We start from the raw sequence: 115526 nt of genomic DNA on the forward strand, positions 1-115526 counted from the left end.
ACTCACAGCAGCACAGCTACAGGGAACATGGTCGGTATTGACGGTGATCTGATTGGAACCTCTCCTTTTCTCCTAAAGCTGACAGCACGACTTCAAGTGTTTATAATTCGACTGTGAGGAAGTTCACTTTGCAGAGAGATGGACACTGACTATAAAAGATGTTTAGGCTGCAGTTTGTATAATTCATTAATAGCTCATCATATCTGTCTCAGTCCTCAGTGATCTTTACTGTACGTTCTGTGCATTTTTAAACATGGCATGGGGATCATTTCTGTCTGATTATTTTTCAGAGACGCTCATTAAACAAGGATGTGCTCCATCTTGAAGTGTAGGCAACTTCTCGAGTATAGCAGACATATCTGTGCTCTGCCAAGGCTTGTACTCTAAACTCTGTCCTCGGATTACCACTGGACACATCTTTTCAGGTACCTTCCCTTTCGTGGGGGCAGTGAATATTTCTTTTGGGGTTGTTTTTTCTGCAAGTTTTTCTTCAGTATCTGCAGCTCCTCCAATTGGTTCTCCAATGTTTCTCTGCTTCCTGGTCTGGTGGATTTCTCCAAATTTGAAAGGCATTGGTCTATGCTTCTTTCAACTTCATCCAAAACCCTTCTGTGGTCTTCTATTCTGGTGCTGGATGTCCCTGGAGAAAACCCGCTTTCAGACACCACATCTGCTTTTGTTATTTCACACAAAGTATAAATGAATGAAAAGAAGCATGCATATGTATAAAGCTGCCTGCTTGTGCACTGTGAATAAAAGTTTAAATGGCTTTGGCCTTCCTTGATTTTAACAGCCCAAAAAAACTTCAAGCCATCGTTTTCCACCCTCAGCAGGAGACTTAATTTCTGTTTTTTACAAACACTTATCATCAAACAGTTACATCTTTATCACAATGATGGCATGTAAAAAAGTACTTTACTTCAGTCTGTACTTTTTCAGGCACTTCCCACAACATACTGTATATCAGCAAATATTATTATTAACTTATTAACTTTCTACTGCATTCCATTTATCAATGCGCTGCTTTTAGATGTTTTTTTATATTTAAACTTAATCAATAACCAGAAGGGAATTCGTCTTAACTGGATTTGGACACCATCAAAACTCATTCAATAAAATGACAATGCAAATGTTTTCAATAGAATCATCTGCAGCATTCTCTATTCATTTGAGACTCTATTAGTTTGTATAAAACTAAATATCCATTAGCAACAGTTAATGATGTACACGACCGTTTCATTAGAGTAAAGGTTACACTTGACAAGTGCTTTAATACTTCAAGTTGCTTTAACAGAAAGTACTTAATTACTGTGTACTCAAGTAGAAAGGTTTATATATGACACTTTTCATTTACATGATTACGTTTTGTCTATTTACTTGAACTTTTACTTGGGTAAAACATTTGAGAACTTCCTCTACTACTGTTTTATGGTTTTCTTTTATTCATTATGTATGTGATTGGTGATCTTTGAATCAATACTTAATAACTGTCATTTGCAAAATGCTTTGCACATGCCTTAGAAATTACCCGTGGGAATATAACTAACTACTACTGCTGTAGAAAAGCAACCAAATCAACTAAAAGATGGAGGAAGTTTCAAACCACAACCTCAGCTGGTACTTTCAGTGGGGGGTTTTTTTTCACTCCTACGTTGCAAGTATGGCGTCTAACTGTGGCCTGACTCAAGTGTCAGATCTGTTGTTACCCCTTAGTAACAACAAAGCATCTCCACTCACTCTAACCATTCATTGTGTATCTGGCGCAGTAATACACAGCAGAGTCCTCTATCTTTAGGTTGGACAGTCTTAGAGGCAGCATGCTGTTGCTGTTGTCTCTGGTTATTCCTCTACGTCCTAGAAGACTGCTAGCGTAATGTTTTTGGCTTGCATCGTAGTAAATAAGCCCCAGCCACTGAATTGCCTTTCCTACAGGTTGTCTGATCCAGTGAATCCATAGCGACTGAACTGAAATCCAGATCCCTTACAGGAAAGACTCAGAACTTCTTGGGGTGCTTTTGCCACTCAAACAGAGGCAGACAGAGCAATGTCAGCAGAACAGACAGTGTGTCCATCTTCTTTAGACTAAAGATGAGAGCACGCAACCCCTGAAAAGTCTGGACTTGCAATCAGGATTTTACAAGGGAGAGACAAACATAATTTTTTGGCTCAAATATAATTCAAATAAAAATATATTACATATGATTCTATACTTTTTCCCACAGCACTGGTTACCCTGACAAAATGGACACATTATCTGCATCACACTTTTGATTTGTTTAAAACAAAGTCCTTAAAATCTTGAAATTGTTGAATTAAGAATTATATCTCTGTTACTTTTCAAAACCTTTGTTAACAACACTTCCTCAAGTTCACCAAGCTCATCGGGCATGTCTGAAAATGAGTTTGCATCAGTTGCAGCTGGTGAACAGAAAGTACAGAAACAGCCAGAATTAGCTCAATAGAGCCAATAACACCACTGTAACCCACTCGGTTACATTTTAATTTAGAATCTTTTGGCCAAAGTTTGTTTGGCTTTTGATCTGCCTGTATGTCAAGTACATATAGAACAGAATAAATTCTATTATGTAAAAAGATATGAAAGTGATTTCATGGAATTATCATGACATCCTGCTCATGCTGATCCTGTTTACATACATCACATACGGCCGCAGCAGAGCCATTACATTTAAAATTAATTTTCACTGGAAATGCTTCTTTTGATCAATGTGCTCATTTATTTCATCCTCTCATGCAATGCAGCCACCAGTTCAAATGCAAATGTCACGCTTGCGTGCACTTCGGAGAATATCGTCTTAGGTTGTACTAAACCTTTAATTTTGCCAAAGCATATATGGTTATGTAATGTCTGATGATGTATATTTTCAGAAAGATATACAGTGAAGAAGCTGCTGCAGCCATTCTTTAATAATCAGGTCAATTTTTTAAATCATTGTAAAACTGCTGTGTGCGTGTGTGTGTTTCATTTTCTCCTTAGCATCATGTAAAAAGATTGATGGAGTCAACACATATTTAGATTTATTCAACGTTCTTTTTCCATATGAATAAAAGTTGAAATCTAAAAATGTGGCGAGACAACTATTTGTATCCTCGGTAAACAGTTTCCGATTACTAAAGTTCTTATTGCTGTGAAATCGTTTATTACATATCAACACATTTGTTGTTTATTTATAAACATGCCTCTCAAAATAACCATAATCTTTGACGTATATGAAATTGTGTATACGTGCAGCATTAAGCCTATCTTTCTGTTTCTAGACCAAAGCTGCAGAGATAATCCATAAGAGTCTCATCCCTCTGGCATCCACAGATCACCACTGATAACAGTTTACACACACACACACACACGCTTGCACCACAAACAGAGACCAAATGATTCAGTAAAATATAGCACAGTGAGTTTAATTTTTTCAAGGAAGGAATTCACAAACACAAGTGGCTCAGGATCTCAACAAAGGCCGTCATCATGAGTGTTAAACAAGCCTGCATCTTTTTCAAAGGAGCAACTAAGAGAGTAAGTCAATGTGCTTTTATTGTTTTACTCTACAGTTTTATTGTTATGGTAGATTTATAATGTTAACGTGTCTTAAGCTTAGGAGATTTCTAAACCTAAAATGAATTCTCAGCAGACATTCTTATTCTTATATTTGTTTCTCTTATTCTCAACCAGGAATATAAATATTACTTTTGTTTGTTATGTTTGTATTTTGCATGTTCATACTCTTACAGTGTTATTTTAATGGACTAACAAAAGAAGCTTAAAAGACTAGTGTCATTCTGGAGTAGAGGTGGAAGGGCAAACTTTTAACTGATGCATTAGGCAGATGCTTTGGCACTCAGAATCACTTTCTGTGCTTTGTTCCTGAGTACAATGATCTCTGTCATGCAAAACACAAATGAAAATAGCTTTGCACTCCTCTCTATACTATATTTTGATGAGTAATTTACATTTTTAGGAAATCTCTGCAGAAGTGAAACCAAAATATTTAAAATATATCAGAATCAGCTTTATTGACCATGTATGCATACACATACAAAGAATTTGACTCTGGTTTTTGCATTGCTCCCAATGTACAGAGATAGACAAATACGCAAATAAACCAAAAAAACAAGGACAGCAAAGCAGAAGTTAAGGACAAACACTTAACGACTATGTACAAATATGAATAGTAATATATATATATATATATATATATACAAAGTATTTTTATATTTATATATATATATATATATATATATATATATATGAACATAAAAACACAACAACAGTGACAGTAAAATTGAGAAATAGTGCAGTGATGCAGAGTGCAAAGATGCTTGAATAAATATGCAAAGATTGTCACAGGATGCGGTCTGAGGTCAACAGTATAAGATACTTTAAGATTGAAAAAACTGCTTTCAGTGTGGATTTAACAGATGACTCAGACCAGTCAGCCTGAAAGTATCAATCCTCATGTTAAAACATTTACAGATATTTGCACCAATCTTGATTCATAAAACTATACACAATACTCTCATGATTTGATATGTGTTAATCTATAGCTGTTGGTTGATTTGTGTAAAATGTAATATTAATCCTCCCTGAATGATTAGAATAGCTTAAAACAATTGTAAATAACATGTAAATCCATGAAAGCCCATTAATTTAAATCAATGCATTGGAAATAATATGAAAAAAATATATTAGGCTCATATGTGCAATACTTTTGGTTGCATAAAAATTTAAAACAGAATTAAAATGTGTTAACGCTGCTGGTACATTGTGAAATCATTTAGGGATCAACAGTACAATTAAGCACATCAGACAACATCAGTTAACACAGTGCAATATAACATTAATGTAAATTTGAATATGTAATGTTAATGAAACTGAAATAAAACTATTGTAAAGCAACCAATGTGTAATCTTCCAGAATCAGACACGGCATGTAGAAAAGCATGATGACGTTTAACACTTCACACTTTAAACTAATTTACGGTCTTAACAGTCTTTACAGTCAATATTTTTATTGTAATATTTGAAAAGTAAATGGACAATTAAAAGATATGTACACACACACAATCCCACTGACATGGAACAACAGGCCTGTATGGTATGTCTTTATTTAATATGTACTTTATTTCTTCTGCTGTATTTATATATTTATATTGTGTGGATACAATTTTTAAATATTTTTATTAACCTATACTGTATATAAAGAATACTAACATCATTTCACATTCGTATCACTGTTTTGCAGACAAGAGCTCTGACCCACGAAGAGATAGAAGGTAATTGTTTTTAAAACCTGATGATAGTTTTTATGCTTTAACATTTACTTGTTAAAGTGCAGTATATGTATATATATACTTTTTAAGTTTAGTCACATACCATTCTAAGTTTCTTTGTGTGTCTTTGCTCTCTAGAGTTGCGTGAAGCTTTTGTAGAGTTTGACAAAGACAAGGATGGTTTCATAACCTGTAAAGACTTGGGGAACCTGATGAGAACCATGGGTTACATGCCCACTGAAATGGAGCTGATAGAACTGAGCCAGAACATCAACATGAACTGTGAGTCGTGTGCTGCATCAAGATAAAGAAAAACACATCGACACAATTAATGAGTTATTTTTATAACCTGATCGTGATGAAAAAATTTCAGTCCATTGTTTTAAATGGCATGACGAAGTAAAACCAAGAGACACCAAAATCATGATAAGGAATAAAATAAAACACATCACTGTACATTTTTATTGAGAAAAGATTCATACTTTTGCTTTAATATAAAAAAAAATGCATTCCTCACATTGATGTGACACATTGCTGCACAAACAAATGACCAGGTGCGTCTTTTATTATGAGTGTTTCAGGAAACGTGTCTCGCAGGCTCCACGTCCCCTGAGCACTTTTATTTTGCATTTTCTATCTCACAAGAAAATAAGGGCAGAGGAACAGTAACACATGAATATATGATCTCACTGTATGTCAACAGTGGAAAATATGTTTACAGCAAAAACACATTTTATCACACAGCTAATGTGAACCTGTACACATCAACTAAGCCGACAGAACATCACGTGTGTTTCACTCATCTCACATTTAAAACTGAGAATATGAATGGCTGGAATAAGCTGTGTTTTCTCCCTGCTTATACATTAGTTATATTAATTTATTTAATATTAATTATATATATATATATATATTAATCTAATATTAATTATACATATATATATATTAATTTAATATTAATTATATATATATATTTATATTCATTTAATATTCATTTGATTATCTGTCTTATCACAGTGGGGGGACGGGTGGACTTTGAGGATTTTGTGGAACTGATGACCCCGAAGCTCCTGGCTGAAACTGCAGGGATGATTGGGTTAAAGGAACTAAAAGAGGCCTTCAGAGAGGTGAGCTGAACGTACCTTCTCTCTGTCTCTTCTTGCTCTTTGGCACCCCACGGTGGACATTAAACGAATGCACCACAAAAGGTCAAACACTGCTTCGGTCTTCCCCTCTCTTGCAGTTTGATATAGATGGGGACGGTAGCATCACGTCTGAGGAGCTGAGACACGCCATGGTGAAGTTGCTAGGCGAACAGACCAGCAAGAATGAAATTGACGCTGTGGTCAGAGAAGCTGACAACAACGGAGATGGAACAGTTGACTTTGAGGGTGAGCTATTAGTAAACACATGTGCCCGACGAACCCACAGAAATGTAGCCATTCTTCTTTTAAATCCAAAAGGTTAGAATTTCTAAATATTAAAATTGATTTAAAACAAATTGAATTTCATATCAAATAGACTGAGCCACATGCATATTCACCTATTTTAATAATTCATATTCTATTTCGGTGTGCTAGTAAAGCTGCCCTGCTTCAATTTTACACGCTACATGTATGTTATGGCACACTGGTGCATTTAAAAGCAATCTGAACTACAGTTTCACTTGTGCAGCAATGTCTGCCATGATAAAGGTCTATATATGACTTATTTGTCACACAGTGAAATCTTATCATTGGGACAGTCCTCAACAGAAGACTGTGGCTCGATTGTACGAGCAGCTAAACGTCACAGCATATGTAGTGCGGTTGTCCTTGCTGCAGCTGCGTTGATCTCAGTTTGCTATGAAACAACAAGAATTTAGCTCATCAGTAGTTTTTTTTCATTCTCTTTGCAGAGTTTGTGAAAATGATGTCACAGAAATGAGGACAACAGAAGGAGTGGGAATGAAGAGGAAACCTTTTATTGAATTGTTGTTAATTATCCTGTGATTTTAGAGGCGCCTGCTTCTTATCTGATCCTGTTCATTCATCTTAAATGAACAAAGACGTTCAACTCTTATTGTTCAAGTTGATGAAAATAGAATCACTCAGTTTCAGATGGCAGCTCCATCAACACACGTATTTATATCAAATACTCAAATTAATTGTGTGCAGTCGTAATGAAAGTGGTGTTTGATTATATCTGATTACTGTCGTACTAGAGTATTTATTATTGTCCCTCCATTATCTATACTGCATATATAGGCCACATGTCTTATTAAATACAACTTAACTAAACAGAAATGAAATGAAATACTGTGTATACCAAGTAGATTCATATAATAATAATATAAGTTATATTACGTCTGTGTGGCAGGTTGCCAATAATAATAATAGCAAATGTATTTTCCAGCCACTCTGTTTGTGTGACATCTTTTAATAATAATAATCCCTCTGATGTTGCTAAAGCTGTTGCGTAATAAAAGAACAACATGAAAATTGTCGAACACTGATTTTGTGATAAATGTGTATAATATAAACAAAGCAATGAAATACAGCTGCTGGGAAAAATAATGAAATATTGCTTGAGCACAAGATATAAAACAACATAATGATTCATTATTATTAATTATCAATTATTAATTAATGATCATCCTACGATTTTAAAGAAGGTTATATTTCAACTGTTATTTGCCAGTGAATGCAAGAATCCTTTTTGCATACATCATGAAATAACATACAGCACATACAACTAAACAATCTCAAGAATAATCTGTCTCATGGGATGGATTAGTTCAGATGAGGGTCCCATGATGAGGATTACATAGACTGAACAGATGGCAGATAAGACAAAATCACTGCACTAATTCTCATCTACTGACCCAAAATAGGGCTATGGGACGTGACCCACAATGTTTATTTTTCCCCTCAATATGTTTTACTTGTTTAAAACAAAAGTTTTTTCATTACAAATGTAGGTGAAAAGATTCATATTTTTATCTCAAACAATAAATTGTATACGTGTTCATTCATTTGCATTTTATTGTTTTGATAAACCAAATAGTGCAGTGTTCCCTGATAAAATTCTCTATTTGAGTTGTCTCAATCAGATTAAAATAATTAAATTCCTCATTAAGGTACAACATGTATCTTACAGAACAATCAGCTCTGCTCTTCATCTACATTCTTTATCTTTTATTTCCCTTTTGGTATTTTTAAATCCACATATCCACCTTTCATTAACTTATGCAACTTATTTGTTTCCTTTTCTGTCCTTTTCACAAATTTATGTTCACACAGAATCAATATTGATTTCTTTGCTTTTCCATTTATTTGGATTCCAAGAAAAACTTGATTGACAAAAATCGATATCTTTACATGTCATATAATAGTTAAACCACAAACAAACCACCAACTGTAATAATAAAGAAAAATATAAATTCATATAATGAAACATTTAATTGCGCACATAGAGAATAGTAAGGAGAGAAAAAATAACCACAGTATGCAAAAGTTTGTATATTTTTGGCATTCATTTTGGAAAATGAAAAATAAATTGAAATTTTCATTTTACGATTTTCATTTTTCACAGTTTTTTTGGTTGAACCATAGAGTTAGTAATCTACATATATTTCAAAATAAATAATGGCCTCTTCTCCTGAAGGCATCAGTGCATGCATCAGCAGCATCAAACAATCATGACAGATACAAGTTTCATGCAAATAGCATTCATTAGCATAGCACATGATGTCAATATACTGTTTACGTCACTGTAATATTTAAAATAATTAAGATTAGACCTGCTCTTCTTAGGTTAGAGCTCTTTGTGCTTTCAAATGCTGTCAGTTTATAGTTTGCAGCCAGACTATCAAGCATGTACGGTAGCATTGTCTTACATCATCCATAATAATGCATTCAAGTGGCACTTCCTGGTGTAGACCATAAATCCAACATCTTTTGAAAGCGTGGCTAATGGCTTGTGTAATTCTGAGGGAAAATTCACACAGTGATCCTTCGATCTGAATTAGATGCATGATGACCCACAACAACCGGGGCTAAAGTAAGGCATCCCTGGAAGTTGTCTGTTGGAAGTGCAGGGGTAAATTCAGAGGTCGGGGCTGAACATGAAGTCCAAAGCTTGTCTCTCGGCTGCAGCCACATTTGGATGCCAGAGGTCCACGCTCAAAATGGCGCGCGGTCCGGCATCTGAGGGCCCTTTAAAAAGAGATGCATACTATTTTAGTTCAAATTGAGCAGTTGTTCAGATTCATCACTTGGGAGCAACTTGTGAAATGGAGCAAAACTGTTTAAAAGAAAGAAAAAATAAATAAAAAAGACTCTTTAGAGAGTGTTTTGCAGACATTCATGCTTTTCAGTTTTAATAAGAAGAATTCCAATGTGAGGGGCACTCTGAGACAGATCCCTCCATCAAGGCTAACGCACAATATCACAAGGTTAAAGAAAGTGAAAGATAATTCCTTTATCCGCCCCCTTAAACCATATCTGCTACAAAAGTTTAGACTTTACCTGAAGGCCACTGTACGTCCTCCTACAGGCTTGGAAGGTGAGGGGTATTTACTTGGTTGCATCAAAGCCTACAAACCGTATATTGACCAATAAATCTTTAATTTCCGAGTCCACGATTAGACTGTCAATTATCTTATCTGTTACATTTTCAAACAAATAAATGCACAAAACTTAAAAGCTTTCCCATTGCCCAGAAATAGAATAAAGTACAATGACATTTTTTTCCGACGTTTTCCGAAAGTGTTTGTGATTCACTGACCCTTGTGGGAGACAGTGTGAAGAAACGAGTCATCGACCAGGAGGCAGTGCCCCTCGGACCAGCACTGCGGCTCCCCTCCTACCACCAGCTCACACAGAGGGGGAGTCTGCAGACCTACAAAAGTGAAATCTCTTTTTAAACAGAATATCATGTTTTCCATCAGCTAAGAAGGGCGTGCACTCTGGTCCTGTCTGTGTTGAAAACTGAGAGGATTATATCCAGACAGATGATTGCACAAAATGGGCTGAGGGGAACCTTGACCCACAAAGTACCACATTATGCAATGGTTTAATTTTGCCTGGGAGTTTTTTCTGGGCTTTTTAGTTGAATTAACGTCAAACAACAATATATTTGTTGCACCAGGACAATTCCAAAGTGCTGCACGGTAAACTGAACTGAATAAATAATACCAATTACTGTGAATAGCCTTGATTTGTATGTAATGTTTTGTTATAAAGTGCCTGGCACTCAGAATCTAACTGTGGGGAGTAACTGGCATACGAATTAAGCATTTTGACAGCCAAGGCACTCACCCCTGTAGCAGGTAATCACTTATATTATCAGTCAAGGAATACCTTTCAACTGATGAGTGTTCTCCTACCGACTCAAAGAAAGGCAAATAGTATTTTTGAATGTATATCATGTGTGCAATCTCATCATTTTCTGGATCATATAAAGTTTATTTCTTTGGAGCACTTGCTGCATGAGTGCATTGCAACACATTCATTCTACTGTGTGAAGCATAGCATGTGAAGCATCATTATCAAAGTAACACCAGATTCTGATTGGAAGAGCCGGATGCAGATAAACGCAGATAAACCACGACAAGTGTAATTCTTCTACTCACCCAGGTGACAGCGGAGACGTGTATTGGTGGGTCCGTATGAACTCCCCAGCGTAGCCCCGGGTCCCAGCAGCCAAAATCCAGCAGATCCCAATGAGTTGCTGTTTATGAATGTTCGTAGAGAGAGAAGTGTGCGGTATGTGCAGGGACAAGAGCGACAGTTTCCTGCCACGCAGACGCCGGAACTGTACAAGGGAAACACTGCCTGGCCCTGAAAGAGACGATAATCCCAATTAGATCCAAATGAGATCAATACATCAGCACAGATCTGGATCAATCAGTTTCTCTACTTACTGATATCAGAGATCATAGATTGATATGAATTTAATTGAATTTATTTTATGTATTTTTAGATCAAAGAAAACATTAATGTCATTCAAAACCTTGAAAAATGGAAATGTTTCTTGGACTAATCGTGTACCTTTGGACCAAGACTGGTCCAACCTAGTTTTGAGTCAACGCCCCGCTGGTAAACAGTTTGGAATTCAGCTAAGATTACAGGGTAGCTGGCTTCCAAGACCTCAATGTCATGTCGATGAGCATCACGTGGGAAGAAAGGAACACTTGGGACATCTGGCAGGAAGAAAAGATGAGGCTTCTGTATAGCAGAGTGATCATTCAGTCGAACCTTAAGTGAAGACGGAAAAAGGGAGAATGATTATTTCTTGACAATGTTTACTTCCTCTGCTGTTAATCATTTAATAACAACATTTCCATATTAGAACGGCACTCAGGAGAGTGCAGAGCTCTGCCAAGGCCCAACCGTCCCCTGAAATCAATCAAGCTGCACTAAGTAGCTCATGCTCATAGAAAGCAGTTCCCTAAATGTGCCGAATTTTTCTTTCATCAAGGTCCATGAATTATTCTCTGGGAAAACGGTAAAAAGTTTGAAAAACACTCTTTTTATCAATGAAAGTGAAAGTGAAAAAACTTTCCTGGATCCGTCCCCTGATCTGGATCTGCACCAAAATGGCATGGTCTCTTCCCCAACTCTTACCACATCCTTCAAACAAGTTTCATCGAAATCAATTAAGTTGTTGTTGTGTAATCGTGCTTACAAACAAACATAGCCTCCTTCACAAAGAAAGTGAGATGTTAGGACTCCCACTTTTCTTTAAGTATTATTCAATTATTGATGCCATGAAAGCAATCTAGGGCCAAGATGGAATTGATTGTAATACACATCAAATATAAAAACCTATATTCACAAGATGTACCTGTTCACGGAGGCCCTTGTGAATGCGGCCCATGCCCACCCAACTGTAGCGTTTGGCGTACTCTTGTAGTGCTGCGTAAAGTTTTTTAGCTTCTGTAGATGCTTGAGCCGGGAACAAGGCGTGACTCAGCACGGGGGTGAGGTAGCCCCGTCCCTGCTCCTCATCCTCCTCTGTTTCCATGGGAATGAAGGGAGTAATTTGATCACTTCTCAACAGCTTGGATCGTGCATTGCACTTTGTTCCAGCGCAGCTACCACCGCGGGACATCATGGACCGCCTTGAGCCTGACTTGAGCTTTCCGGCATGTGTGTGACCTGGGATTGGCAGGTCGGAGCCCATCCGGTAACAGTGCCACAGAAACAGGAGCAGGAGAGTCCACAGAAGGCCACTCAGGGAGTGGACACCCAGCTCAACATATAGAGGCATGGGTAGTGTGTTCATAGACCAGTGCATCCTTTCAATTTGTGAGACACTAAAATACTGAGACAGAAAGACAGAGAGAGATTACACAGATACATATACATGTGTAATTTGGAGGAAGAAATATCAGATAAAAAAATACGAAAATTGTTTTTACCGAACTAAAGCTAAATCAGGGGTGACTCTGCACTATTTGCCTTAAAGGAGATTTTTTTGAATCGGTGGAGTTTTCTTCTTAATTTGCAGAAGTAAAACATTTTCTTGGAGGCTTTTCAACCTCAGACCATGTTATGGAGACGAGAGCCTCTGTGCCACAAACCACAGCCCGAACAGAAACCCATTCATTTATTTCTTTTCCTTTAATCCCTGCATGCACTTGGAAGAAATTAGTGAAGCATTCAGGACAATTTACCAGAGTGACTGACCCTTTGGTTTAGTTGCCCCTGACACTGACTTCATGTTATGTAACTCCTGATCAACCCAATGCTCCCTCAGAGAACGAGCTATTGATGTAATTAAAGCTTTCACTGCAGGCAATATTCTGAAGTCATACGATGACGGGCCACTACATTTTTTATCCAGACGACGATCCTTCCTGATCAGATCCATCAGGCAAACTCCTCATCCTCTTTTAAATCTCTATTTAAGACAAATATCAATGTTCTTTCTCCCAGTTCTCACTTAACCGACTATTTGTAATCATTTTATAATGTTTTATTTTTTCGTTGTTTTTATTCTTATCTGTAGTGCTGTGTGTTCCTCTAATCACATTTAAATTGTTTATTATTGTTTGCTTTAAAAGTTGTAATTGTGTAATATCTTATTTGATTGTGTTTAATTGTGATTCATGACCTAATACCCAGCTCTTATGGTTGAGGACTGAATTATAATAATGAAACAAATAATAATATTATACTATATTATTGTAGGCAAGGAGAGTTGATTTGTCACATTTCAACAATAAAAGTTCTTCACATAAAATATAAAAAGCATCGCGACAAATTGTAAAAGCAGCACAAGATGATTTATAACACATTAACATTGCGTGAGTAATTCTGTGTATATGTTCAAATGTGAAGTTTTGCATGTTGCAGTGGAACAGTGGACAAAATCTGATTTCATCTAACCATAAGATTCAAGTTGAAATTAACCGAACGTGCCAGTTTGATTTGCTCTTAAAGAAAATGTACATACACATTTAAAAAGATAATGTGTGCGTGTGTGCGTGTGGGTTTTTTTGGGGGGGTAGGGGGCGTGCACGTCTTGGTGCGCGCGCGTGTGTTGAAGGTGGGAGGGCTCTCTCCTAATAGGCTTATTCCAACGGATTCGTTCTGCTTCAATTACACACACCAGGCGATGATACTGTGTCGTCCGCTGGAGCAGACGCCTGTGGGCAGCCTCTTTAAACCGTGCACCGCTCGAGCAGCCATGGCTCCTGTTTGTCCCGCACCAGCCCGCACAGCTCGCGCTTCTCACTGTCCGCATTTCACGTAAACACAAACACTCCCCCCCCGCCCCCACACCCACACCCACCCCATCCCATGCATCTCCTAAAACACATGCAGGCCTCCACAATGAGGACAGAGTCTCTATCCATCCTTCGTGTCGTTACCTTGAGTGAAGCGTGCAGCGCTGCGTCGGACTCACTTCAGCACCGAGACGCTGGACAGCTCCTCCCGCTGTAGACAAAATGTGCGCCGCTGCAGCCGCCGCACGCGGCCGCTAGGGGGCGCCCGACACCTCAGCGCAAATGCCCTCACATCGCAGCCGAATGCGTCAAGCGCACGATAACCAGCTACAGGGGCATCTCACCAGCAGCAGCAGCAGCAGCAGCAGCAGCCCCGCCACCGTGGTGTCGGATCCTAAAGCAACAGGACACAGTCCGGGAGGGAGAGGACGGGACGCAGCCTGGAGGACAAAGGTAAGACCCCTGTCAGCGTTGCAGACATGGATCTCATGCTCTGTTGGTTTGCCCGGGGCCGAAATAATAATAATTAAAAAAAATCAAATCTGCACAAAGAGGGCCGGGGGAGGTACGTGTGATGCTGCCTCGTATAGCCCCGTCGTTTTGTCACACACCGGGTTTTCACCGAGGAAACGCCTCGAATAGCAGCGGAGGAGCCTTTAGACTCAGCTCCATTAACAGGTTGATGCTGGATCCAGTTCTGAGGGTCTGGACCTGCGGTGAGGGGGGAAGGCTCCTTTGCTGGATTTTTGGGATAGCGCATTTTTTTTTCCCGGGCATGTTGTTGCAGGTTTGGCTGAGGAGATGCACGGGGGGTGGGGGTTGGTGGTGGGGGGGGATCCTGCATGTTTAACATCATACCGTGTAAAAAGAATAACTTGTATTAAAATGCTCTTCATTTCCCCTTCATTGTATGAGCTGAATATTTTGTCCATATTGGTGGAGCTGTTACAGTATCACATCGCAATGCTCCTCTAATGCGAGTCATTGTGGCCTGTGTGGTGTAAACATATGATCAGCAGGGGAATTGCGTGAGAATAATTGATATGACTGATAATTCATTACCACAAGGCAGTGCCTCCTGCAGTAATTGTAAAAATACTAATGCATGCAACCACATGGCCGGAGCCTTCCAGATACTGCGATTGTTCTATTTACATTTTCCTGTTAATAATCTCCTGATCAGTCTGCTCACTTTAACCTTCTCAGGTCATTCAGTTTCATCCAAAGCCATGGGGTTCACACGCTTTGCCGTGATGCTGTATGTCACCATGATGCACCTTGTCTCAGGTAACTGTGCTGGCTAATGTTTCAACACTCACAGACTAATACAGACTTTGTCAATTTCAAACCATATACTTGTCCCGTGTGCTCTTTTACTCGCCATGTCCCCCTGAGCAGATTTGTTGTCATGTTGTTTTTTGGGAATAACAATAGTCCTGGCTATTTCAGGTATGCGCTTTATGACTCCTGAGCCGGATGCTCCACCAACATCAGCCCCAGACTCGTACCCACCAGGTGACCTGATCCACGCTGCCCTGCAGAGTAAGGAGTACCTAGGACGAGCTTCTGCAGGCGCAGGTACACTAAGACCGGCCTTCATTTCTCCAGCTACAGCACAATGTGAGTGAATGTTCATGGGAAATGACACACACTTGACTCTGCAGGTACCACCACAAACCCAACACAAGCTGTGCCTGGATTCGGGCGCAGCGAGTCAGCCGCGACGGCCATGTCACCAGGGCTCCTCACCACGGCTTTAAGCTCCTCTTCTGCTGCCGGCCAGCCAGGATCAAGACACAGCATGTCTCTGCTGCCCATAGAGGAGGAGACAACCACCACTCTGATCACCACAACCACCATAACCACAATGCACATGCCAGGTACTGGTTTGACCTTAGTGGTTGTGTTGTTGGGAGAAAAAATGGTTGCATGGCACCTGTGTTTTTAGAGCTGCTCAGATTTTCCCAGCGGCCGCATCGACAACTTCTTCTAACTGAATCACTTTGACTCTGTGTGGAGACTTCAGTCATTTCGCTTCCTCTCTCTGAAGAACAAGAAGACGACTTGACAGACAAGGTAACACTAACAGTCCCTAACATATCATATTTATTATTCTATAATGGGAATTACTTACAAATAAAATAGATGCACATGTATTTTATGTTGTCAGAAAATTACATCACTGTTAAATAATCAGTCTTAAACAACTTCATGACATTTTATTTTCAAAGCTATGGAGTCAAAATAGCTACCTGTGAGGTAGCATATTCAGTAGCCAGTATGTTTGGTTGTAAAGCTCACTGCTAACATTGGGCCATTTTAGTGATCATTATGTTAAGTGCAGACATACTTGTTGATGCCTCTGGTCCATTTTCTCAAAAAAGCTTCTTGTACTTCTGTATTTAAGGATGGGACACCTCAGAGGAAGGAATGGGGACGAAGATAAGAAGGTGCTCTTCTGCTTTCCTGTTCGATGTGTGAGGTGTATCAGTAATATGTCTTGCATGGACATCTTTGATGCAGACGAGAGATGCACATCCTATGTTGCACCCAGAAAATACAGGGAACTTGTGTGTGGTCATCATGAGCCATTCAATCTGGAGAATCCAGGTTCTCCTAACTAGAAATCATGTACTCTGATAATCTGGTAATCCTCTTCCTTCTAACCATATATTAGCAACAGAGAAAAGGGTTAACGGCTGAAAGGAGAAGCAGATTAACCAGTGAGATAAAACACACAAGAGGGGCATTTAGTTACATGTCTGTTGTTCTGAGACGACTTTGTCCCATGAAAAGTTCTGTAGAATTTTGACAATAAAATCTGAATTATTCCGTTGTCTTTGAGTCATCATTACGACAAACAAATCAAAGTTGATCCGTGAACACAAAAACAATTTGTTGGCTGAACGGAGAGCAGCCAGTCGAACCTGTACCATCGGCAACTCTTATTGTCCTCCTAATATTGTAATAGAGAGAAGTATTAATTTGACAAATCAGCGTGAGTCAGTCAACATCGCAGCCATGAGCAGAATACTAATCAGGGGCTGGTGACGAGCACGGTGGCATCCTGTATGAATGATTGTTAGAGATGCACTCAAGTGAGACAACGTCACAGCGTCTCCTTTTGCTCAGATGCCTGTGCGGCTCCGAAGGTTGATGAGACTTAAACAGCGACAGCAACAAATGAGAATTAAGGAGGTGTGATTGAAGGGGGGGGTGCAGCTGATTTACACCAGATGTGTGTGTGTGTGTGTGTGTGTGTGTGTGTGTGTGTGTGTGTGTGTGTGTGTGTGTGTCATCTGCTTCCTCTTGGATCTTTTTCTTCTTTACTGGGTATCATGGTTTCATTCCTCTGTAAAATCGTTTTCCAGATATAGTGCGATAATGTCTCAGACATGTTCACACTCGTCATGGCAACACGACGTTACCTTAAAGGGATAGTTAGACATAATATGCAACTTTATTTTCCAGGTTAAAGACGAGTGATGCAGCTGTTGTGTCTGTATGTTACATACGATGGCGCAACTGGAAACTGGTTAGCTTAGCTTAGCATAAAGACTGGACTCAGGATGAAACAAAAGTCTGTATTTTTACGTGGGGGTGATATGCCAGGAAGTAGTCCCTTCTATTATGACATAAGGTCAGTTTAAATGAAAAATCAGAACCAGAAGGGTCCTCATCAGAGAGGAACAGCCCCCTTATGAAACTACATTTAAATTCACTATATCCAGGTTTTAAACATCAGCACCACAGTCTTGACTCTGACTATGCTAAGCTAAACTAATTCTAATCAGCTGCTGGCTCCAGAATCAAAAAACAGCCTAAATTCTCTCCTCTTACTTAAAGCAACGTGACACGACACAGAGACATTTACTGATAGTTAGTGTTAAGAGTTTGGGTATTGATCAGTTTGTTCTGTTCTTTGTTTGCCAGGTGGACTGTTACAGCCTTTCCTCCTTAGATGCCATTTGTATTACAAGCAGTGGTCAATAATTTGATTTTGCAGAAGCATAGCAGCAGTTTCAGTCACTAATGTGGTCAATAAAATAATTGAATGTGGGGAAATCCAATGCATCATCGCTTTACCCAAGGCGGTGATTCAATTGAGCCAATATTCACGGGTACACAGCGCTTCTGATTTCATTTTTTATTGAATTTTGATTTAATTTGTGCTTCTTACTTCCAACAGTACATTATCCAAAATGAAATGATTTTAGTTATTGTAGTTGAACATTTATTGCCTTAAACCAAGTCGTAATTCTATGATATTTTCTCCCCCAAACATAAATAGGGGGATATTTTCCCAACATGTATTACAATCACCACATAACAAAAAAACAAACACTTATTAAAGCAGCATTGTACACACAGGGAACAGAAAAAAGGGAAAGAAAGAAAAACATAACAATAAAAAATCAGATAGTATCAGACCAAATACACTAATAGATCATCTGTGGCCCATCTGCACCCTCTAATTTGAACACATGTGTCTTAATTAATGCAGAACCTTGAATAAACCATAAGCCGATGTACCAGGTTCGTAAAATAACTCACCTTCCTTTTACATGTTTGCTTTTAAACAGGAATTCTCTCTAGCTTCCCAGTGTGTGAGGGCCGTTGAGGACTCACTCAACACAGTGTGATAAAAGATCACTGTGACCTCTCTCTCAATGTCACGTCACTGAACGCTTTCAACTGCACAAGACAGTAAACCTGGGAGATGCTTTCTCCTTTACAAAGCTGTCAGTGCAGCTTACGAGGGAACACAGAGCTTTTAAGGGGGAGAATAGAGAGCATGTTGACTGTGTGCTTGTTGCACCTTGACTCCGCCCAAAAAATTCTTCGATGACTGTGAAAATATCAATTGGGGGAAAAACGAAATCGATCTCTCATTACTCAGAAACGCTTTGTTTCAGAATCCGGGTTTATTGCCAAGTATTGGCTACAGAAGGGATTTGCTGTGAGGAGTTACTGCAAGAAAACATATATATAAAAAAACATATGGACTCATATTTAAAAAGTATATAAAGTATAAAAAGTGTAAAAAGTATTTTTTTTAAACATTTATTTTTTTTTAAAATATATATTTTTTTTAAATGTATTTCTCAACAGTTTTAATCCTTCTCTTCTTTTCCCGCCTCTCCCTCTCTTCACAGTGCAGTGCAATGCAACTCTGTCAGCGATGGAGGATGTTGTTGAGTCACCAGATCCCGCATCATCATCATCATCATTTTCCCCTCTGGAATGCACCTACAGCATCACTGTGTATGCAGGGTATGGCGTGGAAATTCAGGTAAACTGCATAATCCCCCGATGAATACATAAACATTAATCTTTTCTAATTTTAATCCCTTTAAAATAGTCAAAGATCGATCGAAACGAATATCTAGGATTGTGCACTTTTCTAATTGCTGATGATATAGCTGCAAATACAAAAGTGAGATAAGATAAGAAAAGATGTTTCTTTATTAGTCCCACACCGACGAAATTTACAGTGTTAGAGCAGCGAAGAGAACGGTCCAAAAATTGTCAATAAAGTAATAAAATGTGGGATATGGAATTAGTATATACAGAATATGTAAACAGAATATGTACAGTGAAACAGATTGCACATTATTTTGAGATATCTTTGTCAAATGTAGTTAAAGCATTTAGTGGATGGAGATTTGCACATTTTGAAACGTATAGTCCGTGTCTAATAATTCATGGTGGACTAATAACAACTGTACTAACATTTAGCAAAGAGCTTCAAGGGGAAAGTTAATTATAGACAAAACGTACATAATTTAAAAGTTAAAAACCCATAATCTGGTTATTAAGAGAAGACACAGCACAGCATCTTAATTCATGTTTTCCACTTGTTCCTTTTAAAGCTGCAGAAAAAGACCCATTGTCTTGAGTTGGCCGAGGCTGTAAATCTCTGCCAGCCTCCAGAGCAGGCCGCACGCAACCATTTCTTCTTTTTACCCTCCAGGTGAGAAAAGTGAATCTGTCCAAGGAAGAATCTCTGACGATCATGGGGTACGGAGGCACAGGACCAGAGCTGTTAGCCAACGAGACCCTGATGCGAGAGGGTCAGGTGATCCGCAGCACAACCAATCAGGTGTACATCCACTATCGCAGTCTCCGACAGACCAACCACGGCACGTTCAGCCTCCACTATCAAGGTAAAGGCCGCAGCAGATATACTTCATCTGTTTTTTTTTTGTTTTTTTTTGTTTCACACTAAGGTCATTTTACTGAATCATGTTTCCCTTTATGAGTGAATTACTGTTAATTAGATCAAATCTGCCTCCTTTCTGTTTCTGCATGAGATATTTTGAGTTTTAAGATCATTTCTACACTCCACATTCTTCTAGTGTGTTCTCTGAGCTCAGCCAAGCTCAATGAGGAGAAATAGATTAGAGATGAACAAGTATGTTTATTGGGAGGGTTCATAGTAAACGATGATTCTGGGGTTGGAAAAGAGGCAGCAGCCCGAGGGCAGCTGTTTCGGCAGAGTCACCTGGGACGACCTGTTGATCGTGGTGCTGATGGGTGACAGCATCACTGAGATTTAAAGATTCAAAAATAAAAATCCAAAACAGGTTCGTTCATAGCAATAGAAAGGAAAACTAAATGGTGAGAAATGTTGTGACATGTGAAAAGAGTGTGTACCTCTGCCAATTTATCACCATGTTGGATTCATATGTATTGCATCAGATGTACTATAAACACATAAATCTTCTGCAAACTGTTTTCGTTAAACACTGCAAAACATTCATTCAATGACATAGTTTAAAGGAATAAAGATCAGTTTAGTTTAGTCTTTGCTTCATTTTGCTGTCAGACAGACAATCAGACAATACGCTGTGAGAACATATGGCACCATCAGCAGAAAACACTGAAACTATGAGAGAAAACGTCCTTTATGACCTTTTATCACCGGTCTTTATGTTGAATTTTACAAACTAAATTCCCTGTCCTTCCTGTCGCATCAACATCAACAGCCTTTCTGCTGTCCTGCCCTTTCCCTCTGTCTCCTGAGGGCGGCGGAGTGACAGTGACGGACATTCATCCTGGAGGTCAGGCGCACTTTCACTGCGATTCAGGCTTCCAGGTTCGTGGCCATGAGGTGTCCACATGTGTCAACACGACACAGCCTCGCTGGAGCACCCCTGAACCTCAGTGTGTCGGTCAGTGAACTCATAAATTGAAATTTAATGAGACAGTTTGGGATTTTTGAAATTTAAATATGGGGGCGTTATTTTTTCCTTCAGCTGTGTCTTGTGGAGGTTGGATTCGTAATGCAACAGTGGGCCGGATACTGTCTCCACCCCCGACATCCGTCAGCAACCACAGTAATGGAAATAACCTGAGCTGCCACTGGTTGATAGAAGCCAAAGAGGGACACAAACTCCACCTGCACTTTGAGAGGATTGCACTGGATGAAGATGATGATAAGTATGTCGACCCTTGTGTGTTTCCATTATTTTCTGTGTCACCGAATCAGTTGTTTTTTTTTAACTGCACTTTCAAGGTCACATTGAATAAAAATCAAAACGTTCTGGAATCCAGTTTTATAGTATGAAATGCACAAACCTGCTCCAATTGGCTTTGTTTTTATTTCTTACACCCACAATCATTATTCCATGTTAGGTATACATTATAAGTACTTTTTCCATTATCACAACTTCTGCAACAGTTTATCCAAAAAGGAAAAATAGACCCTTGAACTTCATTCATAATTAGAAACATGCTCTTAAGCGTAAAAGTACAGAAAAATATTTCCAGTAGACCAAAGCATATTTTTTTTAATCTACACATTCCACCACATTACGTCTCTGTGATTCCTTCCTCTCAGGTTAATTGTGCGCAGTGGAAACAGTTCCCTGTCTCCACCGCTCTTCGACTCAGACCTGGATGACGTCCCAGAGCGTGGGTTGCTCAGTGAGAGCTCAACGCTGTACCTGGAGCTCACAGCGGACTCTTCCTCCATCCCTCTGCTTCTGGCTCTGCGATACGAGGGTGAGACACTTTTAAGTACTCAGCCTGTATCCTTATTCTCCATCTCAAGATCTTTTCCACATTCCAGAATCACCAGGTCCACCCGGTTATATCAACTCAAAAGCCTCTGAGGTGATCACTTGTTCCCCAAAACACCTTTGCAAGGTCGACATTTCAAATCATGTTAAGTTAGATGTAACTAAGTTATATAAGTTAAATGATTGATGCTATGTAGACTGCCTTCTTCCCATTAGTTTGTTGTTGTGTGTAATGGGGCTACAATGAGCCACATGAGTGCTCTGAGTCTGCCTACGCCTCAGTGGGATTTATTTTAGGCTTCGAGGATTCTCAGTGCCTCAGTGTTTAGCTTCTTATGGCTTCTTCTCGCCAAGAGGGCTTAAGATTTTAGGGTCACCCTGAGTGAGAAGCTAAACTGCTCCCTCATCAGTTAAATGGATATGATTTCATAACGTGGTGGAAATCTCGAGATGTGAAATAAAGAGTTTCTCAGACCGGAGTTGTCTTTGGGTCTTTAATAGAGCATGAACACTCAGAGTGGAACCTCGAATAGTGAAAGAAGAAGGTTTTTATACAGTCTGGTAAACAGGAAACTTAAGTGGCAACTGTAAGGGCATGAGCTCTGAAGCTACCTGTCGTCTAATACAGGAAAACTTCAGCTCTTGCTTCTGCAATAGAGGAGGTTTGCTAGCTGCAAAGATCAGGGTCAACAAGTGGATCATGAACTTTGAGGTTGCATCAGCCAAGTGCATTTGTTAGTTAAAGGTAAAAAAGAGAAAAGGTATCTGTCTAGTTTCGAATCGTCGGTCTGGACGTACGCCAGACACTTCCTCGTATGTGAGCACAACTGTATTTCTATATGAGGAGTTATTGTTGAACAGAGCCCACGAACATTGATCAGACATAGGAAAGAGTTCAAGCAAAGTTCATATGTGAATTTTCCATTACAATAATGTGGTCAAACAGGAGAATACTAGAATAAACAAAAAATATATCGGTAATAAAGAACCACTTTTTGTGATCAGTATATGCATGCACATCATGTGACTAATTAGTTGTTTTTCTGTAGCTTTTGATGATGAGCACTGCTGGGAGCCCTACATGCCCCATGGAAATTTCAGCAGCAGCGACATCACGTATCAACTCGGCACCACTGTTACCTTCACCTGCTCTCCAGGCTTCGTCATGGAACAAGGCTCAGGGTCGATCGAGTGTGTCGACCCCAGCAGCCCCCACTGGAACGACAGCGAACCTGTGTGCAGAGGTAAGCTTCTATCCATCTATCTATCTATCTATCTATCTATCTATCTATCTATCTATCTATCTATCTATCTATCTATCTATCTATCTATCTGTCTATCCATCTGTCTATCTATCTTTCTATCTATCTATCTATCTATCTTTATATATGTATTGGATATTTTGTAAAAAGAATTAATAAATCTATAGAATAAAACCATAAAAATATAAAACGTTACTGTAGTTTAACCTGATGGTTATAAAAGCCTGCATCAGTCTCTAAGTGTTAAAGTTATGCCAGCTGATTATGAAATTAAAAGGTTCATTTATTTTACTGTTTCTAATCAGACTTTGTTTTCTTGTTCCTCTTGTTTTTTTCTATTTTTGTATCTTAACTTAATAATAACAAGACAAGTTAGTTTATTGCATGAAGCTATAAAGTAATCTAATACGAGTGTCTGTAGCATCAAGATGTTGCAGACTGCATGAAGACTGCAGCCGAGCTGTCTGTGTCATCTGCTGCTGTGAAAACTGAGAGTAGCACCGAGACTGTGGCGGATATGAAACTGTCAAAGACTTTGGTCGGAGATCGGCTGAAAACACAGGTGTTAATGTTTCAGCCAAGCATTTGAAAACCATATGTGGTGTATGTGTGTGTGTCTTTGCTTGCAGAAAAACACAAGTGGCTCATTCACAGTGAGGTTCAGGGAAGTAGGCGTCATTAACTTGAGTGCTCTGCATGGAGAAGAGGTCAGAGGTTTTCAACAGGGTCTCGAGCGTCCACATATGGAGGAGGGCTGAGGAGAGCTTGTGTCTGTGATGAGTAATATATATATATAGATATAGATTTATGTATAGATTTCACCCAAACAGAATTGCTCTCAAGGACAGTGTATAATCCTGGTGGTCTTCTCCTCCCCAGACCATGCCTCACTGGCATGTGTTTGATAAATGTTACAGTTAAAATGAAAGTAGTGTGTGTAGGATGTTTCTGTCTTAATCCTCTTTTCCTTCACGTCTCTGTGAGCAATCCTGGATTCACTCCACAACCGAAGCTGATTGCGGTTTCACAGTTTCGTAGTTTTTGGTTTTAATAGGAAGGGAGTAGCGAGTCCTGGAATTGGATGTGAAGTCAGCAGGATCCTTCAAACACAGTCAAATTAAATGTTTCAACTCTCAAGGATATACATTTGGCAGAAGCTCTGCATTTGGCTCCTCTCGCTGCCATTTGCACTGCTGACAGCTGTTGCATTGCGCATGTGTCTGGACCACAGGTTGCTGTGTTTGTTGTCAAGGGGTTAAAAAGTGTCTCTCCTCTCCTCTGTTCTTTCAGCTCTGTGTGGAGGGGAGTTGACCGAACCTGCAGGGACCATCCTGTCTCCTGATTGGCCCCAGAGCTACTCCAAGGGGCTTGACTGCATGTGGCAGATTCATGGAAGTGATGACAAACGCATTGAACTGGATGTCCAGATGTGAGTATTGCGATATAAGTTGGCAGCTGTGTTTTAATAAAGCATTGTTTTCTGTGTTTTTGTGTGTCCATGTGGTGCGATCTTTTCTCATCTGTAATTTTTTTTCATCTTATTTTGTTGCCTTTCTTGACCAGGACTCCCTGGCAGAATTCATACTGTGTCTTCTGTTTGAAATAAAATAAAGTGATGTCCAGCTGCTGCACCTGTAAGAGGAGGCTTATATACATGTATTACTAGTGATCTAACTTTTTTTCCTTTATGGATATGGGGGCCACTCATTTCATTTCCAGTGAATTGTGTTAATAGTCAAATTTGCGTTGAACCTGTTAAATGGATCCTATGTCATTATCTGTGCACACAACTTCAGCTGAAGCAAGTTTGAACTGTGATATTTACAAGTGTGTTCATAAGTTTTACTGATCATGGTTTATAAATATGCAAATTGTATCGCATCGCCTTAAAAGAAAATGAAAGACAAAGAAAGATGGCGTCATGTTGCAGCTTTATATTCAGTAATCATCAGTTTCTGAATCCTAACTTCATTTCTCTTTGTTTTATTATTGTCTTTCCTTCTTAAAGCTTAAATATCCGCCACACTGATGTGTTGACCGTTTTTGATGGACATGACTTCATGTCTCACGTGATCGGGCAGTACCTGGGGTCGCGAGAGCGTTTCCAGGTTGTGTCAGGGGGGTCAGTGGTCACCATCCAGTTTCAGAGTGATGCGGATGACTCAACTTTTATCCTGAGTCAGGGATTCCTCATTCATTATCGTGGTAAGTAGACTACTCAGTGAAGTTTTTGTTTTTGTTTTAAAACTTAACGAAACCTTTGCAAAAGTCTGTGTCAACAATAAACAGAACAAATGAGGCCTGACACTTAAGACAAGATAATCAACGGTGGATTTCTCTGTTTGTGTCTCGTGCAGAGGTTGAGCCAAACGACACCTGCCCCACCCCCCCTCAAATTGAGTTCGGCTGGATCAGCTCGTCCCACACCTCCCATGTGAGGGGCAGTGTGCTGACCTATCAGTGTCAACCAGGATATGACATCAGTGGCTCCGACATCATCACCTGCCAGTGGGACCTGTCCTGGAGCAGCAGTCCACCTACCTGTGTTAAAGGTGAGACAAGTCTTTGATACCATAGACTGTAAATAAGGATGAACGCCATGTCTCCACGTCCTCCCATGATCCAGAAATGAAGTTTGAACATAGTCTGCGTAGTAGCAGTCGGGGAGTATAGTATACGCACTCGACCACTCAGGTCTCAGCTGTCAACCATCACATTACACCTTGTTTTTATAGCATCCAATAACAAATTAAAACCAAACTTATCAGAAACACGAGCACTTGAACAAACGCCAGTGTGATAAGAACTACCTAAAATGACAGAAACCATCTCTGAGAAAAAAGTATTAAATGTTGACTTTTTAGTTTGGCCCATGTCCCATCTGCTAACATGGAGGAGGCAGGATTTATGACCTGTACTGCAGCCAGCCAGCAGGTAGCGATTTAGACACTTCAGCTTCACTTTTGGGGAGCAGTCATGTTGTCCATCTTTTTAAACAGTCTGTGATCTGTGTGCAGTAAATATGTATCTGGAGCCAGCAGCTGGTTAGCTTAGCATAAAGACTGTAAACAGAGACAAACAGTTAGCCACATAACCTAACCAGCTACTGGCTCCAACTTCATATTTACAGGGGAAACAATCTCTTCAGCAAGAAATTTATTTTGCCTAACTCCCTTTAAAAAAACCTTGCAGGCCCAAATTCAATGCTGTCATCCGTCTCACCCTGTCCCCTACAGTCCAGCAGTGTCCTGATCCAGGAGAGGTGGTGAACGGAGCTCGCTCTGTGCGCCCTGAAGCCGGTTTCGCAGTTGGAACAGTCGTCCGTTTTTCTTGCAACCAGGGTTACCAGCTGGAGGGCCCCAGCCAAATCTCCTGCCACGGACGAGACACCGGCACACCCAAATGGAGCGACCGCAGCCCGAAGTGTGTCTGTAAGTGCCTTCTCTGAACTCTGCTGTTTATGATGCATATCACCGCACCCTTGGACATTAACTTCAAGTACATGACTGTCCCCCACAGTAAAATATGACCCGTGTCCAAACCCTGGAGTCCCTGACAACGGTTATCAGACGTTGTACAAGCACAGCTACCAGGCAGGGGAGACTCTGCGTTTCTTCTGCTACGAGGGCTACGAACTTATCGGTGAGGTCATTATCAGCTGTGTTCCCGGCCACCCCTCTCAGTGGAACAGCCCGCCACCCTTCTGCAAAGGTAAAAGCTCAATCATTATATATTGTATCTTATACACAGTACTGCCCTGGGCCTTCTTTGAACAAATTATTATGCCTCTGTGCCGGCGACAGCCAGTAGCCACTGACATCATGCTTGTGGTTGTCTGTCCGTCCAGTTCTTGTGAACGTCTCAAGAACAGCTTAGATTTTTGTTGTGAAAGGTCAATATCACTGTGACCTCATGTTTTTATGAATGTTACATATTAAGGCTGACTTGATTAGAATTTGGAGGTCAAAGGTCACTGTGACCTCACAACCCTTTTTTACCTCGTTATCTTTAGAATGTAGAAAGAGAACTTGCACAAATCTTTACTTAGACTCACTGATAAGAATTTGTTGGTAAAAGGTCATGGTGACCTCACAAAACATGTTTTTTTTACCTGCCACTATTTCAGTAGGAGAACATAAATATATTGAGACCCTAAAGATGCGTTATTCAATATGTAATGACTAATTTTGTTTCTCTTTATTCACGTCTCTGTTTCACACAGTGGCGTATGAGGAGCTCCTGGATGATCACAAATCAGAAGGTGATTTCTGTTCTGTTTCATCTGTGACATTATATTCACATCCACTACAATCAACACTGTTTGGTACCATCTAATGGTGATATTCAGTACAACACTGTGGTGGACAGTTGTATTTGAACGCAGGAACTGTGACAAATATCACAGCAATAATCAACTTAAAGTCATCACATGTAATATAAGTAATTGCTGTATTGAAAAGGTAGTTTCTCCAGAACTAGCAGCCTATTCATATTTTTGTCATTTTAGATTTAAAATCAAATCAAGAGTGCAGTCTGAACACATGTTCTTTATCATAGCCTGTTTTTCTGACGACCTTTTGATAATTTCACAGTGTCTCAGTCATTCGAGCCGTCCCATCAGATCCTGAGTGAGAACATTGCTTTGGCAATAATTCTGCCGATCATCCTGGTCATCCTCCTGATCGGAGGGATTTATATGTACTATACAAAGTGAGTAACATTTACGTGCATCCATATCAGCCACATAGCAACACAGGACTTACTTTTCCACACTGAGAGAGCTGCAGCCTTTATTCATGAGGTGACATCACTTTATTTTCTCAGCATCTGCAGACTAGAATGGAAGCCGCTCTTCTGGAAGTCTCTGTCTCACACACACTCCTACAGTCCCATCACAGTCGAGTCCGATTTCAACAACCCTCTTTATGAGGCAGGGGTAAGTAAAAGTAATACTCTCATTAATTAATAAACATTTCTGTCTTGAGATCTTACGTTAGTTTGTGAAAATGTATTTGAAGAGAAGAGATTTTCTCTGTTCTTCCATCTGACTGGTTTCTTACTTTGATTGCAGGATACACGGGAGTATGAAGTGTCCATTTAAAGGAGAAAGTGTTTTTTGGTGAGAATTAATAAACCACACAAAGATTCATTTGGAAAACAAATTCCTTAATATTCTGAGGCCTCATCCCCCTTCTCATAGACTTTGTGTCTTTTAGTTTTACCACCACTGTCCCTCTGGTTTATCAATGGTGGAGGTGCTTTATTTTCATGTGATGCACTGATGCGGTGGTCTGCCAAATGTGGGTCCTATTTCACGATCCGATTTTCTGTATCATTAGGACTGGTGCCTTATGAAGGGTAAGAAATTGACAACAAAGAAAATAGAAAAAATAAGTGTGGGAAGAATAAGAAATAAAGGGGGAAGGGTAAAGGGAGATTTATTTATTGATTTCGATAAATCATTTTGAGGCCAAAACATTAGAGAACTTGGCAATACTATATTTGTAACAATCAAAAGTTACAGTCATGAGTATATAATACACACTGAATGTGTTTCTTTTGTTTTTTTAGAGTGACTCATTTTACATTTTAAAAAGCGTTACAGTAAAGAGGAAGGATGTTATATTTTCATCAAGAGAAAAATAATGTTCTTTTCTTCACTTTGTCTTTCTCTCTGTGTCACACACACAAATTGAATGTAAATATCTGACTTAATATTTATTGAGGTTTATATATATACTTGATTCTATATATACATATATATATACAAACAGGGCTATATATAGGCCTCATATATACACTTATACGTGGCGGAGGGAGGTTATATATTTTCATTATATACGTATATATATGATGAAAATTCAGTGCCAAAATATAATGTTAAATACTTTAATGTCCCTAAGTGTTTCATCTGTTGTTGCAATAGTGTTTACAAAAGCAGTGTTTCTTTTATTCTTTGCTGTTTCTGGAGTGCACCGTCACCCAGAGTCGAGGACATGAATGTCATTATGCTTAGAGCATGCACTGATTGTAAATTATATTGCTTCTGCTCAATCTTGCCATTATCATTATAGTTATTGACAGTTATCATTGTTCTCAGATTTGATGTTGTATGCACTATGTTGATGAAAACTTGCAAACTTGGCTGCTTGCTGTGATGCATTATGTATTTATTTACAAATGATTGTTTGGACAGTGGATGTCGTCCCATTCACTGTGACAAATGAAGGATCTTTGGAGACGGTTGCTTTGTAGACTAAATTCTTCTCTTATCATCGGTAGCATTTTTTTGCTTCATATATGAAATACACTCTTTTGAAGGCAGTGGATTATTTGCTGAACTGGAAATAAAGTCTCTGTTGAATGGTGTAAAACCTTTCTTTTTATTCAATATAACGGGGTAACATCTATACGATACATTATATACATCATGCCTTGTAGAAATACACATCATTTAACTCATACAATGGAAAGAACATTGTGACAAACATTGTCATACATTGTTATACATACTTTCATTATGAAGTCTTCAAACCTTCTAATTTTCCATAATAACACAGTAATTACCAGTATTGATGTTCCTGTTGTTATTAATAATCCTACTAATATATGTCAATATATGTTTGTGTGTACAGAGATAAACATCCATATAGTTTTCCAGTCACAAGTCATCATAATTTCTATCTTTATCTTGATTTTTTTTATCTTGGTTTTTTTAAAGATTTATTTATGTGATAATTAAAGTTAAAGTGAACTTTACTGCACAGCAGAACGAGATTGTGTTTCTCCCACAGTTCCATATGCAAATATAAAAAGGCAAGTGACTCAACACAACAAAAATAGACACAATAGACAAAACCTATGGACAAACTAAGCTATGAAAAATTTAACATTTGCACGGTATTTCACAGTGGTTTTATTGCACAGAGTAACAGTAAATGGTGCTTGAGTGGTGGAGCATTGAATTATTGTACACACAAAAATAGTTTTAGACGATATGAGAGTTTATTGGAGCTGAATATCAGAATCAGAATCTGGTTTTATTGCCAAGCAGTGTATTTGTGCAAGTATAAATATAAGAAAGAAAACTCAAATGAAATATAATAATATACTAAGAGGGGGAAGGTTGTGCAATATGTTGTAAGTAAGAAATAGAGACTGGGTTGTGCAAAGTGTGTCTGCCTGTGTGTGTTCAGCAGAATATTCATTCTCACTTTATTTATGTATTGATTTATTTATGTATTGATTGATTAATTTATTTATGTATTTATTTATTGATTTAATTTGCGTATTTTTGTTGTTCGCCTGTGTGACCGTCAGAAGGCGAATTTAAACGTAGGGATGCAGTTCCAGGCTGTGGCCACTGGGAGAAAGGGCGGTTATTGAACAGCAAACACCACTGTGATGAACGTAGAAGAAGAGAACAGCGGAAGTAGACGCTCCGGTTTGGTTTCCGATTGACCCACTTAGCTTCTCACGTTAGCATCTGTTATTAACCCGTGTGTCACACAATGGAATCGGCTGATTTTGTACCTTGCGTGTTTCTTCGACACCTACTTTTCTGATTCCTCGTCCGACTGGCGACAGGAGACGAGAGGGCGTCGTCGGCCTGAAGCGGGGCGAAGAAGACTAGCTGTTGTTAGCCACTTTGATTTAGCTGCGATTAAAATGAGCTGTCAAACGGTGGCTGGGTCGTAAAACTTTGTTTCTTCGCATTAGCTGCGGACTTGGGGTTTTTTTTGTCTCGGCTCAGACAGACTCAGCTCCGCAGCTCCTCTTGGATGTTCAGTGTGGTGAGTACAGTTAGATTCAAGCTAGCTCTTGTGTTTACTTTGCTAAACTGGCTTTTATTCCACTGGTGCGTTCATCTGTCATCGCAGGGAATGGACGTCGGACAGTTAAAGCACACGATGCCACTGCGGGATGAGTTGTTGTACATTATTGATGTTGTGTTTAGATTTACGATCCGTTCAGAAACAATCGCTTCCTGTATCTCAGTCACATCAGGGTGGGAAGTAAGAGCTCGCCACTGACGCACTTCGCTCTCAAAGGGAACAACGTAGTGAGCTTTGTTTTATCATCTGTTTTGTAGTTTCCATCAAAGTTGAAATACAGGTGATCCAGGTTTTCATTTATCTTTAACAGTCTGTACTGGGTCTCAATTATCGAATCAAATATACTTATTCAACCTAATGTCTTGGACCATAGAGCTACAGCACTTACACATATCGTGTAAGACCCAGAATGATAATGCAGAATAAAATTGAGTTCAATATAGCACCTGCCCTAAAAACACTTAAAAAGATAAAATGCTAACATGTAAAAGATGAAAAACTCAAACTGTCATTCATTTTCTGCTCATAAAGGACCATTTAAAACCACAAGTGAGCCTTTGAACTTAAAAGAAACAATCATGTGACATTTATCTTGATAATTGTGTAAATCTTTTGCTCATATTACCCATTTTTATAATAGCTTAAGTATAATTGACACAGTAGGGAGTGGTTATATCCATCCACATCATTCATGATTCCATTTTCTTAGTTACCTTGCTCCAGCTTCCAGCAATGTAGATATTACATGTTGTGTATCTTTTGTCTGTGAATATAAATCATCACAACTGTTCTTTGCCTGTTCAAGTGAGTACGGCGGATTCAAATATAGTCTGCTGTAGAGCCTAAGGTCTTTATACATTGGTTTAACCACACAGCTAGCTGTTCAGACACACCTGGATTATAAACAAGCCACCATATTCTTCATATTCTGGATTAATGAAGGATTGTGTATCTCATTACAGTCCCGAAGTGACTCTTCAGCTCCATGTCTGCTGAGGCCTCAGTTGGCAGTCATGCTGCCGACTCTGCCCAGTTTGATGTTTCCCAGCCTGCCTGCCACACAACGGACGAGCACAGAAATCGGGGACTGCTGGGGAGCAAGTATGTCAAGTTAAATGTGGGCGGCTCTCTGCATTATACAACTGTCCAGACGTTAAGCAAGGAAGACAGTCTGCTGCGGAGCATATGCAATGGAGGAACAGAGGTTAACATAGACTCTGAAGGTTGGTGGATGTGGCTCTCTGCTCAATACTGACATTTTTACTGGATCCATATTGTTCTTGAAAGCTGTGTCACTGATATCAGAAATTGTTTCTCATAACATAGCTTGTTCAGGTGTTTTCTTTTGACGACATAGAAATTGTTAGAGAGCTAGTTTGACATCAAACTCTTTTGTTAAACATTGCATTTGATTCAGATGTACACCACACATTCTGTCAACTATATGAACTTTGACAAGTCTCGCACTGGTCATTCTCATCCAGTTTTGTGCTATTGTCCAAAAGATAGTTAGGCCAGATGTTAAACCCTTTCACATACACTTGATTGGCTGCATTATCTTATATTAACAACTTAAATCAGTGTGGATATAATGTGACCTTGAGAATCAATCCTTTTCAGTAGGGGAAAAGAAACCCCTAGAAACAGGGGTATTTGTGCATTCAGTTTAAGTTTTAATGTGCAATACTCTCCATGTTGTGTTGTTGAGGTTTGAAGTGATACACTCAATTTGTGAGTCCAGAGAGTATTTGAAAATGATCACATTGTCTTATTAATGTCCCAATGACATTAACTGAGGGTACTCAGACTGTTAGTCTTGAACCATGTCTGTCTCACCTACCATTGTTCTACTAGAAAAGGTGAAAAAAGGATTTTGCAAAAATTTAAAATAATTGTACCCGTCGTCCCAGGTTGGGTGATTTTGGACAGGTGTGGCCAACATTTTGGACTAGTGTTGAACTTCCTGCGAGACGGTTCAGTACCACTCCCAGAGGATCACAAAGAGCTGGATGAAGTCCTGAAGGAGGCCCAGTACTATCGGGTCCAGGGACTCGTACAGGAATGTCTCAGTGCCATGCAGGTAAATAGATCATTTATTTAATTTTTCACCATTTTTATTAATTATGAATTGATTATTCTCATCCAATTAATCAGTAAACGTATAAGTTAGGAAAACATGTTAAATGCATATGTATGTGAATGTACTTTCTTTGTTTACCCTCAGAAGCAAAAGGATGTCTTTGAAAGTGTGTGCCGCATCCCCATGATCACCTCAGCCAAAGAGGAACAGAGGATGATTGCTACTTGTAGAAAGGTCAGTAGCATTTCACCCAAATCAAATAGATCACTGACAAAAGTGTATATTAGCCTAATAGCTGTCAAATCCTAAAACAATAGATTGTTTGAAGAGACTGAGATTTGGGAGCCATAAAAATTGTTGTCTGCTCAAAATGTGAGTTATTGTTTTGTAAAATGCCGCTTAAGAATTAATTTCTTTCACAAAATGTAAACTCTTAACAGGAAATTGAAGTTGGTTCTCTTTGTATGATGTACAATTTGTAGACAATTTTCCACTCATAGATTACAGAATAACCCGGATTCATTCCTGTTTCTTCTCTCTACAGCCGGTAGTAAAATTGCAGAACAACAGAGGAAACAACAAATACTCTTACACCAGGTAAAAATTAAGGCTGGCTGAATGTACACAAAATATGAAAAACAATATGGCAAGTCACATTCTGCCACAGCAAATCATCTCAGTGGATTTTGAGAGTTTGATTTGCTCTTTGTCTCTCCCTGTGACCAGCAACTCTGATGATAACCTGCTGAAGAACATTGAACTGTTTGACAAACTTGTGCTACGATTTAACGGTCGGGTCCTGTTCGTCAAAGATGTGCTCGGGGATGAAATCTGCTGTTGGTCTTTCTATGGTGAAGGCCGCAAGATTGCTGAAGTATGCTGCACATCTATTGTCTATGCTACTGAGAAGAAGCAGACCAAAGTAAGCATCACATTATGTGTAGTGCAGTAAGTAAGTAAATTAGTCTGTTTGCTCTCTGGCAGTGAGACAGTAGCCTTTTAGCTTAAAGACAGGGAAACAACCAACCTGGCTCTGTCCAAAGGTAACAAAATCGACCCACAGATCACAAGCTCGCTAATTAACACATATCTCTAACAGTTAGAGCTAAGCATGCAAAGATCAGCTACTTGCGATAAAACTTGACCACTTTGTTTTATTTTTTAGGTGGAGTTTCCTGAAGCTCGAATCTTTGAAGAAACCCTCAATATCCTCATCTATGAGAATGGCAGAGGATCTGGTCCAGGAGGCTTACACCTCTTAGATTCAAGAAGCTCAGGTTCATCGCTGGGAGCTGGCCAGTCGGAGGAAGAGGGGGCTGTGGGAGGTGAAAGACGTGTAAGACGGATCCACGTGAGGAGGCATATAATGCATGACGAAAGAGGGCCTGGTCAGCAAACTGTGTATAAGGACTAATAATGTGAAACCGCGAGTGACTTGATGTATGTACTTTTTTTTTTTTGTTAGATGCATGAAAGAGAGGTCCTTGATCATAGCAGTAGCTTGGTAGTTTGTTATTTCCTTAAATGTCTTTAGGCGCCACTGCAGAAACATGGGGGTTGATGACTGATTTGGAGCTATGGTAACAGTCGTTTGGAGAGGAAAAATGCTTCTGTTTACATGAAAATAAACTGTCTACATTATTTAAATAGGAATTTTGTAAAATTGCCTGGGATACGAAACTGGCATAAAAATGAATACATGCAATTATTAAGGGGCCCCTTGAAAGTTACTGAATGGGCCTCAAAACCCAACATCCACCCCAATGGTGGATGTAATCCCTGAGGCAGAAGGCTGACTGTTAATGTTGGTGTTAATGACTTGCACTGGCAGCCTCCTCTGTGTTTGACTTGTAGGAAACACTGTCAGTTAATTCAGGTTGTGAAGCATCTGTGGCCTTTTCATAAGTTGGACTGAGATGCTGACTGACGGTGATGGAACAGAGGATGGTGAAGTTTAGATCAGATACGTTAACACTGGATAAACTGAGTAGCCATTTTTCGTGAGGATGTCCATGAATGAGATTGTTGAGCAGCTCAATTTTCTGTATTTAAATTTTTACTGCTGTTGCTTCAAGATGTTTTTTATTAATTAATTTATGAACCTAATTTATTGTTTGGTATTTAACTTTTGTATTGTATGCAATCTTTGTGTTAACTAGTGCTCAAGTGAGGTTTCATTTTTGGGATGATATGATGCACTCTATAGCACACATCAAACTAAATGACTAAATGGTAAACTTACATTTCAGTTTTGTGTTTCAAGAGGAAGAGAGACCACTTGATTGAAACTGCATTTCATTCTGAGCCATGATTTTCACTTACGCTTTATGTCTTATACCAAACCACTGGAATTTGTTCAAAGTAATTGGCCACACAGTGATGACAAAAATATATTGGGTTGCATTTTTCCTTCCTAGGGAGAGAAGTGTTTTCTTTCAAATAGTCACTGGTGTCTTGTGTAAACGTAATCACACTGAATACTGAAAAAACCCTTAATGAGAGCAATATGTGTCTCAGACCCTTAATAAAATCACCTTGGAACACATGAAAATATGCACTACTATAACTTCCGTCCAATAGTGGTCATGGGAATGTTCTGAATAAATGACTTATGAAATTCAGCTTAAGCTTCTTGGTCTCATTTTTCCCTTCGAGGAATTGACTCTAAAACATACATTTTTAAGACAACATAAGGAAGCTATACACTTGATATTTATTGCTCACTAGATATGCTCCAGATTCTAATTAACAATATTCTGATGTTTAATACTATTTGGCCTTGTTATACATTTCAACATTTATTATTCCAGTGTCTGTACTGAGAGACAGATGATCGGTCATAATGTTTTTGCATTAAAGAAAAAGTAGAATCAATCCTGTCAAAATATTAAAATAGAGAGGGCAGTCAAATTACAAGGCCGATTTCATTGTTGATATTTTTTAAAACCATACTTTTCAGTTTATGAGATATGTAACATCTTGAAGGAAATGTAAATTCCAATTATCTATTGCTGTTAAATATCTGCTAATGTCTACTGGTAGCTGTACTAGTTTCTTATGACTAGTCCAGATCATAGACTGGATTAAAAAAAGTCCAGATTTAGTTTTGAAATAGTTTTTGTTTACAAACCACAGGGAAACGCGTCAGCTCAGCGACACTACAGTTCTATCAACATGCACGTCAGTAAATTAATATTCAATAATAAATAATGATAATGTATAACGTTTTTGCGCTGTGACCGGATGTGGCGCAGGCGCGACGTCATTTCCTGGTGTGTCAGGTGGTCGCGACGCCGCCAAAAAGGAAACAAGCGGAGATTCGTGATGGTTTCAGAGAAAGTGACGGAGAGAATCCGAAGGTTCGTGTGCGACCAACTCCGGAATCAGCCAGACCTGAGGTGGTACAGACCCTAACCCTTTGTGTGTGTGTGTGTGTGTGTGTGTGTGTGTGTGTGTGTTTGTTTGTGTTGAGTCGCTGCAGTGTGAGTAACAGCGTTGTTTAGCAGCTGCATCCTCAAACTTTGTGTGGTTCATTTTTGGGATATTTAGCAAGAAGACCTGAGGGAACGGTTCGGGAACAAACTCCGACAGACAATGAGAAATGTATGACAGTGCTTCACCATTAAAACACTTTTAAAGTAAAACCGGAGTAACGTGATCCCCTCTCAGAGGCTGTACATTTTCAATGTTCTAAAAGTAAAAATAAATGCATTCACTCTTTCAGTGTAATGTGTTTCACAAAGGCTCACCTTGATGAAATCTGTCTAATGTCTTATTGCAGCACACTGACCTTAGGAATTTTAAAAAAACGATATATGGTGCTGGTGGGACTCGAATCTCTAAGTCCAGAGGCCAGAAATTACATGAAGCAGGTGGTTGAAGAGGAACTGTTGAAAATGCAGGTATCTGAATTCCTCCCAGTTTCTGTGTGTATTTATATAGGCCTATCTAAGGTTATTTATGTTGGGGGGGTCATTTTCAGCCTGTTCTTTTCTTTTCCCTCATCTAGGACAATGAAGAAAATGAGCTGGAGCTGGAAACCGAGAAGCCCCACAACAAAAGGAAGAGAGAAAAGACAAGTGATGAGGAGAGTGGGATAGAAGACGAAGATGAATCCATGGCAAAGAAATCCCGTCGTCAGATAAGTTCATCGTCAGGTAACTCGGTCATATTTGTCATTTTACTGATCTATAGCATGTACAATATTCTGGAGCCTCATTAACAGTAAACATGTGCAGTTCACAGTACTAGTATGTGTTGGCATTTCCCAAACCCATAATTATACCAATATTATACTTGTAATGGAAGATATCCCACTGAGTACTTTTTCAACCTGGTCCCTGATCAGCTGCTTTATATGGTTTTCTTAACCTACTTATTTAGCATTAGTTGTTGTAAATTGTCCATAGCTACAGTCACAGCTCAGCGGCTCACTCATTGAAGGGTTAGGGTCATTTCGGAAAATATCACTCGATAGTAATTTAATACTCTGACATTGTTTGGATTATATCGAGTTTTGTTGCTTCTTTATAAACCAGGAAATATTTAATCTTCTTTTGTGTGATGAATGACAGAATCTGAGGATAACGAAGGCCACAAAACAGGAAGTGAGGCGAGTGCAGAGGAAGAAAAAATTAAATCTGGATCTGAGGATGCAGAGCAAGAGGTTGAAAAATTACAGCAAAAGAAAAGTGGAAATCGTAAACGTAGGAGGGAGAGTGAGGACTCACCAGTGGAGGACGTGAGTGAGTCGGGAGAGTCAGATAGTGAAGGTCCAAAACACACCGGGATAAAGAGAGAGAATTCTGCAAAGAACAAGCGAAGCAGCAGCAGTCCAGGAAAGAAAACACAGAGTGGTGAAGAGAATGAAACCGACACAGGGAGAAAGTCAGAGAGGAGTGACAAAATCAACGAGTCCTCAAATGATGGTGAAAAAGGTGAGAATGTAAACTTTATACTTCCATATCCCACACTTAAATCTTTTATTAATTCATGGTATTGTGAGGTTTTTTATTGTGATACGACTTTGTGTTACTGTGCAGAAGAAAAAGTCCCAGTGAAAAAGGAAACTAACCCAGACTCAGATTCATCGTCTCTCACCTCTTTGGAGGATGACCAGAATCCTGTGATGAAAAAAAATCAAGATGATAAGAAAAAGAAGAAAACTGTGAAAAAAGATGAAAAGACCATCGTTCAAAAGGTGAGTCCATGAGTGATGTGATCAATCCAAATCGGTTGTTATTCAGTCCTCCTCATCTTAAATGCCAAACGTTGCTTTTCTATTCATTTTTTTGTAACTTACTTGATTTCTTTGCTGCTTGTTGTGGCTTTTATTCCACAGTATTTTTGTAGTTTCAATTTTAATAATTCTTGCAGTGGTCATGTGATCTTAAATAAAGTTAAATTAATTTAAATACAGGCAGATACAAAAACATATGCTGCAGTATTGTAACTAGATCTCTATTGATATGGATTTTTGTGGGCGGATGCTGAGCCCAATGTATACTGATGCATGTATTTTTTTTTTTTTTAAATGCCAGTGATTCCTAAGATGTCGTTACCAAACCCTTATGATGAGGAAGTGTAAATCAGTCGGATTGTGTGGTGTCATGCACTGTTGGACATCAGGAAGTTTGCAGAAATGCTAAACTGAATCATGTAGTTGACTCTTTGCCTTGAGTGGAGCCGAGACACAAAGTTCAACATGAATGGCAGAAAAGCAGCAGACTATGTTTAAAAAAATTTTCAACCTGTCTGACACCTGCAGGATGACAACAAACAACTTGTGAGGCTCAAGCGCTACATTTCTCTCTGTGGCGTGAAGCGGAATTACAAGAAGCTCCTCGATGGTTGTCGCTCTGTGCGCTCAATGGTGGCTGTTTTGAAGAAGGAGCTGGAAGATCTTGGTGTCGAAGGTCATTAGAAATCAATTCCCCTTACACCAGTCCACACATTCATGCCATTGCTACTTTTGTGTCAAACTACATTTACACAGATCATTCAAACAACGTCACTAAAATCGACCCTGCCAGACGGCTGTCGCTTTTACCAGACACCGAGTTTGTTCTTACTTTGCCCATTTTTCCCACATCTGTATAAATACTATACAGTGAGATGTTTTTGATTTGTAGCACTTATGAAAGACTGACAAATGACTCCAGAAGAAACAGTCAACTGACAGTTTTCGTTTTTTTTACAACAAACAAAAAAATCTGAAGCAATAACACGTGTATGTGTTTTCACACAGGTCAGCCATCTATTAAAAAATGTAAAAGTGTCAAAAAGAAGAGAGAGGAGGCTCAGGAAATAGCTGAGCTCGATGTCAGCAACATCATTGCCACACAAGGTAACTATTTGTCTGTTTCTTTGGTTGTTACCGCCTACTGCTTTTAGTATAACTAAGAAACAAAGCAAAGTTTCTTACAATAATTCACTGGCCAAAGTAAGAAATGACCATCACAAGCCACAACCTAAAAATCTTTTTTTGGATAAACACACCAGAGCAAATTATTAGTGGATGCAGATTAACCATGACGAGTAACAGCATTTGTGAAAATTACATTTCTTTATTGTTGTTACACATTAATCAATGTTGATTATTGAAAATGTTGATCTAACATTATTAGCACCGTAAATAGGCTTTTAAGATAAGACTTTGCATTATTATACTGTTCCTTGGTCAAAATTAACAACTTTAGACGTTAACTGTTCCTTTCACAGGAAACATACACGTATCACACATGCTGCATACTCAATATACTGTGATCTAATAGCACAACACTAAAGAGAACACTTATAGTAATGGCACTGGTCAATATGTTGTGAAGGGACTTAATCACTAGAACTGTTTATCACTTTATTGCGTATGCAAAAAAAATATTGAAAATATTGATAACCAGTAATGTGGATACTTCTCTCAGGTCGTCCAAAACGCAGAGGAGCCTCAGTGAGGCAAGAAGAACCCGACTATCTGTCCTCCACGTATAAGCGCACTCTGAACTCTGCCTCTGATAGTGATGACGAAAACAGAACACACAAAGGGCAAAGACGAGCAACAGACTGGGCCAACCTGCAGGGGATCATAAGTGATGATGCAGACAGTGACTGACAGGGTCGCTGTACAAGTTAGTTTTTGTTCTTTGGGAATTCATTTTGTTATTGTTTTCTATCATGGTGGTGCAGTGGTCACCAGTCTCCCAGCAAGAATGTTAAACCTTTCTGTGTTCTCTTCATGTTCATATATTTTCAATTTCTAATAAAATATTTCAAATAATATCATATTCTTCTCGAATAATCATTTATTTTCACCTGTAGACACATGTGAAGTGCTGCGTTACTGTTTCTAACAGGGTGATATTCTGTATAAAACCGATAAAGACGTGCACGATATTAATTACAGGGACGAGACAACACAGTAATAAACGTTTGTCCACGAATGAGGCAGGAAGTCCGGAATCTTCTCAGCGTCACATCTCCGGAACTGTTGTTAGCAGGCTGTCGGATTCACGGACTGTTTCCTAGACGGACCTGTCCGATGGGCTAATGTGTCCGCCCGCACTCCTGCAGGTATCTACTGTTAAATACGTTAATACAATGTTATTACGTGTGTTTGTGTTTGTTAAAAATATCGTAATGAAGGGATGAGTCAGTGTTTATGTTCTTGATCAGAGATCGTAACTGGATCCTAATAAGAACTGCGTGTGACCCTCAATCTACTGCAGAGAACACTGAGGTATCATTAACTAGCATGATCCAACGAGATCAAAATGACTTAATAATAAACATACAGCTGAGTTAAAACCTTTCTGAAGTGTATTGCATCACATTAAACTGTACATTTACATATTAGTGTCGAAGGAGCCTTTATATAAGCTGTAAATAGAGAGAGCATAGATGTAGGTTGGTATTTCAAGGTTAATCATTTCCTATTACCGTGTTTTTACTGGCTTACAATATCATACTATTATAATCTTTATTGCAGTGGTGGATGTAGGATTTGTTATATCAGAAGGTCAATATTTACACAGAGGCCAACATGTCCAACATCTGTGCACATGTTGCTTGTTCAACCACATTCCGTTCTTCACAAAAGAAAATAAACAAATTGTCATATTTATTAATAGTATTGTTAGCAAGCGACTAGTTTTTTAAAGACTAGTGACAAGACAGGGGCACTTCAGGGGCCAATCAGATTTAAGCTCCTGGATTTGGCCCTGCCTTATTGTCAGTATTTTCTCTGACGTTACATTTACTCAGACCTTACACGACAAGTTTCACATAGGAATGGATGATGACGCACCGGAAGAGTTACTTGCCGAGCTGAAGACCAGAGCCCTCGGAGGATGGGGTGTTGCTCAGATAGCTGCTGGCACTGGGCTGGCTGTGTACGCAATGTGGGTGGGAATCGTCCAGCCAGGTTTTAGAAAAGTCCCTCTGAGGCTGCAGGTATGGTTAACACTTTGAATGATGAGTAATGTAATGTGCTTGTTTCAATTGTACCTGGTAAAACATTCAAAAATGCCTCCAGGTTCCCTACATCCCAGCCAGCAAAGCACAAGTAGATAATGTCATGACACTGGTGAGAGGTCGGAAGGGAGGCCTGGTGGATTTGGGATCTGGTGACGGTCGCATTGTGAGTACAAACAGGATATGTGAGATCATTTTGTCTTGCACTGGTGAACCATGGGTTTTTGACTGTCGTCATTTTTAAAACTTAAGGTCTTGGAAGCCCATCGGCAGGGTTTCACTCCTGCTGTTGGTTATGAGCTCAACCCTTGGCTTGTTCGACTCGCCCGCTTTCATGCATGGAGAGCAGGCCATCATGAAAATGTATCATATCGGCGGGAAGATCTCTGGAAGGTTTGACATTTGTCACTTAAGTTGCAGCATTACTAACATTCCTGTGAAAGGTTGTATGTTACACCAGCCACCACTGAATGACACATTTCACTGTATAACTGTAAGTGGTCTTCACAACAATGTACAGTATTATTGCAACAATATGATAGTTTGAGAGGAAAGATAACAAGAATGACACAATCAGCAGTCCTCCATCTAAAGTTTTGTTTTCCTTATTAGCAAAGAATGACATGAAAACTATATGAACAGCCAGGGCACATGACATGTTTCTGTGTTTTTTCTAATGTGATCATTATATTTATGAATGGTAACTGTTTACATCCTGCATTGTGTCTCATCACAGGTTGACTTGACAGAATGCAAGAATATCACAGTGTTTTTGGCGCCTAGCGTGGTGAGTAACTCAATGAACTGTTGCCTAACCAGAATAGTAGGTTATCTCAGTGTAGCCTACAGCAAAGCAAAATGCAGTGATAAAGAAAAATTGAAGGTGTCCTGATTGAAAAGCAGGTGAGATGAGTTGTGGTTGGTCATCTGCAGATATTATAGAAATGCCTTCTTCGTCTTAAAACAGGAACCTTTGTTTCTGTCAGATTGCACTGCTGCAGTGGCTTTAATAATATTTGAATCACATTGATGGTGGAAACAAATGTCCAGGTGACTGAAAGGAACTTTACCACCATGGTCGTTTTAAGATTATAGATGATAGCATAAGAAACACATTCAAAGATTAATCTGTCAGCACGTGGATGAAGCTTCATTGCATTCAGATGCAGGTTTCAGTAAATTACTGTTCTTGTATTGCAGTCAATTTTTGATTGTGCTCTTGTGTTCGCAGCTTTCATTATTGCAGGAGAAGCTGCAAACTGAGCTTCCTGATGATGCTTTAGTTGTAGCCGGACGTTTTCCCTTCCCTGACTGGAAACCCTGCAGGATTGAGGGCCTGGGTGTGGACAGAGCCTGGGCCTACAGCATGAAAGCACAAAGACTGCTAGCTCTCAGAAAAAACGACAACCTCGTAGTCACAGATAGCGACACTGTAACAAACTAACCAAGGAGAAAATAATCAGAAAGACTTTTTGATTATATCTGCAACCGGATTTTTCTGAGAAGCTGTGTATGCATATGCATTGGTGCTTTTCACTCTATTGTTGTACTGAAATGACAAATTTTAATAAGTTTACAGAAATTTGCAGAAATGCTCTCTTCTATAGTTTTGATGGATTTGTTGTCTAATTTCTTTATCACCAATGTCTGAACCACTTTTAAACCAGAAATTCCTGTGTGAGGAACTAACTTTTGGTGTATTACATGTTGAGGAGGAACATGCTTTTAAAAGTTGTTTTATCTATAGTTTTTGCTGTGTTAACAATATGCCAGTATGTGCTTAATATTTTTTAGGCCTACATATAATTAGACGTCTTCAGAGAATATTTTGGATTTCATGTTGCAGCTTGAGGTAAGAGGAACTAAACAATTAATAGCTTCCGGGTGGTTGTGTGGGCGGGTGGACTTTGCCCTTCAGATTTCTGTTAGCGTGATTGTTATTTTCTCCAATGTCACAGACTGTAACCCTTGGACTCACCGTGTCCATACTGTATTGTACCTTTGATGGTATGACATATTTACATCTGTGTACATATAAGGAAGTAGTAAAATAATTATCCAGGATCAGTTTATTTTTGACTGTAACCTCTTTGATTCTCTTGAACATATAGTTTTTACCGAGCAATGATAATGGCAGCTGTAGGCAAAAACTAAAATAATGCAACAGATAATCTCTGCTTTAAAATGAATTCCTCGAATCCGTGTGTGGATTGTAAATTCTCATTCATCATTTGCTAAATTGGCCTAAATCTAACAGGCAATATTCCTTCACAGTGACTTGATTGTCATTGTTGGAAACGGCCACAGACACAGTTCATAATAAACCATTTAATCAAAATGCTGCATTAACTACATGATACAGAATAACTTGTAAGAAATTTGCTCTTTACACAACTACCAGCATTAAACTGAATGTTTTTTATATGAGAAAAGACAGTGTGAAGTGAATATGTTGCTTGTAAATGGTTGCAGATCTTGGGGTTTTAATCACTAGTATTATTATTTAAATAAGTTGTGATAAACTTTATTGTTACATCTTATTATTATCATTGTTATGCAAAATGGCAACTTGATAATAATACAATCATTATTATTATTGGTAGTAGTAGTAATAATACACTTTATTTGTATAGCACCTTTCATACAAGAAATGCAGCTCAAAGGGATTTACACACAATAACGATAAAAACATGTCAAAATGTATTTCATATAAAAAAAACTGATCTTAAGCAACAAGAAAATGTTAAAATGACATTTAAAAGAAAAATGTATCAAATAAAAACAGAAAAGAAAGAAAGTGATAAACATTATAAAAAGCGGTTAGTAGCATTAAATTATAATTCAAGCGTTTGGCATTTGCCCATAAAAATCACTCTTTCTCTCGTTTCCTAGTATTTCTTCATTTGCTATTTTTAAATCGCTGTAATTTGAAAATATAACCGGATGTCGGGCTCTTATTGTTGTGAGCAGTTTGACCCGGGCTGCTGGGATTGGTTGGTTTCTGCAGCGAAAGAGGAAGTTGCGAAGCCCGAAGCTGTAACAGGAGGTTGTTAGCTGTGGCGTTGAGCCGCCCTGAACACCGAGAGGAGCAATAACACGAGCCAGCGCCTTCGCGAGCACACTTCTGACGTTGTTGCTCAGCCGTCCCATGCACGGGGACCGTGTGCGGCGTCGCCCGCTGTAAAAAGCACCGAGGCTGGAGGCGACCGACGGTCCTGGACGCGTGTCTCCGCTTTGACAGCGAGCTAACGAAAACGATGCCCTCATCCCTTGTAGAGAAGCTAACGCGTTAGCCATCCGCTGCAACGCTTCGGCGTGTGATTAGCCTCGAGTCGCTTGACTTCGGAAGCTAATGAACGTTTCCCTCCGGTGTCGGATGAGCCGCAGAACAAGATTTCCAGGTTAAAACCCAACGGAATTACGCGACAATGCAGCCGAACCCACCGGATTCGAGTTAGCTGATTCGGCGGATGTGTACTAGGTCGGGCGCTTTTTATTGCGGGCTGTGATCAAAATAACTCGTTATTGCTAACATTTGCTAGCTAGTCGTGCGTGAGTGTGTGTGTGTGGAAGATCGACCCACGATGAGCCCCCTCTGCAGCCACGTTAGCCAGCAACACCGTAGCTAACGTTAGCTACAGATCTGGCTTGTCAGGTAGCTAATGTTGGCTCATTAGCGTAATTAAGCCGAGACTTAGTAAACCCAAGAAAGCATCTGAGCCAGCTGAACATGGTGAGTACGAGTCAGCGCTTCTTCTCCTTCACCCTGTCGCTCGTTGTGTCTTCCTGTCTCATGTGCTAACGGCTAACGTGGTGCAACAGCTTTAGACAGGAACACACAACGTTTTATTAATAGTCTATTAACGCAGGTAGCTGCTGGGACGTGCTAGTGTGTGTGTGTGTGTGACAGGTCACATAACGGTCTGGGAAAGCTCCAGGTTCCTCGACGGGATGTGACAGCTCTTCAAGCCATTTCACGGAACTAGACGCCCATCTTGCAAAAGCGAGAATTTGCCCCGAGTCGTGTTGAGCCTCGGCAAGTTGTGGCGTATTTCAGGAATTCAGACCCGCCTGCCACAGGAGCTGCAGCGTGAAGCCTCATTTCCCTATCTCTCCTCTTTTTGTCAGACGAGGGCCAACCCCCTCCACCTGTCAAGCCCGTAGAGCAACAGATACACCGTTGATTTGTATTCCCTGCAGCTATTTTATTTTATTAATCACCACTACCCCACCGTGCAGTGCTCAGTGTGGATAAACTTTGGATTTCCACCAGACTGTGCCGAAACATGCACACCCCTGATACACGTGCAGTGATCCAACTATATCCATCTATAGCAGTGTGCAGGCGTTAACACCTGAAGATAGGTTTCCATCTCACTAAGCTGGAGTACGATGGTAACATACAACTAATGTCTGTTTAAATTAGTCTGCAAGACTGCATGTTGAAGTTCTCTAGACATTCACACATTCATTCTTTTGTAACAGACTAGAAGGCCTTGTCTAATAAATGCTCAAATGAGAGACTTGAATGGCAGTGTGTTATCATCACCGTGACAATGGGATTTTTGGACATGATCAGGTGTTTAAAGAGACTTGTGACTGGTTTGCACTTCAGCATCTGATGTGCATGTATACTGCAAGACATGCACACCACTGAATTTCATCCTTCAAATGGACAGATATTAGAAAAATAGAGCATCCACTGCTTCGAATCATGTATATTGTCAAATAGCTGTCTCATATGTGCTTATTAATGCTTAACTTTGTCTCTTATTATTCTATAGGCTTCAGAGGAGGCATCGCTGCGTGCACTGGAGAGCCTCATGACGGAGTTCTTTCACAGCTGCACGACCAATGAGCGAAAGAGAGAAATAGGTAAGTTTGACCCCAAGAAGTAGTCGGTAGATCAATGAAGTGGGAAACATGAAATTAAAACCTTTAAGCCCTTTCCAGATCTGTGCCTCGACACAATCTTGTCTGTGACTTCTGCCAGTAGTGTCTCTCACCTCCTGGCTTGGTTTTTGCTATGATATGCATTATTAGCTGTGGGAACTTTTTTATAGACTGGTGTGTGAGCCTTTCTAGATCATGTCCAATCAATTGAGGTGTAGAATAATCTTAAAGATGAAGAAGGGAAATGAGAGGCACCTGATCAAAGTGTTGAGGCAAAGGGTTTTAATACTTGTGTCAATGTTATGTTTCTGTTTTTCTTTTCCTTTAAGAAATGTACAGAAATGTATAAACTCAGTTTTCTCTTTTTGATCTTGGGTGACTGAGTGAAAGTTGATTGAGCGACAAAATCAGTCCGATTTAACATGTGAGGGGTCTGAATAGAGTCTAAATGAACTGTTGGACCATTTCACACAGCGGAGCATTTACTGTGACCAGAAATAATTTGGTTTCTATTTTTTGTGTCACTTTTTCAAGACACTTCCTGTTTTGTGATGCGTTACTTTCAGTCTGTCTGCAAGTGAAGTACTTCATTGCCATATACCTCTGTCAGTGATCATACCTACTTCCTCTTTACTGCAGAAGAGTTGCTGAATAACTTTGCGCAGCAGACGGCAGCGTGGCGGCACTGTTTGTTCTTCCTTTCCAATACTCGCAATGAGTATGTAATGATGTACAGCCTCACAGTATTTGAAGTAAGTACTGTAGGTGGAAGATGCTCATTGTGGATTCATTGTACCCTGCTCGGCCTTTTTTACTTGATAACATTTTTCACAGAGAAATGCATTGCTTAGTAGTTACTGATCATATGACAGTTGTATGTTGTTTTTCTGTTTCCTCATTTCATCAGTTCTACAAAATGAGTTAGTTAAATGTATAAGTGTTTTTCAGTAGCATTTTCTTGATAAATGAATTACAGGAATTAGCAATTAAACATTTTCCTCAGCCAGAAGAGTTGTGTCTAAATAAGCTTCTCCAGCTTTCACCACTGATCATCCCCTTTTACGTTCAGAACCTGGTGAACAAGATGTGGATTGGTGTTGCTTCACAAGACAAGATGGAGATTCGCAACTGTCTGCCCAAACTCCTGCTTGCTCAGCACAAATCTGTGCCCTACTTCATCCGGAACAAACTCTGCAAGGTCATCGTAGACATCGGTCGCCAGGACTGGCCAATGTTCTACCACGATTTCTTTACAAACACCCTTCAGGTGAGCCTCACTTACATCAGTTTGTTAGACATCAGTTTGCTCCAAATGCCTGCTGACTTGACTTTATTTCAATTATGAAAGGATATGAATCAATATCACTCGTCGTGATAAAGAAAAATTGTGAAATATTCACCTGTGTTTCCAAGCTTTTTCCACACTATGTTCTTAAAAGTTCTACCCTGTAAGTGTAAAATATGACCATGAAAATAATAGATGAAACAAACAGCCACCCTAATTTGTCTTGTGAAGGTTAATGCAGGATCTGTTGTATATAGTGAGAAAAATTCACTGATCTCTATCTCCACTGTCTCTTGATCTGTTGTGAACTCCAGTTGATCCAGACCCCAGCTCTGGCTCAGTTGGGGTTGGTGATGTTGAAAACGACATCAGAAGAACTTGCATGTCCTCGAGAAGATTTGAGTGTTGCAAGGAAAGATGAGCTGCGTAAACTGCTGCTGGAGCAGGTACCGACTGTACTTGGACTGTTGACGGGTGAGAACAACCTTACATTTTTTTGTTCAACATGATTTTACTGATATGAATAAACCAACAGTGCTTGGTAGTAGTTTGTGGTAGATCACGTGTAGTGTTTTGTCAGCATAGGAGCAAAACAGCAGGTTGCAGGCAAGATGAAGGAAAGAGATTTATGCTCTTATTGCTTAATAATCCATGAAGTTGTCAGGTTAATGCACTTTTGCTTTTAAGCACATTTATCCTTCACTCGTTCAGGGGCAAATAATAATTTATTTTGTAATTTGGATATAACATCAATGTGTATGCAAAAAAACCTTTTTCCTCACGTAAATCATAAATTATTTTCAATAGATAGCTACTCATTGATCATCCTCCTGACATTTCATAACAATGATTTGACGCCTTTTACATTTTTTTTGTTGCTTTTACTTTGAGGGGGATTGACCATTTTAATGACAGTGCTTGCCTCCCCAAGCGCCAAAATTATAACAATAATACAACACTATTTTCCAGCAGCACCATTGCTGCATCCAGGGTTAAGCCCTGTACTGAGTGACCTCACTGTTGCACGTCCCATATTGCGAATGCAAAGGACTTAAATTCCCTTTGCAGACTGGGGCCTACTGTCAACAGAAAAGCTAAAACAACTTATGTTGTAACCTGCAATTTGGGTTAAATTCAACTTTTTAATTGCAAAACCTGGGATCAAATCTGCCCGAAGTAGAGTTAGGCTGCTGATCAGAACAAATGTATTGGTGGGAAGCCTTCAGTATATGTCATTTTAAATATGTGTCACTTCTTTTTCTGCAGGATTCCTGGAGACCTATTGGGATAAGCACAGTGTCATAGCTTCCACGCCGCCTCCCTCACCCACCTCAGGGGAAAGTGGTGAGAAAATTATTCTGAATTTACTTTAAAATGCTTGATTGAAATGTTGGGCTTTAACTAGACCATTTTGTGTCTCTTCAATCTATGTAGTGGAATTGCTGGGCAGCTTGTTTCAAGGCAGCCAATACTCAAAGCTGCTATGCCAGCCCATGGCAGCATTGGACAGTGAGAGTCAGCAGCTCTGTTGTCTTGTTTTGGAGTGTTTGGCCCACCTCTTCAGCTGGATCCCCCTCTCAACAAGCATCACACCCACCCTGCTGGCATCCATTTTCCATTTTGCACGTTTTGGTTGTGATATTCACACAAAGGCCAAGACGGGATCCTTCATCTCCTCCAACTCTTCCTCTTCTAATGGCCAGCTTAACCCTGGGACAATGGCACCAACATCGAACGGAGGAGGGCGAAACGGACAGCAATGGGAGGGCAGCAAAGTGGATCGCGCCCGGCTTGGTGTACTGGCCATGACTTGTGTCAATGAACTGGTGTCAAAGAACTGTGTGCCAATGGATTTTGAGGAGTACCTGCTGCGCATGTTCCAGCAGACCTTCTTTCTTCTGCAGAGGCTGACAAGAGAGAATAATGCCCATACAGTCAAGAACCGCTTACAGGAACTTGATGAGAGGTATGGACCTTAGTCTACTGGTGTTTGTGTGTGCAGACGTGTTAACAGATGACAGTGCATGTGTAAGGTAATGTATTTGTTTTCAAAGTACAGTATGATGTAGCAAAATACATCTTCGTACGTGGCAGACTGTCAAAACCCCCAAATGACAACACAATCCTTCTCTGTAGACATAACACTAAACACAACTTTTACATTGACTGTGGCTGTAACACATCACATGTGAAGCACTTTCCTGCACTGTCGGTATAATTTAACACAAAATGAAGTGCAAACAGGAACTGAAGTCGTCATTCCAAAAAACAAGACCTTTTGCAGACATCATGTCTCACACGTCTGTGTGCGTGTGTAATATACATGTCATTTTAAATGGCATGATCAGTTAAAACTTTAATGTGGTAGCTCTTGCAAACAGTTTTGTAAGGTAAGATGGTGGTTTGCAGTAACTCATCTGTGACATGAATATTATTCAAGAGTGGCAGACACATGAGCTGTCTGTTGTCAGGATGGAAATTAGTCAAACGTTCCCAAACTAGTGATGTCATTATTGACCAGTGTAAATTAAGTAACTTCTGTGTGCAAGATCTTCACGGTGTATTGACATTTCGTTCTGTTTCATCTTGCAGTTACCTGGAAAAGTTCACAGATTTTCTTCGCCTGTTTGTCAGTGTTCACTTGAGGCGGATTGAGTCCAGTCCTCAGTTTCCAATTGTAGAGTTTCTCTCCCTTCTTTTCAAGTACACCTTCAACCAGGTAATGATCATTTGTAATTTTTTTGTGCCGTACACCACATTGTGTCGATTCCTTCAGATTTCCTGCAAGCTTGCCTCTCATTTATTTATTTTTTTCAGCCTACCCATGAAGGTTATTTTGCTTGCTTGGAGATTTGGAGTGTGTTTTTGGATTTTCTCACAACCAAAATTAAAAGCAGACTAGCAGACAGAGACAGTGTCCTGAATAGGTAAGTGACTCAGAAAGCCTATTTATACCTTTTTAAACCTCAGTGGTTTTCTGAAAAGCCAAGTGAACTGAAATTGGGTAATGATCTCATAAGGGAACTATATACAATATAGATAATTAAGTGTACATGATGTCTGATGTGTTGTTGTTAATATAATCATGTGTGGTTGGACAGGTACAAAGATGCCCTGGTTCTTCTGTTAAGGGAAGTTCTGAATCGCATACAGTTCAGATACAATCAGGCACAGTTGGAAGAGCTGGATGATGAAACTCTTGATGATGATGTAAGAACATTTCACACACAGCATATTTCAGTATGTCATTTGCATCTTTTTATTTAACATTTCCAGTGTGTCTCTTTTAGCCACATGGAGTCTAAAGTAAAAGTGTATTATTTTAAGCAGGTTAGAAGATATGGACTCATTAGGAAGGTGTTTATAGCTTTCACTTCAAAGTCTAAATGTTATCCTTCATCTGGTAACCATAGAAACAGACAGAGTGGCAGAAGTACCTGCGTCAGAGTCTGGAGGTGGTTGCCAAGGTGATGGAGCTGCTCCCATCCCATGCATTCTCTACTTTGGTAAGAGATCACTGTTGGTGTCACCTTGACATATTGTCAGGATTTAGGCATCTACAGTTAAATAATTTTTTTTTTATATTTTTGAATTCCAAATTTCCTACAACAGGAGCGTCAATGTTAATTCCACAAATTGTTACACACTATAGCTTTCCAAAACATTAGAGCAGCAATATTGATTCCTCAGGTTTCCAAGATTGTTCATCAGCTCACACATTGGTCTGAAATATTAAACAAACAACAATTACAATACACATTTCCTCTTTTTATTTTACCAGTTAACTCGAGAAACATCAAATGAAATACAATCATATGACTTCAGACTAACAATGAGTTCCTATCAGGAGGATCCAGCCACATGTTGAGCAGTTTTACAGATCTGACAAGTCATGTGAACATTGGAATGTAGAATTATGAGTTTCACTTTTGTTTTGAAAAAAGTTGTTGTTCATAATATTGATAACTGATACTTCGTTGGTCCCTTTTTTTTGTTTTTCTTTCAACACGTCTGTTGTTTAGAGGGATGTGTTTATACACTAATTAGTGAAAAAAAGAAAGAATTTTTTAAAAGAAACTTTTCAACTATTTCATGTTGAGAAATGTATAATAACATAACTAATCTTTGACAGTGACAGCCTCCTCCTTATTCCTCTTTTTTATCTCAAGTTTCCAGTGCTTCAAGAAAATTTGGACGTGTACCTGGGTTTGCAGCAGTTTATTGTCACCACTGGCACAAGTATGTAATGCGCATGCTTTTGGTACAGCCACATTGAATGATGCTACTCACATAGATTAAAATGTTTGAATGCTCCGTCGTGTTTCAGGTCGAAGGCTAAATATCACTGCAGAGAACGACTGCCGCCGACTTCACTGTTCTCTCAGGGACCTCAGCTCCCTACTTCAAGCTGTTGGACGCTTGGCTGAGCATTTCATTGGGGAGGTTTTTGCTGCACGTTTCAGTGATGCCCTGGCAGTGGTGGAGAGGTTTGTGCTTCTCTATAACCTTGTACCTACAACATGAGACTATATTTGTATATAGAATGTTGTTAACCCATATTATTGCACATTTTGTGATGTCTAATGAGCCGTTCTCTAGCCGTTCATTTTGCAAGATATCATAATAAGCATTTTCTTTGTCTTTTTCAAGGTTGGTTGAAGTGACCTGTTACGGCTCTCGGACCAGCCTTTACGACCTGGAGACCGCTGTGCCTTCTGTGCTCAAGCCTGACCTCACAGACGTGTGAGTATCACATGTTTAAAGTAGGAATTCCATCCGTATCTTTAACATGGGACACAGTGGTCATAAAAAGCAAAACCATTTAGTTAAAGAGCACAGTGTCACATAGGGGACGTGTGTTTCTTTGTGTGTGAACAGTGACGATGTTTGTGTGAGTTTAGACACTAAACAGCCATATTTCACTGCTAGAATAAAAGCAGCTGAAAAGCTGCTGTTTGCACAGTGCTGGTGAAATTGCTTCCCATTGTTTGTCGTCAAAGTTGCTTCACATTTTGTATAATGAAGAGAGAATAATTTTGATGCTTGGAGCAGCTTGATTGAAATGCAAACCAAGCTGAATGCCATTAAAATAAAATGAATTATGTCATGAATAAACTAAATAGTATTATAAATATAAATTCAAAACAAACTGGGATAAGCTTTATAAAGAAGAACCAAGTATGTTTTATGAATTTCATCACATTGCAGCAACTTCTTGCAAGTCTGTTGCGTGTCAGAAATGTCATCAACACTTGTATTCTCTCGGACATTTTACTATAGGGCAAGTAGTTCCAGACACAAGTTCCAGAAAGTGTCTATAGCAACTGTGACATTGCATTCTCACATGTCGCCCCTCAGGGAAAATTTCAGGAAAAGTCCAGATTTCAGTGCATGTCTCCGAGCAGCACATGTTTTAACTGTGTAATGTTTTGTTTGTTGCAGACATGCACAGGCCCTTGCTGCTTTGCAAGCCTACTCTCACTGGCTTGCACAGTTCTACAGTGAAGTCCACAGTCAAAACCAGAGCCAGTTCATCAACCTCATCACATCCACAATCGATGCCAGCAGCCCACTCATCACAACTAAGGTAGCTTCTCTAACTCTCTCTCTCTCTCTCTCTCTCTCTCTCTCTCTCTCTCGCTCTTTCTGTTGCCCTAATCACACAAAGTTCAATGTCATGTCAATTGTGAACATTTACTGCATACGCAGTCCAAAGTGAATTCTAGGCTTCAGTTAGAGACTGAAACTTGGTATTAGAATCAATAAAATATCTGCATAACAGCCTAATTATCTATTATGCTATTATTGTGCTTTTATCTCCAGGTACCCGAGAAATTGCTGCTGTCATCGTGCCATCTGATGGTTTCCATCACATCTACTGTGCGGCCAGTGTTCTTGGTCACTTTGCCAGCTGTTCAGAACATCTTCAACCTCATTACCACAGAGAGTCGGACTCGCAGACTTCCCCAAGAGGTAAATGTTTGTTTCCATTTTTTTGCATTGTCTCTTTTCTGAGTCCACAATTTGTCTTTAAATAAAAGACTTCACTACACAAGCTAAACAATAAAATAAAAAAAAGTAGATTCATAAAAGAATCTGAGAGGTTGATGGTCTTGAAATGTTTTTAATACTTGAAATAATTATTGTTGTGTGTGTTTCTGCTCACACAGGCGCACATGCTGGTGTGTAGGGCTTTATCCAACATGCTACTGCTCCCGTGGCCAAATTTACCAGAGAGTGAGCAGCAGTGGCAAACGCGCTCCAGCAACCACGCCAGCCTGCTGGCTGCCCTCACACGAGAATATCGTATTTTAAGAGGAACAGTGAACATTACTCCACGGCAACCTGCAGTGGATGACAGTCAGTATTGATTTCATTTTCTTTCTTTTCTGTTTTGTTTGATTATTTTGATGCCCTGTCATTCCCTTTCCTCATCAAATTGTGTTATGTCACCATCTTCTCACTCCAGTGAAAGCACTGATACAGCAGACCCTGCCTTTGCTCAGAGACATGGTGGATAGCATCTCTGGGGAATCCACAAAATCACGTCAGATCTGTTACCAGAGTCTTCAGGAGTCTGTCCAAGTGTCCCTCAGCCTTTTCCCTGTGTTTATTCAGCAGCCAGGTCAGTGTCTTATCTGTAGTTGTGCTGCCCATCTAGAGGTTAAACTCAACATTTGATTTACGTTAATTTAGATTTCACAAAGAATGAGGCCTATCCCAATAGGCCCTGTATTGTATACATTTTAATATAAAACAAATTCTCAACAAACGACGACACATCTGACTGGCCAGCTTTGTTCATGGTAATTTCTCTTTCCCAGATATAACGGATGAGATGCTGGCCTTCTTCTTGACGCTGTTTCAGGCGTTGCGAGTCCAGATGGGTGTTGCCTTCACTGGACAGATCATCCACACTTTTCTCAGCATGTTCACCAGGTAAAAGAAACAAGTCCCTGCAGTCTTGCATCCTGTTTGGATAGATAAAGAATTGAAATGGCTTGGGGCATAATGCTGCTATCAATCTTAAACACTAATGAATGTGATGTCACTTATATGTGCTACAGGGAACAGCTGGCAGCCAGTATTTTGCAAGAGGGCAGCGCAGGGTGTAGAGTGGTACAGAAGTTCCTGAAAATCCTTCAAGTGGTGGTGCAGGAGCCTGGTCAAGCTTTCAAGCCCTTCCTACCCAGCATCCTCTCTCTGTGCATGGAGCAGGTGTACCCGGTGGTGGCAGAGGTCAGTTAGTGGTTGCTTGCTCAAAGTTAACATTCATTCAGGATTTTAAGCACCTAAACTTATCATGTGGCATCAGTCTCCAGTGAGAGCTCATGCAAAAGACAGTGAATGTGAATATTGTGAAACAACAAATTTTATCAAAAAGAAACTAGACATTAGTCACAAATCTGTTCATTTGAATAATCTGATAATAAAACATGCCCCACACGTTATGATATTGTTTTGATAGTATACATTGAAACTCGTTGACAGAGATCTTCACCAGACGTCAAGGCAGAGATGTTTGAGTTGCTTTACCAAATACTTCACCAAAACTGGAGGTACTTCTTTAAAACGTCAGTCTTAACAAGTGTCCAAAGAGGAGCCGCTGAAGATACAATGGAAAATGAAGCCCAGTTCACAGCTGCCATGCAGGTCAGTGTCCACAGCTGTCATCAAACCTTACCACCGTGTTCTATATTTCTGTTTTTCAAATGTAGAACAATCTACTGTCCAGTTGATGCATCAACGATGTACCATAGCTTTGTAATGTTAATCATACAGAACATAAAGTCAAAATGAAATTGTGTTTGTGTTTTCTGTTCTCAATATCATCAGTTCACTCACGTCTTCATCACAAAGTCATTGTTAAATCTGGTTTGACTTCATTCCCTGACTTGTGTTGAAATATCGTCTCCAGGCTTTCGGACAGTCGTTCCTGCAGCCTGACATCCACATCTTCAAGCAGAATCTCTCATATCTGGAGTCACTCAACAGCAAGCACAAGTTGTATCACAGAGTGAGTTGAGCTTCTGTATCTGTGTCACTGTTTTGAGATGTGTTGTATATCATCATGCAGCTAACTCACTTCCACCAATAACAGCCGTTCAGACCTTGGACAGGTGAAGTCAAAGCTGCAGCATTTTTAACTAATGAGATGCAGTTTTTTTCTCTTGGTGTTTGTCTCCCTTTTTGGCAAATTAAATGAAAGTAGTAATCAGTTGGGCTAAACAAAAACACAAACACTTTTCCAATCGATATAATGTAATCAATAACCATGTTTGGAGTCTTTATAATGTAAATGTTGTTTTAAATGTGCTTCAGAAGCTTTTTCGGACCTCGATGCTCTTCCACTTCATCAACGTGCTGCTGCAGGTCCTTCTCCACAAAAGCCACGACCTTCTTCAGGAGGAAATCATCCTCGCTATTTACAACATGGCCTCCGTGGACTTTGATGCCTTCTACTCTGCCTTCATGCCAGAGTTCCTCAACAGCTGCCAGGGTGTAGACAGCGGCCAACGAGCTGTTCTTGCACGCAACTTCAAGCTTGAACAGGTAAGAATGACATTTTACGGATATATTGTCTTCCGATAGTTCACCCTGGCAATGTGTTATGCATCCTTTTGGCACAAGTGTTGTATTAAATGGTGACGGAATTAAGCAATTGTCACTGATTTGCTTTTATTTTACTTTGATTTCTCCACAAGAGGAGACATGGACATGAAACGTCACAACAACTCAAGACTGCAGTGGCATTTAAAAGATGTTATACATATGACTACTGTATTTTATACTGCAGTAAATAAGCAACACAGTCCAGCTCTTAATTGAAAATGATTTTCCTCTTAATCTGTTTAGCCATTTAACAAGTTGACAAAAATAAGAATAATATGAGAAACATGTTTATACTACTCTTAACACTATTATTATCTGTTGTGTGGATTTTCTCTGTGTCATTGTCACAAAAACGTGATTTCCAGGCAGTCTACCATTACACCAACAGTATTGTAGTTCCTCTGAATAATCCACTGAATACACTGAACAGTTTAATACGGACTATGAAATGGTGTTTATGTGAATAGTTTACATGGTCACGCCTGGAGTCATAGGGAAACTTTCTCTGGAGAGCGAGGGTACTTTTGTTTTTTATAGTTCAATTTATTGTCCATTGCTGTGAGACTGTATCAGTTTGCACTGAATGGGTAAAACTGTTATCCATGAGTTAATTGATTACCGATACTGTAAGTACTGCTCTTCAGTGTAATGAGTTTAACTTTTAAAGATGAATTTGAACCTTTTTAAGTTTCATGTTTAGCATCAGTACATGTTTCTACTTCCTCTGTAAATCAATATTTCTGTTAAACTTTCTCTTCTCTCTCAAGGACCTGCCCTCGTTCACCCAAAGTGTGCAGCGACTGGTGAATGACCTGCGCTACTACAGACTATGTAACAGTAGCCTGCCCACTGGCACCATCAAGCTATAGCACAATGACTGAACCACTCCACACATCAACTATGATCTTCAAGGACTGCCTGTGCTGACCACTTTGCCCCAACACTCCTTTCCAGCTCAGCGTCGCTCCCCCTATTCAGAGTGATAGGAAGGAACAACATACGTTTCATGGTTGAGTGACTGGAGGTTGAGGATGCTGCTGATGTTTAATTTCTTGGATTTCTACTGTAGAAGGTTGGCACGTGTTTTTTTTTTTTTTTTCAAAGCAGTGCCCTCCTTATGAACTGCCAATGATAATTTGGCAAGAAATGTAAACCTGGTCTGCAGTCGGCTTTCGCCCAGACCTGGAGCAGTCTGAGCCAGGCCTTCTCTCCCACGCCTCTGCAACAAAGCCGAGCTGGGAATGAGCACTTTCAACTCATTTTGAGTTTTTTAAAATATCTGCTTTTATTCATTTTTGCCTTCAATTGTTTTCATCTCCAAAGGAGACGGACTCTCGACTTAAGATCTTTCATATCATTCCATTCTGACAAAGAGAAAACCTGCTTGATTTAAATAAAGTGCTTTTTTAGTAAAACTCAAGTGTTGGAAAATTCTCTGAAGGTGGTAAAATATTGGTTTGAGAATAATGGTTGTATGAAGAAATACAATAATTTGCTGCACGTTTACATTGTTTAATTTCATTTTAACTGGAATTAATCGACTTCAAATGCTGAATAATACGTTTTTTGGGGGTTTTTTTTCAGATTTTTAATTTTGTAGAGACAATAATCAGATTGTGTTTGGATCCTTACAGAGCCAGTGGATGAGGATTAGCAGATATAAATTATTTAGAATGGCTGAAGCCCTTGATGAAGCGTCCTCTGAGTTGTTGATGCACTGCATGTGACACATCACATGCAGCAAATGTCGAGTGAAGGCAAAAAATACTTAAGATGGGAAGTTGTCACCACCGGAAGAATCAGAACAACTTCACAAGCTTCACAGTGATGAGGTGAAACAACTCCACATTATCTTTCCTCTATGTTGAGCTGAGGTCTGTTCAGAACTTTCAGATGTTAAGCAACGTTTAATTCCAGTTAAGATGTTCATTATTTTGTACATTCAGCTCTGATTTTTGCTATTTAGAAAAGAGATGACAGAGGAGGTTCATGTGACTCAGCACAATCTAATGAATATGACTTCTGGACCCTTAATTTAGTTAGAGCTTGTTTAAACTCAGAACCTTGTCTTGATGCTAAATATAAATTTGTTATATGTTTTTGATGTGAAAACGTATAAATATCTTCACTGTAAAAGTTCAGACTTCTTTTCTGAGAATCTCATATTCATGTGGTTTAATTTAAAACAAATTCCACATATTTAATAGCTCAAGATAAATGTATTGGTCACAGGAAGAAAAGAGACTGTTGTATCGTGTCAAGCACAAGATAATAACGTCAACCTGCTTTACTTCAGAGCTTAAAAGAAACATCCGCGTGTATTGATGACAGATTTGAGTTGCATTATGTGAATATAGGATCCATCAGTTTTAGAGATTAAGAAAGACAAAAAATTGACATTTACCATTTGTAAGCTGTTGCAAGTCCAACAACTTTATAAAAATACTGAATTCAAGTCGCTGTAATATTCTTGTATCAGGATCATGAAGAACTTTCTCAAAGCTGTATTTGTTGGACCTGAGGAGCAGGGTCATTGTTGGGCTCTTAACTTCTGTCACCTGACTGTTCTGTCTCTGACAACTTCTGACCAAAAAAATATATATAGTCTACTTTTTGAAATACTGAACTCTTTCTGCAATGGAGTTTATATTAGGAGGCTTTGAAAATAGCAGCAATCCTTTGACATGGGCAGTGGGACATTTCATTCCCCTGGTATTGGGGGTGTGACATTACATTCTCAACAGGTTAACTTTTAAACTGGTGAAAGTTCTTGTGGAACTCACTGAGTTGAGTGTGTTTCAGTGGGAGCTGCAGTCAGGTGGGACAGACCCGTGAGTTGTGATTGAGCAGAGTTGACTTCTGTCTCCTGAGGCTGACGGGACACACATCAGAACATGAGCGTGTTGCGGAGCTGCGTTTTTCACGGAGTCACTCGTCCGTTTTATTGGAGACATCGAGAAACCACTAAAGAGCTGGTGTCTGGGTTTGCAGCCGCTCTGCTGTGTGGACTCAGGAGCAAATCAAGTAAGTGGCTGAAGTTATATTCAGAAAAGCAAAGGGATTGACTTTTGTACTTCATCCAGTCTTTGGGCACCTCAGTTAAATTCGACTCAATCCTCTCCTTAACGCAGGTAATCAGACTAAATGGCAATTCTTCCAAGACTTACTCAGAATTAACCAGTAAACGTAAAGAAATCTCTCCAAGTAATTTCTCCTTTGTTGTGGGATATGTAATGTTGACGTGGATATAAACTGTATTTATTAAGATTGAAAAGAACATATTGCTGCTCGTTGAACGTTATTGTCACCATGGAGACCTCCGATCCGCAACGTTCATCTTACTTGCTCCAAAAATCCATTTGGGACATTTGCAAAAACAAGTCCTCTTGCCAAACTCACGGGGTCATGAACTGGAACTAGGTTAGTGGCGCAGAAGATAGTGATGATGATGATGATGATGATGTGGGTGACGGCGATGATGGAGAAACTGTGGCCTGCGCTGTGCGTAACTGGACCAAAACCGGAGCGCATGCAGCGCGCAAGACGCAGGATCACCCGGCACAACAGCCGAACTTTTTTCTCAGCGTGAAACTAAAATCCAACCAACACGTAGCTCACACCACGACACGGGCTCAAGAGTTAAGTGCTGTCAGGACTTTTCGAGGCAGGTCACGTGTGTGTAATTGATCGCATGCTGTCATTCATTAGCTCGTGCGTCGTGTTGTGGCTGATCTGAGCGTAACTCACCAAAAATATCTGAAGTGCCTGTTCCACTCTGCTCTGTGTACTTTGTGTGTACTTTGTGTGTACTTTGTGTGTGTGTGTTTCTCTGCAGTAAAGTGCGTGAACATGCATCATCTCCATATTCGTCTCCATCCCTGTGTTTGATGTGAGGGTGGTGCTTTGTGATCAGCTGCTGTTCTGTCCCCACCAGGTCTTCCAGATGTCAGGGAGCGGACCCTCATCGCTGTGAAGCCTGATGGAGTCCACCGACGTCTTGTAGGACAAATAATTCAGCGGTTTGAGCAGCGGGGTTTCAAGCTGGTCGGTCTGAAGATGTTACAGGTAGGAAGGCCTGAGGTGACCACGTTGGATGCTTGTGTGAAGTGCAACGTCTGATTTCTGTTCATGTGTTGTGAAGGTGTCTGATGATCTCCTGGCTCAGCACTACTGTCATCTGAGGACAAAGCCCTTCTACCCCAGTCTGCAAGAATACATGACCTTAGGGCCCGTGGTCGCCATGGTGAGGGAATCATTTCTATGATGTCTATTTTTACATTAGGTTGAAAGACATGAAAGTTTTGTTTAAGCAAACGATTCCCACCCAGTGCAGAATGTTTAAGAAAGAAACCTGCTACACTTCTTCTGTTCAGCGTTTATGTGCATTTTCAGGTGTGGGAAGGGCACAATGTTGTCCAGACCTCACGCACCATGGTGGGACACACTAACCCAGCTGAGGCCCAGTCCGGCACAGTCAGAGGAGATTTCAGCATTCATGTCAGCAGGTAACCTGATGTGTTTTTATCTCATTGGATGTGCAGTAAGTTTCACAGTTGGGCAATAACTTTATAGATTTTGTGTTTTGTGAGCCTGTTGCCTGTGTAGCCTTCTTTTTGTCGTCTTGGAGGTGAAGTAATGATGAATGTTGGTCATTTATAGGAACGTGGTCCATGCCAGTGATTCCCGGGAGGGGGCTGAGCGGGAGATCCAGCTGTGGTTTCAGGGTAAAGAGCTCCTGAACTGGGACAGCTGTGACCAGACCATCACCTGCGAGCCGTGAAGACACAGTTGAATGCAGTGAGATTCAGTCTTGTTACCTCTTCTCCTGCTGCTCGGAAAACAATTCAGTGTTCCTGCCCAAAAAAATAAATGCACTAACTCTAAAGTCACAGAGATTTTTGATAAAACAAATGTTTTTTTTACTAATTGCTTTAAAATTGAAACTATGCACCAAGCTTTAAAAATGTATTTGCATGAGACTCAGAGTAAAATCAGTTTTTACTCATAGTCACCTAAACACTTTCTGATTAGTAGTTATAATTATCTTTATATTAGACATTGAATCTCATTGAAGTAGAGGCGGTCATCCACAAATCAGAAGGTCAATGGTTCGATCCACATGTGTTTAAATGTCCTTGGGAAAAATGCTGAGCAAGATGCTAAGACTATAACAATTATAAAAATGTAAAACCTAATTTCAATAAACAATAAATATATTGTAATATCTAATCTGACTTCTCAAGTGAACATTCATGATATTTTAAAAACCATCACACAGTAGAAACTACATAATGTAAAAAAAGCCTTGCTGTGAAGGAATAGAGAGTGAATAGAAATATTATTTTTATTATAATTTAACAAAGGATATCTGATGTTTTGTCTCAGGGTATTAAATATAGGATTATTAAGTGCAATTATAAAGAGCAATTTAATGCATGACGTTTTACTTGAATTTTGTCCTCAAATATTTTAAGTGTGATTATTTTAATAAAACACGCACACACACACACACACACACACACAGAGCGCGCCGAAATCTGCAGTGTCACTTTTTAAATCCCTTACAGAGATAAAAAATGACTTGAGCTTTTATATTGCACTCAGTATCAACTGTGAAATAAATAATTCGTAATAGAATTCTTCACAGAAATGTTTTATTATATATTTTAATCATAGAACACACAGTTGTTATACAAAAATATAGATCATTTTTTGTTAAAGCTGCTACATCCACAGCAACGTATCCCTTGTATCCCTCGTATACATGCTGATCTGATGTGCACCACAATGCAACTTTTTTAATCTCATAGACTGAAGTTGTGTATTTATGACGTACAGTAAGTTCAATGTGCATTTGTCTGCAGCAAGCAGGTTGACGTTAACCCAATAAAAACTGATTCACTCAGACTGTTCATGACTCTCACTGTAACAGCCTGGTCTCAACACAGTCATAAATTCCCTCAGTGGCTCCGTTTGGTAAATGCCACTCTTTAAAATCACAGTCTGTCTTCTCTATGAGTGACCGTCCTCCAGCTGCTCCTCCTGAAAGGGTCGCTGAGAGCAGGAGGAGAACCCTGATTCTGAGGTGGTTCGTCAAACAACATCAAATCCACCACATCTTCTCCTTTGTGCCTCCGTCTGCGGATCTTTCCCGTCTCTTTTTTCCCCCCGAAATACTTTCGGACCTTCTTTGGAGGCCATGGCTCCGGCAGCCGCCCCTACCCCCCCCACATCCTGTGCCCATGCAGACAATCTGTGTGTTTCACATGTGGTCTGTGATGTCCCTCATTGGCATAAACACGTGGGTAGTGTATTTCAAAGTGGTCCAAGTTGGGACCAAAGCCGACTCTCAACTTCCATGCCACAGTCTTGAGGGTAACTGAAGAAACCTGGTGCTCAGCTGGAGCCACACCAGCAGCACGTCGCACCAACAACCCTGAAAATAACAACCTGCTGTTCTCCCTCAAAGCCACAGCTGCACCTTACAACCTTCACACTGTTTCTACCTTGAACTGAAGTTCATCACTTGTTTTCAAAATTCACAATGTTGTCAGTAAATGTTTTATTCTAAAACTTGTCCCAGAGGGTGACATTTTAAAGCTTTCAGTCAGACGAGCAAATGAAGTCAATCTTTTGCACTTGAAATCCAGTAGTGTCAGAAACAGCTTGGTGTAAATTGTATTACTCATGTTTCTACTGTTGGAAGTATTAGTTTCTTCTTCAATGTCATGGGTGCATACTGTAGTACAGCTTGTAACAGTATGCATCTGTACTACATATTATATATTTCACTAAATACAGAACAAAAATAATGTACGTATGCTGTCGAGGAGTTTAAAGCTCCTCTTGTTTGGTTCCACTATTAGAGCATTAGTAAGAGAGTCTTACTTTGAACACAGTTTGTTCCTGTCGATGAATCTTTAGCACAGAAGTGACACAACAACACATATGATTAAAACATGCCTCTGTGCCACCAGCTGTACGAGCAACACCACGTGTACGACCATTGATGTCTGATGCGGATGTGGACAGCTCAGTCAAAATGCTCCACCCTTTGATTCCAGGCCGATCTTCTGCTTTTGTTTCTCCATCACCGCCTCCAGTTCTGTGGCTTTGTGCACATCCTGAGAACGAAAGAGAGATATTTAATTTGAATTTCATCCAGTGTCTGTACGGTAAAGGTTTAAATGAAAGACACACTGTTTGTGAAATTACTTTAACGTCAGACAGAAGAACGAGAAGGCTCTGACCTTTAACCTATTTAGAAGTTACTATGTATTTTGGATCTCTAAACAGGAAGGTAAATAAACTTTAGTCAATGTAGGTCAATGGCAACAGGCTAAAATGATGTAAGTCTATATCAGTCGAGGCTGAACAAACAATTGTCTCAGGACACATCGACCCAAGCTTAACAACACGCACGCACGCACGCACGCACGCACACACACACACACACACACACACACACACACACACACACACACACACACAAACATATACACACACACACATATATACACACACACACACAGTTTACCTAGAATAACATTAGACAAACCTCGAGAAGTGCCTTCTGCACCATTATCTGGCTGTAAACTCTTGCCCCATCCTCCGATGACACTGTGCGGAGCTCCTCCTTGTTCAGAGAGAAAAGCTGCGCTCCAGTTAAAATGCCCAGACTCTGAATCGTCCTGACGGAGGAGAAAGAAGCAACAAAATCTCTGCTGGTGTCTGATCGCTTTTCATTGTCAAAACATCCCCAATTTTAATAATAATGTCGAGAAGAAGATTAGTTTTAATTTGGAAAATTACAAATTTTAGATCCTCCTTTAATTAAGTTCAACTTTTTTTTTGCACTTGATGTTGCAAATATCCAGCTCACTGTTCTTGCTTTGTTCATTGTTGACATTTGAGGGCGCTATTGTGCAGATCAGCAGCAAGTTTAATGTAATTTACTGGTAATAAATAAACATATCAGCACTGAAATGTCCAATAGCCACCTCCATAAATCTCATTCCACCTTCAGATCAATAAAATCTGATTTTCTGGTACATTAGAGACCATTTCACCTCTGGGTAATTCTGATTTCAAAAACCCTCAGTGAGACAAAGGTACATGTTTGATTGATTTTGATACACACGTGACATTGGACGTGGTATTCCTCATAATTAGGGATCTTGAGATTAGTATACGTGGCTGTAAAAGAACCAGAATGTGGCTTTGGCCTTGTGCTGAATCAGTCAATTAACACTCACTGTGGATTGAAGCCTTTAGTGGTGAGCCAGGCCTCCACCTCAGCAGGCTGCGAGTGGTAGTTCAGGGGAGCAGAAGTGTCGGAGGTGCGATTGACCACCGGCAGACGGACAGATTCTTTTCTCCCAGCCAGCCGCTGCAGAAGCTCATCGTTTATTATCAAGACTGCAAAAACACAAAATGTAATCTGCATACACATGCACCAGCACAGTATCATTTACAGCATCATACACAATAATTTAGGTCAGAATGTCCCATTTCTCCACTGCGAAATTTGTATATATATCATAAACAGCTCTTTTCTATATTTGTATCCTACACGTGATGTTCGTTACCTCTGTCATTGTCGTCTCCCATTGTTGCAGATGGTAACCCCGCACTATGTGGGCGTGTTGGGCTTGCAGCAGTAGGACTGGTTCCATCCGGGCTGGATGGAGCAAATGAGAAGTAGTTTGTTGTCGGGGAAAGTGCAATCTGTGGAAGAACAGGGAAGAAATAAAACCGTCAAATGGCTTAAAACCACACAGTGTGTGAAGTGTTTCAGGCATTAAACAGTCAGAGTAGTGTTGCGTGTGTACTTGTACCTTTGACTCTTTGCGGACCAATGGATTGTCCCTCCCTGTGTTATTCAGAGCAGACAGAGGCTCCAGGATGTTGTGGGGAACAAATCCAATCTGGTCGAATCGATTCCGACACTTCCACCATCGCTTCGATGACTCAACTACCTAAAGAGAGGATGTCTCACAAATCAGCGAAGGGTTTCTGGTATATTCCAAGACTATTTGTACTTTTACAGGTGGGTCACTACTTATTTTTCTAATGACCTCTGCCAAGACGTTACCCCTGTCTGTTTTGTAAGCAAGGTTGACTGGGATCGCTATGAAACACGATGTAAGGATGGGATATGGGTCCCATGGATTCATTACATTTTGGTGTGGATCCGGATCAGAGGGTGGATCCAGAATTCTCTTTTACTTACTGACATAAGGAATATTTTAATATTGATTTCTTTTGGATCTTTCGGGGACTCATATGAGTGTGTGTGGAGTCGTTTCCTAAGGGCACTGTTGGGCCTTGGCGGAGGTATTCGCTCTACTGAGTACCATTCTACTTGTGTGTCTTCACCTCCAGTGTTTCTCCCTGTAGCACAGACAGTTCGCTGCTGTTTCTGGCCACAAAATCGTAGCTGCAGCAGTAAAACCTCTCTCCCTCTGGTGGGAGCCCGTTGCCTTCTCTGAAATGAAAATGAACTCAGACATCAGTAATTTGAATCTGTTGAGAGATACATCAGTGAGTGATACTATTAGGCAATAGTGTTAATTTCAGCCATTAGGAATTTTACTGGCATTGTACAGTACATTATTACATACAGTATATTATGTAACTATGCCTTGCTCTGTCTACAGACTTACACTTCATCAGTGCTTTCACCGGTGCTCTCGGCTGCTTGTCGAGGTTGTTTCTGCAGAGTTCGGGCCTCTCTCCTCTCCCTGAGAGCATCCTGCTTATGCTGCGACTCGATGGGATCTTCCAGAGGCTGTCCAGCTGAGTCATAGGCCTGCGACTGCCATCCGTCCAGGAAGACGGGCGAATATGGAGCAGCAGACACATCAAGGTTCGAACTGGGAAAAACAGGGAAAGAGCTTGTGGTTAGCTCAACACAGCACAGTCTCAAAACCAGATTTACACACACAGACATAAACACACAGACCATGAGGAAGTCCAGTTAGACCCTAATGAAGTCCAGAGCTCCTTTTCCGCCTCAGTCAGATGCTCCTGGAGCAGTGAAACAGCACCGCTGGTCATAGCAGGACTAACCATGGATCCAGCTAAGGCTGGGCCTGCTGTGGTTTTCACCAACTGTGAAGGAGAAGGTCACCAGCGTCAGTTTCACGGAAAGAAAAACCACTTAATCAAACTCTGGAGAGACTCACTAGTCTGAGAGGCACAAAGATGTGGTGCAGCAGGTCGGGCGCATCAGGCTGTGAGATGGACGACTTGAGGCGGTCCTAAACAGGCAGACATTTTCATTTTCATTTCCAGTGGCGTTACTCAGTGTTTAATTATAAATAACTAGTGTAATCTCACCAGCAGGCTGAGGGAGTACTTGATTTTCTGAAAGACGTCCAGGAAGTCTTCTTCTGATGGAGGACACGCTTTCATGGTCAACAAGTCCTCTGCACACAAGAGAGTACAACCAGAGTCCAAAAAAAGGTACAAAATACCCTAAATCTATTCAGATAACTCATTTATTCTCAAGCAAGATGCAAAGTAGTATTTTTTTCTCCTATTTTCACCACTGGGTAGAGCGCACCACCACCAAGGCCCTACAGTCCCCCTATCAACCCACATTTAATTTCACTAGATGCAGATTTGCACACAACCCAAACATGTCACTTTTTTTTTCATCAGGATCCATGAATAAAAACAAAAATGTTGACAAGAGAAAAGAAAGTTAGTTAAAGAAAGTGAAAAAATATTCCTTGGTTTGCCCCCTGATCCAGGTCCACACCAAAATGTTATGGTTTCCTCCCTGACCCGTACTACATCCTTCAGTCAAGGTTCATAGTTATCTGTTTTTTGTGAAATCTTGCAAATTAACAAATACACCACACACAGAATTGACTTGGCCCCAGCTTCAGACATTTCAAATTTCTTAAGAATGTTTGTTGTGGGCGAGAGTTTATCTGAAGCACCTGAGGGTTTTTTGATTTGACTGTTGATAGTGTGCCAATTCAACCTTCAGTGTCCTGCTCCTACTCTCCCTCTAGCCTACATCACTCTTAACCATCCTTTGTGAAACCGTGCAACCATAGTGAGTTGATCGATAGTGAGGATCCTCTCACCATCTTGTTCCATCTTCTTCTTGCTCTTCCTTGACTTCTTCCTTCTTTGGTTGAGAACACTCTGGGCCTCGGCCGCCTGCTGCAGCCGCCCCATGAATCTCTCCACATCGTCAAAGCAGTGGTTCAGAATCTCCTGAAGGAGACACACACTGTATGTTTTATACTCCCACGCAACTCACAGCAGTTTTCAACTTAATAACGTAACAAATCATAATGCAGATAATTTAATGCACTAACCAAGAGATAAGTAATCATAAGGTTTATAAACTGTGTAATTCGTTTTGTTTAATGTTAAAAATCAGTATTTATACAAACTTCTTTTGTTTTGTCCAGAAGAGTAACACAACATCTGCATGAACATAAAATAAAATCTAATAAAACAGCTTTACCACAAGCTGAGCAACAAGCTGAAAGTTATAACCTGTATTTGCTGCAGATTCCTGTGTTGCAGTCGTAGATCATTGGTTTATTGACTGGCTCGGCTGAAGTTGCATTAACCACGAGCCAAATGAAACTTCCTTCATAACGTTTAAAAAAAAAAAAAAGCTATGTCCCTTCTCTGCTGTCTGCACAGATATTATTTCTACAACTTAGATCAGATTAGCTCTTCAGGAACAATGGGAGTGGTTCCTTTCAACATCACTAATAACACAGTAGACAAGTTTAAAAGGATATGTTACTATACAAACATCCTGTAGCCTTAATGTTTATAGCCTGAACATCATATGCACTGCAAATTTTACATTATGATGTGATTTTCTGTCTTTTCCTTTGGCAAAATTAATATCATCTGTATGCTGAAGCTATTGTTTCTTTGTTTTTAAATTGAAATGCTTATGTTACTTTTTTTAATTATTTTGATCAACGGCAAACTCTCGTGTCTGCTGTTATGGCCTCTCTCTTGTGTATAGACAATAGTTTCTGTCTGGGAAGTGCAGAGGTGCTGTATGAGGGTTACTGTCATAAACTTGATGGGACTACATACTTTCGTTAAGCTTCTCTGCACAGGAGATGATCTCATTTGACGTTAAGATAATGACACTGCCTTACAATGTATCTGTCTCTCTCTCTCCATTTATATATATATGAATAACTAATCTATAACAAAATTATTTATGCAAGTACATACCACTTCTCTCTCTGCATTTAGTTGAGATGTATGATTTGAGTCCTCATGGGCACCATTGTCTGAGCAGAGGGAGTACAAAAATGTTACTGAAACAAAAATGAACACATTTACAAAAAACACTGAGCCTGCTGCAGTGAGTTACACGATAGTATCCATAAATCCACAGTACGTGGTCATGCACATTAGTACACCTTTGCCAGAAACTGTGTAGTTGGGCAGGCTGCCGGGAAGATGCCGCTCTCCTGGAGGTATCATGACTCGGAGGCCTGAGGGCTTTCTCGGGACCACCGGAGGTGGTGCAGACATCTGGTGTGTGCAGATAAAAAGAGAAAAATCAAGATTATACAGACATACATCCATGGGACCAATCCCAGCTGACATTTTGGGCAAAACTTACATTTTGCACAACATATTACAGGGCAGACATAAAGAGAAACAACCATATAGTATGTATACCATTTCCACTCACATATGTGGACAATTTAAAGTCTCTAATCACCCTAAGCTGCATGTCTTTGGGCTGTGGGAAGGAGGAACATCACCCAGACACAGGGCGAACATCCAAACTCCACAACACTGAAGAGTCAGAATTTAAAAAACTGATCCTTCTTGTTGTCAGGAACATTTTTAACACTGTAGCACTCTGCTGCCTCACAGAAATAAAACAGGAAATGATGTTTAGATATTAAAATAAAACCTTTTTTCAAGAAATTTTTGCCAGCATATCAACTTTTATGTGGCATCTAATTTCTTGTTGCTTAATTGTTGTATCAGCCCGCTGTAATTATCAGGGCATGAGCTCATTAGCAATTAATGTGACTCATTGTTTCGGTCCATCAAGTGGAACATTTACATATGAATCAATGTGATATAAAAGAATTTCATAAACTTTAAACATTCATTTCAGCCGTAACCTGAATATCGTATATTGAAAATAAGAAGAGCGGGGGCTTGATAGTGTCACACCCTGATCCTAAGAATAACAAGTATTCTCACATGCTCCACTGTCATCAGGTGCCTGGTATGCAGATGACACAACCACCAAAACTTGATGGAGAAACTCTCCAAATTTAAAAACCACAGAGTTTGTGCTGTGCAAACACATCTCAGCTCTTTTCCCCTTTATCTTCCTTCATTTCTTCTCCTCCAACATGTGGATAGAGCAGAAGATAAAATGCAAACTTTTTCAAGCGTTAACAAATGATAATGGAATGCACAGTCAAAGTCCCCCATGCAATTGCAAGTGATTGGAAGTTCTAATGTGTGAAGATGAGGTAAAGCTTCTTGAAAAGTCTCCACATATTACTGACGTAAAGCAGCTGTCCTTCACATGACAGGTGCACCCGCCTCTCTCTCTCCCTCTGTCCCTCTGTCTCTCTCACACACACACAGAAACACACACAGATACACACACCTACAAACAGTTTCCACAAAGTTAAGTACTGAATTCTAGATCCATCACTGTACCTTCTTGTGCTGTTTGAGCTTAAATCCAAGGGACAGAAACCAATCCTCGTGCTGAGTTGTGTGTGCTCTGATCTGAGCTGTTCATGATTAGGTACGTCCCACCTTCTAGAGAAATGCAAGAACAAGAAAAACAAGTCTGGTTTTCCTTTCGCAGTTAATCTGTCTTGCTGCTTTCACTCTCCTCTGACTCTCTCATACACCTATGAGGGCTGCGGCCCTCCCTTCTCTTTGCGTCTCTGTGAGCTTCCTGTGACTTGAGACAGGCATTTCTATCAGCAACTGCCTGTGGCTTGCGCCAAGGGGCTAATGTTATCTGCAGCACATGCCAGTGAAGAAATGTCATGCAGTCGCCACCTCCACACATTCAGTGCAGCAGGTTTCGTTTGAGGCCATGATAACAATAGAGGTGAAAAATGTGATGAATAAAGGACAATAAAAAGAAATGAATCATTCTTTGGATCTATCTCAAAGGAGAAATGATATTAGTTCAGTGAGCTTATAAATTAGCTGACTGCTGCTTTGATTTTGATTTAAATAACCTTTAAAATTAATTTTTAAATGTTCTTTCTTATAAGAACTTTTCTTTGTGACTATGCAGCCACCTACTAAACATATATTCAATTATAAAACTATAAAACTTAGATTCACCAGATGTGTTTTTATTTGCACACACTCATAAATCATCGTCCCCAAAACATGTGTGAAACATGAACATGATAAAAGCACCATTTGCAATGTTAACGAGAAAGTGAAAAATAATTTATAGTTAATACTGTACAGGTATAGTTCTATAGCTCGACATACTACAATTGGTTAAAGGAAATAGTTGAAACATTAGAATCAATGAAATATGTGTTGCATCATTAAATTACAGGATTAGCAAACAATGTCATGGTAGAATTTGATAAAATGAATTCCGTGTTTTCATTATGATTTTTCTTTTTACTGTATTCTCCTGTCGACAAGAAGAATTTAAAGTATGCAGGATATGGGATGAGGGAAGAGTGAGCTGCTGGTGAACAGCGACACCAACTGGTCATTGCAGCTTAGACCCCCCTGCAGCTCGACTCAGTACAAAAAAGTTTCAAAAAAATAGCTGCTCACAGTCTCACGGATGATGATACAGGAGAGAGATATTTGAGCTTTCAGCTGCTGTACAACCACAAAACGTAAAAGATTCAACTCCAGGCTTCAGTGGCTTTGCAGAGTGAGGACATTAATTATATTACTTTACTGTAGCAGAAATAATGAACTGCAATAATGAGGTGCATATTTTTATGGACTTTCCTGCAGGTCAGGGTTCAGCTGCTCTGTTAGTTTGATGATTCAGTGGATGTTGACTCTACAACAGCTGCTTTTACCTTTCTTAAATTACAGCCTGACTATGCAAATAGGTTCTGGCCAAATGAGTCATATGATCTGCTAACATAGTTTTTACCATCATGATCCACATTTAAAGGCCCAGTGTGTAAAATTTACATGAGAGGGGTCTATTGGCAGAAATTGAATATAAAATAATCTGAGTGATGTTTTCACTAGTGTGTTTTATCTAAATTGTACAAATTCTTGTTTTCTTTACTCTACATTGATCCCTTTATATTTAAATACTTCATCAGGAGTGGGTCCTCTCCACAGAGGCTGCCATGTTTGGTTTTTTATACAGAAGCCCAAACATGGCAGCCTCTGTGCACCTTTCGAGTTGCTGAAGCTGCCACAGGTTTTCTGTCATGTGTGGAAGTGGAGGCTGAGGTGAGGGCTATTCAGCTGCAACGTGCAACTTCACCACTAGAGGTCGCTAGATTCCATACACTGAACCTTTCAATTAGTCTAATTGATCTTTACTCTTCACGTGGTTCACATGACTCTGATCTCAAACAGGTTTCATCTGAAGAGCTTTTCATTTGATCTCCACAGTTACTGCAATCAGCAGTTTGTACACAGAGGCAAAGAGTGGATACTGCCCTTTTTACCAGTTGGTGGAAATGTGCACGTTTTTTAAAAGCATTTAAAACATTTAACTCGTCAATAAATAATAAACAACACAGATAAATAGCTATGTTATTTGGGCAGAAAAACAGTGTGACCACACAAATACATAATTTACACTGCTGGGGGAACTCCCATCATGCACTGAGGATTTATCTCTCTCTCTCTCTCACACATTGCTGCAGGTATCTCCAGAGCTGCAGGACCTTTCTCAACAACAACAGTAAGTACTATTGTTATTGTTGTTATTATTGTTATTATTATTTATTTTATTATTATTATTATTACCGTCATCAATATAATTACTTTAAAAACGGTTCCTGGTCTTTCTCATCTCTTTCCCCCATTGTCCAGGCTGAATTGTTTTCCCAGTTGTCCCTCCACATTTGCCAAAGTTTTGTGGGTTTCTCTATAATTAATGTGCCTTGAATTTACATATTCTACACATGCAAATAAAATAGAATATAATTAGTGAGTTGACTGTTTTCCCATAGGCTGCAGTGTGGACAGGGGCCGGACACACACATCACATCCAGTAGTGTGTATTTATGTTGGCCAGGGGAAGGGCAGCTCAGCCCCCCCACTTCTCCCATTGGCTCCAACTTCTCCTTCACTTCTTCTCGGGCGGTCGTCGACAGGAGCACGTTCCAGAACAGACACTTTGCCACGAGTGGTGAGAAAACAACTTGATTCAGTCTCCCTGGGCAAAGTGGGTTCTTAATTCCAGTCATATTATTGTCAAACCCAAAAAAGGAAGATTTTAAAAGTAGCCTTGTCAGAGAGGGAAGCCACACCAGCTACTGGAAACTGGAGCCTGGAGCACGCTGTCAGCATGGTATGTGTTGATCTGATCACGCTCCGTTAACGTGACTCGACGAGCACCAATGTCTCACTTATTGTCGCTCCTGTTTCTGAGGGTCTTTGTTTTGGGGTTGAACACTTTGTTCCATAAACTTCTCTGTGCGTGAAGACGCGTCGTGACTGTGACATGACTAAAACTGATGTCAAGAGAAAGATGTTCAGTCAAGTATCGACAAGTATCGCGATTAACACAATTTCTTTTAAGTTTTCAGATTGGTCTTTGCTCTTGAATGAAGGTTGTGGGTTTAAACTCTGTTATATATATATAAAAATGTACTTTTCCCCAAATTTTGTGCAGAAATTAAATAAAAGTGATTTAGTAGGGCCAGGCGATAAGGCCAAAAATGATATCAAGACAGAAATGTTAATATCAGGCAATATCGATATATATATAATTTTTTTATTTTGTTTTTTTTAACATGTTTTCCAAATCTGAGGAAGATCAATTATTTCTCAAACCTCCTCAGTGTGATGGCATGATGCATGTAAGCACTATATATATATATATACACTTTTGTTACTTTCATCACTTCTCATGAAAATGATATTGCGATAATTGCATTTAATTAAAGTGTTTGATTAATGAAATGTAATGGAGTGCAAAGTGCGTCACAACACTGATGCGCAGCTGTTCATAAACCCCCACACTGCTGTGTTGCCTCAATGTTTCCTAGAATACATATAAATAATTTACCTGGGAGAAAAAGAAAAGTAAAACCTCAAAGTATTTTTATGCTATAGGCTCCTGCAGACATCAAGTACAAATCACTGAGTGTTGTAATGCCATGAGTTATATGCATGTGTGTGGTGGGGGAACAGTGTCAAGTGTGTATTTGCTAATATATGTGTTCCTGTGTAGGGTGTTGGCACTTTTTCCTTCGGTTTAAATACGTGCTGAGATACATTTCAGACCTGATAACATGGCAAGGCAGGTGTAGAAAAGTGAGTATTTTAACAGCTGATTATAAACTACAGCTGCTGTTCTGCAGTGATGTATTTATGCCAGAATGCCTTGTTGGTATTTTGTCCTGTGTAATCCACTGTAGTATTCTGCGTAGTATTACGCAATGTTATGTATAGCAGCATATGCCATATGATCCTCGGCCTGCAGCAGCTCGCCCCAGCGAAAGTTGGGAATGAGTGGAAAGTTAGTGAATGGCCTGATGAGTGGGATTGTTGACTTTACTCTAATGGGAGTGTTACAGAAATGTTTCTCAGCCCTGAGTTGGCCCGTTGCCAAAGATACATTTATAAAAAGAGTTTTAAAAAATGACTCTGCCTCGATTTAAACATGTCGACATATATGAGAGGAGCTGTATTCAGTTTGTGGAGGGTTGTGTCTATAAACACATAGTATATGCTGCTGAAGACTGTTACCCTCATATGCAGACATATAATTAATGCTTGTATGTATAAGTTTCTCCTTCTATTTTGCTTCTTTTCAATACCCTGCAATGAACACTTTAAAATGATTTATATCCATGTAGGAAAGTCATTGAGTTGCACTGGGATTCCACAGTTAAACTGCAGCAATCAGTCATACATATGTGCAATCAAGAGTAAATGTCAATCTTGCTCATGGCTCTTTGTGTATTGATTCTAGATGCAGAAAAAACCTGAACGAGGAACTAACAGACTTAAGTCTAAGAAATAATTGTCCATAACGACCAGACTGAGCTAACAGAGAAATGAATCCATATCGTGATTTATTACAAAAGCAGTTTCTTGTTTAGTACTATTGTTGATGTGAACCAGTTTATATGAATATATGCATATTTAAAGATCAGTAAGTTGGACTGCTTTAAAATGTTATTCATGAGCTGATTTTTTTTCACCTCTGTGAAGCTCGAAACTAGAGAAATTGTTGTCTCCTTAAAAAATAACTTGTAGCTTGTAGACTTGATTATCATGAAGCTGCAGTTTTTTTGTTTGGTGCACAGTTGCCCCTACCCATGCGCCTCAGTACCACCCACAGTGTGAACCAATACAAACTTAACACCTCCCAGTGGATTCTCACTCTCACCCTCACGTCACTGAAGACCCTCACCATCAGGTCTCCTTCCTCCCCCCCTCCTCTCTATTTGCACACCCATGCACACTCATGTCTCTCTCACACTGTTCTGTGTATGTGTGCAAACATATTTCTGAAATCACCTGCACTGTTTGGTCATGGGTCTTGACCAACCGGCCGCAATTCTTCTCTGGATCATGCGCCTCTTGTAATTTTCCATTCTCATCACCGGCACATGGAAATAATCCAGGCCGGGTCATGTTCTTAAGCCGGTTTGGCTCGTGCTAAGTCATTTTGGATCAGGCTCACTCACAATAGCTAAGTTGATGAGCGAGAGTTCGAAGTCTGCTCATCTGATATTTTCTTGCACGTGTTTAATTCTTCTTTTTAATCTTTATAATCAAATGTGCATTTTCATAACGTGAATGGTAGACAATTCACATAATCGACTTCTAACTTGGGTTTGGATTCAGCTGTGGCTAAGGAGTTGGAGAGGGTTGTCCACTAACCAGCAGGTCGTTGGTTTGTTCCCGGGCTCCTTCTGTCTGCATTCCTAAGTGTCCATATTGTGGGAAAGATACTGGACCCCACATATTTTCCCCTGACAGCTGTGCTGACATGACCAGTGTGTGATTTAAAAAAACAATCACTGCATAGAGAAGTTCTGTACAAATGTGTCAATGTGACTATAAAACCCTTTGAGTTGGAAAAACGATATATAAATGCAGTCTCTTTACCATTCACCCTTGACTGTTTCAGATTCAGCTGATCCATGTCTGATGACAGCCCTCATCATACACACATCTGAATGTTGTGTTTGGTTTTCTACTGAGCGCATATCCTCCATGTTTATTTATGAAACCGAAGTGCAGCATGAGTTGCAGCACATGTGTCTCATAGTTTTGTTTTCACATGGCAGGTCAGAGGTGGAGGCCTGAATTTAGCACACAGTGTGACACTGTAACAGAAAAATACAACAGTGGTCCCCTTCCTGTTCCCTCTTCGAGACGTAGTCTGTGGTCAGTCCCCTCAGACCACGTATATTGTTGTGGTCCCAGATAAATGATCAATTTGCTGTGGTATCTGCTGGAATGGGAAAGAGGTAAACTCATAGACAATCATTGCTTTTGATTTGGTGAAGAAAAATCTTTGCTTGACACACATGAGCTTTGTTCGCAGGTGTTATTTAATAATATTAAATATTTTCCATTTGCAGCCCGGACCTTAACACAGCATATTTGATTTTATTCATCTGATTTAATAAAATACTTTACCTCAGTTTAACATCAGTGAGGTTTTACCGAAGCTTTTCCTCTTCTTTTCTCCGACCAGACAGAAAAACCTTCCCTCGACACCGAGGACAGAGCCTGGCTGGGTGAGGGTCAGTCTGAATCTCAGCTTACACAAGGTCCGGATGGAGTCGCGACAAGTGATGGAGACCGGCCCGCTTGGGACTCGAAGTTCCAGTACGTGTTGGCCCAGGTGGGGTTCAGCGTGGGCTTAGGGAATGTGTGGAGGTTTCCATACCTGTGCCACCAAAATGGAGGAGGTGAGTGTCTCAGTGGTCGCTAGTATCAACTTTGTAACTTATGCTCAAGGGTCAACCGATTAGATTTGGGTCTTTAATCACTTGGACTCAAAGATGATTACATTTCAGTGGTCGAAGGTAAAGAGCACAGTGTTATATGAAAACAAATCTTACAACCGAAGTGTGCTATTTCTAGTTTCTTCATTTGTCTTTCTTCATTCCCTCCAGGGTCCTTCATGGTGTTGTATGTTTTTCTCCTCCTGATTGTGGGCGTTCCACTGTTCTTCATGGAGTTGGCAGCTGGGCAGTGCATCCGACAGGGAAGCATCGGTGTGTGGAAGCACATCTCCCCGAAACTGGCAGGGGTTGGCTACTCCAGCTGCATGGTGAATATATTTATATTTATATTTACATTAGTTTTTTTCTCTTTGGCTTGAAATTGAACTCTTGATTTCGATCTGAGTTGTGCTTTAGATAATTTTTTTAGTGGTGTTAGTGGTAAAAACTGAGAAGCAAGGTCATAAAATCTATTTATTCGTCTAAAAGGCTTCTACAACCTTCGAGTGTCCATCTTTACGTAGATTGTATGTAAAGATGGACGACATGACTGCTCTCCAAAAAGTGAAGCCAGAAAGTCTCTATCATCACCTGGAGGCTGGCTGCAGTATTGTTAACAAATTCCCCCACCTCCATGTTAGTTGATAAAACATGGGCCAAACTAAAATGTCAAAGCGCATGTGAAGTACATTTTTCTCAAACATGGTTTCAGTCATTTTCTGTTGTTCTTATCACACTGATGTATGTTCAAGTGTTCATTTGACCAGTAAGTTTGGTGTTAATTAGTTATTTGATGCTGTAAAAACATGGTGAAATTGTCTTTTGCACACGTATATCAGCAGGACCTTGCTACAAGGCAATCACTTACACTTCACATGCAAACACACAAATGTACACAAACGCAACATTACATAAAGCTAAATTTTGTCCTGGGTCATTTGAGATTTGTTTTTCTGCGCTGTTCAGATTTTTGACCTTGAAAGATGTTTTCACCGAATGTACAATATGCAAGTCGGCACATACTGTATCATACTGTATATCTCAAGGACCTGCTGCGTAAATATTGAAAATTCACTAAGTAAATCATTCACAAACCCTTTCTTCTCCTCAAAGGTCTGTTTCTACGTGGCTCTGTACTACAATGTCATCATTGCATGGAGCCTGTTCTACTTGGGAAATTCTTTTCAGTATCCTCTGCCGTGGGAGCAGTGTCCTCTCGATGTAACCACTAACGACACAGGTATTCGCATTACGCAGAAATTAAACAAAAGTAAGTCACATGAGGCCGATCAAAGGTCATAAAGACAACATCTTGGTCTTCTCCATTGACAGTGAAAGAATGTGCAGGCAGCTCCCCGACGTCATATTTCTGGTTCCGGAAGGCCCTCGACATCACAAATTCCATCGATGACTCCGGAGAGTTGAACCCCATCATGACGGGCTGTTTGTTGGCTGCCTGGACCATTGTCTCTTTGGCCATGATCAAGGGCATCAAGTCCTCTGCAAGGGTAACTTAACTTCTCTTCTGGTTTTCATCACTTTCCATGTCAACAACCAATTCAAATGTCTGTTGAATATGGTTAAGATAAGGATGCAGGCAGTTAGCTCGACTTACCACATAGAACAGAAACGGATGTAGCGTGTCTCTGTGGAGGAACTGATTGGCGGTTTTGTTTGGAACTAATCGTTTCAAATGTTCTTACAAGTAAAATCATCCTCTGCTTCTTTTTCCAAATCTTAGGTGATGTACTTCTCCACAGTCTTTCCCTACGTGGTTCTCTTCATCTTCTTAATCAGAGGGTTGATGTTGGACGGTGCGATTGATGGAATCACCTATATGTTTTACCCTAAAGTAAGTTCATCGTATTCTTGTTTTCCTTTTTTTGTCTGTCTTGATTTTGAATTGAATAAAGTTTTCTCGTAAAAACGGAATGAGACTTTTGGTTTTGTTGGTCCCTTTCAGCTGGAAATCTGGGGTAATGTGCAGGTGTGGCGACAGGCTGCCACACAAGTCTTCTTCGCCCTTGGTCTGGGCTACGGCTCCGTCATTGCGTACTCCTCCTACAATCCAGTCAACAACAACTGCCACAGGGACGCGCTGATGGTCTCTGGCATCAACTTCATGACATCGGTGTTGGCATCACTAGTGGTTTTTGTTGTGCTGGGTTTCCGTGCCAAGAACATTGCACTACGCTGCGTGACTAAGTACGGACGTGTGTGTGTGTGTGTGTATGAAAATAAATATTTAGTTCAGTCCATTATTGCAACATATTTTGTAGCACTACATTATCATGATCCCGTCAATGTAAAGGCATCATGATAAAAACTACAGAAATCTGTTAGACTGGCAAATGATTGCTGAAAGCAAATATAACACATGCATGCAGTAGATAACAAGATGAATGGAATACATCGGTCAACCCAAGAGTAAAATGTTATGTAAGTTAAAATAGTCAAAACAAATGAAGTCTTTCTCTCATTGCAGAAATCTTGGTCTGCTCAGCTCCATGGCGTCACATGGACCTGAAGAGCACTGGTGGCCTTGGTTCAACATGTCAGATCCGAGCTCTGTGTCCTTAGGGGAGTACAGAGAGTGGTACAGTCACTACAGCCCCATTGTGGGTTCCAACATCACTGACTGCAGTCTGGAGGAGGAGATGAATAAGGTGAGCGGCATTTAACGGCTCCTTCGTTTAAAAGTGTGGCTTCAGGAAAGATGGACTAACGTGCAGACTGAGGGTTAAAGTCTGAGAGACTCCACATGTCTGAAGATGTGTAGCCAGTCCCTCCTGGTTAACTTTGATGAAAACGTAAACTTCAGAACTGTCAAAACAAACTGTAGGAGGCCACTGGAACATAATTGGTTGCTATTATTGGTGAGCCGACCGTAGTCCTGACTGTTTCCTGTGTTGTGTAATACGTTAACACCTTCACTGTTCGTGTTCATGTTTAGTCTCCACTTCGCCACAATGTCCTCAGAGAAATGTTGATGCAAACTTTACGTGCATCTGCAGCTGTTGCTCTCTCTCACACTTACACACACACACAGACACAGTGATCCGTCCGTCACAGTTACACTGACCGTCAGTACCACTCCCAAAATACTCTCCTGTCGGCCTGAGTTACAAGGTAATGTTTGCTGTTATTACCTCGTATTACCTTACCACAAAACATGGTGGAAGGATGTGAGGAAGACCTCATTACATTTCTGTCCAGGAAATTGTTTGACTTTCTATGATATTTCAAAATTGATTAACATTTATCAGTTTCCTCTGATAATAATTAATGAGTCTTGATGAAAAAAAATCAGGCATGTTGAGGGGACTGATATTTATGAGTGTATGAAATTGGCTTAAAAAATCCTGAGGCTCAGCCAGAGGTGAACATTTCAATAACGCAGTATGTAGGTGGAGTGCTGCGTTTCCCAGGACCCCTGAAGAATCTGGGAGGTACCGTAAAACATCCAGTCGACAAGAGGAGGAAAACATACGTGACACTGAATCTAGTAGGTCCCCGGGAGAGAAAGGAGCAAGCTGTGATAGAGGAGTGAAAGGAGAAACTAAAGAAACAGAGGAAGAGGCACTAAATGTCATGGTACCTCACAGTGTTTATTTTATCACAGAATTCAATGTTTTGTGTAGGTTGTACCTATAGGATACGACTGGAAACCTCAATACTGCACTTTCACTGCCTCCTGGTGTGTGTGGAGCCCTTACATACTTTTTCCACCATCAGTCGACATTAACCCTTTCTCCTTTTAGACGTATTGTCACTATCGTCTTTGTGTGCGTGCAGGGTGTTGAAGGCACGGGCCTGGCGTTCATAGCGTTCACTGAGGTGATGGCGCTCTTCCCAGCCAGCCCCTTCTGGTCCACACTGTTCTTCCTCATGCTGCTCAACCTGGGCCTCAGCACCATGTTTGGGACCATGCAGGGAATCCTCACACCTCTCATGGACAATTTCAGCTTCTTGGGGCGCCACAGGACTGCACTCACTGGTAATCCTGCCCCCACAAATTAACATGTGTTCAAAGTTTTCTCTGGATTACAGGTGTATACAGTATATGGCTTGAATAAATGATTCTGCATAAATGTATGATTACATACAAGACTAATATATCAATACAATACACTTCTGTAGAATCGACAGTCATTTTCTTTATTCAGACAACAAATATTGTTTATTGCTGTCATTGAAAGAATAAAAGTCCCGAGGCATCTTATATTGGAGCCATTGTCTGCTCTTTATTTTATATACATATATGTATGTCTGTGTGTGTGTGTGTGTGTGTGTGTATATATTCAGTCGTAAGTTTAAACCATAATCATCTATACTTTTAGTTTAAACATCAAAAAGAAGGGAACATCCTCACATTTTTCACGCTCTCTTTTTGTATATTATATCACCTAATATAATACTTTTAGTTTTGTACCTTTACTTCTTTCTAACACTGTCTACATCTTTTGTTTTTCAGTGTCCAGCTGTGCTCTGGGTTTCTTGATAGGAATGTTGTTCACCCAGCGTTCGGGGAACTACTTTGTGACGATGTTTGATGACTACTCTGCAACCCTCCCGTTAGTCATCGTAGTCATTTTTGAAACCATAAGTGTGGCCTGGGTTTATGGAACCGATCGGTAGGAAACAATATACACGACGGATGTTAATTTTCTTCGTCTTTGCTTTATCATGAGAAGATGCCTATTTCCTCCACTGCAGCTTCCTGGATGATATTGAGGTCATGCTCAAATGGCGCCCTCCAGTGGTGTACAAATATCTTTGGAAGTATGTGTGTTTACTGGCGATGGTGGGACTGCTGGCTGCCAGTTTGCTGCGCATGATCTTTAAAGGTCCCACATACACTGCCTGGAATCAAAACACAGTAAGATATTATATGTAAAGACAGTAGTTTTTAAACAGAACAATTCTAAGTCATGTTTACAGCGTATGGGAAAGTTGTATTATGACACCCAGTGAAAAATAATGATAATGGTTTGACAAAAGTTTGTTTTAATGTATAACATACAAACTTTTATTTTTATTAATATGTATTTCTCAATATATGGTGTTACAGCTGCCTTAAACTCCACAAAGAAATTATGATACTAAAATTAAAGTAATTTGCATTGTGGATACCTACTGATGTCTCATCTCTCTGATATGCTCTGTCCATCCGTCTCTTCAGGCGTCTGAGATGACTCTCGAGTATCCTCGCTGGGCCCTGGCGATGATCGTCATGCTCATAGTCTTTGCTAGCCTGCCTGTGCCAATCGGCTACATCCATTCCACGTGGAAAAACCGCCAGCTCAGTAACGCTCGCTCCGAAGTAGGAGGTGGCCAGGAGATGCACCGTGAGTTGTACACCAAGTGCGACTCCAGTGACCAGCTGGACTCAAGCTCCCACCACCGAGCCCCCTCCGAGGAAGACGAGGCTCGTCCCAGGACGGCCTTCCAGACAGTGGGCGCCGACCACTACCAGCTCCTGCCCCAGCAGCTGGAGGTAGAGGAGGATGAGGAGCAAGACACAGGAGTGTGAGCGCAGCTGAGGGAGGAGGGTGGTTTGTTTGTGAAAGAACAAATTGTTCATCCTCGGAAGGTGAGTTAGCGAGACCCTGGAAGAGAGAGTTGTCAAAGTGGAGGCAGGACATTCGTAAACAGATTTTATCAGAGTCTTTGGGTTGTACCCTGTCATCATATTCAAGCAAGCTATGCATTGCTGACAGGCCAAAGTTATTTTCTTTATATAAGTGAAGGTACATTACACAGTCAAATCAAGGCTTTTTATTTTCTTTATTTGTGAAACAAGACCTCAGTTCCGCCTTGTTTATCCCTCTGTTAATTTTTTGAACCACACAAGCTGTTCAGAACATAAAAACCATTGTAAATACACGACAAAGGAAGAAAACCGTACCTTTGGTGAAGCAAAGGATTTTATTTTAGTGGAAGAGAGAGTTGTCAAAGTGGTGGCAGGACATTCGTAAACAGACTTTATCAGAAAAGCCAAAGTTATTTTATTTATATAAGTGAAGGTACATTACACAGTCAAATCAAGGCTTTTTATTTTCGTTGGTGAAGCAAAGGATTTTATTTTAGTGGAAGAGAGAGTTGTGGAGGCAGGACATTCGTAAACAGATTTTATCAGAGTCTTTGGGTTGTACCCTGTCATCATATTCAAGCAAGCTATGCATTGCTGACAGGCCAAAGTTATTTTCTTTATATAAGTGAAGGTACATTACACAGTCAAATCAAGGCTTTTTATTTTCTTTATTTGTGAAACAAGACCTCAGTTCCGCCTTGTTTATCCCTCTGTTAATTTTTTGAACCACACAAGCTGTTCAGAACATAAAAACCATTGTAAATACACGACAAAGGAAGAAAACCGTACCTTTGGTGAAGCAAAGGATTTTATTTTAGTGGAAGAGAGAGTTGTCAAAGTGGTGGCAGGACATTCGTAAACAGACTTTATCAGAAAAGCCAAAGTTATTTTATTTATATAAGTGAAGGTACATTACACAGTCAAATCAAGGCTTTTTATTTTCGTTGGTGAAGCAAAGGATTTTATTTTAGTGGAAGAGAGAGTTGTGGAGGCAGGACATTCGTAAACAGATTTTATCAGAGTCTTTGGGTTGTACCCTGTCATCATATTCAAGCAAGCTATGCATTGCTGACAGGCCAAAGTTATTTTATTTATATAAGTGAAGGTACATTACACAGTCAAATCAAGGCTTTTTATTTTCGTTGGTGAAGCAAAGGATTTTATTTTATTTTTTACATAAGGACATTTACCAGCTACCAGTCTGTCAAACTATACTTTTGATTTCACGCTGGGATTTAAACTGAGAAATATGCTTCATGCATGAAAACATTCTACCATGAGAAACTGTGATGTTTGTGTTCGTGTTGTTAATCACGTTGTTTATAACATGAGAGATGTTAATATGTCGGTTAAATTTGCTCATTTTACTTTGTATTAATATCGTTTTACCTCATAAGAGCAATGTTTTTACACGTGTTCATCCAGTGTCAGTTGTAGCTGTTTCAAATCGTTCTAGACGAGGACTTGAATAAACCTCTAGATGGCAGTAACCTGACTCTCGACTTTCTGTGATTCACTCAGCTTTGCTCAAAACCTTTAAGTCCTAAAAACTTTTTTTTTTTAAGAAAGTGAAACGTTGGTGAGGGGTTTTCTTCACAAATTGTGGTTTTGAATTTTCTGTGCATATAGGCAAAGGATAGGATAATACAAATAAATATTTTTGGGGAGCACAGAAGCAGTTCAAGCCAACACTTACCCTACACTTCAATCAGTCAAATACATAATCACAGTTCCTATATGTTACAGATATTTGCTGCATTTTCAGTGAAGCTCTGGAACTTCCCTTAAACACCAGGTCTGTTTTTCTATGTATCTGTAAGAATTTGTGGATTTTTAAGGGAAGTTCCGTCATTTTTCATTTCAGTGTCTCCATTTGTGTTGAGCAATGTTCATCAATTTCACTTTACAGTCTTAATTTTTGGTGGGACAGCTGTTGTTACACATACTATATTGCCAGTACCTCTCAGTACCTCTGTATTTCATATTATTGTATCTCTCACACTGCTCTTCTGGGAAATATTGGTCACTAAAATCTTCAGGACAGCTTTCATTGTGTGATAAGAAATGTGTCTTTTATATTTGAAATGATTTGCTTATCTGTTTCTAGCTAAGGGAAGCTGACTGCCCATGTTCCATCATTCCATCCATATGGTATTTGGGCCAATTCTGTGCCAAAACAATTTTGCTATGTAATCACACAGTAGTGCAAAGAACGTGTGTTTTTGCATCAGTATATTCAACTAGAGACCACTCCGAATCAAACGGGAGTAAAAGCTGCAAGAGAGAGAGAGAGAGGGAGGGAGGGAGAGAGAGAGAGAGAGAGAGACTGCGCGCACTTGGGCGGGACAGGAGTGCGCGGGACATCGGCACACCGGGGCCGGGTCAGGGAGCTGTAAGGATGGAGATCCGACCGGACAGGTTTAAGGCGGTGGCGGGGAAAACTCTGGGGAAAATTCACAGGTAGCTACACACCTCATTCAAATGTTCCCGACCCCACCTCTGACTTTTACCCCCGTTTTTACGCGTGTGTTGGGGATGGATATCTAGGTGGGCTCTGCGGGACCCTGCGGTTCGTCACGCTAAAGGTTCGCATCCCCCCCCCCCCCCCCTGTCTCTCATCCAACCTGCAGGTGTGAAGTAGAGGAAAAGTTTGTTCCTTATTGATTTGAACTGAGGAAAGAGGCGACTGTTGGATTTAAGCAGCAGATCGTGTCGTCAGAGGCTCAGCCCCAGCTGTGCGCAGCATTGACAGAGGTTAATTCAAAAATGCTGCAAGAGATGGACGGATTATTTGGCTCTAATTTCATCTTTGGTTTTTATTTGATTGTTCATTTCATTTTGTGACAGTGCGGTGAACTTATGCTTTGTTCACTGTGGTTCGATGCTTTCGACACTTTTCTTCCAGAAACTAAGAGCGATGCTGTTTGTGTCTGAACTCGCTTTATCCTGTTAGTTTGTTTGTTTGTTTGTTTGTTTGTTTGTTTGTCTGTCCCAGCTCATTGTGCATTGAACGTGTTGGTGTGTCAGAGGAAAAGTGCGGTTACATAATATTTCTATGCGTTATTGGCACGACCTGGCTGGATGAGAGCGCTGAGCAGATGGTGCCAAAGTCTTCATCTATCTATCTTTCTTTCTATCTATCTATGCACAATGTAAAAGCCAATGTTATCAGTCTGTGTAGTGATTTTAAGTGTTTATAACATTTCAAGAAAAGTCAAAGAGTAACATCTGATCTGTTTTCCTCTGATGAGACTTTTTTCTATAATCTCTAATTTGTTCATTCGGTTTTCAAACTAAAATATCAATCATTCAAACTAAAATTACAACAATTAGAATTGAACTACAACAGCAGCCAGTCAAAGTGTATCAGTCGATACACAATTTAAAAAAAAAAAGGCAAACTGACAACTTTTCTTTTAATGACTCTTCACAGCTCCAATAGCTGTGCGATGCTTCTCTGGGTGGTGAACTGTCTGAGGAGATCTGAACATTTTACATCATCATCTGATGGACACATTACTCGCAGGCCTATAGTGATAAAAAAAAATCCGTGCATGTACTTTTAAAAGAGAAGAACACAATATATTTATAACTACCTTTAATGGCGATTGTGATAAAGTGCTGAATAAATTGTATAAAAGTTGCAACACAGATTGGTTTGCAGACAATATTTCATTAGAAAAGAGATTAAAGACACTGGTGGAACCTCATGCAATAACCACTGCTTTAAGCTTTCACGCTCTCAGGATTTGAGGTAGCAACCAAACGTATAAATCCCGTCCTGAAATAGCCTGTTTTTCAGTCCAGCTGTCGAGCCACGCAAATCCCTGAACTCTCCCCTCCCACTCACTCCATCCCAGCCCCATGTCACTTCCTCCAGCCGCTCCTTCCTCCAGCCGCTCCCTCCATCCTCCATCCCATCCATTCTCCATCCTTCATCCATCCGTCCATTGAGAAACCCGCACCGACACCTTCCTGCCTATCAGGGTCTCCCAGATTAACAGACATGCAAATCTCAGGCTTTTTCTCTCTTACTGGTCATGAGCCATGCGTGTGCACGGATGCTATGAGAGATGTGATGTGGCGGATTGGATTGAGATTGGTTGCAGTGGGGCATTTCCTCATCTTAACCACAGTACACTCATTGTTTTATGTGGACTCAGTGCAAAGTGCAAGCAACCATGTCTGTTTCATGTTGTACGTGTGTGCATTAAAAATATGTTCATTAGTGTGGAGAGCTTCCCTGCTCGGTGTGAATATGCGAGTGTGTCTGTGTGCAATCTCACCATCTCACAGACAAAACCACGATCCCTCCTGATGAAAGCAGCCAGGCGTCCATCTATTATTTAAACATTTTCTCCATCAGAATGCATCTCCTGTTTCTATATTAAACTCCACTAGCTAAGCATAAACTTCAGCACTGTAGGTCAAGTACACTCCTCATCTCTCCTCACACTATTTCACTCTGTTAACATCACTTTAAAGAAATGCCCAAAAATCATCTATTTATCTTCCTGTGCCAGGGAGCTGCTCCACAACACAGCATGAAATATAAAGACAGATTTATTCTACAACTTTTTGAAGAAAGTGTGTATTTGACTTCTTGCCTTTCAAAGAAATGACAAGATTACAACATGTATAAATTAAAATAATTTAAATTTGATCTGCTGGACTGCATTATGTTTCACTGCACACAAAGCAACACATAATAAAAGTATTCAGTTTGTCTACATAAGATATTTAGATATGAATCAGAATTTAACAGATAATTATTGTCTTATATTATATTTATAAAACAGAATGTTCTCGAAAAAATGTTTTCATGAAACTAAGCAGCTTTGCAACTTGGCTCCACTTCTTTGTGCACATGCAAAATATGAAGGTTTTCCTGATTAATGGCTGGTTTGTATAAAAGCTATGAAATCTAATGTCACAGTTGTAGCTTGTCTGAAAAAACATGTGTAGTGAGAAACATCTTGGTGAAAAACTTGGTGAGCATGCTGTATGGGTTAGAGAAGAACCCATTGAATTTTGGTGTGGATGTGGATCAGGGGGCGGATCACAAGAATCTTATTTCGCTTTCTCTAAAATTGCAAGGAGGAACGATTTTCAACATTTTCACGTATTTCCCAGGGAACATTTCATCGATCTTGAGGGAAGTGAGATCTACGAGTGTGTGAACATTTTGTGCAGCTTCATTGAATAACTGTTGGGCCTTGGCTGAGAGAGACATTCTAGTTATCTTTTGAGTTTCTGTCACTTTATGCCGGTGTCGTTCTGCCTGTGTTGTTATGTGTTGGAGTATCAACATGTAGTCCTGTGTATGGAGGGGTCTCCATAGTGAACCTATATCAGATACATCAGAGTTGAGCTGTTTGGAGAGTAAGCTGCAACCGCTCAGCGTGCATGGTTGTTGGCAGCCATGCTGCTCATATCCATGACGTTAGCACACATCCAGTATTAAGTGATCATGCAGCCTCCGTGTGTTGCTGAAGCTCGGTTTTAAAAACACCGTGGTACACAGCAGAACTGGAAATGATCTTAATATGTAACGTGATGATCGTGTTGTGACCCAGCTCAGTTTATCGCCTACCGTCCGATAAAGGTAGCGAGAAGTGTGTGTTGGTGTGTGAGTGCATTTGCAGGGATTTACTTTTTCACTCTTATTTCGATAATACGACTATGAAGGTCGTGTGTGTGTGTGTGTGTGTGTGTGTGTGTGTGTGTGTGTGTGTGTGTGTGTGTGTGTGTGTGTGTGTGTGTGTGTGTGTGTGTGTGTGTCCACAGGAGAGAGGGGGGAAAAAAAGTGGTGTGACAGGATGGGGAGGAGGGTGTCTCCCTGGGTGACACAGTCCCACCGAGACCCAATCTGTTCACTTCAGGGACAGTGAGAGGCTCGTGGAGGAAGGGGGAGACACCACTATCAAAATTATCTGCAGACATTTCCATTTAAAAAATTAGAAAGAAATCCTAAAGCTACCACCCTTTAAAAAATCGGACCCACGACTTTAGAGGTCAAACAAGGGTGAAATCATTCTGATACAGGAGGACTGAGGTGGATGGGCTGAGGGGAGAAATGCAGCACAATGGAGGATCAATTGGCACACAGATGTGATGACCAGGGCGTCTGGCGTTACATAATATTTTTACCGTCAACCTCCATCGCTGTCTCTCGCTCAGTCTCCATCATCCTCTTATGAGAGGATTATGCAGGACGCTCTGTGAATTGGTGAATGTAACATACAGAGTTCCAAAAAACAGAGTCACCGAGCAGCACGTGTCACTCCTTCTCACAGATTATATACATCTTGTAAAATGATAAATATTTTCACAATATCAGAGCGAATGTGGAGAGTTGTGTGGGCTCCAGGCAGATGTTTCATTCAGTTCATGTCCTCCAAAGAAACAACCATGGTTCATCATACTGGGTGTAAATTAATTCACATTAAATATGTTCAATATCAATATCATGTGCAATGTCCCACATTACTTTCTCTCACTTTATCATTTCATTACAACTTAATACCACCTTAGTTAAGTATTAGTTTCTCTGTCTAATTTAACTTTGCTTATGCTTATCTTATTCTCATTTCTATGGTTGGCACTGGTTCTGCATTACTATTATTACTACTATTTTTTATTTCATTTACAATAAACATTATTTCTTATACTTTGATCTTCATTTACAGTCTAGACTTAATTCTTGTTATTTTCACTGTGTTCTATTCTAATATAAATTGTTCTGTTGTGTAATGTTGGAGCAAACTGACACAAGACTTTCCTTTTAGATAAATAACGTCTTATCTGAATACATATTTGTTAATGATGTGGAAATATTGTGTTTTGGGATTCACATTCAGTGCTCAGTCTCGCAATGTTAGAGAAAGTGATGGAAATGCTAATCAAGTTTTTACATTATTTTCTGATGTTCAAGGTAAATCTACTAAAACTGGATCAAAGAGTTGAAGAATTTGAATCCTGAATCATGTTGTCAGGTTTCACTTTGCACATTTCAGGTTTCTAGTCGGACGTCCTCGAGGACACGGCGCTCAGTGTGACGTGAGCAGTTACTCACACTGAGCCTGTTACTGTTGTAATTATGATATTTCAGAGGGCCCGGGGTCACGGGGCTCCCGCCGGCTCGTGCACTCTGCCTCATTAATCGTTGCCAGCTGAGACCAATCAAGTCCACGCTGCATGCTTACAAAAGAAGTGACATCACCTGAGTGGACATGAGCGTCTTGCACAAAGGCGAATGTCCCGGGACAACTCTTCTTTTCTTTGTGTCTTTCATTGTATTTGCTCGACGGTGTGGCCTTCTTTTCAAACACACACACACACACACACACACACACACACACACACACACACACACACTCACACACTCACACACTCACACACACACTCCCAGGCCAGATTGCCCTTTAGTGCAAAGCATCCGTGTAATTAACAGTAATTTCTGCTGTGGGCTAGCCTCGTTAGCTGGTAGCATATGTGTAGGTGTCAGGCTGCAATCTGTCCTGAGGTTTAATGAGGATCCTCCTGCAACCCTCACTAACTCTGAAGTAGGAAGCAGAGCTCCACTCAGGGGCCGAGGCAGAGCGTTTGTTTGGTGCAGAGACGACAGCGATTCAAAAGAAAACACCTTTGTTTGTGTCACATCGACTTATTGCTTAGAATTACAGGATAATTGTCACAAAGGCATCTCAAGGTTTGCATGTCCAGAACTGCATGTATTTGCTCAGGAGACATGAAGTAAGCACACTAGAATAATTTCAATAAATCTGAAAATATGCAGCATTTGCCTCCACACCAGATTGTACACTCATAGACGCATACACTCATAAATATAATATATGCTGGATATTTTTATTACTCCTGCTCATAAATACAAAATATTCATTCATTTATTTACATAAAAAACATTTATGATCATGATGAAAATCGATCTGAAAAAAAAAGAAGAAAAATGCCCAATGTTGAAGACAGATGAAAAAAATGTTCCTGCACGCATCTGACCCTTAATCTGCATCCGCACTAAAATCAAATGTGTTCCCAGACTCAGGCCCCACCCCTCCACCTACTTTGGTGGAAATTGGTTTATTTGTTGGTGTGTAATCCTGCTAACAAATCAACCAACAAACAAACAGACACATAACACATAACCTCCTGAGCAGAGGTAAAAAGAAAAAGAAATGAATCATTGAGAATCTAAAAACATAAAACCAAACAAGAGACACAAAACTGTCATTTTAGGAACCATTTACTTTGATTTGTAAAAGACAATTGTGTGTAAATAAAACTTAATCTGATTCACACAAATGAACCAAAGAGCAGCATGAACTCAACAGAGTGTGTCGTGATAAGAGAGAGAAGCACGCTGCACCAGGCCCCAGCGCTAGCCTGTCCTTCCATATTCATTTCCGGAAGTAAATCATTTTTGTAATCCTAATCTGAATGTTGTAACAGATTAAGAGAGGGAGGGAGAGAGAGACAAAGAGAGAGAGCGAGGGAGGATGCATGCAGCAGCCTCTTTAATCTCTTACGAATTCAAAAACGTTGCTTTACAAAGTATTACAGCTCTGTTGTCCTTTACTTCTTACTTAAAAAAAAAAAAAACTGAATCTCATGATGGACCCAGGTTTATTTGGGAGATCATTTTACTGACATATCTTGGTCTTGTTGTTCCATATCGACCGATTGCATGAACGTATAAAGAGATTATGCAGAATGGGCTGTGTTGAAATGGGGGAGGGAGTGGAATCCACAAGCATAAGGAAGAAAATATAACGACTGCACGGATGAAACGGTGCACATGCAGAGAGGCAGACGAACAACAGATAGATGGGTAGTGACAGATCATAGTGTAAAAGCTGTATTCAATTATTTATCTCAACCAAAAACACATCAATAATTAACCAGTGTCGGAGCCTGACTTGTCTTGTGTGTGAATAAGTTATTTTGCAGTTCCTGTTGAGAGCCTGAAACATTTCCTTGACAAACAGAGGAGGTTCCATGTTGCGTCTTTGGAAATGTGCTGAAGCTCAAATTTTAAACACCATATTTTTTTTTTAAATGTAATCATCCTCATCACATGATGCAAATCCTCGTGGTCATCGTGCCCTTTCCTGTGCACGATTCTCCAGCTCACTGACTAACTGGATCAGTCCAATGGAAAGTGGACAGCTGACATACAAGTGCACTTCACTGTGAATTTACAGTTACACAAAAACACACTCCTGTTAAGCTTATATATATATATATGTATATATATATACTGTATTCATATGTGTTTATAGATAGATTCAAAACTGTTGTGCCATGTCTTATTACTGTGTATCTGCTGGTGTGTGTGTGTTTATTAGTGGGGGGGTTGTTATACACAGATGGTCGCTCTCCTGACTTCTCTGTTTGACTCCAGTGGAAAAAAGTGACAAAAATGGTCTTGCACAAATTGAGTGGTAGCATGAAAAACAACACTTTTTGTTTTCTTCTAATAAAAATAAAAAATTGTTTGAAATAATTCAAAGGGGAAACAAATGGAGCCAATGTTTTTAGACACAAACTATCCAAGTGTGTGTGAAGGAATCAAGGTATTCTTTTTTAAATATAACATTTTAAATATTGATTAACTTTGCAGTACAGTGACTTGTAAACCAATTTAAAGCACATTGACTATGACCTCACAAAGTGCTTTATAGAATAAAAGAAAGACAATAAAAACAATACTCCATCCACCAACCCCCATCCATGCACAGAGCAAAACAATGTTAACAGGAACCGTTGAAACACTGTTGTAAATCTAATACATTTGAAATGAGGAAACTCCAAACTCAGATAAAAAGGAGAAAATGATGAAGAGAAAACAATAGATAATGTACTCTCAGTGGCACCACGTGGTTCAGTGTCGTCCTCCTGTTTGTGTGTGGGAGAGTGGACATCTTGAGCAGCACCAGCGCGGCAGCAGGTCCTAGGCGTCCTGAAGCAGAGGACGCTGGGGCAACTCTGCTCCTCATCCTGTGACAGCTGCTTCCACACACTGAGTCAGACACGACCCCAACACGGTGCATGTTGTCGGTGCGTGTACATCTGAAGAGAGCGCTCGAGGAAAGTCAGCTTGCTCAGAGATGGTTGCTTACACCAGGACGCTGTGTTTGCAACTTTTTTAAGCTTTTACAACCCAAAGTCCCCTGAACTGGAAATGTTCCTCATACTCCCAGGAAATCACCATTCGAGGCCACGGTTTCTATGTTATGCAAGTTTTTGTCCCTGATGGAGGCGTACATCAGTCTGTCACCTCACTGTCACCTCTCCCTCTTCCCCTCTGTCTCTCCCTGTCCTGTTTTTTAATGGAAATCTACCTTTGACCACTTTAATTCATCAGCAAATAAGGAGCAGCATTTTTCCAGAAGATGTCCTTGCAGTGTTAGAACAGATCATCAGAAAAGATGCTGCCTGACATCTGCGTTTGACTCACCTCTGGGTCTGTTACTGAAAAATCCTGTCTTGTTAAATTGTACTTTTAAAAACTGTTCTGTTTTTATGGCAGCATCAATGCATCAATAATATCAGAACATTTTCTACATGTCCATGGTGCTTGGATATCTAAACCTTATTGTCTGAACTCTCTATGTCCTCCTGCAGGCTGATCGAGAAGCGGCAGCCCAATGGAGAAACCATTGAGTTATCGGCGGAAGGCCGTCCTGAGCTGGTGGAGGAGAAAGAGCTGCCGGTGGTGGACTGCACCTGCTTTGGTTTGCCCAGGCGCTACATCATCGCCATCCTGTCTGGCCTGGGCTTCTGCATCTCTTTCGGCATCCGGTGCAACCTGGGTGTGGCCATTGTGAGCATGGTCAACGACCACACTGTCTACAAGGGCAACAAGGAAGTTCTTGTGGTGAGTTTAACTTGAGAAATCACAGTTTTTGGCAAATGTGTTTGTATTGTATTTGTTTTATTTTTGTTCAGGACACAAGTCAGGCCAGAAAAACATTTTAAAGATACAACTATTTATACCAGTAGCTTTAAAAAATGTATGTAGAGGCGGACAGGTGAAAAATGACTTAAAGGCTGGTCTCCAATAAAGTTAATTTGCTGTTCTCATATCTGTTGCTTCAAATTGAATTGTTAAAATAAATATACTTCTTTCTCCAGGCTGCACAGTTCACCTGGGACCCGGAGACAGTGGGGATGATCCATGGCTCCTTCTTCTGGGGCTATATTGTCACACAGATCCCTGGTGGTTTTATATGTCAAAAATTTGCAGCTAACAGGTGAATATTTTTTAATTTACCAAATCTTGTCCAATATGGGCTCTACGGTTCGATACAATACAAGATACTTTATTAGTCCCTCTAAATTGTACCTTGCTATACAGTTCAACAAGAAACAATAATGTCACTCCAATTTCAAAAAACACATTTAAATGAATATGTTGAGTATTTGATCTGAGGCTGCTTGTTTGTGTCTTTAAGAGTGTTCGGCTTTGCCATCGTGGCCACCTCCACCCTCAACATGCTGATTCCATCTGCCGCTCGCTGCCATTACAGCTGTGTCATACTGGTCAGGATATGCCAGGGCCTTGTTGAGGTACACCGTGTTTCTGTGTGCATATGTGTTCTGAAGCTGTGTGTGCTAGACGAGCATGTCCCTGACTGTGTTATGTCCTTCAGGGTGTATCATACCCAGCCTGCCACGGGATCTGGGCCAAGTGGGCGCCTCCACTGGAGAGGAGTCGATTGGCCACAACAGCCTTTTGTGGTTAAGTTTCAACACCCTGTTGACACATTTACCCAGAATTCAATATCTGTGATCACTGGGGTCTGTGGGTTTGAAAATGAGGTTGTGTAGATCCAAGAATCCAGGAAATATCTGCACATTTTAAGAGTTTAAGGTTACAAAACAGATTCAGACATAAAACTAGCATGTCAGTCATTAGAGCACATTCTACCTCCAAGGTCGGACAGTTAAATTCAATCAAGCTGCACAACATTTCACAAACACAATCCAGAAGATCCATGAATTACTCCCTCGTAAAAATAAAAACGGTCCAAGGATTGTGGTAATCAATTCAGTGTTTTTATGTAACCATAACTTCTTCTGCCGAGATTAGCAACAAGAATTTCCTGTTCATTTTAGAGATTTGAAGACATGTGGGTTTCCACAGCTTTATATTACCTATTTTAAGGCAGATATTACTGTACGGCTACAAATGAATAATAAATGATCTGTTGTTTTCATTGTGTTTGTCTCAGGATCCTATGCAGGGGCTGTGGTGGCCATGCCTTTAGCTGGGATACTGGTGCAATACACTGGGTGGCCTTCAGTATTCTACGTCTATGGTTAGTATCCTTATACTTAAATAAGTGTTGGTTTACTACAGTAACATGACTGTTCAGCTAGTAAAATACTTATATATGACCATTACCAGTATGTTTCTGTTGCTTGCAAGAGTGAATAGCAAAGCTTTCATAACAACTTCAATGACTTAATACATGTGTCAGTTGCATTTACAGAACTAAGTTGTTTTATCGCTAGTCCTCACTTTGTTTCTCATCATCGCTCACTCTTTGTTTTCCCTTGTGCGTCTGTCCCTCCTCTCTCAGGCAGCTTTGGGATATTCTGGTATTTGTTCTGGATCCTGGTGTCGTACGAGAGTCCTGCAGTGCATCCCACCATCACCCCAGAGGAGAGGAAGTACATCGAAGATGCAATCGGAGAGTCTGCATCATTTCTCAACCCTCTCCATGTATGGTTCATGTACAGCCTCGCTGTCAAACACCAAAAAGCTCTTAGACCTACACACAAAGACACACAGTGCAGATGTACACACACACACACACACACACATCTGATGCTAGTTGTTGATTATTCACTCATCATTGAATCCAAGTGATAACTTTTTCCTTTTGGTGGCAGAAATTTAAAACCCCATGGAGACACTTCTTCACCTCTATGCCAGTCTACGCCATCATTGTGGCCAACTTCTGCAGGAGCTGGACCTTCTACCTGCTGCTCATCAGCCAGCCGGCCTACTTTGAAGAAGTGTTTGGCTTCGAGATCAGCAAGGTGAGACCATAACGTCCACATGTAAAGACTTTCACAGCTGTAGAAACAGTATCTGTGCACCAGCACAGCCATGCACACCTGTATGCGTGTTTATGTCCAAAATAATTGCATGGGGCTGATTACTCAAAAGTCAAGGTCATAAACTGTGCGTAAAGATGGATGACATGACAAAAAAAAAAAAGTGAAGCCAAAGTGTCTCTGTTGCCACCTGGTGGCTGGACGGAGTATATGTCATGAACCCTGCCGCCTCCATGTTGTGTATGGGACATGGGTTGAAGTACAAATGTTCAAATCCAGGATGTTTTTGTCATTTTTGTCAAACAGATTGGTTTTAATTATGTCATACAAATGAGGTGAAACATCACGATAGACAGCTGAATCTGAATCTTGATTGTTTGCGCACGTGTATCAGCAGGACCTTAAAACTGCTGCTCCCCCGATGCCCCGATCACTACTGTGAAGACAGTTCATATCTGTGATATGTTGGCTTCTTGTCTGGATCCTGGGAGGAAGTGGAGATGTGTCGTCCATCTTTATATACAGTCAGAGATATCTGTAAATTATGGAGCTGAAGAAACAACCTAACACTGATTATGAAATGTCATCATTTCAATATATAATATAGAGTGTATACAGCGTGTGTGCAGGGTATGCATCGCCCAATGTACTACTGTACACCTGGGATAAGTTAGGTGGCAGGGCCTTGCTCATGGACGCTTCAGCTGGTGTTAAAGAATTTAGTTTGATTATGATTGATAATAACTTGGTACTTTCCAATATTTTGCTTTTGAGTTGTGATACCTTTGAATATAAATAGAAACAGGAGCTTTTCATTTTCTTCAAGAATCCTCCTCCCCTTGTTTCAAGTCGTTTTGTAATTACTGTACCTATCTCTCTCTCTCTTTCCGTCTCTCTTCTCTTTTTCAGGTGGGCATGGTGTCTGCTCTGCCCCATCTGGTGATGACTATCATTGTGCCAATTGGAGGCCAGTTGGCAGACTACCTGAGAACCCACAACCTGATGTCCACCACCAACGTCAGGAAGATGATGAACTGCGGAGGTGAGAGTTGGAGGACGGTTAGGACGATTACAAAATAAAACAATGAAAAGAAAAAGAAAGAAACCTCAGATCAGAAAACAGAATAAAGCTCTGAATCACCTGCATAAGAACACCTCGGATGCAAATGTGTAATTGTTACGATATAATTACAATGTAGTAACATGGATGGACTAAATGGACTGTATTTATATCATATTGTATTATTTCTGGTTGAACTGACCACTCAAAGTGCTTTACAGTACAAGTCACAGTCACACAATCATTGTCAGACTATAAAGCTGTAAAGTGATTCCTCCCTTCTTGTGTTACATTTCATTGTGTGTTTCAGGTTTTGGGATGGAGGCGACCCTCCTGCTGGTGGTGGGATTCTCTCACACTAAAGGTGTTGCCATTTCCTTCCTGGTCCTCGCTGTTGGCTTCAGTGGATTTGCAATCTCAGGTAAGAGAGTTTAATCAGATCTCGTCAGCTGTGTCACTTTCATGTCTTGAGTTAATTCAGTCATGAAATCAAGAGTTTTTGAAAACTGGGTTGTTGCTCCTGTTTTAAAGGATCAGTTTGGCAGTTGGCAAAACCTTAAGAAATAAATTGTGTGCTGGTTTCTGTATGTTTTCCTCTCAGGGTTTAATGTCAATCACTTGGACATCGCCCCTCGATATGCCAGCATACTGATGGGCATCTCAAACGGGGTGGGAACATTATCAGGAATGGTTTGTCCTCTCATAGTCGGAGCCATGACCAAACACAAGGTACAAACATTCACTGATATGAACTTAACAATGCAAAGCAACAAACTTTTAAGTTGTATTTATTTTATTTTATTTAATGGACATTGAGAGAAGATTAAATCAATCCTGAACTCAGTTTTTCTACTTTATTCCAGACACGTGAGGAGTGGCAGTATGTCTTCCTTATAGCTTCTCTTGTTCATTATGGAGGAGTGATTTTCTATGGTATGACTCCACTTTTAAATACATTGTCATGTGAGGTAAGTGAAGGAGACCTCAGAATAAAAAGCGATTTATTTTTCAATAGGAATCTTTGCATCAGGAGAGAAGCAGGCATGGGCGGACATAGAAGACACCAGCGAGGAGAAGTGTGGCATCATCGATGAGGATGAACTGGCCAATGAGACAGAGGAGCTCTACCGTGGAGGCGGGCAGTACGGGGCCATGAGCCAGCCCGTGGTGGGTTCTAATGGGGGAGGGGGCGGAGGAGGAGGAGGCGGAGGAGCCGGACGCGGAGGAGCCGGACCCGGGTGGGTGAAAGACTGGGATAAGTCTGAGGAGTATGTTCAACCGCCTGGATACAACTCTTACATGTACGGTGGAGAGGAGGAGAGGGAGCTGACACAGAGGAGCAACGTGATCCAACAAATAATCAATCAATAAATAAATTCAATCAAAATAAAGGAAAGAGGAAGATTCTAAGAGTCACTGCAACACTGAATGGACCTGCTGTGTGCTTTTGTACAGTATTTACTACTGCACATATCAAAAGTATACATCCAATTCATTCCACAGTGTGTGTGTGTGTGTGTGTGTGTGTGTGTGTGTGTGTGTGTGTGTGTGTGTGTGTGTGTGTGTTTGTGTGTGTGTGTGTGTGTGTGTGTGTCAAACATTGCATGAAGGATATAGTTGTTATCATTCACAAACACTTCCAGTATTCATCTGCAAAAAATCTCCCAGACTTCCTTCCTGCTCCTGGGCTCTTTAAGATTGGTCAGGAGCTTTGTTTCCACAACATTGCTGAGGAGATGTGTGTGTGTGTGTGTGTGTGCATGGTGGGCTTTCTGCCTGTACAGCAAGTCTCTCAAGCCACTGGAATTGTGTGGCATTTAAATTTTTATGTGTAAGCCACCATCCTGCTGGTTAAGCACCTTTGGGGCCTTGGTTTTAAAACATAAATATTTTCATCTAAATTTGAAAAAAGCAACCCCCTCTTTATCTAAGTCTGTTTTACTGTCAAGCTTCTCAGATATTATTGAAATCATGTTGATCAGATGATAAAATCAACAGGCAAACTTAAAATCAGTGAGAGGCATCCAGTTTATTTTGCTTTATGGCAACAATGTTTTTCCGAGGTGTGCACAGTTAACGTAAACCTGCGTGTGGGTTCATTTATGTGGTGAGAGTATTTCAGAGAAGGTGCTTAGGTGTGTGTGTGTGTGTGTGTGTGTGTGTGTGTGTGTGTGTGTGTGTGTGTGTGTGTGTGTGTGTGTGTGTGTGTGTGTGTGTATATAACAGGCTGCCCTAAATGTGTGTGTGTGTGTGCATTTGTGTGTGCAAAGGCGCATGCACGAAGCTGCAATGTGGTGTCTCACTGAATCTCACCTGGGTCTGACCTAACTAGGTCACGTCCAGCCAGGCCTGTGGGTCACAAAGCACAAGTTACGACTAAATCATCTGACACTTCCATTTTGTGTGTGTTTATGTGTGTGAGAGAGTGTGTGTGTGTGTGTGTGTGTGTGTGTGTGTGTGTGTGTGTGTGTGTGTGTGCTCTTTTTGGAGAGGTGGCCCAGGCTGACTAGTAGAGTGTGATAGTTCCAGTACTTAACCAGTGTGGAACAATCATTATAATATTCCCGGGCATCACAGCTCGTGCTGCCTCTGTTTCTGCCTTTCTCTGTATCTCTGCTGCTGCCTCTCCCTGTGTTTTCTCCTTCTCATCCTTTCATCCATCTGTACCGTGTCTTTAAATGTCATGTTTGAGTTGGTGGGTCAGAGTGTGTGTGTGTTGTGTTGTGTTGGGTGCAGGTGCTGAAACATTGTGCGGTGAGCATGTATAAATGAGCACAGCAGCGCGGTATACGCCGTCATCCCTCTCTTCCTTTTACACATTAACACACACACGTAGGTTGCAAATTTCATGCAAGCACAGTCAAGTTGTCCATGTGCATTGTGTGGAGGGATTGGTGCACTTAATTTAAAAGTGGTATCCTCTCCACCTTGATGCAGCGGTAGTGAAGAGTTCAGAGGTTCACCAACCTCCAGGAGAGAAACCACCAAACTGTGCAACAGCTTTTTGCATCTGCACATAGACAGAGCCAGATTCAGACATAAAACTAGAATATCACTCTGACTGAGCACAAACCTCCGCCAAGGCCCAACAGCCCCTTTAGATTCAGTTAAGCTGCACAAGTTTTCACACACTCATAGATATCAGTCCCATAAATATGCTTGATTTTTTTCACCATGATCATGAATTATTTCACTAAGAAAATGGTGAAAGACGCCCCATCTCGCAATGTTAAAGAAGGTGGAAGAAATTCTGATACTGATCCCGAACAACATTTTCAAAAATTCATAATTCGAAAGGTTCCTCACTGACCCATTCTGCATCCTTCCACCAAGTTTCGTGTTAATCCGTCCGGTAGTTTTTGCGTAATCGTGCTTGCAGGGGTGAAACCTCCTTGGCAGAGGTAACAACGTGTGCATGCACACAGACACACAAACAAGTTATGCATTCTGCTTGTTCTCACAGGTCATGCTGACACTTAGTATTTTACTTTGAAGATTAAAAGCATATTTGCCAACAGCCCTTTCTCAGACCAGGAATCTATTTCTGTTTAACGTGAGGTTTGTGATATGAGCAGAGTGTAGGTAGAAGAGTGGAATGTTAAAATATCCAGAATCATCTGACTCAAGTGAGAGTTTAATGGGAAATGTGTCAATAAGTTGTTTGAAAATGTAACGAAGGCAAATCACTACTGAGTTTTGAGTGAACCCTCTCAAAGACATGAATGATTATTCCTTTTTAAATGTTGTATCAATGTATTTCTGATCAAGTTTCTTCTGTGTCTCAGTTTATGGCTGTTTCAGTGTCGTCCTCCTCCTACTTGATGAAATGTGTGGTTACCTGGGGGAAATCTGTGTAAAAAAAAAAAAAATTCAAAAAAGGAAATGATGAAATTTAAACATGCAAAATAGTCTATGTATAAAAGATGTACATGTTGGATATCCTTGTGTATAATAAAAATTTAACTAATTTAAGGTTATGTCACTATTTCAGCACAATTGTGTCATCAGGATTTGACACCCAAACAGAACGATGACGCGTTAAATTAGTGATTCTTTTTTTTACATCATGAGCACAATGTCAGCTCTCTGTCGCTCTCTCTCCTCCTCTCTCCTCTCTCCTCCTCTCTCAGGACAGATGGATGCAGGATTATCTCGGTGATTTTAGGCAAAGATTAGATGGGACAGCAGATGCACTCTGTGGGAGAGGGAGCGAGAAACATGGACGTCACAGACAAGGGAAGTGAGGATGATGGACCAGAGGGTGGGGCATGATGCCTGCTCTGTGTGTGTGTGTGTGTGTGTGTGTGTGTGTGTGTGTGTGTGTTGTCAGAATGATCATATTTCGAGCCTCTTTATGGGAACTATATTCAATCGATGATTATCTGTGGGTTTGATATTTAATATTGATTGAATTTATTTATTAATTTATCACTTCTGATATCATCTAGATAACAATAGATCAACAACAAACTGCCACACCAATACATGTTATTGCTGTCTTAATGTTAAAATATTATAGTATTTTTATTATTGTTTTATCATATTTTTATTTTCTATTATTCTACTGATTACTGCTGTCAATTAGCCACGCGTTTCTACAGTAAGACCGCTAGAGGGCAGTAACCACTCACGTGTCACCTGAGATTCACTCATAATTCACTGGAGTCAAGAAAGACGTCACACCACACTTCCGGTAAGGTCTTTCAAAATAGGATAACTGGAACTGATACTCTGATTACAGTGTTTATGAAGGAAACATATTCACAACGACAACATTATGTGTTTAGTGAGGAGTTTTACATGACATTTAATTTAGTACTAGTGTGTATTTCTTATTGTTTGCTTTTGGATTTGTTTTCCTATTGTTTGCCTTCAATTTTTCATTTTCAACTTTTAAACCTTGTAACTGTGTTTTGAAAGGTTCTATGTAAGTAAAGTGCATCATCATCATTAATATTATAATTATTATTAATGTCATCATCATCATCATTCTTATCATACTATTAATATTATTGCCATTATTGTTTTAATCATTATTATTATTACTATTATGGTTGCTGGCATTACTAAAATTAGAACAACTGTAATAATGATAATTATAATAATTATTATAATTACTTCTGTGATATGAAGTTTGGAGGAAGCGAGGCTGTGTGAGAGGCCACGCCCGTCGGTAGCAACTCTCATTTGTGATTGGACGCAGCTGCTAGATATGGGCGGGGTAAAAAAATCTGAACTCAATTATGATTGGGCCTTCACGACGTCTGTCTGCTTCCGGACGTTTGATTGGCTGTGTGAAGAGGGGATTAACGTGAGGTTGCTCCGCTTCACAATGAATCACAATGGAGACCGAGCAGGGGCCAGGACGGATTTAAGTGTTTCATTAACTTGTCGCACAAAGTTACAATCTGACAAGTAGCGTCGGGGACGATCCACATCCGCAGCCACAGACGTGGTCCTGACCCGGGAAACAAGTTGCGGACAGTTGGCGAAGTGTTTCCACAAGTGTTCGAACAAGGAAACCGTCGCAGGCTAACGTTATGTAGCAAGCTAATCTGATTTACCCAGACGTGAAGCGTGCTAACTCTCATCTCAGACCGTGCACCGAGCCCACGTGAGGTAAGAACACGTAAACAGTTCGTATCGAGAGGAAGTGCTCAGCATGAGGCAACAGCTAGTCATCCGAAATCTGGGCCAGTGTCCTCGCCGTGTCCGAGCAGGAAGGAAGGGGAGAGGAGCAACTGGTGTGGATGTGGTCGCTCGTTAACCGGTGTTTTCAACTCTTCTTCCAAAGGCATGACCGAGTACAAGCTGGTGGTGGTGGGGGCAGGAGGCGTGGGGAAGAGCGCTCTCACCATCCAGCTCATCCAGAACCACTTCGTAGATGAATACGACCCAACCATCGAGGTGAGACACCACCAACCACAGACTGTGTTCAACCACAACACAGTGTCCTGAGTTCAGAGTGAGCAACTCTGTCAGAGTTATTCTTTATCCTGAACCTGTCACTGAGTTTTAAACACCCACTGAAACGTCAAACCAAGAATAACAATCCTATGTGACTGTGATTTATTTTTTTAAAAACTCAGTCACAAGGTGCTTTACAAGTTAAACATTTTAAAAAAATGCTACGGATGAGAAAAGACTAAAAGCAAAATAAAATATTCGACAAGATCAGAACGAGAGAGAAATTAAGTATTAAAATAATAATTCATATTTTGTGTTGCATTATTATAGAAATGCACTAAGTAGAGAACATACCTGATACCCAGATCCTCACTTAAATGTTATATATATATATATATATATATATATATGCATAACACAGTAAATATATGTACAAATTTCATACTTGGTGTTTTAAAAAAACTTCATTGCAAAACATTTGATTCAGCAATGTCTTGTTGCTACACCACGAGGCCGAGCAACTGTCAAAAACTAAAGAACTCAACATGATGCAATCCACCCTGGGTTTTTCTGCTGACATGTTTAGCCCCGCTCGCCTTAATCATGCTCATGCTATGTTGCAGGACTCGTACAGAAAACAGGTGGTGATTGACGGAGAGACCTGTCTGCTGGACATCCTGGACACTGCAGGTCAGGAAGAGTACAGCGCCATGAGGGATCAGTACATGAGGACAGGAGAGGGCTTCCTCTGCGTGTTTGCCATCAACAACACCAAGTCCTTTGAGGACGTTCACCTCTACAGGTACAAGAGGCCTCACGGTGGCAGGCTCTCACCAGCAACCGATCGCTGTGTCAGTAGTGGAACTCATTGTCTGTTTCAACTATTGCATCATACTGTACCGTGCAGTTTCTGACAATGTAGCATGACGAGCAACTTACTGATTAGTAGGAACGGCACGTGTAATTGTCAGTAACGAATATCTACAGACAGTCTGGTTCATATTCACATAGTTTAAATGTCGTCAGCTGATGCCTCCTCTGGTTATGAGGGACAGTGATGCATCAGGCCCAGATCTGCAACTGTAACCCACCGCTCAGAAAGAAAGATGTCTTCAGCCTCTTGAATGTTACATGTCTCCTCCTCCTCAGAGAGCAGATCAATAGGGTGAAGGACAGTGACAGCGTTCCCATGGTGCTGGTGGGGAATAAGAGCGACCTGGGCACCCGCAATGTGGAAATGCGACAGGCGCAGGAGCTGGCACGAAGCTACGGCGTGCCGTTTGTTGAGACCTCTGCCAAAACCAGACAGGTATGTAGGAAAGACAGAGACACCTTTGTTTTAGTTTGCATCGAGGTTTGAACAAGTAACACAAAGGTACATAAAATTAAACTTATTAACGTAATTAACAATATAACATAACTTGTGTGTTTTGTAGGGTGTGGAGGAAGCTTTCTATTCACTGGTACGGGAGATTAGAAAATATAAGGAGACCAACCGCAGCAACAAGAAGAGCAAGAAGAACACTCAGAGACGTTGTTTGATACTATAGCAGACCACACACACACACACACACACACACACACACACACAGCATCCTTCATGGCACTTGTTTTACTCCTCTGTCAATTTGGAGACTTCCAGCTCAGCTCCAGTCCAGACAGGGTAGCAGGCAAAATCCATTCGTACTGCCATCACAGTTTCTACTAACAGCACGTTGCTATGAGTTTTCATCCAATGAGCAGTTTTTGCTGTGAATCCAGCTGTTTGTTTGTTTTTGTTTTGATGACCAAACTACTAGAATCTGTAGTTTTTTAGCTGAAAGTTAATTTTTCTTTTTGGTTACCTTTGTGAAAACCTAATTTGGGTCTGTGGTAGAAAGATTTATTTCCAAGAATCATTTTCTAATTACGTATAATCCGGCCAGTGTTTTCAGCTCCTGTTGACTTTAGGCGGTCAAGGGTTCACGGTGGTTCGTCACTGCACTTTGCACAATCACAACAGGTAATGTTTTGAATTCATCTCACCAGGACTCAACACAAGTTGTAGATGAGCTGCTGCATGTTCGTCATGAGAAAAGCGTATCCTAATGACTTGGATGCTTTTTCGCTCTTGTGAAAATGTTTTGCTTCATCTTCCCCTTGTGTTTTTCTAACGTTTGTCATCTAGGGCTTGAAACACAACAGCAATATATAGTTGGGTTATTTTTTTCACAAAGACCACATGTTAAAGAAAGTTCTATAGCATGAGTAACAAAAGCTTCAAAGTTGTGTTCCAGTCTCCATGGTGCACTTTATCCATTCCCCCTTTAGTTTATCAATATAGACTTAAGGATTAGTGGTAGTGCCAGTTCAAATGTTCTCTCAGGAATATGTTTCAACACAAAATGAAGGAGAGCTGAGTCAAGTCTGACCCCTGCTTCCATAACTTCTTGCCATTATTCATTTATCATTTGAAGTGTTGGTCCTGCTTTTTGCATATTCCAAAGTCGCACTGCATTCCAAAGTCCAGTTTTTAATGCAGCTTTTGTGTCAGTCCCAGTGTTGGTGGTCGTGGTTGTAAGTCACCGTGTCCAAGCTCAGCCTCTGCTTCACCACACTCCATCAGAGCATGTAGTGTGTGTGTGCGTGTGCTATGCGTCCATGTGGTGACATGAAACTACTCAAACCAGTGATTTAACTCAGCAGCCTCACAGTGACAGTCATGGTATCTGATCCCACTCGATGCTGGATCAACACCTTCAGAAGCGAAACATTTTTTATTGCAGTGTTTTTCTTCTTTGATTATTACTCGCTCTTAAAATGTAATGGATTTTTGAAGTTAATTTTCCAAGTTAAAAACCCATCTGCATAATTAAATGAAGTTTCAAATGGAACAACTTTAACAAAGTGTTTAGAATTATCAAGTATAGAATTTTTCCATCAGGCCCCTAGTGCCAGACTCACCACTTTGACATGATGTAATTCCACTGTAAAAAATATGTAACTTGATTGGGTCTGAACAAATCTGACAGTTATGTAAAATCACTCTGCTGTAATGAACAAGTAAACGTCTGTAGCTTTTACATCTTGTCCTGTTTATCTGTGGATCCTCTTGATTAAGGGGTTTTCAAGACTCAAAAGAGACAAACTGAGCAGCAATTATACTCGGGGGCTATACTACGATGCAATTTAAACTTATCCAGGGTATCTTAACATTGGCCGTTCCGAAAACCTGTACTACAAAGCTGGTTATCAACTGTCTGTTAACCCCGGGTTTCCTTATCCAGATTTAGATCTCAAACTTAACCTACACTGGAGCAGTTTGGCCATTCACCATTAGTTACCATGATGATTTAGTACCTCAATAACACAATTCCTGCTTCGTAGTACAGGCCCCAGATCTGATTTGTGACGTTCGATAATGTAGATCTCTTTACATCTTCTAGGATGGAGGAGAGGATTTTGATTGTGCTCATATACTAAATCAGTGAAGAGGAAGGGATGTGGTTTGAGGTTGACGCTGAAGAGGAAGGCAAATGACATTCCATAAAATAGATTTTGCTTTTGATTATTTATTTTACAAAAAACATACTACTCAAAGTATTTTTATTCATATTAGAAAATATAGAAACAGTGTGAACTATATGCATTTTTACAGAAGCACAGAAAGAGTTGGAGAAAAAAAAAATCAAAAGAGTCCAAAAATGAGGCACAGGAGGAATGAGGGTGTGTGTGCCTCCTCTCACCATCCAAAACGAGACACCAGCTTGCTCTGGTCATCCAAATCTTTCTGAACCTTCTTCCTCATGTAGAAGATGGGACAATCCCGGCTGCAGAGGAGAGAGGGGGACAGCATTACTAAATATAAAGCAATAAACACAGTTATACTCAACTAAGCTTTTGTTCATACTGTATTTGTACCTGGTACAAAGCACATCCTCGTGCAGGGAACCTTGACAACGCTGACACTGAGTCCACAGGCGAGAGAAACGTTCCTCCAGTGTGTTTAAGTGAAAGATCTGTAATTTACAAGTTAAATGTGAGCAACACTAAAATACATTTGTTTGCAGATATTGTCCCTTAAAATTTATAGTTTTGTGTTTTACTAGAGCAGTCGATACAGAAAAACGAAATCACAGCACACTGGTCCACAGCAGCAAAAGAGAAATAATTGAATACAGGGACTCAATTTGGTTTGATATTGAAAACTGCAGTTTTTAACTCAATCTACCAAAAATACATTTGATATCAAATTTTCTCTAATTGATTTAAGCTCTTAAAAGCCACCTGACAGCAATATGATGACAAACACAAGAGAACCTTTTCTTCTGACATTTTCAGACCTGGGACTTAAACCAAATCAACTCGTTAATGGGAAAAAAAACTAAAATATTTAAATATGAAGTAATTCAGCATCTTGCCTACCTCCTTTTGGTAGAGTTCAGACTCCTTCTTCTTACAGAAATCACACACAGCCGCTGCAATGACACAAACATGTTAAATGTTGCACATGTTTTAAAAAACTCCCACTCAAGATAGATTAATAAAGAATAAAAAATAAAATCAACCAATAGCAAAACATCAATCTCAAAGGAGACACCAAAGTAAAGAAAATGACTGAGCAAACATACCGTCCATCTTGAGCACAGCTTTGCAGCCGATACAGGTGCTCCTCTTCTGAGCAAACGCCATGAGTCCCCCGACCTTCGAGGTCAACACGGTCTTGCAGCGTGTGTGGTCGCCCTCTGACAGACACGACATTAAGCAGAAGTGATGTTAAGATACAAAAAACTTGAGGATAACACAGATTACTTTTGTGAACTGTGCAGCTGTGAGTTATAGGATCCCTGGAGATGTATTGTTTTTGTTTTGGAGAAATTCTGTGAACATGTCTGAGCCGTGCATGTGCAAAAGGAAATCTTTGAAAAATGTTTGGACCCAATTTTCCAGAGTTTGTGTGTGTGTGTGTGTGTGTGTGTGTGTGTGTGTGTGTGTGTGTGTGTGTGTGTGTGTGTGTGTGTGTGTGTGTGTGTGTGTGTGTGTGTGTGTGTGTGTGTGTGTGTGTGTGTGTGTGCGCTGACTCACTGAGCAGGACGCTCTCTGCCTTGCTCTCTCCCAGGATGGGCTCAAATATTCTCAGCAGGGGCTTGGACAGCTGCTGTTCCAGGTAGTATTGTGTGTCGATGGGAATAGTGTTCTCCAGCACGTAGATGGGGTCCTGAAGGAACATGTGGAAGGATCATTATTATCATCAGGATTTAATGTTGTGTTTAATGATTTTATGTGTGTTTACACATAAAAGAAATCTCAGCTGACAGTACAAACCTCTGACTTCATGTAAGCTGCCGCTCCCTTTGCAGCCTTGATGATGACGTATGGAACTCGGTCTCCCAGGTTGGGAGCGCTGCCGGCATCTCTCTTCCTCATCCTGTTGAAGCATCGATGTTAATGAGTCAGTTCAGCCATAATCCCACATTTATGTCCGATAAGACGTCTCAGTATAATCAGACCTCTCTGCCAGCTCCACGTGTGCCTGCTTGCCAGCGTACTCCTGGGCGGTGCGAGTCAGCTCCTTAGTGATGACAAGCTGGCTGATGTCAATGCGGTTGCACAGCAGGTCTGAGATCACCTCTTTGGCATGAGTTACTGCACCCTGCGGATCCCTAACATCACATCAGCTGCAATTAGTTATACACCGTGTTTAACCAAGGTGACAGTTTCACCTCTTTAGAAGCCACATCGCTAGTGAAATAATTGTAAGTTGCAATTTTTTGTACCTGTCGATGAGGATTCTCTGCAGACAGGTGCCGATAAGGTTCGCCACCAGAGGGCAGTTGTCTCTGCGGACAGTCTCAATGCCTTTACAGTCCATCTTGTCATGTGTGTCTGCACTGGAGGAGAAATACAGGCCGGCATATCGCTTCTTGTTGATCAGCAGGTACGGGTAGTACACCTGTGGAAGTGATGAAAAGATACTCATGAGCTCCAGAGGATGCTCCACTTCTCCTGTGGTCACAAAACAGCTGCATATTCCCACAGACACACTTTGACAATAAGAGCTGCTGCATGTTTACTTCATCCTCCAAGTTCAGATTAAACACACAGGATAGGCAGTAAGAAGGTTTTACATAAAGTCAAGGATATGGAATCATATAACTTAAGGTTTCCCTGACAGTTTATGCTATAATCATATATTGAAACCTTTGTTGAAGGATTTTAAGATTTGAATAACTTAAGAGCTGAGAAGGGCTCCAAGCCTTTTCAAGACCTACAGACACATTTGTCACGTCTTAAAAAAAACATGTATTTCCACAGGCTTTAGAATTGTATTGAATTAGGGCCGTGTTTGTTTCCACAATAAAAGGGTCAAATGTGAACTCTTAAAGAAATATCGAAATGTGTCCACATCCAAGAGCAAGTAAAAAGATTTAAGTTAAACCTGAATTGACAACTGAACTTTTTGAATTGGACATATATGTTGTGAGACTTCAGGAGCTTTGTTCTCTGTGAATACAAAGCCAAATATGCAAAGCAAAGTGTGAATATAAATAGATTGGACTGAAACTGTACCTTCTCAAACTCCAGTTTGATTGGTGGTGTGAAATGAGATGACACCCACTCCGCTGCCTCCCTCCCGACCTCCATGGCCTCCTTTACTGTTGCAACCCCGAGTTTGACCATGACGGAGTCTGTGTCCCCATAGATGACCTTAACAACAAATCAAAAACCCAAATCAGTGTTTAAATTACAGAAAGTAAATAGAAACTAATCTGATAAGTTGACAGCATGAATTCCTCACCTTGGCATCACCTTGGTAACCACTGGAAATGGTGTACTTGGACTCCACCAGCTGTTTGGTTTGCTCGATCATCTGCCTCCCAAAACCTGTGACGCTCTGGATGAGACAAGAACAGTTTGTCATTCAGTTTATAGGTAAATTATCTGTTGCTGGATTAACCTTTTTGAGTTTCAATAACAAAGAAAAATATTTGCTAAAATATATGGAGCTGTCTCATCTTTCTTTGGGGGTGATGTGTATCTAACTAGGTCAACAGCACACGGTCTGTAGCAGTTAATTGTAGTTGTAATTGTAGTATATATACATATATCACAGTATGTAAACATGTTAACATACGACGCAGTCAGTTGTGTGAGCTCTGAGCAAGATAATTATCTACAGTTGTCATGAAGTGTCAAGTGCTCACCTGGGAGATCTCCAGACAGGGCAGCTTGCCCACCTGGGCCCCAGTGAAGCCGTACACAGAGTTTGCACTGATTTTGAGAGCCAGCTGACGGCCGTCCAGCACCTGCTTCTTGAAAGGGTCAGTTTCCTTCTTCAGCTCTGTTTTGGCCCTGCGGCAAGACGTAGCGACAAGATGAGAAAGGAGGCACATCAGGCTGTTTCATGTTTGAATTTGTATGTTTAGGGAATCTGAATGTGATCGCTACAAGAGGAAACACATTCAAGTTGAGCTTTAGTAGCAAATCAAGGCACCAAGGTACAGTAGCTGGGTGCTAAAATGCTAAAAACTCACTCGGGTTCAAATCAATATGTTGTGATTTATTTGAACTAATTCGAACCTCTTTCTGGCAGACAGCAGGTTCTCCAGGATTTCAGGTAGAAGTCCTTTCCTCACTGAGCTCCTCACAAACAGGTCACCAGTCGGAGTCTTGATGAAGTCCTCAGCTGACAAGCTAAAGGCACACAACCACCTCAATTAGTTTCCACTGTTAGACGGATAAATGAGATGCATTTCAGTTTTTAAATGGGCAAAAGTTTAAAACAAATGCTCACCCTAGTTTCTCTGCTGAGCCCTTCTGCAGCAGGGTGGTGTAGCACAGATTGTGAGCCATCATGATGGATGGATACAGGGAGGAGAAATCCAGGGTGGTAATGGGAACGCTGTAATACCTACACAAAGAAGAGGGTGGTCATGGGAAGAAATATGACGAATACAGGAGGAGGTTCTCTGGTCAGACACATTTGCAAAACAGAGAAGCGATAGTCTCAGAAAACAAACATCAGACATACTTACCCTTTCTCTGGCTCGATGACAGTTGCTCCAGTGTAGTCTTCTCCTACTTCCGTCTTTACAACAGGCATGACCAGGTCCTGTTTCATGGCCTAAACATGTACAGAGACTTCCAGTTTTCATCTGTAAGTCCACATGTATTCAATATCTGTGCCGTGCGTCTGCCTTTGTTACCTGTCGCAGCAGCTGAGAGACGACCTTGATCTGCTGTCCTCTTGACAGCAGGTATGTGAGAGGCACACCTGTCACTCTGGCCATCTCCATGTAGTTAATCACACACATCAGCTTCTGCAGCAAGCGCAGCGGGAGATAAGCATCCTTCAGGCAGTAGACTGCCAAACGTCTGCGAGTCTGTTCGTTGCCATTCTAAGAGGAAGGACACAGGGAGCAAGATAGATGAGCGACAACAGTAACAACTCAATGACAAGTCAAAGAGCTTTTAAAAAACGGTGCAGAAAGATTACCTGCAGATCAGTGATGATGGAGTGCTGTACATCCTCCTTCTGTTCTTGTAGGAAGTGGAAACTCACAGCGTTTAGTGTGTATGAGCGCAGTTTATAATCCCGCAGGAGCACCTGATGAGACGGACACACCAGTCAGTTCACATTCAGCATATCTTTTCCTCAAATCATTCTAATCAAAGCAATGCTTGTCTATTGTTGAATTGTAAGTGCTGACCTGCAGCAAATCGAACTGAACGCGGCCCTCCATGTTAATGGTCTTGTTCTCTCTGCGTCCCATCTGCTTGCTCTGGAAGTTCAGGTCTCGCAAGACTGACTTGATTCCTCGCACTCGGCCCAAGTAGGGAAACAGATTCACCTAAACACAGAAGGATGTATTTTACTGAGCACTTACTGACGCTCAGGAACATTTTAGTCTTTGGTTATGGATGAATGTTGAACATTTACGTGGCTCCATCTAACCTTTAGCTTAGCTGCTCTGTTGAGCAGGTAGGGAAAGTCAAAATTTTGAATGTTGTATCCAGTGATGATGTCTGGATCCACTGTCCTCAAAAACTCCGCCCAGCTCTGTTCAAACACAGACACAAAACAACAGAACATTACAAAAGGAAACAAAGAACTCATCAAAATACAGTATGTTTGTTTGTCAGGTCATTATTAAAGCTGGTATATTTACCTGCAGCAGCTGTTTCTCCTGTGTGAAGCACAATATCTGAGAGCCTACAATGCTGGCACAGGACTGGAGGGTGAACACAGTGCGAATGAAGGGCTCTGTCTCACCCTGACGCTGGACCATAGACGCTATCTGAATCACAGGGTCTTTATCAGGCTCTGGGAAGATTCCTGGAGAAAAAAGAGTTAACGTCCAAATCAAGATCTGCATTTGCTTCTCATCAAACTATGATAATTTTTTCAAATGATGCTGGCTTGAGAGAAAGAAAATCCCAAGAGATATAGAAAGAACCTCACCTTTTCTTCCTGCACACTCAATGTCAAAGCTCAGGACTCTGAGTGGTGCAATCCTCTGCCAGTCTCCCTCCGCTGGGTGACTTATCAAATCTGTCCATCCCACGTCCACCTCATACTGACACAAGGACGCCTGAAGGACAAAAATAGGAAGATAACAGCAAACCCATGAGGAAGTCGGCCATTTACTGAGCAGCATGAAGACGAGCCAGATTGTGTCTCGTGGTTAAAACTAAAACAAGACCTACCTTGCCTGGACAATGAGAATTTGTTTCCCCCATGCTCTTCTCCTCACGCACTCTGTACTTGTCTTTGGGAAGTTCGATCCAGCAACATCCCACCACATTACTGTCCACCATGAACCTGCCAACACAGAGAGGTTCACCAAGATACTTGTCAGCTTTTTTTCTGAGAAAGCCATGTGGTATATGGAAAGAAGAATTTGTAACACACATACCTGATTTCAAAATCTATATTGGCCTCGTAGGATTTGTAACACTGGAAGGGGAAAGGTCCAAACTTAATGCCCTGCTCCAGAAGTCTCTTTGCTGGGGCAATGAGACGAGGCATTGCCATGGTTATCCGTAAGTAACTGAGACTGCGTTGTCCATGGTAACCATACATGCCTTTAGGAAAAAGGAAAAGAGAATCTTAGATGCAAAAAAGTAAATGAAATCACAGTTTTTCATTAGTGTATTAAAATAACACTGATTCATATTTGTTCAGTAATTGTTTTTTGTAACTAGGATCAGCACCCTCTCTTATCTTATAACAACAATTTCTTGTAAGCATTTTGTAATCACTTGTCCTCACTCTCTTTTTGGGTGATGTCCACAGCCAACACTGTGATGGAGATGTTGTCCTTATTGGAGCGCATGTCCTTCAGCACAGCAGAGTTCAGTTCTCTTTTGAAATCACCCAAGTTATCAGACGTAAACCCTTTTCAAAGGAAGCAGAAAGAGGGAGAAAAATTGTGAGATGAATAGGAAATACATGACTTTTCCTCCTCAAAGAGTGAAATAATTTAGAAAAGTGACAGTTTAGAAGACAGAAATGTGCATATGTACCATTTATGCAATGTACAAAGTGTTTAAACTCAACTTTACATTAACAAAATTATAATTACTCACCACTTGGTGCAGGAACATAGAAGTAAGGCGCAAATCCGTGAATGTGGCAACAAACACTGTTGCCGCTGTCTGTCACCCCAAACATGCGAATGATGGGGACTGTTCCCTGTGACTGACCAGGCATGCCAGCCACTGCGGCCCCTGTATAAAAGAAAAGAGGAAATCAACTTTGAAACCATCTTTTCTCACATGTGCCAATGGAGCAGGCAGATGTGCTCAACACACAAATAAGCTAATATAACTCCAGAATAACTGTGATCTATTTATTTAAATTATATTTGTAATTAACCAAAGTAAATATATCAAAGAATTCAGTCTATATTATCTTGAGTCTGACTTCTACACGAATCCTCTTTGATAATTACCTAAATAATAGTCTAGATCAATCTGCTGAAACACAAAATTATCAGATGACGGGTCCAGTGTAGGGGCATGAGGCCGCTGCCAGCGAGGGTTAAGGTTTGCTGAGAAGAGGTCACCTGACAAAACAAGGAAACAGAAACAGAAGAAAGATGTTATATTTATTATGCCGATTAGTACAAGGAAATACTGAGAGCGATATCAAAACTGAATCAACACAAGAAGAGTATTTTCCTGGGACGATTGTTTACTAGTTATTGGTACGCAGTTACATTATTTAAAATGCAAAGCATATGACTTACTTAGTAATAATTAAACTATTCATCCAGACTGATTCGTAAGAGCTACCAAACAGTTTACTTACCTTAAAAAAAAATCAGGCTATGATCTTTAAGAAAGAATTTAAGACATTTCTAAGCATCAGTTTGTGAAATATAGACCTAACATATGAGTGGTGCTATGTGAGTTACAGAGATGGTAAAACTTAACTGTAAGTTATTGGCATTTGTACAAGAAAATCATTTTAATCATTCCACCTACGTCTGTTTTGATTTCCTGTGCAACACTCACCTACGGGAATAACGTCATGACCTGCCTGTCCCTCCATCGCCTCTGCATCCATGTCTGCATCATCGAACATGGACAGTTCCTCTTCAAACTGCGACGGACTGTCCTCCCACTCGCCGGCTGTTTTACCCCGTTTGGCCTGAGATGCACTTCCCTTTAAGGGGCCACCATTGCGTCTTTTAAAATCCATGACCTTCAACAAACTTGGAGAGCAGAAGACACGTTAGAGAAGATGATAAGATAGAAATAAATGAAATAGAAGTGCAGTGATGGTAGCAAAGCAATAATCCAATGTATGATTTAATGTATCAAATATATGTAGTATCATTTGTACAATTTCACCTTTTACCTTCCAAGTGCCATTTATAAATGTGTTATTCATCATTGCTTCTAAGAATATGCATCATGTTACAAATGTATTCTGTCACTATAAGGAATATAAACACACAAATATTATATATTTTAACTGTATGTAAAGCAAAGTTGGTGGTCATTTTAGCTTTATTTGCAGGTTGCCATAATCTCCCTGAAAGAAGTATCTTATTGATTGTTTTTGCCTAACTTTAATATATTTGTGAACTGCCTCCATTGTTGGAGAAATGTATTACACTGGGTGTCATGCCCCAGCGAAGGAGACACCTCCCTATTCTGCACAAAGTTTAGTCCATTAGCATTTAATAAACAGTCTACGTCCATCAGGGGATGAAACTAGTTCCACACACACTCGTTAGCATCACAACTGAGTCACGTACTTTAGCTACGGTTGTGTTATATCAGCCCAGTGCATTAATAGCTAACGCTGGTAGCGTGTGACTGGAGTTGGTTGGATTTCCTGTTAGAAATGATGCTAACCTCGGTGTTTCCCTCCTTGTGTGTGGAGCTAAAGCAGCGAGCTAGCAAACACGAGTGTTAAACACACAACAGTCTCTGAGCTCCATCGTAACAAACCGTCACACTAACCTGTTTGTCTCCACGATATAAACAACAGGGTCCGACCGTCGCTTCCTGACAACAGCTCCCGCCACTCGACTTTAATTTGTGACCTTTCACCGGGGGGAGAGCGCGGGAAGTTTCCTGTCTGGTGGCGAAGGATCGGACAGTGACGTCACGGACGAGGCGGAAGCGCTGTAGCCAGGAGGAGGAAGGGGAGCGCGGGGTTTGTCTAAACCTTCAACATTGAGAGGACCGTGTGTTCCCGGCAAAATGACGTCACAGCGTGCGCAACAGCGAGGGAGGGAAAAGTCTTCAGAGAGAAAGATGTTTGAATTGAATTAAAAATGTATGTCACTTAAATAAATAATGAAGTATAATGATATAATATCATACAAGATCGATAGATGGATGGATGGATGGATGGATGGATGGATGGATAGATAGATAGATAGATAGATAGATAGATAGATAGATAGATAGATGGATAGATGGATGGATAGATAGACAGATAGATAGATAGATAGATAGATGGATAGATGGATGGATAGATAGATAGATAGATAGATAGATAGATAGATAGATGGATAGATGGATGGATGGATAGATAGACAGATAGATAGATAGACAGTCAGGTAGGTGTAGGTAGATAGATAGATAGATAGATAGATAGATAGATAGATAGATAGATAGATAGATAGACAGGTAGGTGTAGGTAGATTGATAGATAGATAGATAGATAGATAGATAGATAGATAGATAGATGGATGGATGGATAGATAGATAGATAGATAGATAGATAGATAGATAGATAGATAGATAGATAGATAGATAGATAGATGGATGGATGGATTGA

General features: G+C 40.3%; 13 protein-coding genes across 20 annotated transcripts; 10 read left to right on the forward strand and 3 right to left on the reverse strand.

The window, feature by feature from the left end:
- Positions 1 to 3303: 3303 nt before the first annotated feature.
- cabp5b (calcium binding protein 5b) lies at positions 3304 to 7774 on the forward strand. Its single transcript, XM_069524709.1, has 6 exons — positions 3304 to 3532; positions 5259 to 5289; positions 5425 to 5568; positions 6304 to 6413; positions 6530 to 6677; positions 7184 to 7774. Exons 1-6 carry the CDS (start codon positions 3485 to 3487, stop codon positions 7210 to 7212), a joined length of 510 nt encoding a protein of 169 aa, XP_069380810.1. The 5' UTR covers positions 3304 to 3484; the 3' UTR covers positions 7213 to 7774.
- Positions 7775 to 7916: 142 nt separating this feature from the next.
- asphd1 (aspartate beta-hydroxylase domain containing 1) lies at positions 7917 to 14300 on the reverse strand. The gene is made up of 6 exons (XM_020105926.2): positions 14147 to 14300; positions 12115 to 12594; positions 11319 to 11525; positions 10901 to 11108; positions 10054 to 10167; positions 7917 to 9482 (listed from the first exon to the last, which is right to left on the reverse strand). The coding sequence occupies exons 2-6, from the start codon at positions 12565 to 12567 to the stop codon at positions 9373 to 9375; spliced, it is 1092 nt and encodes a 363-aa protein (XP_019961485.1). The 5' UTR covers positions 12568 to 12594; positions 14147 to 14300; the 3' UTR covers positions 7917 to 9372.
- Positions 14301 to 14307: 7 nt separating this feature from the next.
- sez6l2 (seizure related 6 homolog (mouse)-like 2) lies at positions 14308 to 29662 on the forward strand. The gene is made up of 19 exons (XM_020105925.2): positions 14308 to 14455; positions 15209 to 15289; positions 15452 to 15580; positions 15667 to 15882; positions 19159 to 19295; positions 19977 to 20169; positions 20992 to 21177; positions 21262 to 21445; positions 21846 to 22009; positions 23076 to 23270; positions 24579 to 24717; positions 25297 to 25493; positions 25646 to 25840; positions 26525 to 26719; positions 26808 to 26999; positions 27511 to 27549; positions 27881 to 27998; positions 28113 to 28224; positions 28360 to 29662. The coding sequence occupies exons 2-19, from the start codon at positions 15232 to 15234 to the stop codon at positions 28387 to 28389; spliced, it is 2679 nt and encodes an 892-aa protein (XP_019961484.1). The 5' UTR covers positions 14308 to 14455; positions 15209 to 15231; the 3' UTR covers positions 28390 to 29662.
- A 1021-nt stretch (positions 29663 to 30683) lies between these two features.
- Positions 30684 to 35824, forward strand: kctd13 (potassium channel tetramerization domain containing 13). Its single transcript, XM_020105954.2, has 7 exons — positions 30684 to 31081; positions 32086 to 32346; positions 33034 to 33203; positions 33348 to 33437; positions 33748 to 33800; positions 33930 to 34125; positions 34369 to 35824. The coding sequence occupies exons 2-7, from the start codon at positions 32109 to 32111 to the stop codon at positions 34615 to 34617; spliced, it is 996 nt and encodes a 331-aa protein (XP_019961513.1). The 5' UTR covers positions 30684 to 31081; positions 32086 to 32108; the 3' UTR covers positions 34618 to 35824.
- Positions 35825 to 36461: 637 nt separating this feature from the next.
- On the forward strand, positions 36462 to 40478 carry hirip3 (HIRA interacting protein 3). Of its 3 annotated transcripts, XM_069524636.1 has the most exons (9): positions 36495 to 36601; positions 36753 to 36806; positions 36985 to 37105; positions 37213 to 37360; positions 37778 to 38140; positions 38246 to 38403; positions 38971 to 39118; positions 39451 to 39549; positions 40124 to 40478. In XM_069524636.1, exons 3-9 carry the CDS (start codon positions 37019 to 37021, stop codon positions 40309 to 40311), a joined length of 1191 nt encoding a protein of 396 aa, XP_069380737.1. In that variant the 5' UTR covers positions 36495 to 36601; positions 36753 to 36806; positions 36985 to 37018; the 3' UTR covers positions 40312 to 40478. The 3 variants fall into 3 exon arrangements, with proteins under 3 accessions (XP_069380735.1, XP_069380736.1, XP_069380737.1); XM_069524634.1 differs by lacking the exon at positions 36753 to 36806 and having other exon boundaries at positions 36462 to 36601; XM_069524635.1 differs by lacking the exon at positions 36753 to 36806 and having other exon boundaries at positions 36464 to 36562.
- A 178-nt stretch (positions 40479 to 40656) lies between these two features.
- On the forward strand, positions 40657 to 44101 carry antkmt (adenine nucleotide translocase lysine methyltransferase). 3 transcript variants are annotated; one of them, XM_020105935.2, is made up of 6 exons: positions 40657 to 40769; positions 41485 to 41648; positions 41731 to 41835; positions 41922 to 42062; positions 42406 to 42456; positions 42901 to 44101. In XM_020105935.2, exons 2-6 carry the CDS (start codon positions 41487 to 41489, stop codon positions 43111 to 43113), a joined length of 672 nt encoding a protein of 223 aa, XP_019961494.2. In that variant the 5' UTR covers positions 40657 to 40769; positions 41485 to 41486; the 3' UTR covers positions 43114 to 44101. The 3 variants fall into 3 exon arrangements, with proteins under 3 accessions (XP_019961494.2, XP_019961495.2, XP_019961493.2); XM_020105936.2 differs by having other exon boundaries at positions 40686 to 40769; positions 41460 to 41648; XM_020105934.2 differs by having other exon boundaries at positions 40700 to 40769; positions 41475 to 41648.
- A 554-nt stretch (positions 44102 to 44655) lies between these two features.
- Positions 44656 to 57875, forward strand: xpo6 (exportin 6). Of its 2 annotated transcripts, none has more exons than XM_020105947.2 (24): positions 44656 to 45402; positions 46454 to 46544; positions 47202 to 47314; positions 47632 to 47829; positions 48162 to 48321; positions 49114 to 49191; positions 49282 to 49813; positions 50440 to 50566; positions 50665 to 50774; positions 50949 to 51057; positions 51261 to 51353; positions 52017 to 52086; positions 52175 to 52334; positions 52498 to 52590; positions 53290 to 53434; positions 53671 to 53820; positions 54018 to 54207; positions 54317 to 54472; positions 54672 to 54786; positions 54915 to 55086; positions 55339 to 55500; positions 55766 to 55864; positions 56170 to 56400; positions 57228 to 57875. In XM_020105947.2, exons 1-24 carry the CDS (start codon positions 45400 to 45402, stop codon positions 57327 to 57329), a joined length of 3459 nt encoding a protein of 1152 aa, XP_019961506.2. In that variant the 5' UTR covers positions 44656 to 45399; the 3' UTR covers positions 57330 to 57875. The 2 variants fall into 2 exon arrangements, with proteins under 2 accessions (XP_019961506.2, XP_069380734.1); XM_069524633.1 differs by lacking the exon at positions 44656 to 45402 and adding an exon at positions 45580 to 46064.
- Positions 57876 to 59232: 1357 nt separating this feature from the next.
- nme4 (NME/NM23 nucleoside diphosphate kinase 4) lies at positions 59233 to 65485 on the forward strand. Of its 2 annotated transcripts, XM_069524637.1 has the most exons (6): positions 59233 to 59484; positions 60395 to 60525; positions 60602 to 60703; positions 60853 to 60965; positions 61120 to 61257; positions 65346 to 65485. In XM_069524637.1, the coding sequence occupies exons 1-5, from the start codon at positions 59355 to 59357 to the stop codon at positions 61238 to 61240; spliced, it is 597 nt and encodes a 198-aa protein (XP_069380738.1). In that variant the 5' UTR covers positions 59233 to 59354; the 3' UTR covers positions 61241 to 61257; positions 65346 to 65485. The 2 variants fall into 2 exon arrangements, with proteins under 2 accessions (XP_069380738.1, XP_019961507.2); XM_020105948.2 differs by lacking the exon at positions 65346 to 65485 and having other exon boundaries at positions 59234 to 59484; positions 61120 to 62365.
- Positions 62098 to 70299, reverse strand: eps8l1a (EPS8 signaling adaptor L1a). Its single transcript, XM_020105951.2, has 14 exons — positions 70156 to 70299; positions 68880 to 68994; positions 68689 to 68747; positions 67560 to 67692; positions 66802 to 66890; positions 66648 to 66722; positions 66425 to 66573; positions 66126 to 66335; positions 65839 to 65947; positions 65298 to 65438; positions 65049 to 65187; positions 64716 to 64878; positions 64019 to 64151; positions 62098 to 63584 (listed from the first exon to the last, which is right to left on the reverse strand). The coding sequence occupies exons 2-14, from the start codon at positions 68992 to 68994 to the stop codon at positions 63498 to 63500; spliced, it is 1602 nt and encodes a 533-aa protein (XP_019961510.1). The 5' UTR covers positions 70156 to 70299; the 3' UTR covers positions 62098 to 63497.
- On the forward strand, positions 66810 to 83677 carry slc6a16a (solute carrier family 6 member 16a). Of its 2 annotated transcripts, XM_020105949.2 has the most exons (14): positions 66810 to 66927; positions 72327 to 72364; positions 72636 to 72814; positions 76346 to 76562; positions 76770 to 76927; positions 77712 to 77838; positions 77931 to 78106; positions 78340 to 78450; positions 78562 to 78803; positions 79084 to 79264; positions 80394 to 80595; positions 81073 to 81232; positions 81315 to 81477; positions 81781 to 83677. In XM_020105949.2, the coding sequence occupies exons 1-14, from the start codon at positions 66875 to 66877 to the stop codon at positions 82129 to 82131; spliced, it is 2358 nt and encodes a 785-aa protein (XP_019961508.2). In that variant the 5' UTR covers positions 66810 to 66874; the 3' UTR covers positions 82132 to 83677. The 2 variants fall into 2 exon arrangements, with proteins under 2 accessions (XP_019961508.2, XP_019961509.2); XM_020105950.2 differs by lacking the exons at positions 66810 to 66927; positions 72327 to 72364 and having other exon boundaries at positions 72779 to 72976; positions 81781 to 82273.
- Positions 83678 to 84499: 822 nt separating this feature from the next.
- On the forward strand, positions 84500 to 97935 carry slc17a7a (solute carrier family 17 member 7a). The gene is made up of 13 exons (XM_020105938.2): positions 84500 to 84651; positions 92836 to 93088; positions 93346 to 93464; positions 93666 to 93780; positions 93864 to 93951; positions 94446 to 94532; positions 94797 to 94939; positions 95110 to 95259; positions 96187 to 96319; positions 96648 to 96758; positions 96939 to 97066; positions 97201 to 97270; positions 97353 to 97935. Exons 1-13 carry the CDS (start codon positions 84590 to 84592, stop codon positions 97706 to 97708), a joined length of 1815 nt encoding a protein of 604 aa, XP_019961497.2. The 5' UTR covers positions 84500 to 84589; the 3' UTR covers positions 97709 to 97935.
- A 3694-nt stretch (positions 97936 to 101629) lies between these two features.
- Positions 101630 to 105306, forward strand: zgc:55558. Its single transcript, XM_020105939.2, has 5 exons — positions 101630 to 101956; positions 102132 to 102244; positions 102868 to 103046; positions 103394 to 103553; positions 103681 to 105306. The coding sequence occupies exons 2-5, from the start codon at positions 102134 to 102136 to the stop codon at positions 103792 to 103794; spliced, it is 564 nt and encodes a 187-aa protein (XP_019961498.1). The 5' UTR covers positions 101630 to 101956; positions 102132 to 102133; the 3' UTR covers positions 103795 to 105306.
- A 473-nt stretch (positions 105307 to 105779) lies between these two features.
- pold1 (polymerase (DNA directed), delta 1, catalytic subunit) lies at positions 105780 to 114838 on the reverse strand. Its single transcript, XM_020105937.2, has 27 exons — positions 114701 to 114838; positions 113744 to 113943; positions 113179 to 113292; positions 112814 to 112954; positions 112497 to 112622; positions 112141 to 112309; positions 111932 to 112046; positions 111687 to 111816; positions 111394 to 111560; positions 111180 to 111284; positions 110935 to 111075; positions 110721 to 110831; positions 110431 to 110622; positions 110260 to 110348; positions 110019 to 110135; positions 109805 to 109918; positions 109429 to 109576; positions 109023 to 109118; positions 108794 to 108931; positions 108001 to 108176; positions 107734 to 107886; positions 107549 to 107651; positions 107309 to 107441; positions 106855 to 106968; positions 106649 to 106701; positions 106145 to 106242; positions 105780 to 106053 (listed from the first exon to the last, which is right to left on the reverse strand). Exons 2-27 carry the CDS (start codon positions 113928 to 113930, stop codon positions 105966 to 105968), a joined length of 3318 nt encoding a protein of 1105 aa, XP_019961496.1. The 5' UTR covers positions 113931 to 113943; positions 114701 to 114838; the 3' UTR covers positions 105780 to 105965.
- Positions 114839 to 115526: the final 688 nt, after the last annotated feature.

This window comes from Paralichthys olivaceus, chromosome 5, assembly GCF_024713975.1.
Source record: "Paralichthys olivaceus isolate ysfri-2021 chromosome 5, ASM2471397v2, whole genome shotgun sequence".
Taxonomy (NCBI): Eukaryota; Metazoa; Chordata; class Actinopteri; order Pleuronectiformes; family Paralichthyidae; genus Paralichthys; species Paralichthys olivaceus.

Coding starts and splice junctions, on each gene's coding strand:
- cabp5b (XM_069524709.1), top strand. CDS start 3,485: ATGAGTGTTAAACAAGCCTGCATCTTTTTCAAAGGAGCAACTAAGAGA. Junction 3,533..5,258: donor TCAAAGGAGCAACTAAGAGA/GTAAGTCAATGT, acceptor ACTGTTTTGCAG/ACAAGAGCTCTGACCCACGA. Junction 6,414..6,529: donor TAAAAGAGGCCTTCAGAGAG/GTGAGCTGAACG, acceptor CCTCTCTTGCAG/TTTGATATAGATGGGGACGG.
- asphd1 (XM_020105926.2), bottom strand. CDS start 12,567: ATGCACTGGTCTATGAACACACTACCCATGCCTCTATATGTTGAGCTG. Junction 11,526..12,114: donor ACAAGGGCCTCCGTGAACAG/GTACATCTTGTG, acceptor TCTTCACTTAAG/GTTCGACTGAATGATCACTC. Junction 10,168..10,900: donor ACGTCTCCGCTGTCACCTGG/GTGAGTAGAAGA, acceptor TCACTTTTGTAG/GTCTGCAGACTCCCCCTCTG.
- sez6l2 (XM_020105925.2), top strand. CDS start 15,232: ATGGGGTTCACACGCTTTGCCGTGATGCTGTATGTCACCATGATGCAC. Junction 15,883..19,158: donor AACCACAATGCACATGCCAG/GTACTGGTTTGA, acceptor CTCTCTTCACAG/TGCAGTGCAATGCAACTCTG. Junction 24,718..25,296: donor ATTGAACTGGATGTCCAGAT/GTGAGTATTGCG, acceptor TCCTTCTTAAAG/CTTAAATATCCGCCACACTG.
- kctd13 (XM_020105954.2), top strand. CDS start 32,109: ATGTCTGCTGAGGCCTCAGTTGGCAGTCATGCTGCCGACTCTGCCCAG. Junction 33,204..33,347: donor AATGTCTCAGTGCCATGCAG/GTAAATAGATCA, acceptor GTTTACCCTCAG/AAGCAAAAGGATGTCTTTGA. Junction 33,438..33,747: donor TGATTGCTACTTGTAGAAAG/GTCAGTAGCATT, acceptor TTCTCTCTACAG/CCGGTAGTAAAATTGCAGAA.
- hirip3 (XM_069524634.1), top strand. CDS start 36,528: ATGGTTTCAGAGAAAGTGACGGAGAGAATCCGAAGGTTCGTGTGCGAC. Junction 37,361..37,777: donor TCAGATAAGTTCATCGTCAG/GTAACTCGGTCA, acceptor GATGAATGACAG/AATCTGAGGATAACGAAGGC. Junction 39,550..40,123: donor CAACATCATTGCCACACAAG/GTAACTATTTGT, acceptor TACTTCTCTCAG/GTCGTCCAAAACGCAGAGGA.
- antkmt (XM_020105936.2), top strand. CDS start 40,746: ATGTGTCCGCCCGCACTCCTGCAG. Junction 41,836..41,921: donor GATCTGGTGACGGTCGCATT/GTGAGTACAAAC, acceptor TTAAAACTTAAG/GTCTTGGAAGCCCATCGGCA. Junction 42,063..42,405: donor GGCGGGAAGATCTCTGGAAG/GTTTGACATTTG, acceptor GTCTCATCACAG/GTTGACTTGACAGAATGCAA.
- xpo6 (XM_020105947.2), top strand. Junction 53,821..54,017: donor CTCGCAGACTTCCCCAAGAG/GTAAATGTTTGT, acceptor CTGCTCACACAG/GCGCACATGCTGGTGTGTAG. Junction 54,787..54,914: donor TTTCTCAGCATGTTCACCAG/GTAAAAGAAACA, acceptor TATGTGCTACAG/GGAACAGCTGGCAGCCAGTA.
- nme4 (XM_069524637.1), top strand. CDS start 59,355: ATGAGCGTGTTGCGGAGCTGCGTTTTTCACGGAGTCACTCGTCCGTTT. Junction 59,485..60,394: donor TGGACTCAGGAGCAAATCAA/GTAAGTGGCTGA, acceptor TGTCCCCACCAG/GTCTTCCAGATGTCAGGGAG. Junction 60,526..60,601: donor TCGGTCTGAAGATGTTACAG/GTAGGAAGGCCT, acceptor TGTGTTGTGAAG/GTGTCTGATGATCTCCTGGC.
- slc6a16a (XM_020105949.2), top strand. CDS start 66,875: ATGGTCAACAAGTCCTCTGCACACAAGAGAGTACAACCAGAGTCCAAA. Junction 72,365..72,635: donor GACCTTTCTCAACAACAACA/GTAAGTACTATT, acceptor GTTTTCCCATAG/GCTGCAGTGTGGACAGGGGC. Junction 72,815..76,345: donor CAGACACTTTGCCACGAGTG/GTGAGAAAACAA, acceptor TTCTCCGACCAG/ACAGAAAAACCTTCCCTCGA.
- eps8l1a (XM_020105951.2), bottom strand. CDS start 68,994: ATGTCTGCACCACCTCCGGTGGTCCCGAGAAAGCCCTCAGGCCTCCGA. Junction 68,748..68,879: donor CTACACAGTTTCTGGCAAAG/GTGTACTAATGT, acceptor CCCTCTGCTCAG/ACAATGGTGCCCATGAGGAC. Junction 65,188..65,297: donor TGGTCCGCAAAGAGTCAAAG/GTACAAGTACAC, acceptor GTTCTTCCACAG/ATTGCACTTTCCCCGACAAC.
- slc17a7a (XM_020105938.2), top strand. CDS start 84,590: ATGGAGATCCGACCGGACAGGTTTAAGGCGGTGGCGGGGAAAACTCTG. Junction 95,260..96,186: donor TTGGCTTCGAGATCAGCAAG/GTGAGACCATAA, acceptor TCTCTTTTTCAG/GTGGGCATGGTGTCTGCTCT. Junction 96,759..96,938: donor CAGTGGATTTGCAATCTCAG/GTAAGAGAGTTT, acceptor TTTTCCTCTCAG/GGTTTAATGTCAATCACTTG.
- zgc:55558 (XM_020105939.2), top strand. CDS start 102,134: ATGACCGAGTACAAGCTGGTGGTGGTGGGGGCAGGAGGCGTGGGGAAG. Junction 102,245..102,867: donor AATACGACCCAACCATCGAG/GTGAGACACCAC, acceptor GCTATGTTGCAG/GACTCGTACAGAAAACAGGT. Junction 103,047..103,393: donor GAGGACGTTCACCTCTACAG/GTACAAGAGGCC, acceptor CCTCCTCCTCAG/AGAGCAGATCAATAGGGTGA.
- pold1 (XM_020105937.2), bottom strand. CDS start 113,930: ATGGATTTTAAAAGACGCAATGGTGGCCCCTTAAAGGGAAGTGCATCT. Junction 111,817..111,931: donor ATTCTCATTGTCCAGGCAAG/GTAGGTCTTGTT, acceptor TTTGTCCTTCAG/GCGTCCTTGTGTCAGTATGA. Junction 111,076..111,179: donor ACAGAGCAGCTAAGCTAAAG/GTTAGATGGAGC, acceptor TTCTGTGTTTAG/GTGAATCTGTTTCCCTACTT.